This window comes from Erithacus rubecula, assembly GCF_903797595.1.
Source record: "Erithacus rubecula genome assembly, chromosome: 11".
NCBI lineage: Eukaryota > Metazoa > Chordata > Aves > Passeriformes > Muscicapidae > Erithacus > Erithacus rubecula.
The window spans coordinates 16,554,516-16,689,361 of NC_136663.1; the positions used below are offsets into that span (position 1 = coordinate 16,554,516).

At 43.2% G+C, this 134,846-nt stretch overlaps 4 protein-coding genes across 5 annotated transcripts; 2 read left to right on the top strand and 2 right to left on the bottom strand.

Annotated features, from left to right (window-relative positions):
- Positions 1-18,627: 18,627 nt before the first annotated feature.
- MOGAT1 (monoacylglycerol O-acyltransferase 1) lies at positions 18,628-41,541 on the bottom strand. 2 transcript variants are annotated; one of them, XM_079315674.1, is made up of 6 exons: positions 41,124-41,541; positions 31,310-31,488; positions 30,718-30,919; positions 28,002-28,176; positions 24,356-24,555; positions 18,628-21,449 (listed from the first exon to the last, which is right to left on the bottom strand). In XM_079315674.1, the coding sequence occupies exons 1-6, from the start codon at positions 41,215-41,217 to the stop codon at positions 21,295-21,297; spliced, it is 1,005 nt and encodes a 334-aa protein (XP_079171800.1). In that variant the 5' UTR covers positions 41,218-41,541; the 3' UTR covers positions 18,628-21,294. The 2 variants fall into 2 exon arrangements, with proteins under 2 accessions (XP_079171800.1, XP_079171801.1); XM_079315675.1 differs by lacking the exon at positions 41,124-41,541 and adding an exon at positions 40,834-41,102.
- A 763-nt stretch (positions 41,542-42,304) lies between these two features.
- Positions 42,305-79,264, top strand: FARSB (phenylalanyl-tRNA synthetase subunit beta). Its single transcript, XM_079315662.1, has 17 exons — positions 42,305-42,566; positions 43,522-43,577; positions 44,475-44,629; positions 45,146-45,218; positions 45,516-45,631; positions 46,068-46,218; positions 47,259-47,367; positions 49,611-49,681; positions 50,952-51,013; positions 51,100-51,151; positions 52,582-52,643; positions 53,075-53,282; positions 53,705-53,785; positions 56,662-56,754; positions 58,807-58,924; positions 64,004-64,156; positions 78,582-79,264. The coding sequence occupies exons 1-17, from the start codon at positions 42,509-42,511 to the stop codon at positions 78,731-78,733; spliced, it is 1,770 nt and encodes a 589-aa protein (XP_079171788.1). The 5' UTR covers positions 42,305-42,508; the 3' UTR covers positions 78,734-79,264.
- Positions 79,265-86,208: 6,944 nt separating this feature from the next.
- SGPP2 (sphingosine-1-phosphate phosphatase 2) lies at positions 86,209-117,016 on the bottom strand. Its single transcript, XM_079315673.1, has 5 exons — positions 116,756-117,016; positions 103,170-103,328; positions 94,040-94,219; positions 91,800-91,889; positions 86,209-86,767 (listed from the first exon to the last, which is right to left on the bottom strand). The coding sequence occupies exons 1-5, from the start codon at positions 116,951-116,953 to the stop codon at positions 86,225-86,227; spliced, it is 1,170 nt and encodes a 389-aa protein (XP_079171799.1). The 5' UTR covers positions 116,954-117,016; the 3' UTR covers positions 86,209-86,224.
- A 16,427-nt stretch (positions 117,017-133,443) lies between these two features.
- Positions 133,444-134,442, top strand: RNF228 (ring finger protein 228). Its single transcript, XM_079315564.1, has one exon. The coding sequence runs from the start codon at positions 133,561-133,563 to the stop codon at positions 134,398-134,400; it is 840 nt and encodes a 279-aa protein (XP_079171690.1). The 5' UTR covers positions 133,444-133,560; the 3' UTR covers positions 134,401-134,442.
- The last annotated feature ends 404 nt before the right edge of the window (positions 134,443-134,846 follow it).

The window sequence follows — 134,846 nt, forward strand, 5'->3', positions numbered from 1 at the left end:
TCCAGGCATCTGCAGAGTTACTCGAGTGGCAGAGAATGCCACTCTTGCTAAAAGCAGATTAACAGGATATATACTTCTAATCCAAAGACCAACTAAGTCAGTCACCTCTGTTACTGGAAAAAACACTTCCAAGTGTTTAGAACTGGAACGTGAGATGGCTGCTGACTGTTCTGAAAAGCAGGCAAAGATTATCCACAGGAGTCATCTGAGCTATAAAGGTCATGAGCTGCTTGAGCAAAAGGGATGCTACCTGAATTATGGATAGGAGACATACTACAAACACTTGCATACTCACTGGGAAAAAAGGGAAAAAGGATAAGCAGACATGCAAGGAGAAGAAATTCAGTTTTCAAAGATGGAAAATGCAGACATTTGTGCAACAGAAGGGAATTCAGGCATTGTCTGCCAAAAGATTTATTAATGTTGATAGAGACAAAGTTAATAAATACGTTGCGAACATTAGCACAGGGAAAAATCTTAGACTTGTGTTACACCATATTTCACATTTCTTTCAAGGCAAGGAAGGTTCAGGATAAAACTACAAAAGTGATTTGATGTAAAGGAATATGGGAGATAAAGCACTGAACAGCACAGAGCTCATCTGCTCAGCATCAGATCGCTTATTGAACCCTCTGCTCTTATTTGTTTCTGGGTTATCACCAGCAACTGAGCCATAAAGCACCTTGGCAAAAGCCTCACTTTGACAAATGCTTGGAATCTGTAACTTGAAATTAAATGTTATCCTTATTAAACTGCTAGATCTGAATACTATCAGGTTTTATCAGAAGGAGATTTCAAAGGAACTTTAACTTCAAACACAGATTTGTTGTAAACTTTCTACTTCAGCCTCACCTTTATTACAGGGTGCATCAATTTAAGTTTGCCTGAACTTTTCAGTCATTTGAAAACCAAACACTGACTGTATTACTGGCTATATTTTTTCTAAATGGAAAAAGCTATTGGCTGTATCCCTAATAGTCCTCAGGGTAAATGAGGAGTTGATGGCTCCTAATTCAGCTTAGCAAAAGAGAAACATTAACTGCAGTCTACAGTGATAAGCAACTTCAACTTTACAGACACATAAGGCTTAGGAAATTATACACATATACATAAACAACAACATGTTGATTTAAAGATTCCTATATGTATGCAGTATTTTCACAAGGTTCTGCATAAACTCCTAATGTTTACATACAGCAGAAATAAAGTTTTTCATGATATCAGAGATACTATCACACCTTTTGCTTAAGTGTAGATTTCACAGAGCAGGGCTTTGGAAGATACTGGTGTCATGTGTTACTTTGGCACTTTTCTTGCACGAGTCTAGGCTGAGTATCCCATGGGGAAACCAAAGAATGTGGGGATAGATAGTATCCATAAAAGTCAGCAATAAAATAAGGGAATAGCATATGTTTATAATCGGAAATTTAACCTCCACAAGGCACTACACTAGTGACTGTGGGGGACAGTGGCCTTTCCTAGATAAGTTGATAGGAAATTGAAATAGTCACTTATTTATACTTTCAGTAAAAAGGCACAACAGCACAATTTAAGACAGGAAAGAAGTAGTTGTATCACCACAGAGCATTCAGGCAGGGAAGGAGTGTCTAGGAAAACATGCATGGCTGTTCCTAACCACATTCATATATTCTCAAATTCTTGTTTGGCTTGGTTCGTTTGGATTTTCAGAAGGAGAAGCTCATTAACTATTCTCATTTTCCCTTTTTTAAAGTTTCAGGCGTGCAGTCAAGGGAAAAAAAAAACACTGCCATATGTTTTGTTCAACAACAGAGAATGAATAGCAAGTGGTAAATAGCAGGGAAGATTGCAAGTGATCTTATGAAAATACTGATTTGGAAGTACAGTCAAGTAACAGCAAGCCAATGTTATATTTGGCCAATTCTAGCTAATATCCAGGAGGAATTAATAAAAACAAAACCACGAGCCACACTGGAAGAGGAGAGTGTATGAATGGGTAAATATGTGTGGAAGGTTGGCGTTAATCTTTCATGAACAGGCTGCTGCCACTGATTCTTGGGAAGAAGCTGGAGTGGGAAAACCCAACAGTGTCACAGATATAACACACGGGATCTTTAAACTAAAAATCCTTGGAGGGACACAAAATTAAGGAGTACAGGACAGTACATATGGTGTAAACTAAAATCAAACTGACTTCTGTGAAATAACAGAAACCATTAAAGAAGGGATTGAGTGGGACAAAGCTCATAGTCTCAATGGAATATATTTCAGTGCATGCCTTCGAACATATGAAAAATGAATGACTCTAAAATTACAAAACTGTCTTCATGACTCATTAAATAATTGAATGGTACAAGTTAATACAGTGTTAGTTAAATTACATTAATTGTAGCTAAAGATAACATTTTTAAACAGTTTGCTTAGAACTTGTTTTGCTTTAGTTACAAACAATAATCTGTTCAACAAAGGGGTTCATATCCGAGGTCATTTTTATTTAAACACTCACACTGCTGTAATAATTTGTATCTAAAGATGTCCTGTTAGTGTGGCATTTTGAATGCCCTTTTAAGCATGAGAGGGCTGACCTACTACTGAACCTGGGATGCAGGTTCTGGCAGCAGAAACAGCTTGTGCTCCTGAAGTGATCATTCTCACAGCTGTTAATTTTGGGGTGTTGCTTTAAAAGATGGGAAAACATTTCTAGACCAAGCAACATGATGTTTCAATGCTAAATCATCCTCATGCACATATCAGTACATTTGACTCATTTTTATCTGTGAAGCTTTTTGTTTCCAAATAAAGAAACAAATGAGTAAGTTGCCAAGGTTAAATCGGAAAGTAGCAAACTCTGGCAACATGCCTCAATGATAAATTATTTAGTAGAACACTTGGTCATACGGGCATGCCCAGAGCCACTTTTCACAGAGAGATTGATGACATTAATAATAAGTTGATCAAGGGTGTAGAGGAAAATTTATCACCACTTGACACAGGCTCAGCTTTGTCAATGTTTAAAGTACTTCTTTAAATTCCTGGCTTGTATTTTCTCATCCCATAGCTCTGCTGCCAATCCACTGTGATAAATCAGAATGTCATTCAGGTATTAATAGTAGGATAACCCCACAAACCTGAAATTTCTAATTAGGGGAAAGCATGTAAAGGGGTTAAATCTGTAAAACAAGCTGCAAGGCACACTCGGCAACACTGCTGCACCCTGGAACTGCCATGCCATGAGAAACTGTGTCACCCACGGAAAATCAGGGGAAGGATTAAAAATAGAATGTATTTCTGCTCCTGAACTTTCTTGCTCAAAAGCTGCCTGTCGTTTTCTAGGCCAGTGAAACGTTACAGTGGAACTGAGATGTCAAAGGCAGCCAGGAGCAATCAAATCATCAAATGGTGTCTCAAACCAGAAAAACATTCATCCCTGTGGGCTCCAAAGACAGAGGTATCCTGAGAATCTCACAATACAACTTAATCACCAAATAGACCATAAAAACATCCAATCCCAGGCCTAAGTCCTCTGAGCCTTCCTCACTGTACCCCAGCAGCTGCCCAGGCTGGGCTGCCCCACATCTTGCTGTGTGCCCAGGTGTTGCTCCGTGGGCATGGGTGCACTGGACATGCTGCAGCCCAGTCCACCACCACCCCTCACACCTTGCTGCAGCACAGGTTTAAGAGTGTTTCTGCATTCAAGCAGCACTGGCACAGAGCCCTTTTGCTTCTTAGACCACCCTAGTAAGACTCACCAGGTTTGTCTGGATTACTCTGTGTGCAGATCTGCTTTCTTCTGCAATTTTGAATAAATAAACATGGTAAACAAGTACTGCTACAGAGAGAGATGGCACATTATAAACTCTGTAACCTGACAGTGAGTGGTGAAAACAATCCAAGAGTGCTTTCTTGGTCTACCAGGTGAAGGCTGCAAAGGCTTCCAATAGTTTGTTTTTATTCAATGGGCTTTGTTTAGCCAAGTACTGTACAATGTTTTCATAAAACAAAACCATTTTAAAGCTTCGACCAGAAAACAAATGTGGCCAAAGGTTTCCAAAACAGAAGCTTAAATTCAGGTTCTTGTGCAGGTGGGATGTTTGGGGTTATTTGTGAAAACTGAGGTAAACAATCATATCTTTGGCAGCTTGAGAAATGCCATGGCTTAGATGGGTGCCCAAATGTACGTGTTGGGAGAACACCCTCCATTTATCCTGCCTTCTGTACAAACCACATTAATGGTGGAACTTCCCCTCGCAGCTGGGGTGTGTAAAAGCCAAAACTAGAGTATACACTTTAAAAAGAAAGATATTGCAATAAGTTCCAGGTTGTGTAAAAACCAAGTGTTAATGTTTTGTGACTCACAGACTCCAAAGGTGCTGTTAGTCAGTACACTCAGGGAATGACTATTCAGACTGCATTATGATTCATACAGAAAACTGATTTTGAACTTGGAGCTGCTTGCATCCTAGTAGTTGCATCTGATTTCATTTGGGATAGCAAATCAGTCACGTGAAATTTAGTTGGCAAAACTTAAGTTCATTGAACGCACTTGGATTTCCTTTGTAGTGCAGTACAGCAATGCTTCCATAAAATTGTCAAACTCCAAAAGAATGGCTTCCAGTGTGTTTTATAAAGGAGGGAACATCTTTCTTCTGGCAGAGATATGGAAAGGATGCCAAAGGCATCCCAGTTCCAGTAAGCTTAACAGGGAATTCTTCAAAACATCAGGGCTGTAGCAGGGGTGTCTGATTTGGCAGGCTGAGCTGATCAGTGCCAGGCTGTCTCCTGCTTGGCCCCTGCAAGGCAATGCTTTGGGCTTGCTCTGTTTAGTGCCATTTGCCCACCACCCTTCTGCAGAGCACTTTGGAGACACTGCAGCTACACAGGAGTGGAGTAGCAGACATGTGCCAAGCAGAGTGGAGGAAAAAAGTGAACTATTTCCTTAAAGCCTCACTTATGACATTTATACATGTGTAAAACCAGGGCTAATTCAGGGGCTTGCACATCCATGGGTTCTTCTGGGAAATGCTGAGCTGAATGTCAGATCTGCTCAATTTTACATTTACAGTGTTCCTTACTGATTGAACCAGACAGTCCACACAACCTCCTGCTTAAGAGAATCCTCACTCTCCAAATCTCTCACACTACTCAGTAATGATAAAATGAGGCTCATTTAAGTTTTGGCTGATGAACATGCTCCTTTGCTTCATAGCAATTCCTTAGTGATTCAAGATCTGATATCAAAAATAACAGACTCTGAAACAGAACTTCCCTAGAAGATAGCTTTTTATTCCTGAGAAAATAATTGTGTGTTAAATAAAGTAATTGCCAAATTCAGTAATTCAATAATAGCACTTGCAAAATTCAATATATTTTAAGGCCATCCCACTGCAATACTAGAGAAAGAGATCATAGATTTAAAAAACACTATAAATTAAATACTAATATACTTATATGCACTAACATTCCATTCTATACCATGAAAACATGCTAAAAGGATATTAGTATTAGAAACATATAGAACTGAGTACTTGCATAACAAATACAATCAGAAAATACATAGAAAATAAAAAGAGAATATGCCTGGGATAAAGGCAGAAGGATTTAAGAGGAAAGTCTCATTCAAGATTTCAGAGCTGAAGGTGTAATAATGAAAGTATGATTTTATAATCCTCCTACACCTTGGCATTATTCTGAAGTAAATCTATGAAGGCATAAGTAAGTGAAGAGAGTGTGATCGCTGTGCTGATTAAAGTGATACAACACTGGGTTCAGATGTAGGGTGGTCTGGGTTTAGGGAAACTAGGCCAGTGATAGCTGGGAGCACATGGAACATTCATCCTCACCTGACACAGGAAAGGTCTAAGGATTAGAAGGATTAAGATTAAGGGAGACAGTTTATGCATGAGGAAGACTACAACAACGCTTGCTTAACAACGCACAGACCATGATCTGCATCCTGCAAAATGTTCATTTCTCAGCTAATGGAACAGATGTGTGTTCCTCAAGACACAGCATTCTGTACCTCTTCACTACCCTGATATTTCAAAGACATGAATATTTCCAAGCAATGAAAGTCGAATATATGCTAATGTGTAAAAACTGGAAACCAAAAATGCTTTGTACGTGCTGTGAATGTTTTTTAAGGGATATCTATTAAACGTTTCACATAGGAGACCAAAACTGTGCCACATTCACAGGAAGACACCACAATTCAAAGAAGTCTTTTATTCTGAATGCTGGTCCAGTTTGAGCACAAGCAGCATTTGCTCCTGAATAATGATGCTGGACCCTTCTGGAAACTGCCCACACCAAGAAATTCTAGCCCCAATCTAAATAGCTGTTACCTTTGGCAGGAAGACAATGAACATTAATTTATCCTCACACAGTACAGATCACTCACAAAATCCACTTGCCAGCCAGTTAAGTTAGTGGGCCATGGGCTGTGAGCACTGTGCTCCTGCAGCCAGCACCACCACAGCACAGATATTCAAGGGTCCTCCTGCAAACATGCATTTTGTGAGTTCAGTGCAGTGAGCTCCCACAAATACCAGCTTGGGAAAAACTGAGCACACTTTAGCTGGAGATCCCCCAGTTACTCATTGCACATTTTTAAAATTGTATCTGTACTCTGCTTAGTGTAATTTGGGTTGTTTGAAAAGCATTTTGTCTCATCTAATTCTCTACCTGAGACAAAAGCCTGGAATTCTAAATCACAGTCATTAGCACAGCTCACCAAGGTCATAATCTCACATAACCTGTTTTGCTCCTGGAAGACAGCTCTGAGGGCTCAACTGCATGCACTGAGTCAGCTCCCTTTTCTTCCAGAATAGGATGTTAATACAGCAACAGCATTGTTTTTGCTTGAAATAAGGTAATGCTGTTCACTAGGGGAGGTTTGGCAATAATTGCTTCTTATGTAAACAAACAGAAATTAATGATCTTTTCTGGGGACCTAGATGAAAGTCTTGTTAATTACTTGCAAAGATGTATGGATGTAAAATCTCAGGCCTGATAAATATTGAGTCGTTATACACTTAAAGTTCTATTTCATCTCTAAGGTTTAAAGAATAAAGCAATTGTTTTGTAGCTTGTGAAAGTTTTAGAAAAGTCTGCAAACTATAGAGCTGGTTTATTGTCCAGTATTCTTAGAACACATTAGAGCACATTTTTTTCAAGATATTCAGTCTGCAGTAGAGAAGTAGACTACTCAGCTGACACTGTAATGATATATTTTTTTAGATTGAGGCTTGCAGTGAGGCTTTCAAGAGACACGCTGTCTACAGAACATAGTTCTTGGTTTAGGAAATACATATATGCTATGGCTATATATAGAGAATTGGCTAACCTAAGTCCCAAAAATGTCATGTTTGAGGTGCCAGCTGCAGGGCAGCCCAGCTGTGGCCAGCAGAAATGCAGGCAGACAACTGCCACTGGTATTTCAAGAAGATAGTGTATTTCAGCAAGAGCTCAACAAAACTGGCACTGGGGAAGGGCAGGCCAAAACACACATAATCCTCCTGTTGAATTAAATTTTTAGGTCCCCTGAAAGTTCTGATTTTTCCCTTTCTGTAAGAGCTGTAGACATCAAGTACAACTTTTTCTAGAGCAGGCTGTTACCAGCATGTAACTTGCAGCATCACTCAACTAAGCTGCTGTAGCCCCTGCCCTCCATCATCCCAGTGCTTGCTGTGCTAAATGGAACACAGCCCTTGATCTCACAGCAGTTGTGCTACACTAGGATCAAAGTCTCACAGCTGGCAAATTAGCATGTGGGAACCCAGCCACAAGGAAAAGGCCTTTTCATACTTGAAAAACAACATGCATACTTCTGCTGCCATGTAACAGAAAACATAGTTATGGTTAGATACGTGGTAATGAGTAACAAGAATACAGATCACTGGCTCTTGAATGCATGGAAATGTGTTCACATCATCCAAAATGCTGGCAGTGCCAGGATTCATCACTTGCTTTTAGTGACACCTCCCCCTACGTGCTTTTCTTTTTCTATCATGAGCTAAAATGTAAAAATGTGTCAGTACAAGCTACTTATGGATGTCCTGAACTGACAAGTTATTCACAGAAAGCCAGATATATATTAAAATTGGGAAGTTCATGCATGTGTATCCTGTTTAGTCAGCACTACTTTTGGTAACAGCCTCTCTACATGACAGGTTTGGTGATCACCTCTCACCAGCTGCATTCCAGGCCCCTTAGCCTGGCCAGGAGGTGGCTGACAGCTTCTGCTCAAATGAGACAAGGAGTTAAAACTGAGCCAGCTTCTTCAGACCTTGGTAGCCCTGAGCAGCTCTTGCTCTGGATTTTCTGTCAGTCCTTCAGTGTGTGATGAGGAACACAGGACAGTGGACCTTTGATGCCGTTGGCAGTGGTAATTCTGGGACCTGCAGCCAGTGTTGGCAGGATGACAATTCTCACTGGGATCAGTGGAGACACTGCTGCTCCCCAAAGCCAGTTATTTTAAGTCACATCTAAACAAGGAATTATCAGCTTAAGATCAGCCTTTCTCCCCTGAAGGCTCAATTAGATGCAATACTTGGTAACTGAAAAGCAGAATCACATCCCTCTCACTTGAGCCAGACTGCTCTTGGCTTCAGTGGGTGTTGGCTGCTGCTGAACTGAAGAATTCACAGCCTGGCCAGAGGTATGTGGGTAAATACCTGGGAGGCTGACATGCCCTGTGTGCCTGTTTTCTTCAGCAGAGGCACAGCAGCTGCATTTCAGACACTTGCCTGCATGCCAGTGCCTGACATCACTGCCTGTGGCAGGGTGGGTGACTCTGCACCGTTTCTTGTACCACCTGCCTGGCACCACTCCGCTTGCTGGTGGTGGTTGTTTGCCTTCTCTCTTACTCATTTCCTGAGCAAAATTAGACCAACACATCACCAGAAACTGCTACTGGACTCTACACTTCACAGCCTGCCCTATGCAAGCTCCTTTCCCTTCTTCCCCCCATACTCTGCCTCTGCAGGGGGTGTTGTTTGCAGCTCCAGCCATTGTGTACTTAGTGGCAGCACATCAGACCAAGTAGTCTGCATCACTGCTATAATGCAAGCAGAGACTAAAAGCCCATTGCAGACAAGGTCTTAGAAACATGAAGAGGCTTGCAATAGGGAAAAAATGCTGTTAACACATCTATGGGGGTTTTTTTTCTGTGAAACTGCTTTACGAGGTTATGGGTTTTTAATTCATTGCTAGGTCCCTATGCAATATTATTGCCCATAAAATACAAATATTTAAATACCAAAACAAAAAGATATACTGTATTTACTAACAACCAAATCCCAACACATTTATAGGATTCCAGACCTAGTTCACAAAACATCTTTCTAGGCTGTAGGGCTAAGCACCAGCCAGGGCCCCTGACAGACATTAGAGATACACCTGAGCAGGGATGGCCAGCTCCAGAGTGAAGCTAGGCACTCCTTTTCCCACTGCTGCATTAAAACCAGCAGGAGTAAATCCCCTTCCCCCACAAGTCAGAGCACCTCATAACATCTGTTATTGATAACTCTACATCCAAATACCTCTGGAGCTGAGGTGGGTGCAGATCCAGAGGTGGCTCTTGTGTCTTGCTGAAATCCATATTGTTGCTCCTCAGCTTCCTCACAGCATTCCTGGCCCACACCTGAGGCTGCAGCTCCACCAAGCCTCTTCTCCAGCGTGCAGGGCTCCTGAGAGACCCTGCTCAGCTGCTGTGTCCTCAGCTCTGCTCAGCTCTGCCCAGCCCTCTCAGCTCCTCCAGCTCCTCTGGCTATGGGTGCCTTCCCAGCCAGATTTCTGGAATGATTCAGCTCAGGGAATAAACAGAATGGAGTTTCCTCCCTGGTGGAGAGGCATGAGCAGCAGGTGAGCAGTGAGAATACCAGCAACCTGCTGTCACAGCCCAAGACTGACATTACCTTACACCACATGTAATTAAAGCCACAAATCACACTGAACCCATTTGTTCAGTCCTCATTCACTTGCTTTTAGTGGAGGGCACTAATTGGAAAGCAGCTGAAATCATGGCACTGGGTCACCTAACTACACATGGGTTTCAGCTGTGAAGTCAGATTTCAGGTTTGTATTCTTCAAACTTAAGATTAGAGAACCTCTGTGAGACCCCTTTCCAGTTCTTTGTGCCTATTTCTTCTGTTGCAAAGATTTGTTTGAAATTACTGATAAATCTGGAAATGTTTGAGGTATCTGAGCAGAACAGAATCCAGGTGAATTTTGTGTACATATACATTTTTAATGTTCCATTTAATGTCATCAATATTGCTGTACTAAATGCAATAGTTTTGAGAATTCAGAGATTCACTTCATGTAGAAAGATGGAACAAGCCTGGGACTGATGATGACAATGCTGATGGAACTAATGCACTCTTAAAAAGATAAACCTTGCCTTCAGTATTAATTTGAGCTGAGCTACGGTAGAGCAATCACAGCCCTCAGATTGCTTTATACTCCAGTAGGTTAGACTTAAGTGCTTCACGAGAGAATTAAAAGATATGAAAAGCATCATTCAAAATTTCTAAGAGCTATTAGGAATGGAAATCAGCTACAGAAAGTTCTGTCATTTTGTTACATATGCACACATACATGTAGAACTACTTATTTACTCATTAATAAATGAGATTTTTGTATCTCCTATCCGTTGTAGCTCCTTTGCTGTAATCCCCTAATCCAAAATTAGGGTGGCTATACATCCCTTTAATGTTTGAAAAGGGACCTGGGAATTATGTTCTAATGCTTTGTATTTCAAATGTTCATAAATTATTAAAATAGGAGATTTAACTGACTGTGCTGTAGAGAAATCATGTTTCATCTAAGCTCAGTCTGTTTTTAACAATACTGTTTATTTCAATACCTGATAAATTCAAATATATTGCCAGTGAACACATAATAAAAAGCTATTTTTTCTGTTGAAAATTTAATTGAAGGTTATCCCAAGTAATAATGAAAGCCCATAGTAGCACTGGCATTACATCAAACAGTGCTGGTGCATTACAAAGGCACCTCTGTACTGTTCATGATCAGAGTAAAGATTAAGTGATACAAAGGGCGGCTGGGGCTTTTTTAATAAATTCTGGCAACAAGGTTACAACTCTGGACAGTGGCCAAGAGTGCAGTTTTCATGTGCAATCAAGGGTATAGCTTAATAAGAGAAGGAATCAAATCCTCCATTGCAGCCAGGGCTGGAGAGGGGACAAGCAGGCAGGTGGCCACGAGGGAGCCCAGGAACCATGGCTGGGGACACTTGTACACTACACTCCAATTAATTTTCATATATTTTTAATGCTAGTGATTAAAAGCACAGCTGTCCCTCTGCACTGCCCAATGACAGCTGGGTTTGCCTTCCCCAGATTAAGTAAAGCCAGTCAGTGTCCAGAGCCCACTGAGACCACTTCCCATTGATGTCAGTGCCTGGCTCAGCCCACTGCCACATCACCCACTGACTGGGAGCAGCAGGGGACCCAGTGGGACACCACCATGGCAAGGGCAATCCAGAGCCCTTTGTCAGGCAGCCCAAGCTGGGCAGGATGTGCCTGACCTCCCCCCCACCACAGGGCAGAGCAGCCCAACCTTGTGTAGGTGGGTCAGGAGTGGCAGCAGGCTGAATAGGAACTGTGAATGGAGCAGGAAACATCCTACCCATCACAGCCTTTGAGGAACACCTTCTGTCTCACACGCAGCTAAAAGGATGCCCTCTCACAAATACCACTCTGCCTCAAGCAAAGAAGTTGTATTTATATCAGAAAGGGTCACAGGGGTCCTGCAATATGAATCTTCATTGGAACAGTATCAGATGTTTCTGATGCAACTGTGTAAAAACTGTAACAGCATGAGATTAACAATTTCACAGTGAAAGAATCAATTTTACACTCTTCTCTATATTTTCTAGCTCTTACCATCATGCACTGTGAAATCCTAGACAGTAAGCAACAATAGTGTCAAGGAATATTATAGAATAATATCCTTCCAATACTGAAAATGATATGTCACATGTGTTAGCAAAATTTGTAATAATGCCATAGAAATATCAAGCAGGTTATCATTATTATTCATCTGCCACCATAAGAGAAATATGTAATAAACAGTTTTAGAACTGGTAATTTCCATGCAGGTATCCAAACCAGTTAGGTTTTTCCCAAAGATTCAGAGTGCCAGGCTATCTAAAACAAAATCTGGTGAAGAGATTCTTGTAGAAACAAGACATGGGGTTTAGTATTCCAGTTCTAAAACAATTAGTTGAACTTCAAAGTAATTTCATGCTATTACCTTAATACTTTTGGTTTTGTTCTTTTAAGTGGGGATAATTTTCTTGTACTTTTAAATTTTACTAATATAAATAATGTGCCTACTTAATTTTTCCATATATGGAGTTTATACCAACTTTTAAAACAAAAATTACTGTCTAAAAGAGGAATCTAGGAACTCTCTCTTCTATGAAGGTAAACTTCAGTGCTCAAAAAAGATCCAGGTTGATGACAGTATCACTTGCTAGTTTTACCTCCACAGACAGCATGTTCAGACTGAGATAAGAATCAGAACATTTCACACCCATGAGTGGTTTTCTTCAGAGGGGAATGAGCTTCTTAAGATACTCCAGGTGGAGCTGCTCACCCTGCAGTGAGGGTCAGGGTTTCAACACTGGATTTTGAGAGACAAGCAATTTCAGACACTAAAATACCTTATTCTCTTCTAGTTTTTACACCAGTGTTTGTGCAGACTGCTTGTCAGAAGTGGGGCTCCAGGTGACAGGGGGAAGCAGCTGTGACACAGCCCTTGCTGCCAGTGAGTGCCAGGATTTGGGATCTGGCTGTAAACTTCCAGCACTTTGCAGCAGTAGGTATGTGGGAAGCAGTAATCATGCTGTGCCTCAGAATTTAACCCAGGCACAGAGGAGGAGGGCCCCATTCTCAATCGCAAGGCACTCAGTTAATGAACTCTGATTTGTTTATTACAAAATATCCTTGGTCAGCCTGTTCTCTGTTTGCTAACCCACTGTCCTGACTTCTAGACCATGTCTAGACTACTGGGCCAGACCTACTGTTAGCTGGTTGAAAGGATTGAGGACAATTCTCCCTTCTCTATTTGCTTTCACATTCTTCACACAAATTGCTGCACCATCAGCACCTGTAAACAGAATCCTCTTGAGCTGATTATTCATTGGCAGTAACTTCTCCCGGGGTCACTACAGGTTTTCAAGACTGAATGCCTCTCTGATGTGCTTCATGCCCACAGGGTTTGTGACACTGCTCTGAGGTCCATCATCCCTAAGGGCTCTGTTTACCTCAGCCGTGCACATTCCTCAATAGTTCCTAAGGCACTGCTATGGGACTATGTGCACGATGGGAAAATTTGCAGTGCTTTGCTCTGAAATGTCTTAAGACAACATACCCAGAAAGGCAAGAGGGTCTTGAGAACATTCCTGTGAGGTTTGCAGGAGGACCCTGAGTCTGCAGGTCCAACAAACAAGAAACCCACATGTCAAGTCAGACTGGATCAACCCTTTTTCCTCAAGGTGTATAAATTTCAGCCCAGCTGGCTACTCCTCACTCTTGTCTCATGTAAAAGTAAAACAAGCTTCACATGAGACCCAGGATAATACACGCTACAATGGGGAAGTGAAATCTCAAGTTTTCCTGCTTACTTTGAGACCTTTCCCCTGGCACCATGTTTTCAAAGAAAGAGAAATTTCTACAGACCAATATATTTCAGCCTTCCCTGATTCAAAGCAGATCTGAATTGGCTGCATGAGACATATTTAAGAGTGAAAAGACAAATTGCTTTGGACTTATTTCTATAGTGCTTCTTGGGATGGATGCCTTACAGTCTACAGACATTCGATCACTGAGCAGAATCCAGCACTCAAGGACAGTGGAGATTATGGACATATCCACATTTTGGTTCAGCTTTGGGTTGTACATTTGAACTGAATCTCCCAAGCATAGCAGTAAGAATTAGTTAAAGGTATGATTCTTGATGAGTAAAAACTATAGAACTGAAGGAATAAATTCCTAGGTACAGCTTCACTTCTCACATAGGAATAACAGAACATAAGAGTAGCTATAGAGACATTTCATCCACAGTTGTGTGGATTCAGTGAGATCTGTGGATCTCACAGTGCCCATCCTGTCTTTTCAACACTGTATGACTTTCAGTACACCTTGACTCCTCAAATATATGAAAAATGGCAACAGCTATTTCATTGTGACCCTGTGTGCTTCCTCTCTCCTGCTCACTGTTTCCAGCTGAAATTTCATCTTTCTTTGCTTCTTCCCAGCTTTCCCCCATGCTGTGCCCAGCCTATAGAGGCTGCACACCACATATACAGGACAGGCTGCAATTCAAAGGCCGAAAGTTGCTAAAGTGCTTATGCAAGTTAATTACTGTGCCTGTTTAATGCCATGTAATGCAGATTAGTGCTGTCAGCTACCGTTGGGAGAGCAGTTGATGTAACAGGACTGGCCCTTCCACAGGGAAACCACTCTCCTCAAGGGTGAGGAGATGCTGACCAGTGCTGGGAACAGAAAGCTCTTGTGCTGTTCCCCATCTGCTGTCAGGATGGAGGAGTTGGGCACAAAAGCTGGATATGAAAAGTTTAGAAAGGGTGTCACCCCACTTATTTCAAGAGAAAATCATCAACTCTGACCCCGTGCCCCACTTCTGCACCTTGCGATGAAAAATTTTAAGTTCCAGAGGACAGATGCACAAAAGACATCCTTACATCAAGACGTGAGCCATGGTGAACCCAAGCCACTAGACCCGACTTACATATGAAACAAAAAGTCCTAATACACATTTCCTTCAAAATGAACACCAAGAGGTCACACAAGACCCTCCAGTTTGAAAGGCCTATTGACCCTCCAGGCAGGAGAAGATGGAAAGGTGGAGGGAGGCCTTCCTGGGAACTTCCACTTCTCTCAACTCGAGTGCAATCTAATAGGATTAGTTTACAGCCATTACTCAGGTGAAATGCCCTTTGGCAGCAGGCTGTGTTTACACAGGGCCAGCTTATTCCCCGAAAGAGTGCAAACACACTGTGTTCAGACAGCTCATCCCAAATATTAATGGCATGTTGAATTTCAGGATTTCAGCTTTTCCTGTTCTAAAGAGTGAAATAATATGGGTTGTCTTGATTTGTAAGACATAGCCAGGAGTACAGCATTTCACATGACACCACTGGTAAGCCAGCTCCATCCATTTTCTCAACCCATGCATTATATGACAGTTAAGCAAATATTTTCCACCTCAGCAGGTTTTATGGTCAAATTATAAACTTTTCTCTTTCTGGCTCATGGCTGATAAAACTTGGACTGATGGAAGTAATAATGACAGAATATGTGATAAGGTGTTCTGCCACTGGCTGACAGTCAGGGCACGGGACACTAAACTTCCTTTAAAGCCCTTTTTATTCCACATGGCTTACAGACGCAGTAAAATTTAATCATTATTTTTAAAGGAGTATAATCAAATCTAAATCACATCAATCCTTTGTTTATCTAATCTAAGTCATTTGCATTCTAAAAATTAGGTTTTGCAAGCAAAGGAGATGAGAGAATAAAAGACTAAACATTTCTTTTTGTTGAAGATTAAAAAGCAGTTAGTATTTCAGCAACTCCCAGAGCAGCAATGGTTGTGTTACTTTTTCTGTGTCTGCCTCCCTCTTCCAGCCTCAGTAATTAAAATGTCAGGCTACACAGTCATACGTAGACAGAATTCTTTTCAGGTGAGACGGAATCAGAAGGAAAGCAGGCAGGGAACAAAGGCCTTGGAGCAGCAATGGTTTCCTGAGGCGGGAGCAGGGCCGCGTTCGGCTGCACGAACAGAGGCTGAGCGAGCACCAGGGGCAGCAGGAGCAGGAGGAATTCATCATTTCCTCCGCGTCCCCTGTCATGCCGCCCGCCTCCCGTCCCGCTCGGGGAAACGGGCGCTCGCTGAAGCCCCGCATTGTACGGCCCGGCTTCGTCCCTCCGCGTTCGCCTGAGCCAGCACGAGCCTAAATCCTGAACCCAGGGACGAGTTCAAGAGCATCGCACCCTCTCGCGTCTCCCGGAATTGAGGATAGGCTGTTCTCCATCCCGCCGCGAGCCCCGAGCCCCGAGCCCCGAGCCCCGAGCCCCGGGCACGGCTCTCCCTCAGCGGCACCACAGCGCCCCCTGGCGGCCACCGGGACACCGGCCCCGCCCCGCGCAGCTCGGCCCCGCCTCATACAGCCCGTCCCGCGCATCTCGGCCCCGCCCCGCGCAGCCCGGCCCCGCCCCGCGCAGCTCGGCCCCGCCCCGCTCGGCCCCGCCTCATACAGCCCGTCCCCGCCCCGCGCATCTTGGCCCCGCCCCGCGCATCTTGGCCCCTCCCCGCTCAGCCCGGCCCCGCCCCGCGCAGCTCGGCCCCGCCCCGCGCAGCCCGGCCCCGCCCCGCGCATCTCGGATGTGCTCCAAATTGGGCAACAACTATTTCTTGATCTCAGAATGCTTTAAGGGAGTCTCTTCCTCTTTGAGCTGGAAAAGGCTTTTCCCCAGCTTGTGCTATTTGTGAAACTTAATGTTAGGGTATGAAAAGTAACCATCAAGGATATGGTTCCTCACCTATGATTCTAAGTTACTTTATAAAATGGGTATATTTCTCAGGATATGACTACATTAAGCAAAACTATTTCCTCTTTTTTTCCTCTCCTCATCCTTTTCTGCAGCTCTATTCTGTCTGTTAAACTGGGAGAATATAAGGGAATTCCAGGATCTGCAATGTAAGCACTGCTTGAGCAGTTCAGCTGGCATGGAATTGATACCAACCTTAAGAAACCTCAGCTGAAACATTATGTACATCCCTCGGGGAACCCAACTGCTTTCAGAATCCCCTAGCTGGCTGAGGAGGTCACATCACCTGCCTATCACAAGCAATGGTGATGAGGATAAGTGTTGCTGCAGCACCTCGGGAAGCATGAATGTCCAGTTCCTCTCCATTCCTTGTTTTTCTCCATTTCTTGCTTTACAGGTATAACTTGCTTCTTCTTTTGTATTTCAGCAAAACCAGGATGTGATGTTGATCCATTGATGAACCATGACACACCTCCAATTTACACATGTGCACATGCATAATAGGGCTACTTCAAAACAATCCAAGGCCACTTTTAACCCACTTTTCCTCTTTGTACTCTTTTGAAATGTGAGGTGTCATCATTCCATAAAAAAAAAATTAAGCTAGCAACAAAGTACAATTAGCCTTTGCCAGTCTTTGGAATTGATACTTGTCACTACAGCTGTTAGTGCTGCATCAAGCTGCTGAACTTTAAAAAAACAAACAAACAAATCCCATTAAATACATCGCTGTTGTCAAGTGGCTGGTTTTCCCCTTCCCAAAAGATGAATGTAACTCATTTTTTCCACCAAGCAGCTGTTTAGCTCCCCAGTTCCTAAAGTGAAGCAGATCCTCTGCAGGGTTTGTTCTCTCTAGGGTACTGTTACTAAGATTTGAACTCCTTCATGCAACTTTCATTTAAAATTTAAACGTTTCTTTAAACTGAAGATGAATTAGACTCCAAAAGCTGTTATTTCACCAATTTCTCAGATTGCTCACCTTCCCATGCTCCAGCATCCCTGCTGTGCTCCCTTGGCACTGATTGAGGGCTGCTGCAGCCCAGCCCTTCCCTGCTTGGCTCACTTCTTCCTCAGACCCTTTGGACCCCCATCAGGAATCTGGCTTCATGTTCTCCTCAGGAGACTGCAGCAAGCAATCCATCCAGATTTCTCAGTGTGGTATGAGCACAGCCTGACAGCCAGGCTAACGTGGCCCCTCAAGTTCAGCCAGAACTCTCACCTACAGGAGTAAATTCCAGTATATGAATTCCAGTCAGCACAAGCCCACTTTGGTACAAACCTTTATTATCTCACACCTCCTTGCCACAGCTATCATTGAAACAACTGACATTCATATTTTACAGGTACCATAAAAAGTTACAAAGTGTAAACTATGCTGTGCAGTTCACAAAGTAAAAATACTCGAGGATTGACTTTCTGTCAGGAATTTGGCATAGAGGTGTTCACTCACACAGGAGGGAACAGGCAGGAGCTTCATCCTGAGGGTGTCAGGGAGGCAGTGCTGGCAGGGCTGAGGCACAGCTTCTCCTGCTGATGGATGGCTGCCTTCCCTGGGATTACCTGTGGCATTAAAAGGCACAAAGAGAAACCCCACAAAGCAGGCTCCAGGCAGTGTGGCATCCCCCCAGGAATGTGAGTGCTGCCCAGCTCTTCCAGTTGCAGCTGGAGGAGGCTGTGTCACCATTCCTGCCAGCTCCTTGCTCTTGCTTTGTCCAGCATGAACTCCCTCTGAAGACTCTTGCTCCTTGTGCCTGCAGCAGTGCTGGGATTGGTGCCTGTGGTGGCCAAAATGGGTCTGTGCCTGCCAGGGCTCTGGCCTTTAGGGCTGCTTTACAGATCCACACCTAACACAGAGGTAATTATTTTAGATGACATCATGTCTATCATGTTTAGAGACAGAAGTTCTATTTTAAAATAGTCCTGGGTACAATAGACAATTGGTCAATAAAAGGTAGTTTGGATGGACCATCGTAAGCAATACATAGTGGTAACTGAGCAACAATGAATATTTGAGTTGTTTGGAGATTTTGTTGGTTTGTTATTTTTTGGGGGTTTTTTTACCATCTCCATTGTTACACAGCAATGACAATATTAGTAGCCATAGCAACACAATCCCTATTTGTCCTACCTGAGCCAGTTACAGAAGGTACAAAGAGCCCACAGATAATTTCCTCACAGAATTTAGAGGAAAGCCTGATTATAGGGTACCCTTTGGACCAGATATTGGCACAAAATCAGTATCCACATATTCCCTTCAAGTATTGATTAATTCAATCAACAACAGCAACAACAACAAAAACATTGTTACTTTCCATCTTCAACCTACTGCCAATATTTTTAAATTTACAGCCTGATCTTCTGTATCATTAAGGTAATGGAAAAAGAACAGGCTGAGAATGAGAGGAAATATCTCATTAGAGCAGATGATCTAGGAGAGAACAGCCTGACATAGATTCCAAGTTCTTCTTTCATGAATAATCCTCACTACTCATAGGGCAGACAATAGAGTCACATCCAAAGGAAATTTCATATAGCTGGTTAAGAAAAAGCAGCTGCTTAAGGATCATCACTTTGTACAATCCTCAGGACCCTGAGACTTCTTCCTGGGTAACAAACCTGCCATGTCTGACCTCCCTAGAAACATGCCCTTTCCAGAGGTGAAACAGTCCTGATCTTAAGCTGGTGTCAAACATGCACAGCCACAGTGCTTCCTCTTCTCAAACCCTGCTCCTAAACCCCATTTTTGCTGAATGATAAGCCACCACTCACTATTTTCCATGCATAGAGACCAGAGATCTCAACCCAGGAAAGGTGGGCAGAAAGTGAGGAAGCAAGGTCACACTCATCAGTGATCAGCAAAGGCATGGGAAGGGAGGGCAAGCACATGTGGCACCAAGAAAGCTCAGGTAGAGGGGAATTCTGGGCACATCCACAGCAGACTGTCAGGAAGAGGGGCTTCTTCAGGCACTGCAAATTCCTGCCCTGGTCCCAGAATGGTTGTGTCATTGTAGAGAAAATGAGAGCACGACTCAGCGTTGGCTCAGTGTTGTTTACATCCGGATGACAAACAGGCACTAGAAGGAAGAGCCCTCTTAAGGGAACCTATTTGTTGCTGGAGGGTTTTTTGGAGAACATAAATCTGCCCTGTCTGGCAAGTACTTGTTTTGCTTTGGGGCGTTGGTTCAGTTGGAGTTCATTCCATAGAAGTAACTTCCACCCTTTTCTTTGAACACCTTCATCTTGCTGAGATATTCTCTTTCCAGAGTTCTACCTTGTTCTCAAAGCCCCAGCTGTGTTTCTTCTAAGAGCCTCCAGCCCATCAAATAAATGATGTATCCAGTGCTGCTGCTCCTGGAGCACCTCAGTGCTCAACTGAGCCAACTGAAGATGACCAGGCTGCCTGACAAGCCCATGCATGACCTCAGAGCACCTAACTAATATAATATTCAGGCACCAAAACTGCTTAAAGCAGAGCAAAGTCTTCACTAACATCAAATCTGCAAAGTCTGTAGGCATGTACGAATACAAGAATTTATCTCATAAAAATTCAGTAATATATTACAATTCTTTCCATACATACAAAATAATCTCCAAGACCTAGGCATTTTCACTGAAAAATAGTTTGGCTAAGATTTTTTTCTGTTCTGTAGTGGATATCCACATTTAGGATAAAGCTTTTCTCAAAGTCAGGCACCTGCTTTATTTATAATGCATCCTCTTAACCTGCTGCACCCTAGAGCTATGCTCACACTGCCTTGGCACTGCAGCTGTGTCACCCTGCAGCACCAGCTTAACACATACTTCCTCACATCTGTCAGTGGGGAAAAAAAAAGGCATTATCAACTACACTTTCCTTGGTGAAATTTCAGAACTGACTGAACAAATTTGGCTCCCTTTCCTTCTGTGCAAGTGCTTAACATAGAATCATTTTTAACTTGCACAAGATGAAGAGTTCACATGATTCCCTCACTTCTCCTGTCCTGTGCCTTCCATCTCTTCTGAGGCTGAAACTACCAAAGCTGCTTCATCTTCCAAATTTATGATCCAAAGCACAGATTGTCCAGAAAAGTCACATCATTCAGTGCTTCCCAACACCCAGCACACACATGCACACAAAAATTTCAACACACTGTTCTCCAAACAGAAGGTTTGCTCTGCTCCATGACTTGGACAAACCATTTTTGCCAATATCCTATTCAGGGCTGAAGGCTCCTATTTATTCTTGAATTCTCATGCAAATGGTTTATAGTAGCCATCTGCTGAAAACCTTCATTCCTGTGGAAGAGCAGCAGGGTTTCTGATGCTCAGAGAACAACCTGATGTCATGTTTGATAAGTGCTGGTAAATCAACCTCTAATCAAAGACTTCTTGGGTTTATACTTCTGCTACTGATCTCATGCTGTGGCAATTTCCTGTGCTCAAGCTGTGGGTAGGTACCATGGTGGTAAGAACATCTGAGTGGAGTCTCTCACTTGCATTTCTGGCATACATGAACCTAAAAGGACAACTCAAAACAGCACTGGATTCGAGGCTTACATCCCAATAATCCCACCGCCCAAGGATAAGATAAAAATCAATAAATCATCTAATAATCCCTTCTTAAAAGTTTTCCTTACATAAGGATAATTACAGATTGCAAAATATGGATTGCAAGAAAGACATCTTTCAGCAGACACTGTTTCTTTGCATGAGATTCAGAATTACAAATTGTAATTTGCTACTCGAAGATGAGAGATTTATGTGCAGGGATGCCATAATTGCTTTTGTGTTCTTCAAACAATTTCTTTAGTTTCTGTAGATACAATGCATGTAGCTCATCAATCTCTTCAGTGGTGGGGTTCAAGTTCTGTTTTACAGGGATGGGGCTTCCCACTGTAAATCAAACACAACAGCATTAGCTTCATTGACATCTCTTTTTGAGCAGAATTGCTGTCCCTTCTATAAGTGCTCCACCACAGCACTCATCCAGATGGCAGAAGCACCATTTTCTTGGGGCCTGATCCTGCCTTTCACAAGCCTGAATCCTAGTCTGGTTTTTCACTTCCTTTTGCTCAAGTTTGGCAAAATGAATTAAACTTCCCCCAACATTTCAGTTGGGCAGCAAACGAGCAAATGAGAAGAATGATAAGCTTTAACTTGAAGGAGCAGCTTACACTTCAAGTACAATCCTAAGGGCTATGTGCTGCCTAAAAATTCAACACAGTATTTAAAAAAAGTACTTTCTCACTGTTTTCTGATCTTAATAGTAAAACTACTCAGTGTGAGGGACATGCTTAAGGGGACAGTGGTACCCTCAACCACACAGTCACATGAACAGGACTGAAGGAAATATTTACCTTCCAATTTATTCAAAATGGATATCACTGCAGCAGAAATGTTGTTGGAGACCTCAGCTGAGGGAGGGGTAGCACATAAATCCCCTAAACCCTGTGAGATATCTGTGAACCATCCATTGCCCACAAATGTCACTGGAACCAAAATGTTCTCCAGGCACTGTGCAAAGCCTGCTACCTGCTCCATGAGAGGTGACTCCATGGAATTCCAGAGAGCAGCCTTCTCTTCCACAAAAAGCCATAGCTCAAAACTGGATTGCTAAGAGAAGCTTCCCATGATATCAGTCTTTCCTGTGTTGTTTCATCACCAGATTCTGACAGCTGTTCCTGCATTGGAAGTGCCAAGACCTTAACAGACTCAACTGGGACTACAGAGGAAATCTAGAAAAACCCTCAAGAGTTTTCCAAAGGCACCTGAAAATTCCTTCCAACACATGTTGCCACTTCAGATTGGATGGTGATGACTAAAGGGAAGCCTAGCCAGAACCACAAATGGCTGAGCCTGCATTCCTGCTGCAGCTCCAGCTGCCATCAGCTCTCAGGCCCTGAGTGGTGCTGAAACTCAGACTTTACATGGCTGGGCTGGGAACCCAGCCCTGGAATGAACAATAAGGTATTGTTGGATTGAGCAATGCCTTAGAGGGGGGGTGAAGTCAATATCCATACAATACAGGATTTCCAGAGGCAGGACTGGAAATAGCCAACAGCTCCCAAGCCCTTCTGCAACAGCCTCTGCTCCCAAGAGTGAAGACTTCTTGTGGGATTGAAAACTAAACTCCTCTCTCTAATATTATGTGCAGCTTTAAGGAACTTGCTTAATTTGATATTTTAGGGTTGTTTCTATCACTGACAAGCAGTAATTAAAAAAAAAAGTAAAGGAAAAAACAAAAGTACTTCACTCATCAAGCCCAAAACACTCAAACTTCACAGATCTTGGCTGAGCTGAATGGCTCTTGGATCCATGGCTTCTGAACCAGCACTGATATCACTCATACCTGGCCACATTGGCAGCACAGTTCATCACCTCAGGTGAGCTCACTGTGCCTCTGCAGCTCTCAGGAGCTGAGTCAATGCTTCCAAAGCCATGTTGAGCCACACCAAGAACACCCCACACACTTCCAAGGGCACAGGGACATTGTGATAGCTTTCAAACATGGGGAAAGAGACACAGAAGGACACCAGGTCCCTTACTTCTGAGATCTTGCAAGTTCTGTTGCAAGTCTCTGGTATTGCTAATTTGTAGCACTCCTGTGCTTTTGTCATGATGAAGAAATGCCTCAATGAATAAGGCATTTTAAGCTCCAGAACAGTTCTCATGTCATCAGCCCCCCCAAAAAAAGGAGATTATAGATCTCATCCAATACATCTCATTCCCAAGCTATTTGGCTTTAAAAATAAGTGACATTTTTAGCTTGCCTGTGTACAATGTGGGCATTAAAAATTTAATATTTTCAAAATATTCAACTGCATGAACTAATAAAACACAGATCTGCTTGAAATTTAACATAAAAAGAGCTGTGTTTTTCACTTAAACTTTTTTTACTCTATACTATAACCAAATGAACCCCATAAAAAGGAAGGGAACACCTTCAAAGTCCCTTGTGGAACACCAGAAAACTCAGGTCAGAATCTGGCTGTAAAGGATTTATCAAAAAATTTACAGACAGGCAGCTATTGCCTTTGCATGAGACCCAGCATCACCTAGTTTGTAAAGATGTGCTTATCAACAGCACTAGTAAAACCACTAAAAATATGTTCAGTTCCAGTGAGAAAGCTTTTGGGGGATAAACACTCTCCCAAACTGCCTGTTGGCATGGCATGCACACTCACAATCAAACATGACAGGTTTCTTCCAAGGCAAAAATTCAATAGGGAAGGGAACACCCTAAACACCTGCAAAGCCATCTAAGTGGCAGCCTGCCCAAGGGCTGTGGCACCACAAGGTGTCCTCTCCCTTTCCTGCTGCATCTCCTCTCTGTCCTGCTGAGCAGCAGCTCAGGACCAACCCAGCTCCTTCCAGTAGCCCTGCTCCAGAACTCTGCTGGGGTGGCTGTGCATCAGCTGGAACATCCAACTGCTACATCTCTGCACAGCTAAGAAATTAAGGTTCTGGGCTTCTCACAAAACAACTGCAGCAACAGCTGCAGAACTGTGGCAGCCCTCTCATAAAAACTGGACAACTCTTGGATTTCCTTATGGATTGCCAAGGATAGAAGCCTATGGATAACTGAGAATGAAGAGTAAGATTTGGCCTGGGACAGAAAGGGGAAAGGGAGAAAAGAACTGCCCCCTTTAAATGGGAAGGGCAGTAAACCATGCATACTTCTTTTAGATGCACAGCAATCAATTCTTTTTGAAGAGATTTATAAATTTACAGATAATAGCAACACACTGATGAATATCCAAACATTTGTAAACATATTAAAAATGGTGCTGGGAACTTACCAACTGTATGAATAGGTTGCCTGTAAGGTATTAATCCAAAACTGTATTGGAACACTCCTCTAGCGTGAAATAGTGGCAAAGCAAATCCCATTATCTTTTGTAACTTCTCCTGTACGTTCCTGAGCCATGAACCTTTGGGGTTTGCAACTTGCTTGAACAGTTCATTTTCACCAAAGGAAAACACTGGGACCAGATGAGCCCTGTGAAACAAAGCGAACACTGAGAATTCTACATCAGCCTGCACTTGCACTGCAGTTCACATCAGCAGCATGGGAACAGTTTCACAATAACCAGTACAGAGAGTTTCAGCAGCATTGGATTTCATCAGCAACAGGCATTCAACTCCTCTCATGTGCAGCAGCTTTTTGGATGCCTTGGCTGGTTGCTGTTTAAAAGAATAAAGTTGGCACACAATGAGCAACTTGCTTTTGGCAGTATTTGGTTGGTACCTATTGCAATTTGTGACTGTTTGGAATTATGAAAATGAGTAATTGCATATATCACAAGTATGTCTTTATCCATCATTATTTCAGCAAGTCCACCCATGTTCCACTACATTTTTTTCCCTTGGCAAGCAAAGAAACCTCATTGCTAACCTTATAATGCTCCCAGCTGGGTGGCATAAAAACCAGATCTTGGCTTTCCCTTGTCTTTTGACCAAGTAATGTGTGCCCTTGATTTCAGCACAAAAACCATGACAAAAACCAGACACCCTCACAGACATGAGTGCAATGCCAAATTCCTCCTCTGCTCTCCAATTCCCAGTGAAACCCCACTTCCTCTGGACTTCTTTGAAAACAGTAGCCTTAATCCATTATTACCAGAGGTCACATCTTACCCACAGAAATTACATGAACCCAATTTGGCTCTTGCACAGCCTAATGAATTCTCATTCAGTTCATGAATTGGCCTGGAAGAAAGGCACTGACTAGCTCCTGGACAAACTACTTGAGTAGATAAAATCAGTGCAGCTGTCTCCAGCAGGTAAACCCATCATTGTATTTAAAACCTTGGCTGCAGTATGGTTTTTGATTAATGCTAAGTTTCATTATTCCACAGAGTTTAGAGAAAAAAAAGCAGGCTAATCCTAAGCAGTCTCTGAAGGATTCAGGTATGTTTTATCTTCTTTACTTAAATCTTAGTTTCTCTATCTTAGCTCTATTCTGTCCCCACTACCTTTGAGAAAAACCTTACTGTAAAATAGCAGAATTGCTAGAACATTTTCAGAAAGAATTTCTGCAGAATTGTAAATGCTTGAGGAGGATGCACTGAAGACAGAGCTGGCTGGGAAGCACTGTGGACAGTCAAAATCCACCTGTACAGTAAAAAACAACTGCTTCAACAGCTTCATTAGCCTGGGGACTCACACAAACTATCATTCCCACATATTATTCTGACTAGTGTCTGCTCAAAGTTTCTTTCTCCAGAGGGTTTATCACTCTGCCACCTGTAAAAGAAATACCATAAAGCCTGGTACTTACTGTGGCTGTGTAAACACTCCACTTTTTACTACAACACTAAGACAAACAGGAACATCTTGTGGTGCAACAGCTGTGGTGCCCTGACACTGTGGGATTTGTTTTAATCTAGTGAAGGCTTTTGCAAGATGTTATGTAGGAGGCTGAGACAGAGAAATAAGTAACTTATGATTGTGAAATTAAAGATAAGTTATCTGATTCATCATTTGTTTTGTGTCTTTAGGATTTCTTCATTTCACAGCAGATATTTGTACTACCTTGGACCAAAATGTCCTTTGCAGAAGTGCAGAGGACTTTTGCTGACATATTCAGGCCACGTTTGACAAGCTCCTAGCTGAGGGACATAGCTTCTCAGTGCTGGCAGCACAGGAGCCAGGGCCAGAGAGCACAACCTCCTGCATTGCTCCTTCTTCCTTCCTGTGTTGGTACTGCTGCTGCAGGAATATGTGCAGGTACTGGTGGCAGATGGGTCTTCTCATCTGCATCCCACAAGTCTCCCTTACCCTTTCATTTCCACTTGAGATGGAAATTTTCTTCCCATTTTGTTAATTGCTAAAAATAAGACAACAAAACCAGAAGCAATTACTGGATGCTGGGTCTTTGGGCAAGAGCTCTGTTAGGCTCACATTTTCCCACAGCTCTGCTGGACAGCTGAGAGCTCAGAAATCCTACGCTTCACCCAGAAGCAGGTTTTTGGCTGCTGTTTGTAGGAATGGCTTGGAGCCTGCTGGTTCCAGTGACCATATGAGTTGTAGCCCCTGGCCTCTGAGGCAGAGATAGGCACTGCCACCCAGAGGAGGGCTCCAGACAGCCATAACCCTGCCAGAAAGGTGAGGACCATCACTGGAATCTAAGTAAGTGAAGGGGTAAAGGGGTCATTCCTGTGTTTTGTAAGTGTCCCACTCTTGCTGTTAGGTGTTGGAGATACTTTTGAAATCAATGTCATGAGAGGCACAGGTGTTTCTGATTTCCCAATCCAAACCAATTTAGATGAGAGATAACTACCACCAACCTTTGTGATATGACAGAACAGACACCTATCAACATACTCAGGAAAATTACCTAAATATTTTTCCAATCCTCATGGTTAAAACAAAAAAAAACAAAACTAGTGAGTGTTGAGGATCCTACTGAATTAACCAACAGTTGAGCAAAAATTGAGTGAAGATTAATTTAGACAGTAAACTACTATTCATATACACAAGAATTTTTTCTGGCTACAAATTAGACAAAAATGTTACATTCTACTAGCAAACAAACTCTTTATGAGAATCCTAGTGATATGTATAAGAAATATCCTTGGAATTTTGGCACAGAACAATTTTTAATTTTTTGCACTTTGTGGAAAAGCAGAGAGGTCCTCAGGGACTACCTTTTCCCCAGTTAATAGCTTAAAAAGCTCTTACAGATTTCTCAAGACTAATATATTTTTTCTCCTTGCTTCACCTGTCAATGTAAAATCCTGGGAGCTGTTCTGAAAGTGTAGTCAAAACAGATCATTGGTTTCAATATTTCTAATATACAAACCATCTAGACCAGTTCAGAACAAACACAATACCTTATACTGTGTAAATCACTCAAAAGATATTGATACCATCACTGCTTAATTACACACTGATGGCTGCTTGATAGTAAAAAGTTATCTACGGTTTTTTTTTTTTGAGATTTTCACAAAAAAATCCTGAGAATTTACTTTTGCAAATGGCAATCTTCAAAAGCAAATTTTAGATTAACAGTAAAAATAAATCTTCCTACACCATAATTTTCAATTATGTAATGAAACAGGCCCTGGATCTCCAATTTATTTGTTTGTTTGCTTAAAATGATAAGAAAGTTCTACCTTAATGTATCTTCAGTCTACAGAACAGAAAGCAGAATGTTTGCCCTACTCAGCAAAACTGGCCAAGTTTTACTATTGTTTCATAATTCTTACTCTTTGCTAGTGCAAGAAACAACTGAAATAAAACAAGATATGCTAATAACACCTACTGTTACAAATTATGAAAGTCAGAGGGAGTTTTCAACACTCCCAGACTGGATCTAGGTAGACAGACTGGCTCCTGTACCAGATACCTGCATTAGACTCTTTCAAATTCTCCAATTTTAAATAATATGAACTATATTTAAGAATCTATCTGCATTCAAAGCATGCTTCCTGGAAGACTTACCCATGTTTCAGGGCCATTTTAATAAAGCCCTTCCTCTTGAGGATGTTCAAGGTCAGACTTCCAGGGTGTGCATTCAGGGATTCCTCTGCTCCTCCAATCACAATGACAGATGCATGGCCACCTCCTTTATTGCTCAGCACGTGTGAGACACTTTCCTTGGATGCAGAAACCATTCCTTCAGGAGGAAACATTTTAAGAGTGACCACTGGATCTTCATGTACAAGTACAGTGGAATTTAAGAATATTTTTCAATATATAAATGATGTTACAAAATTATAACAGCACTGAACAGATTTCAAAGATTTGGGTTCAGCCTCCACACTCTGCAACAGATTTGGTTTTGGGCATGTGCTTTGAGTTAAATGCTGCTGCCTATTGCAAGAGTTTTCAGTCCTTCAGGGTGTGCTCTTCTGGCAATTTAACTCCCTCTCAGAGAGACTCTGTGCCCAGGAACAGAGGAGGTGGATGCAGCAGACACTGCTGGGAGGCAGCAGCTAAAGCTGCACAGCAGGTGCATATAAGCACAGGCACAAAGGGGTCAGCAGAATGTATGGAGGACTTGTTACCTCAAACATGGAGCTACACTGCCAAGCAGACACCTCCACTCTTTTCACAGCTATGAAGCAGCAGCTCCATCTGAGGCAATAGCATGACAGCATTAGAAGAAGCAGGGAAGACTCACTTCTGCCATTCCTAATAACTGCATCAGCTCATGCTCTAGTAACCAGGCCCAGGCACTCATCAATAATTAGGCTAAAATAGTAGATTATATGAAGCTTTTCTGGTACACCTGCTGATCCAGATACTTCTAATCAGAGGCACACTGCTGTGCAAGACTATAATCTCCTTAGGTCTTGCTCTGGACTTGGTGCTTTGAAAAATCCCTTTTCCAACAGATATGCACATAATATTTCAAAGATTCCTTTTCCTTCTTGCCTTAAGTTTTATTTTAAAGGTTTATAGTGGTCCCATTTATCCAGAAGCCATGTTTAATTACACTGTGCTTAATTCACATAATCTAAGTGACAATTTAGAGATCAAGTGTAGTTTATGTTGTTGGTTTGACAGAGCTGGTATCAAAATGGATGTCCTTTTGGATGTCCTGCTTCCTGCCTGGTCTTTTTTCCAATAAGGACATTACAATGTGGATTGCAAAAATTTTGTAAGAGAGGAAAGATGACTGTGATCTACTTTTGAGAGCTGGCCACCAAGAGAATAGCTTGCAACTGGAACAGACCTCAGTAAAAAGCTACATCCATTTGCCACATATGCCTTCAGTCACTGTTACTCTGAAAATGCCGCTGACCTGGGACTCACAGATAATTCAAGTGATGCTCATTCATGCCAGCATGCATTTTCCATGGAAAGGAAAGCAGGAGCCACTGCCTTTCCCCAGAACAAACGTGTGTCCTGCTGAAGCTGAGCTGTCAGCCTGCACACAGGGCACTGCTCCATGCTCACACCACAGCCCAGGAGAGCCACAGCTGCACTGCCACAGGCAACATCTGCATGTTTGGAGACAGGCAGAAAAACACTGGGACAGGAAACATTGTGCCAGGAGCATGGCTTTCAGGACATGGAAGATTTTGCAAGTGTTTTATGATTTGACTGGTGACCTGTATTACACCAAAGGTCCCTGTCATTTATCAGCTGTATACCTGTGAAAACTGAGCTCCAATGCTGGCTGTTCTTTAGTGTGCTTTTTACTGCAGTTATTTCTCATTCTGCAGGTAAATATTTGTTCCCATGGGTCAAGATGCCAAAAACATGCAAATCTGACTCCCAGACAGTGTTTAAAATTGCAATGTTCTACCACTGCCAAGCCCTCACTTAGCAAGCCTCAAAGAACACCCTCAGAAATTACATTTGCATGGAAAGGCATTCTCTGATATGTTGAAGTATACATAGATAAGTAATTTTGATATTAATCTGGGCAACATCCTAGGCATGTTTCTGTAAATGGAGCAGTGAAACAGCTTCTCTGAGATTTCAGGCTCTGTGTTGCAGTTATGAATGAGGTTAGATCACTGTTAAATGCTGCAGTTGAGTGAATTTAAGTAAAATAACTCCTGTATTAAATCACTGGGGGGGAGCACTAGTCCTTATTTCATTCTTCTCATTTTCCTGTTCCCCCAACTTGATTGCTTGCTATTTTTTATTGCAGTAGTATGAGTCATGAATATCACCCCTTTATGACAAGTGATTCTCAGAACAGAGAAAAAAGATCCCTCTCTTAAGAGTCTACATCTCAATTGAAATAACACAAATTTGCAACATGGGGCTTCAATCAGGAGCAGGTAATTGAGTTATGAGTAGAAGGATATTTGTAATGTATAAGACTAAGTCCTTCAGGTAAGGGATTAGCCTGTATTTGTTTTACAAGTGCCTGCTAATGACTAAATAAAATTACAAATTATTATGCCCTTCTCTTCTTGTATATAATGGATACTCAGGACTGGTGTCTGATAGTTCAAAGGAAAATCAGCAACTTCTTTTCAGAAAGAAAAAACAACTCAGTGATACAGTTTACAAAACTATTAATAAAACCCTCCAAATTTTTTTGCCACAACAGTTCATCATAATATAGAGGTTAAATTTATCACCAACACTTATCCTTCTGAAATTACTTACCATATATAAGTAGAGAAATAGACTCTACATTTGTAACAGGAGCTAAAATACAGAGCAACAGCTGAGACATTCTGCTTTTACCTACCAGCACTCATTATGTATTCTCTGAAGAAGGGACAGCCAAACCAGATGGGCATGATATGAAGATATGGAGTAAGCCCAGGAAATAAATTTTTGAAAGGAGGATCGGTGCAAAAGTTTCCAAAGGCTCCAGCTACCAGGACCCCATGAGGGTGAAAGCCAAGTAAGTAGTTGTGATTTGGGTTCAGTTCTGAAGTTTTTATAAGCTGAAAAATAGAGTCAGTGGTGGGCATTATAATATTTACCTCAAAAATAACAGCTATGGAGATTGCACATTGACAAGATATAGAAGCAACAACAATGAATTTCCTTCTGAGCACTTAAAACTACTGTCCTGCTTTACCTGTAAAGCTTAAATAGATGTGTCAGGGTACCATGTCTAGAATTTACTGTGCTGAAGAACTATCTTGTCACACAACAGTCCAACTAGGAAACCAGGCTCTGTCCCCTTTTGCCACTAAATCTCAAATTTCCCATATTGTACAAAGAAGTTAAGTTCACCCTGGAGTAAGTGTCAGAATTTTAGCAAAGATGAGTCTTAGATGTTTGCCTATGCTATGGCTATTCAAGCTGTTTGTGAGAAACCTTTTACTCACATGAATGGGAAAGTATTCCCTGAAGTACTTCCAGACAGTCCAGCCTCTGACCCACTGGGACCGTCTGCCCCCAGCACATGGTGTTTCCCAGTCCAGGTAGAGCCACAGCAGGTACAGAACAGCAAGGAACCAGAAGTTGCCCAGGATCAGGATCACGAAGAATCCACAGCAAAACTCTGCTACAAAAGACAAAAAGTGAAAGCACAGCAAGCATTAATCACATCTGTGTCCTTTTAAGACCCTGAATGCCCAGCCCTAATATATTTTTACAGATTTACTCATAATGTACACAAATTGAACTCAGCTTATTCCACATTGTGTTGTTACAGTGAGGGTGAAACATCACAAGGGTGATCACCTCAGTCTAGTTTTTCTCCCTCTAGTGCATAACTGGATGTTTGGTAGAGAGCATCTGTTTTACCTAAGGCAAAATAAAAGGAGACAGCAAGAGCTAACAAGGATGTAACGCTTCAGGGAGTGACAGGAAAGCAGGGGAAGGAAAGAAGGGAAAGGAGCCATAGCAACATCTCTTTTCTAATTGCAGGGATGTTGTTCTATTCTCTTTCTCAGCTTCTCTACCTATAATGGGAGTGGTAGTTCTACTCCCAGCAAAAGTGCTGCCACTGGCCAAGGAGATGCACTAGACAACACCAAAACATGAAGAGGTTCCATTTCAGCCACTTAACATGTCAGTCAAAGGGGAAATTCACTGCTGCTGTGGGAACACAACATCAGGTAAGTCCAGATACTTTGAAACACAATGAAGAAGTGTAACATCCTGCTACAATAGTGATACATAAGAATGTACACAATTCAAAGAGCAAGAAAAAGTTGTTTGGTTAAATATAATGTTACTTGGGGCTCAACCTTGAAAGAGTTACTGAGGGAAATCCTATGGAAGCTTTATCTTTGCAGAACTTGCAGGATTTCAGTCTGGAAGCATGCTGAGCAGCCCTGGTCTGAGATGTTTGAGGAGCAGGAGCTGCTGCCCTGCTTGCTCTGGAGCAAACCCCATCAGGCTCATGGATCAGATGCTGAAGTCCAGGTTGCAAGGAAGTCAGACTCATAAATGTATACAATGGCAAGCAAAACAGAGCCTAGTTTTCACTGGAAGACTCAATGGGCAGAGTTGCAGGAAGTCAGCGTTTTTCAGAGGTATTTTACAATGCAGAAGCAGCCCTTTATGTCTCACAACTGACTGGCTTTCATAAGGGCAATATTCTGTGACATCCTAGAAGTTATACCAGTGAAACATACTGAGCTAAATACATCACTAAACAGTAGATTTAAAAAGAAACAACAGAAGTACTTCAGGCAATCATTTGGCTCACACAATGTAAAATATCGCCAGAACTGAAAACTTCAGAAAATAAGCAGATGAACCAAGAGTAAAACCCACTCATTCTAGTTCAGATCATTACATTCAGGAGAGATATTACTTGGGTTACGAAATCTAGCAGATTTCCTAGACTATGCAGGTTTTGAGCTGAGATCTTAACTTGGTCTACAGGCAGACTTGTATTTCCTCCAACTTGAATATTTACTTTTTCTGAACTCCAACCAACTTGTTCCTGTGTCTAGTTTGAATGTGCCATCAGAATAGAATTGGATATCTTGTCTAGAAGGGAATGAACATTCACATTTTCAGCAGGAATATGAGCAGAAAAATAAGGAACAGCATTTGCTCTGAGGAAGGGAGAAGGAAATGACCATAAACAAAAGCGGGAGCAGGATAAAACCTACCATTTTCAAGGATACTCCATTCTTTAGTAGAGAAGCTTATTGCTTCCTCCTCAAGCAAGCAACCCCAGTCTTGCACAAAAAAGCATTTGAGTAAGAGCTTTTGAAAAGCACCACAGCTAACTGAGGCCCACAGACCCCCAAAGTCAACGTGGAAAATTCACAAGAACTGAAACAAGTTCTAAGGAACATCATTAATGCAGTATAAATAACACAGGTGAATTAAGACACTCAATTTCACACGAAATACCACACTAGCATCACTCCAAAACAGGGCACAGAAAGCTATTGAGGAAAAGTCATGACCTGTTCTTTGAAGAGGAGATCCTGAAACTATAGAAATTTCTAGGAATGTTAATCTTGACAAAACGTCAAGGTTCTTGGTTTGGTTTGAACAAGTATGAGAAGTTTTTCTAGCTGTTATAAATCAATTCATTTGTTATGCAAAAACTAGTAAGTATTTATATTTCCTACCCATCCTTTCAGAAGCACTTTTGACTTAATGCAGAATCAATCACATGGCTTTTTAACACAGAATCACATGTTTTTTTACTATCAGTTTGCTAGCAAACAGCTGAACAGTGCTTTGTAGCCAAGCATCCTTGGCTAATTACATCAGAGAGAAGGCCCAGATAGCTGCACTTAATCCCATGCAGACAAACACACACCAGATCAACAAGCTGCTGCTGTGCTTTAGCTAGGACACATTCCTGAGTGCACTGCAAGGTATGGGCAGGTAAGTATGCTGTTAGCACTTCCTAAGGGGAGCTCAGCATCTTCTAGGACAAAGTTGATTACTGCATTCCCAATGAGACATGTGAGGCAAGTTCCTTTTACCATACCTCCTCATTATTTCAATGAATTAGCAGCCTGCAAGATGAGCTAAACACTGATGACTCAAAACCAATGAGCCAATAAAAACAAACCTGATGTTTTCTCCTTCAGACAAGACAGTGAGTAAATAAATAACTATTTTAACTAAATTCATAAACAAATTCCAGGCAAAAGGTGAACAACTCGGGATTTGTCATTCTACTGCATCGTGTCCTTGCATGTAGTTCCTGTGTACATTCTTAGTGTAATTTTTTGGTTGAACTTGAATTAGAGCTTTGAAAAATATTTTTGTGATATATTGGATATTGGGGATGGATGAGGAGGGAGTAGGAAATACAGATTAAAAGACAAATCTCTGCCATGGAACTCTGAACACTGGGTTTGTGAATCAATGTTGGTGTGTCACTTCTCCTCCATTTCCCATTTAAACCCATGGATACTCATATTTTGCAACAAATGGATGAAAACCACTCTGTATAGTGCTAGCTGTCAGCACTGGCAGCATCTGGCAGCATCTTGCCCAATGATGTTTGTACACCTGATTCTTCAGTCATTAATGAGGCTCTGAGTTTGCAGCTGGGGGCACCAAATTTATAAAATAGTTAAACACCAGAGACAGGAAGCAGGAAAACAGCACAGGTTAAATCTGGAAATTGGAAGCTTCAAAATCATTTGGAGTTACTAAGACATCAAAGCTGTTTGATTAATATCTGTTGTGAAAGCCAGCAAATGCAAGATTGTCCCTAGAAGAGAAGGTTCCCATTCTGCTCAGCATGCCTGGGCAGTGCAGGGGTGTCCCTGGTGCCAGGGCTGCTGGTCTCACCCCAAGCAGCACCACAGGCTCCCTGCAGAGTTCCAAAAACCATGCAAAGGAGCTCACTCTGAAACCTCAGGACTGCCCAGCAACACATGCTGCTCTTTCTCAAATGAGCTAGAGACGTTCAGAGTTCAGCAATTTGAACCTCATCCCACCAAGGACACAGTAAAAAAAAACATCTTTATCCTCTTGGCATCCTAGCAAACACACAGGTGGGGAAGTGATTCTTAGTATTGCCCCTCCCTGGGCTTTATGAGTACATGTGTGTACCAATACACACAGGAATGTGAAAAGCTCATTTCTTACATCTGTGCACACAGGAGAAAAAAAACAAAAAGAAAAATTACATTCTTCAACAAACATGTTGCTGTATCTACAACAACATGTGGTCTTCTCATCCTTAGTTTTCAGAGCAGCAATGTCTCTGAGCTGGGTTGGGAACAGAACTTTGGAGAGAACACAGAAAAATTGTACTATGATGTTTTCATCTCTAATGAACATTTGCTCCTCTCTATTGTCCCTCAAGCTACTACTCTTCAGTTGATTTTGGCATTAGAATTAATTATTTTTCCCATTTATGGAATACTTTCATGCAGGGAAAAAAATAATTAGCCTTAATTTCTGAAAACATTGTCTAAATCATTTTTATATATCATGAATAAAATGATAGAAATTCCAATGAAGGAACAACTACAGCAAATGGACTCCAGTATTCCCAACAAAGTAATACCTGAGACAATAGGCAACATCTGAGAATAGGCAGGCTGCCAAGGCAACAGTAAGCAAGCTCATGTCTCTGCAGAGTAAAAGAGACCTCTGCCTCTTTTACATAGAAAGCCTCTTAAAAAAAAAAAAATGGACATAATGTTAGCACTGTCCTGTTTAAAGCCCACTACTCTGTGCAATTCTGTCAATGTACAGTTTCCCCCACAGGAACTCACTATCTCTTTTTATCCATGGCAGATATCTAACGGTGCTGGAAAACTGTTGGCACCCCCAGGAATTTGGTAGCCATGTCCAGAACTGAGGTGGCAGGGCAGCCAGCATTTGCTGGATACGGATCAGTCTCCTGTGGGGGCCTTTATCAGGTTATTGGTTACAACTGGGAGCCACAAAGATATCTGAGCATTCCTACAAGGAAGCTGTATCTCAGCAGTGCTGTGATAGCAAACACAAACCCTCAGATGACAAGCCTTAGAGGCCTGTTTACGCTGAAATTTGGTTCCAAATTCCCAACTCTTCACTGGCAAATACTGATAAACTAGAGATACAGAGCATTACACACAACTGGCTTGGAGGTAGAATGGCCTGGATACCATAAACCCCCAAGTTACTAATTGCCAAATCCCAAGACAGCATGCCAAATTTAATCTACATATTTCCCATTTCTTTTCTTTCTCCTGTCGCTTCACTGTCACTTATGTTCATATAGAGGCTGTCAAGCTAGGGTCTCTGGCCTGATATACAGCAGAGCCATTTTTTCTTATTTTTTTGAGAGATACAAACAAATATACACAGATACATGGTTAAATTCCCTAAGATGTAGGTAACTGAGGCAGCATTCCTAGAAATACTAGTCAGTAAGTACCCTGTTATTGTCTGTGATCACACTTCAGTCCTGCCCATAGGCCACCAATAAGGTTCACAAATAGATGAATACAGAGAGACAAAAACAAGTAGAAATACCAGCCAGCTTGCTAGGAAAGGCTCATGGAGCTTAGCTGAGTTTTCTTAAGCATCAAGAGAGTTGTTTTTTAAAAAGACTTTGAGGAAGAACAAAATCATATTAGTTATCCAGCTGTAGCTGATGAATTAAATCAGCACCAGACAACAAGCCATCGTGACATGTTTGCAGAGGCTAATATTTGGTTAGCACCAAAAGGTTAATATTTGCTTTAGCACATTACACTGACACCTTCTTTCTCAACACAGAAATCACTTATTATTCCAGCAGCAATCTCTCACTCTGGCAAATGTTTCATCATTTCAATTCTTTTGGGGAAGCTAGATCCACAACTCAAAACTGTCTCCAGCAAGTTCAACTAACAGACTGCTTCATCCTACATGCACAGAAGTTTAATCACTAGTGAACAGGATGCAGTTTAATATATGCCAATGTCTTCAGCATATTATTTTGTGGCTTTGAGCTTATTAAAGTATACCTTATACTAATTTTGCATTATTAAGGGTTTTGCAAATAAGTACAGGGGTGCCTGCACAACAATCACATCCTAAGTCCCCAGTGAGGGACCAGGGACACTGCTGGGCCCCAACAGTGAGCCTTAGGAGATGCACCATTCTCCCCTATCATCACCTTTTCTCATAGAAATACCCTGGTATCCTTGCTGGAGACTTAAACTCTCATTGTCTGGCCCAAGACACCACCACTCCACCCAAGCTGCTCAGTTTTGCATTTGATTTTGTGCGTGCTCAAACTCCACTGTCCATTTTCACATCAGAGGCACAGAAGCCAGCAGGAGCACATAGCTCACCAACTCACCTTCTAGCTTTACTTTGTCAAAAACACTGTCATTTGATTTGTGTACATTAGAGAGGAAGGAAAACAAAAGGCTAAAGCACTGGGAAAGCAGCACTTCAACCAAACCTGACTGATTTTTCTTTGTTTTAATGGTTCTGCCTTTAAATGAACCTTTTGATCTTCCTTCTGCCTGGGTGCTACTCACCTCCTGATACAAACTGAACCTCACTGGCAGATGTGCAGTACTGAGGCACAAAGCTCACACACACCAAGGATAAATGTCCAGCTGCTGTGTGTTGTGTGAGAAACAGAAAACCTACACCTGTTCCAAATAGGAGAATACCAGATATACTGATAAAGGCAGCAAAATTAATTCAAAGTTCTTTAGAAAAATATTTCCAAGCTTAAAAACAATGATTTCCTGCAAACCAGGCACGTCCATTGCATTCATTGACAGTGACAATTTCTTTAGTGCACAGGCACAATGAGCCTATGATACAAAAATGGGGGTTATGTAACCTCTTTGTCAGTCCAGCAGCACTTCCAGGCGTGGAGATTTTATTTCTCCGGGTGACTTTCTGCCTGGGGTTGGGTTGGACAATGGCACAGAGCAATGAAAGCAGACAGCCACAGCCTCACAGGCAGGCACAGTGTGGGTGTTGCACGAGCTCGGAACAGGGCCAGACCTGCCCCAGGACCGCCAGCCCCCGGCCAAGCGAACTCATCTCTGATAACTGCAATTACAGGCACAAAACTACCATCTGCAAAAACTGTCTGGTTTGGCCTTTTATCCAGAATAGATACTACCACATTGCAAAACTTCATCTATTTGCTGTTTCAGCAGTAAAACACTAATGGTTTGACATTATGCTTCAGCCTGAAGCTGTTTTGGATTTGTGCTTAATACAGTGAGGAATAGATTTTAGCATTTGCGAGCTTTCAGATTATACAGCTTTAGTTTTCTGGACTCAAGACTGATAATACTGGTCTTTCAACAGACAGAAGCCAAATTAAAACACTTTTCTCCTTCATTGGACTTATACCCAGACTTTTCTGGTCTGCTGCACTAGGAGAACATAACATAGAAAACCACGAGGCATTGTCAGCCAACACATGGTGGGAGTCTGTTAATGGGCATTTCTCTCATTTAACCCAGAAACTCTTACATACACATCCCAATATTTGAAAACTTATTTTTGCTTCTGGTGTCATGCCTCTGGATAATGAACAGGCAAATCACTGTTACAATGAAAACTTGTCTTTTCCCTTTGAGGGTGGACTTTGGCAGCTCGCAGCACAGAACAAGGAAGCACGGGAACTTACAGCCAGAATTTTAAAGAGGTTCATTTTGTATATAATTAAATTCTGTACACAACTGTACAGCTCTTTGAGACAGAGGCATGTTTACTCTGCCTGTGCTGCACAGCAGAAGCAATAGATCTCTAGTGCAGATCCAGCCCAAGCTGGTACATGGCACGAAGAAGCAGAACTTTGCATGTACCAGGCTGCTGCTATTTTTTCAGTATTTGTAGACTGATTCACACTTTCTTCAGTGGGGATGAGATTTAGGCTTCAGCAATTATTGCATGTCTGTATTTCAGGCCAGCTTGTGAGTTGCACAAGTAAGAGGGCATTTTCAGTCATCAATTCCACAGTCTCAGAAAACCATGCAGCATTACAACAAAGCAAGCCTGGAGAACCAGGGCTTTTTACATTTTTCAGCCAGGAAGATAAAACCAAGAGTCTTCTGTCCAATTCCTATTGAGAATTTGAAGTTGTAATAGGCTCACATTCCCTTTACAACTCACTCAATGTGTGAAATTACTTCTTCACACATTACTCCCCAGATTTGAAGCATATCATTGACCAGTGCAGCTTTTGTCATTCAGGCACTAATTTTCAGAGTTATTTCAGAGTTATCTCTTTCTTTATCTGTTAGTCCTATTGATCATTTTACTAAGCTGTGGCATGTTACAACATAGCTAGATGGACAATTTCAGCAGCTAAGCCAGTGTCCCATTTATTAGCTGCTCTAAACAGAATCCATCTATCTGTATCATGAATCATTAGCTGTCATAGGGCATTATCTGTTCAAGTTTTCACATGCAGATATACAACACAAGATAATCAAGATCATGCTTGGCATAAACTAGTTCCAGCCACACACAAATCCCCAAAGAACACCTAAACCTCCAACCTATTCTGTGATGAACTCATGCAGTATTTCACTTGTCCTGAGGCATCCCCTCCCTGATTTGAAAGTGCCACTATTGAATCCAAAGCTTACAAACAATGTCTGTTCAGAGAAAAAAAGAAAAAGGAAAAAAAAGAAAGAAAGGCTGAAAATCCAGACATAGGGGTAGTCCAGAACGTCAGAAAGCAGCCAATTTCTCACTGCTTTAAGTCATTTAGGATTCATCCAACTGAATCTTCCCGCAGCTAAGTGAAACTTTTTGGCCAGATCACTGGCTGCCATATCACTGAAAGTGTCCACCCACGAAATGACAAGGTCACCTTGGTCAGCTCTAAAGATAAACATCCCCACGGTGCACAAACAGATAATTATTATTAGAATCAAATTGTTAATCAAGCATTCTTACAAATCCATTTTTTCATGATTACATGAACTCACCTTAGTCAACATAACCAGCCATAAGACCATTGCCAGCTAAACTACAGAGAGGGGATTTTCTGCATCCCAATCACTTCTAGTAAGCACAGGAACATGTGGTTTTCTGCAGCACTATTGCCACATTATGGGGAGAAAAAAAAAATCTTTTCTTCCATTGCCCCCGAACTTCCACTGCCTTATGACACTGAAATAATGGCTCATGCCAAGACCTAATTCAATAACAGAAAATTAAAAGTACAGACTACTTACAATGTAGCCACAGACATAGACTGTTTATCATTTAACTACATATAATTTAGAGATAACAGAACATCTGCTGACTAATCTGAGAAGATGCTTCATACCCTCCATACTTCCCCCAAATCTTTCCTGTGTGGGCTAACAACCTAAAAAAAAATCTGAAAGATCAGACCATCTAAAGGATAATATATCTGCGAGGCATACAAGGAAGAAATGTGGACACTCCTTTCCTCCTTCTACATCCTAGAGCATAGATGATCAAGAAGTGTTTCAGCATTTCCAGTAATACAGTGGTGGCTCTGGACCTCAGAACAGACTATTCAATAACCAGCTCCCAATTTATACAATCCATGGGTTTAGTCTCATAGAATTAAGGCTTATCTTACCTTGTCAAGTGATTTATTTCATCATATTCAAGATACCTACACATGTGAATACAATTTGCTGCTGTGAATAGGTGTTTAGTGATAGGTGTCTATTAAGATATTAAGAACATTAATTATAGAGGAACAATCAGTGGAAAAAGATTACCACTTTGTTGTTAAAGTATTAACAACACTTTCTTAAAGTCAATGAGGACATTTTTCATATATTTACAGACGTGTCTGCATTTGAGCTAATTCACTGGCAATGCCCATCGATTTTTATTACCTTGTTAAATGAGAATTTTATTGAACTACAGCATACAAAGTTATTTTATGAAATTACGAATGAAAACAGCATCAGTCATTTATCAGACTTCATGCTCATGTTCGATAAAAGAGTTGCTGTCAGAAACTTACTGGGCATCTCAATGAGGAGGCACAGACACTAGCTTTTTATGATCATATTGGAAGAAAAACCCATAGAAAGAAATAGACCCCCCAAACAGAGGAAAGGCTATCCAAAGCTTTCAGGTAAGAAAGAAGCGCGATGCTCTTGCCCGCCCAAGGGTCGCCGGGGAGCCGCTCTGCACACACGTGGAGCCACGGGCCGGCACCGAGCGATGCCCACGGGTAACGCTGGTCACGGAAAAAGCCGCTTCTCGCCCTGTTCCCGCTGGGGCAGGGGCAGGAAGGAGGAAGGCTGTTACCCAGCAGGAGGAAGGAGAAGATCCACTGCAGCACGGCGACTGTCTGGATCCTCCTCTTTAGGGGAATATTGATGGGGGCAAACTCGACCTTCATGATGACGGAGAGCAGCGCGGGAGGCACGGACCTGCCGCCTCCGGCTCCAGCCCCAGCTCCAGCCGCCGCACCTGCCCGCTGCGCGCCGCTCTGCCGCGGCCCCGGCCGTGCAGGACGCGCCCCTCCCGCCGCCGGCGCTGCCCACGGCCGCGGGTCCGGCAGGCGGGGACGGGGAGGCGGTGCCGCCCGCCCCGGCCGCGGGAAACCCGATCCTGGAGCAGGAGCGGGCAGAGCCCGGGCGCGGCTGCGGGGGCTGCGGCTGCGACACCCCCTCCTCCCACGGCCGGCCGGTCCGGCTCTCCCCGCTCGCTAAGGCTCCCCATGAGTGGCACCGGGCGGAGATATCGCGGCTCTGTCGGAGCGGCTCTCCCCGCTCGCTAAGGCTTCCCATGAGCGGCACCGGGAGGAGGCACCGCGGCTCTGTCGGTCCGGCTCTCCCCGGTCCGCTAAAGCTCCGCATGAGCGGCACCGGGCAGAGGCACCGCGGCTCTGTCGGTCCGGCTCTCCCCGGTCCGCTAAGGCTCCGCATGAGCGGCACCGGGCAGAGGCACCGCGGCTGCAGACCCAGGTGCGTTCGCACTGCCCGCACTTGCGCTGCCCTGGCGGCCCGGGCTTTTCCCCTGGGAGCTGCCGGAGACACGGCACGGGGCGTGCTTAAGGCTCTTACTCTTAAAGAGCTTACGGAGCTGACCCAGAACTTAGAGTTCCTACTGTGTTTGGCGTCAAGCGTCTCGTTTTTAATTAAACCAGCACACGCACAGCCTCCGCCCGCCCGCGGAGCTTCGCCCGGGCTGTCTGTGACAGGGATCGTCAAAATAAACTTTGGAGTGAAAAGGAAACCTCCTCCCCGAAACTTGCACAGCGCTGCCTCAGCTGACCCCCTTCTCCATGGGGACGGCGGCACTGCCGGGATTCAGCATCCCCGCGGTGACAGGGACAGCGCTGGGCCCTGCGCTGCCCGTGCCGGGATGGGACAGCGGCACTGCCGGCACTCGCGGTCCCTCCCGGGCCGCCCGTCCCGCCCAGCGCCGGTGACAGCGCGGGGTCCCGGCGCGCTGATGTCACGGCCGTAGGTGCCCGCCGCGCTGCCGGGGCCGGGCGCGCCGCCCGCCCGTTCCCCAGCGCAGGCCGGGATGGGAGCAGCCGCCGCTGGCCGGGCGCGGTGTCAGGGCTCGGGAGCGCGGGGGCGGCGGGCGCGGCGCGGGTCTGAGGGCGGCCCGCGGGCAGCGCGGCGGGAGCGCGGCGGGGCCTGGCGGGAGCGCGGCGCAGGCGCAGCCGGGCCCGGGCCGCCATGCCGACCGTCAGCGTGAAGCGGGAGCTGCTGTTCCGGGCTCTGGGCAGGAGCTACAGTGAGTGCTCGCATCCCCGCCGCGCTGCGGGACGCGCCCGCCCCGCACCGCGACCCCCGGGCTGCCGTCTCCGCGGTGCTTCAGCCGCTGCCCGCCCCGGCCGGAGCGAAGCCCCGAGCGCGCTCGGTGCCGGCGGCCGCGCCCTCCGTGCCCTGCCCGTCCCGGGGCTGCGCCGGGGCTCTCGGGGAAGCTCAGGCCTCTGAGCGCCGCTGGCTCTCCCGCCCCCTGCTCCTCGCCAGCCCTCGGCACGCCGGGCACAGCCATGTGTTGCCCCTGCCCCCTTCAGCCCATCGCCCCGACACACAGTGCTTTGAGCCACATCTCTCGGGAAACTGCACACGCGTGTCCACATGGCGGTTTGTGGCTGGAGTTTCCCTGTGTTTTGGGATCTGGTTAAACGAAGAAGGAGAGAGAAGAGGGGAAGCAGGCAATGCGAGCAGTGAATAGCGTGGCTTTGGCCAGTCTTCCTTTCCTGGCTCAGGAAGCAGATTTAAGCTTGGCTGGCGGAGCGTTCAGGACGTGCAGTGGGTCAGAGCTGTGGCTCAGGCAGCGCGGTGCAGATCTGCACTGTCAGACCAGGGCTGTGTTACTCACATGGCACAGCGCAGTTCGTGCAGCCTCTGTACATCAACCGGAGCACTTGGCAGGAGCTGCCCAGTTATTCCATTCTGATTTCATTACCTATTCAGGCCAGAGTTACTCTGACAGACTTGGCTGAGGAGCTGAGCTCCAAAGATCAGAAGCCCTCCCTTGTGACTCTCAGAATACCATGTCAATAAATCGAATATATACTAAAGAAGCTGCTACTCAGATGCAAATATAAGCAAATTCTTTGAATTACTTTTCCTTTTTTTTAATTTCATTTGTTATCTTGTTTGAAAACATTCCAAACACACGCACAAAAATTAGGCCAGAGGTCCGTTTATTAACCAAAATTCACTCTTTTCCTTCACAGCGGATGAAGAATTTGATGAACTTTGCTTTGAATTTGGTTTGGAGCTTGATGAAATTGTAAGTAGTGTTTTTATTTGTTGCTTTTTGAGTAGATGTAGCATAGTTACAGCGTTGCTTTTTGATAATTGTTTGTATAGCATTGTTTTCAGCATAGACCCTGGTACAGGGCTGTAATGGACTGTATTAACACAGGTGCTTTGAATGGAAAAACCCTCAGACTTACAGAATTACTGCTTGGGAAGCAAGAGATTCCAAAATGGCATATTGCAATACTTTCTGGGGGTCAGCACTCCGTGCCACTTACCTTCAGTCTCAGGCACTCTTTTATTTAGCAGCATAAGTATGGCTGTTTGGCTCTGATTGATATGCAGTCATCTATGCAATATCCACAAAAAAATTATTTGTCCAGGACATTGTTACCTGAGTTGTAATTAATTTATATTTAAAATTTTGATTTAGGTTCTGTACTTGTGGAAATTTGCTAGCCCTCATAACTCTATCCATGCAAATCTTGTTCAAGTAGACCAGTTTTGGTTTTTCTATTTGATTTTAATTTATTGGCCTTTTAATGACGCTTATGAAAAAACATCTGAACATCGTATGTTATGCTTTATTTCAAAATAAATTTGATTATGACAAGTCATTTGCCAATCTATTGCCAAAAATAAGGTCTCAGATCTCAACTGGGATCTGACAGCCTGGAGGCTCTTGCTTCTATAATACTTTTTCTTAAAATTAAGATTATAATACTGAGTTTTTCTTTTGATACAATGCTCTACTTTCTGAATTTGAGGCTTTATGTAATTTTTTGTATTTGATGTGTCCATTTGCTGTATAAATGCAAATTACAGTGTTAAACTTCTAATTAATACAGTTTCTCCTATCATATCACTATCATACTGCTGTCCATGTTAAGATGTATCAGGTTAAAAGTGCATTTTTGCTTGATTTCAGACATCTGAGAAGGACATTATAAGTAAAGAGAAAGGTGAAGAAAAGGCAAAGGGTGCATCTGATGTTGTTCTCTATAAAATTGATGTCCCTGCCAACCGCTATGATCTGCTTTGCCTGGAAGGGCTGGTCCGAGGACTGCAGGTCTTTAAGGAAAGGTGGGGCAGAGTTCTGAGATTTTTGTATTGTTTGTTATTTGTTGAAATATGGGTCCATTTCTGGACAGTGAGCAGAATTTCCTATGTGTTTTGATTTTGAGTATGGTTATGTATGTAGATCAGATTCATCCTCTGGAGAGGATCCATTGCATAACTTTAAAAGACTAGACTAGAATGTTACTGTGTTTTGTATCTGTTCTAAAAAGTTTTCAATTGCTGTTCCATTTGAGACTTATCCTCTGTAAAGAACTCCTGCAGAGAAACCTCCTTGTGATTCTTTGTAGTAAATACCAAACCAAATAATTTATTTCCCTTTTCTGCAACAATTTTATCTTTCTGAGTTTGTCCTTTCTAGTTCAGTAATCTGTTTACCATCCCATAAAAAGCAAGATTTGCACAGTTAGCTAATTACATGCCAAGAAACGTTATCAAGAAAGTTTTCTATAATATAATTGCTGCTACATTTCTAGAGTTTGCTGCATTTCAGCTACAGACTTGCTTCTGGTTTTGTTTTAGGATAAATCTCCCTAGGTTCGAAAAGATCATTCCAGCTGAGGGTGAAGGTCAGAGGCTGATTATCACTGAACAGGTAAAAGTGTTTACTGCACCTTTGTAAATGTATTGAGAGTTGCTGAAGCAGCAAGATCCATATCCAGTATGATTTTGTAAGAGCAGTGAGACTGGAAATCTTATTTGCAGAACAAGGGCTGAAGAAATTTAAATATCTCTATTCATTGTGGTTTATTCTTAGGAATGAGGAGGGGAGGAAAACCAGGCATTGTTTTGGGTGAACCTAGTAGCAGATCAAATCAAGGTTTCAGATGGAGCTCTAATCAGAGTTTCAGATGCTCTCTTGTAATGTGCATGCTGCTGTTGTGAATTGCAGACTGCCCAGGTCCGGCCTCACGCTGTAGCTGCCGTCCTCCGAAACATAACTTTTACCAAGGACCGGTACGACAGTTTCATCGACCTCCAGGAGAAGCTACACCAAAATATTTGCAGGTTAGTGCTTAAATTTAAAACAGTATGTGGTGTCTGTGTGCATGATTTTATCCCATGTTAAGACTGCACATCCCTATTGCAGAGAGGCGTTATGGTTATGCCAAGGAAAATCTTCTATAGGAGCTCTCTTGATCCTTAGCATTTCCTTACCTGTTCTTGTCTGCTGCCAGTATTGTTCAGCATAAATAGCTGTTCATTCAACAGTTGAGATAGAAGTATGTAGCAATATTCCCTTTGGATTTACCTTGACAGTTGTGTGGTTATTCATAATAATATTTATTAAAATGTTATTAATCAAGTAATTTCTGGGCTTGTTAAAATTATCCTTCTGCTTTTTTTAGTAAGCTCTGTGAATGCATAGAAGTGTAGAGCATCATACTCTAAAAAACTCCAAGTATCACTAGTAAAAACATTATTTTGCCTTCTTTATTTCTAGGAGAAGAGCATTAGTAGCAATAGGTACCCATGACTTGGACACCATCACTGGTCCATTTACTTTTACAGCCAAAGCACCTTCTGAAATTAAATTTAAGCCCTTGAATCAATCCCAGGAGTACACAGCCTCACAAATTATGGATCTCTATAGGGTAAGTGGAATTTTTCAGACTTGTTGCTCTAAATGAGGAAGATAAATTTCCAAGGCTAAGTAGCTCTCATATCCTTGTTATTCAAAATTGTTCTTACAAATAAAACACAGTTATCTTCTGTGGCTTATCAGCCAGTGAACATTCCATATTTTGCTTATCATGGTAATATTTTTTATTGTCTGTGAAAGATATATTGTGATATTTTGGGGCTGAGAGCAATTCTTGGAATGGGTTTGGTAGAAAAGTTCTGGTTTATCTACATGAAGATTGCTTTTCATGATGCTCTTAATAATACTGTAAAAGACTTGTGTATTTATCTATGTATAAATATTTGGTGTACACGGGTAGGAAAAATTTTGGGTAGATATTACCAGATTTTTTAACATTACTTTCATTTGTCCAGTTTACTTGGGGAAGATGTTGGATTATTTACCCAACTGCATATTAGGCAAGCATTTGAAAATAATATTATTTATCACAAATTTATTTTATTACAATTTACAGCTCTGCTGGAACACACATACTGGCCACAGAGACAAATCCTCAAGTATCTCTGACTAAAGAGTGAGAGAGCTCAGAAACAAGAGAGACTAGAAGGAAATTAGGTTTTTGGTGCAGAACATACTTATGTCATTAGGACAAATGTAAATCTTGATTCAAATTTAGGTATAAATATGTCAGTATCCAGCAATTTGTAACTAAAAGTATTGCAGTGCTAATTTTTATCACTTTTAGAAGAGCTCCTATAGACTAAGGATATTTGGCAATGTTTGCTGTAGTGAACAAGGGTAGTGTGGCCTACATATGTTTGAGAGAATCCTTAATCTTCAGCACTTCTGAAGAAAACAAAAGTCCAGTTCTCTCATTTCAAACTTTTCCTGCTGCTGGGAGCAAGCACCCTTTGCTAGTGCAGTACTTAACTCTAACCCAATCCCTTCCCACCCTCAAAATTCCCCTTAATCACTCACCAAAGGACTGTGGCTCTTATGGAAGTTCACCTGTGAGCTGAAGTGACTTCAGGCTGTGCTTTGTTTCTCCAGACTGACAGCCACCTTCGGCACTATTTGCACCTGATTGAGAACAAGCCACGTTATCCTGTCATTTATGACAGCAATGGGGTTGTTCTGTCCATGCCACCAATCATCAATGGTAAGTTTAATTTGTGACTGCTTTGTACTGCTGTTTTGTCTGTGGATTAGTGTCTGACACAAGCACTGATGTGTTGTAGGGATTATGACATTTTCTTAAAATTATTTCATTTACAATTTCATGAAGTCTTCTTTCCTTCTTTTAGTTTAAAGATAGTCAAATTTTTTATTCCCTCCCTAGGCTACCAGTGTTTCTTTTTCTCTTCATCAGAAGGGTGTAAAAGTCCTACTGCAAACCTCTGCATTGAGCTTCTGGTACTCTTCCTCCACCCAATAAAGTTCCTTGTGACAGTAACTTTCCTTAGGAAAGCATTTTCTTTAGCTAAAAGAAGCCTGCAAGAAATTATTTTGTAAGCTGGTAACTGTAACTGGTAACTGTAACTTTGTATTCCATTTTATAAGGTCACAGCAGGGAGCTTATCAGCTATGGGAACTAGTTTTTATGGATCCTACTGCTATCACACTAAGTGATTTCAAGAGGCTTTAATTGCTTAAAAGGAATAAATTGGTCTAGACTTTTTTTTCATTGTTTCTAAACATGGGTTTCCTCTGAATGCAAAAGAAACTATGGATGATTTTTGAGAACCAGGTTTACTAAGGCCATGTAATGGTATGACAAGAATTACTCCTTAAAGAAAGATAATGCAGTATACCTATATACTGAAACATAGGTCAGGAATCACTAAATTTGCCTACACTGACCAATAAATCTGCAGAGATAATCTCTTTGGATGTATGCTTCCTAATAGACCTTATCCAGCTAACCCAAATCTTCTTAAAAGGCAGCTCAAACTCTCTGGCAGGGTCTGGTAACAGGAACTGTTTTGAATTTAAGGTTTTGTCAACCACTGTGCCTGTTACTTCTTTGTCAGGCTCATTCCAGCTTGGGGGTGTTCCATATATAACACTGCATATTGTTTATAATTAATCAATTAAAACGTTTTAGCTAAATTTAACACCTGCCACTGCTTTAGAGAACAGTATCTACGAGAGATTTCCAGGTCAGAGGTGCTTTTTAAGCAGATATGCAATGCAAACATCTGTATTGGTTGTTTGGATTATCTACAAGCACTGAAGTGAAGGCTTCAGAGGCTTGCTTTGAAGTGATTCCAGAGATGCTGAATACATTCCATCTGCAAAGAGGTACAGCACAGCTGTAAGGGGGTACAAGATCCCTCAGTCCTAAGATCTCTGGTGCCCCTAACTTCCAGTGTGGCTGTGACCTAATTTCTGAGATAGGAAACTAAAACAACAGAGAAGCTAAATCAGGGTCAAACAAAGGAAGCAGGAATTTTCATTTACATCCACATCCTTTCTTTGGCTCTTGTGGGGTGCATCTACATTAATGAATGGTGCAAAGAATGGCAAGAAGGACAAAGACTGGATTTGGCATGATCCCACACTGTTCTAGGGCTGTGTGTGCCCATTCCTGCATGGGATTCACTCCAGGTGTGCACTGCCCATCTGTACCTAACAGGCAGAATGAGATTTCTGTACAGCTGCTCCAGATTGCTTGTGGCTTACTAACAGACCCCACTTTTGTAGGGAACCAGCTACTGGGGACCTTTCACATCCAGTTTGCAAAAGAGACACTTCAGGTACTTCTTCCAGACAAGAAAATTTTTGAGTGCAACAAGGATATGCTTGGGTGCACACATCATAACTCCCAGTATAGAAAAGCAAATTCATGCCTAGAAGGGACCCATACTAGGACCTGAATCACTGCTGTAAAGCAACTTACAAGGTATCAGCAAACAGTGTCAGGAGCCCAAAGAATGGCTATTGATGGTCATTAGTCTACATCACTTTTTAAAGACCATTTCAGTTATTCCTGCCCAAGGAAATGACATGCATCACACAGGTGATGCAAATGTGAGACTAAAGCCAGGGAAGATGGGATGCTGTGGCAGTGCAGAGCCCTTTGCTAACAGCAGATGGCCACTGTTCTGTTAGCTGGCTTTTCCAGCTGAGTGCCAGGGTACCTGTAAATCCTCGTGTCTTGCAGTGTAAAGCACTACCCAGTCAGTGTGTCTGATCTGCCTTTTTCCTTTTATTTGATTCATAATTTCAAAAATAAAAAGAGCTGCTATTCTGCCAACAGTTGTGAATGTTGGTGCAGTAGATAGTGGCTTTTTTAAGCTGTGGAAAATGACAGTGATCTTTCTGACACTAAATGAATCAGTATCATTGCTATTGCAATAAAACTAATATTTCTTAACATGTTTTTGTTTTCACATGTTTTAGGAGATCATACAAAAATAAGCCTAAATACCAGAAATGTGTTTATTGAATGTACAGGCACAGATATTACAAAGGTAAATTAATCTTTCCTGCTTTGATATGCTTTAACATAATTGTTTTCCTTGTGTATAATGGAGCTCCAATACAAAGACCTACAGTAAACACCTTGCTGTTGTATGGAGCCAACTTCCAATGCAAAAGATTTTGGACTGTGGAATTTCCTGGAAACAATTTCAGGCTTGCTCTGTAGATTGTGTTTTCACTGAATTCGGATTTTTCTGTATCTTTATGTTGACTTCAGCTTGTATGAAAAAATAATTCAAATAAATTACAGACTGACTCCTTTTTGAGCACTTTTCTAAATCTGAAAGGGTTAGAAAAGAGCAAAATTTACTAATACTTATTTACTAATACTTCCTGTTTTGGCAGAATACTCTTTCTAAAGATTCATTTTTGTCTCCTACTGAAAATTTGGGCTGAGGAAAGAAAGACAAGGATTTTTCTACATAGTTATCTTTATCAAGCAGGGATACCATACAAATAATTGCTAAATTCAAGTCTTTCCATATGTAAATTCTGTAACTCAAAGCTGAAGCATGAAAGCCAGTTATAATTGCCTATTCTTGAATACAGGCTGTGCATTCAACTTGATGCTCAAGAGAAAAACTGCTTTTGACTTACCCTACTGCAAAATGAAATGTTAACAACACAAATAAATTTGCATGTTGGGGAATGGCTTCTAAGCAGACTAATAAATGTTTCTTGCTACTGCTTGTAAATATAGTAAAAATAAATATAGTTTTGTTCTGTTTGAACAAAGGAAATTACACTGTCAGGCATCAAAAAACCCCTTTGTGGATTGAGGAGTTAATCTGAATCTCATTGTTGCATTTCATTATTCTAATCTCTTAAAATATTAATTATAAAACAAAAAAAAATTGCAAACAAGGGTACTTGTTAATGTATTGCTAAACAATGCAGTCCTTCAGCCTGTCCATTCTCACTTGAGCTTCAGCAAAATGACTAATTAGACAGAAGGTTAGGGAGACCCAGGTCCAAATGGTAATAAAAACCCTGTGTTTCTAAATAGCAGAGTTTAGGAAAGATGCACAAAGGCTTCAGGACCTTGAAAACTAAAGATTTGCAAGCTTTTTCACAAATGTCTGCAGCAGAAGGAAAATATTTTTTAAAATTCAATCTAGTATTCTAGACTGCTAGGAAATTAGAATAGAATGAAGAGGGTTTAAGATGAGATATTTTTCCCTGTTTTTTGTTAAGATGTTTTGTCTACTTCAACACAAATAGATGACAGATTTCAATGTGATGATTGTGTTTGCTTTGTAGGCAAAAATTGTTCTTGATGTCATAGTCACGATGTTCAGTGAATATTGTGAGAAGCCATTCACGTGAGTATGAATCTCCAGGCAGAGAGACATTACATTTGGGCCATGTGTTAAAAACAGTTTTTCTTACATTTTTCTGTCTCTCTCAGTGTTGAAGCAGTAGAAGTGGTTTATCCCAATGGGAAGACCCACATCTATCCGGTAAGCACAGCATTAGGATATCTCTGTGTCCTTAGGGACAGGGCTTCATTTACACTAAGTTTGATAAAAGTGACATTGGTTTCTTTTCCTGCAGTGGCAGTATGTGCTGGTTGTGAGGTGTAGTGTAAAAACCCAGCTTGGCACTTTCTCTATATTAGTGAGTCAGAACCTCTAACCCCACAAAAAATAACTCCAGCTTCTCCTTGTCTAGAAAAGTCGTTCTGAAGCTCCATTGAATTATGATGAGGTTAAAAATACACTATTATAGTTTAGAGTGCCTGTGACAGGAACTTTTTCAGGAACAAATCAAAGGTCATCATCTGTGTCTAAAGCTTTAAAAACCTACATGTTCCAAATCAGGACAAATAAATTCAGGGAGAGGTCCTCAAGCCTATGGACAACTGAAATCAGCCTCAGCATAATGTACTTATCAGATCTAGAAGCTTTAATGCCCTTCAGTTAAAATAACCTTGTAACACTGCATTTTTCAGTCTTTCACTTTACAGACACTAACTATGTAAAGGTCTTAAAGGCAGAATGTTGACTTCAGTTCAGAGCCCCAGACAGACCTTTTTACAGTAATGGAGTCTTACATTTTTATTCTCTTAATAGGTATAAAGAAAGCAATTCCTCCTGTTTCCTGAAAGTAACTGAAGACAGATCTGGTTGAGTTCATAAAGTCAGATAAAACAAGGGAGTACAGACTGTTTAGAGGGAAAGAAATTCAGTTTTGCTGAGAGGTTTTCTAGTTTCATTTTAGCTTTTTGTTTTCACAATGTCAGTTTTAATCACCAGAGGAAAGATGTAGAATCCTGAAAAGATATTCAGGACAGAATTCTCTGCAGTAACCAAAGCAGCTTCCCTAGATAAAACAGAGAAAAAATTCCCCAAGTTTCAGAGCCTATGGTTTTTAAGGATTTGTAGATTGAGAAGTTTAGAAACACATGAAATACATAAATGCATACAAAATAACTTCCTTAACTACATTGCACACTTGCTAAATAAAATACTGGTAGATATTTGTGTGCCAGTAAAGAAATAGAAAGTTTTCCTTCCTTTTCCCCCTAAAAGTCATTTGATCTATACAAGACCATGAGATCTCATGCATGACCATTCTGTGCTTTAGGGCTTTGACTTAGGATGAACTGTTCACCAGAAACTTTCAGTGACTCTGTTACCTGAATATACCAGAAATTATCGGAAGTTTCAATAACAGGGATTTCATGCTGCATTCGCCCTTCCAGCTTAACCAGGAACAGCTTTTGCATCACATACTACATTCAACAATCCTGTTAACTTTAGAATGCTAAATACAGCCTAATATTCCACATTTGTCTTCTTCAATTAGAAGCTAGATTACTGAGATTGAATCCTCTTAGGTAGAAATGGCAGGCACTGTGTATGCTTAAAATCTTTGTCTTTCTTTTTAGGAGCTGGCTTATCGAACAGAGAAGGTGAAACCTGAATACATTAACAAGAAAGTAGGAATCAGGTGTGTTACTGCAAATGAAAACATAGTTTTGTTTAACCATGACAAAGGTACTAGAAGACATTGATTGGTGTATTGTTTTAAAAATATTTAGACTGAGGTTTTTTTTCAATTTATCAAAATATTTTTTTTAATTTATCAAAAATTCAGGGATTATCTTGGGTAATTAGATTGACACTCTAACAGAGTCCCTTGCTTTCAGAAAAAGTGAATGATTTTGGCTTCACACAACTGTTATGAAGTAAAGGAAAAACAGCATCTCATGAGTGAGAATCTGAGCTGATTCTCTTTGAATGCTAAGTCTGTGTACAGTCCATAAAGCACTTGCAGATTCTTCAGGATATGAGGCAATGCAGAAAAGACATTGATTACTTTACAAAGTCAGTCAATACAGTGCAAAATCCATAAATTACCACTCTCTTGTTTTGTTTCAGTGAAACTCCATCAAACCTGGCAAAGCTGCTGACTAGGATGTGTTTGAAGTCACACGTCACAGGGAATGGGAACCATCTAGAGGTTGAAATCCCTCCTACCAGAGCAGACATTATCCATGCCTGTGATATCGTAGAAGATGCAGCAATAGCTTATGGTTATAACAACATTCAGATGGTGATCCCGAAAACGTACACCATAGCTAATCAAGTAAGATTGCCCCTTCAAATGAATGCTCTGTTGTCAGTAAATGACTGCTGCATGCCAGAAGGGCTTTGGGGAAAACAGAACCTAGGAATTAAATATTTTGACATGCTTTGCCTTGAGAAGTATTTACCACGGATGGGATACAAAACAGATGCCCCACTGATTTGAATAAGTCTAAGACCAGTGGTTGCTGGTACTTGAAAAAAGGCAGGGTTTAAGTAGGGAGCCCATATTAAATCTCTAATTGGGAGATTCATTTCCTCAGGCAAGCCTAAAGGCAGCTGGCTAATGCTTTCAAAAATTTTAAGCACACAGCATAGTCCCTCCCTAGCGAATTCACCATCATGTAACAGGCAGAATCACCTCGGGAGAGAATAGCAAAATGCTTTTAGGTGGAAGCTGAAAACTGTTCTGTTTCATTTTAGCTCCCCCTCAATAAGCTCACAGAACTTCTGAGACTGGACTTGGCAGCTGCTGGATTCACTGAAGCACTCACTTTTGCCCTGGTATATTACACTGATTTCATATTTTTCTTAATTGCATGTTCAAATAGTGATGCAATCAAAACTGCAGAGGGTGGTCTGAGGATATCTTGTTGTATAAATGTACCAGTATTATCCAGTACAGTTTTGGCAGCTGATTGTTTACAAGGGCTTTGGAATCACAGTATAATTTTTGAAGAGTTTGTAGGTCAGAAAAATTAAATGAGTCATTGTTAATGTGGTATGTAGTTCTAAGTATAGAGAGGGAAATAGCTGCTGAAAGACTGGTTTTAGTTTAACTTGATAGGATGAAATTGTAAGACAGCAAATCTCTCTCAAGACTTTGGTCACCAGATGTAAATTCATCATAATTCAATAATGTGGAAAACCAACATGAGAATTTAGTCCTTTCTGGTGAGTTTTCCTACAGTGTATTGAGATTTACCTGTTTCTATATTTTTCTTTAGTGCTATCATTTGTCCACAATTCCTTGCATTAGATAATTCAGTCTGCAAAGAGCTCATTTTAAGAATACCCATAAAAAAATTACAATGCACAGACACTAAGGGGACATCCTTTGTAAATTTCACCACAGGTAGGGTTTTGAATATAGATAACAAATAGATATATAGTATATAGGTTACAAATAGAGATAAAAAATACAGAATTGTTTGTGCTGGTTTTAGGTATTATTTGTTACAGCCGTGCCAATAGTCTGGCCATGAATTAGGACTCTAATTAGTTAGTACTCTCTGGTACTAACTGATGCCATAATTTGTGCTATGTAAATTATACAGCAGGATTGTTGTACTAAAATGGAATGTACAGTAGGAAACAACATCTTTGTCATGCTCATACCCCTTAGTTGTGAACTGGATCAGAGAACTTGATCTCATATTAAAAACAAAAAAGTTAAACATGCTTCCATGCCATCCAAATATAGGGAGACTGGCATAAGCAGCTATTGAAAATATACTATGCATTTTAAAAAATCCTTTCTGTTGCAAGATCTGCTCACAGCCTTTGCCTGAATGTCCAATTTGTGCACATTTTAGCATATGGGGAGCTACCATCACATGTTGCTACTAAAATCTCCGTGGAATTTCTCACCTTCTTCCTGAGCCTAAAATTCACTAGATGGCCTGAGGTATAAATTCTTGAAAGTACACAACCTCTTAAGAGAAAGAGTGATCTGCTCACAGATTATTTTTTACTAATTTACTCGAATATTTTAAGACGCAGCATTTCAGGCTCCTAAAACATTTCTGGCAATTGAAAAGTTCAGGTATTAAAACCAGATTTGGTAATTTGAATGGACTAAATAAAATTTTAACACCTTCAGATTTCATAGAGCTTTAAAAGCAAAATTTGATCTCATTCTGAGAAATATATTCCAGTTTTAATATTTGGTTGTTAGTTCATTTAAGTAACCAGGACAATAAATTTTATTGCCTCCTGCAGTGCTAATATCTGACAGAGGTCAGGCCTGTGGTTACTACCATGTTGAGGAAACAGTACATGAATCAAGCTTTTAAAGTTTTTCTTTACCCATTAATATTATTATCCAAAATTAGTATTTCCTAATTCATTATTCATTTTTGAGTGCTGCACTCTTGCTTGGTTATTTGAGCACATAGTTCATTTTTTTCCAGCACCAAATAAGTAATATATCTGGAACATTTAATATATCACATTTCTACAAGTGAGAACCTTTATGAACTGCAACAGCAGAATTGTGGAAGGTCATGCAGTATGTCGTGGTATCACATTTCATATTTGTATTTCTGCTGTAGCAGGATGAAACTCACAGTCTGCTGTGTCCCCAGCACTTTATTAAAATATCAGTGTGAGGCTTATGACTTCGATAATTTTGATATAATTTATGCTGCAACATTCTGTATGTATTTGTGCACTCAATCTGTTTCTTGGTTAGAGCCCCAAATTACACTTGTACACAGTAACATTGCCTTCTGTGAGGAGCTCCAGTTTAGCCAGAATGCATTTAGTTAAATCACAGTAACATGCTGTAGTTTAGATACACATCTGAAAACTGTTTAACACAGTTCTCTCCTCATAAGGTCAGCGTTCCTTGTTTTATTTGGGATTTTTTTTTAACTGATTATTTAATAATCCACTTTTTCAGATGGTATCATCTGCTCATTTTTCTCACAGTTGGTTTATCAACACACTTTGTGAGTGCTGCCAGTGCAAAGGGAACACTTCTGGGAGACTGCAGTACACAAGCAAATCCTCAATTACATGCCTAGTCTGCTGCTGGTTTCACTATTACTCTAATAAAGCTATAAATTCTGGAAATCTGAAGTGTGGATCTTAGAAGTAGCATCTATTGCACTATGTGCACAGACATTGGCTGAGCCTGATAAAGTGAATGCCTTTTGTTTTACTGACCAGCTTAAAAATACACCTTTAGGATACAGGCTTTAAAAACACTTCAACACCAAAAATTGAACTAACTACAAGAATCTTACACAGCTCTGAAAATTGAAGGTTTGGCCATATGAGCTGTTTTTCATCGACAGTACTGCACTTTATATAAGTGTCCCTCTACAAGTGCTATCTTCAGAATAAAATACTTCACCCACTGCAAGTCAGGGTGCAGAATCTGACTCTGTTGTTAAAATAAATGACAACAATCTGTGACATAAGCATAAATAAACATTTATTTATTTATTTTATTTAGTAATTAATACTTGTAAATAAACCAGTTTGCTTACTTAGTCTTAAGATTAGGGCTTATTTTGTGTATGAGTGTTACATGGGGGAGAATATATTGTGGGGCAGTGCTACAGTTCCATTGTTCATTCTTGATAGCAGATTTCATCATTGGCTACAGTCTGTTTTAACTACTTGACCCTGATAGCTTTTTATCTCATTTTCAGTGTTCTCAAGAAGATATTGCAGATAAACTTGGCATGGACATCTCTGCAACAAATGCCGTACTGATAGCAAACCCCAAAACAACAGAATTTCAGGTGAGATCATTTACATTTTGAAACAATATTGTCATGGAGTCTATATTTTAAAAAGGAGAGCAAGGAACCTACAGGAAATAATTTATAAACTATAAGCCATGTTTCCTGCATTAAAGAGCTTGTGTAACTTATGTGCTGAACGTGTTATCTGCTGTGACTCCACTGAGCAATCTCTCTTCCTGTGTGAAATAATATCAGCTTTTCAAGATAGCAAAGTACCATGCTCTGTGTGCTATAATGTGGCAAAACTGAGCAGTTTTATTGCAGAAAATCCCAGTTGGATCAGCTGCTCATCTAGAAAACCTGTTCTACATAGAAGGAACTATTAGACTTGGCAATCTCTAAACTTCCTGAGGTTTTGGGTAGGAAACATTTGGGTTGCTTTTTTTGAATATTGATCATTATTACTCTTGGTTTGGTTTTGTTTTTCTAATATGTGATGCTCTTGAAGTATTTTAGTACTCCTTTCCAGATCCTTTGATTTTAGCTAGAGCAGAAAATGAGAGCTCAAGTATGGTATTGTCAACAATTCTGAAAATACCAAAGAGTATACCCATAGGTTTTATATTCCTTTTCAAGTGTTGGTTTTTTTTTTTAAGATGCTTTCTTTAGTTTTCAAGGAACATAAATTTAGAGGCCGCTTTTATTTTTTCTAGCCTAAGAAATACAAAGGTAAACTCACTTTAGAAGGGTTTTGAAAAGTTTCAGGAGCCTGAGGTATTAATATTTTGTGATTTGTGGTTTTCTCCCCTTAAGTCATTCAGTACACCTGATTTCTCTGAGTTTCTGAAATACATTCCTAGAATTTTTGTCTAATATTGATGACAGTCTTCTGCTGCTCTGAGATTCAGGAACAGAATTTTTGCACATGTTTTATTTGGTACCACAAATAAGCAGTCATGCAGGACACTGCTGGAACCTGTTTAGACCATTACCACCTGTTCATTTCTGTCATTTAGCATGGTGATTATAGTGAGCAACATAGAATGTACCCCAACAAATGATGAAGTGTGAACAAAAAGAGAAAACATGGCAGCTCCTCTAGCCAGATAGAATTTCAGACTCCTGTTCTTCCAGGGTTAGTATTGGATGGACAATTCATTGTGGCAAAAATAGCTTCAATCTTTTCAAATTAGAAGGCCTTGCTGAAAATTGGGAAGGATTGCTCTTTGTGATGCACTACAAACTTCCAGCTTTAGATGGTAGCTGGGATGAGATTTGCAGGATGACTCTTCCCATCCCCTGTACTCTGCCAGCAAGGGAAGGGCAGGATGATGCCATGGTCCATCCTACACTGAGTGTGCAGCTGGAACTCCTCATTGGTTAAGAAAAGTAGGATAAATAGGCAGAAATGCTGCATGAACAAACATAAGAGGTAATTGTGGCTGAGCACATAGTGACTTTTAACCTGCAGTCAAGGAACAGAGTCACTGCCACCCCTCTTACATTAGCTTTACTGAATCAGACTCTTCTAGTTTGACAGATAAAAAAGGTGCAATTCAAAGGAAGTATTTGAATGAAGAACACAGGAAATGTTACTGTTCTTACAGATACATTCACAGGAACGATTGTCTCTTGCTTGGTTCTTTGAGCACTTTTTCTATATCTTTCAGGTGTCCATGACTGAATATTACATAGCTTTTTCCTATAGTATAAAGATAACATTTTAGGTAACACTTGATATTTCCAAAATAGCACTTAAATTTTGTCTTTTGTATAAGTGAGAGTAAATTTATGGGACTTATTTTTACTTTCTATATTATTTTTCTACCCTGCACTGCAACTCAGCCACCTGTGAAATGGTACCAGTTCTTAAGCTCACATATAAACTCTCTGAGAAAATCCAGTATATAGAGCACAGAGAGAATGTACATATCCAGGTTTAATAATTCCAAATCAAAGTTGCTTAAACATAAGAGATAAGTGCAGTATTTGCACTTGACTACTTTTAAATTCTTGTTACTAATGGGCAAAACAAAAAAAAAAAAAAAAAGAAGAAAACAAGCTATTTTGGAAGGTATTTGACTTGCAGTATCTCTGTTTGTCCTGCAGGTGGCACGTACAACCCTCCTTCCTGGGCTGCTGAAAACTATTGCTGCCAACAGAAAGATGCCCTTGCCTCTCAAACTCTTTGAGATTTCTGACATTGTAGTAAAAGATCCTAATACAGGTAAGAAGAGGAGGTTCCTCAGAATCCTTGATAATGGAAATACATTTACATACTAAATGGTAATAGTAAATAAATCTGTATTTCCTTTAAAATAGGCATTTCCATAAAAATAGTCATTCTGCAATGGAGTTTTGTAGTAATGTGCACAGCACAAGATTTAAGAGCCTGGTTTACAGGCTAGATTTTAAAATGACTGGAAACATTGTTCAATTAGATGCTCTCTCAAAAGTGCAAGGAGATACACTGCAACTATTTTTAGGCATCTAAATATTCCTTAAAATCTGTCAGAGATACTGAAAAACTGCAAGCATAAACACAAGACAATTTTGCACCAATAAATAATCTGCTGTAAACTGCTTGTATTGATTTTCCTAGTTTTTGTGCTCTTAATCTGGTGTGCTTTTGTATTCTTACCAGGAATATAATTGATATTCTTATCAGGGATGTATCTCATGAGAGAAACTACCTGCTAGTAGTGTTTGCAAGTGGCACAAACCCTGGAAAGCAGAAACACCAAAGGCATTCTGCTGTTGCAGTTCTAGAGCCTGTTTAGACCCCTGCAGTCTCAGTGATGTGCAGGGCTATGCCAGCTGGAAAGCAGAATGTCTCAATACCAGAGAGAGCAGGTTTTATTTAAAAACAAATTCTATCCAAGTGAGCAGTTATTCAGGGGAAGATTTTGGGTTCAATGTGTCTTGACATGAATCCCTTTTCCATCATCTTTAAACAGGATTGCTTGTATTTTTTCTCCCAAATTATTTTCTGGGGAATTGATAACTGATACAAAGAATAAGATTGATACAGGGTAGAGAATAGATCAAGTCTGTGTAAAAAACTATATCCATAAATTAAAAGCTCCACAGTATAAATTTTTGTCTCTCATTAATATAAATATTATCCTTATCTTTCCACTTCATCCAGCTATGCTAAGAAAGTGTGGCTGCCTTGAAATTGTTCTGTAGCCTTAATTGTTGTACATAAAACAGACAAAGCAGCTCATTCACTTTCCAAAGGCTTCAGTGAAATCCTTCCTGTGTTTTAGGGCCTCTTTGCTCTTATTTCATTGTATATGATCAAAATTTCAAATTATCTTTATCTGGTAAAATATATCACAGTAAAACGAACGGTAAAATCAGATTTTTAAAAGTTAAAAATTTGCCTAAATTTTACTGATTCATGTCTTTCTCTATGGTATGTTGAGAGAAAAGGAATGCCCAAGCTGCAACTTTTGGGAGGAGTTGAATGGAATTTTGCCTCAGTAAAGAGGCTGACATGACTTTAAATTCAGTGGTAGCAGTTGTTCTGTTGTTTCATTATCTGGTTTCAGATTTTAGTGGTTGTGTTTAAAGTATCTGGGATCTGCAAAACAAAGGTTTATATAAGGCCTAAACAAAATGGCAAGTAAATTGCTTTGGTGATGAATTTAATTGGTAGATTACCTTTTTTCCTTTTTGCCAAGCAAAACAAGCAGTTTTAGCAAACCATGCAGGCTCTTTTTTATTAAATACAGACAGTTTGGTGGTGCAGCTCATTCCTTGTTGGGCATGCAGTTAGCTAGAATGCAAAAAACGTGGGACAGATGGCAGAATAGCATCAGCATTCTTCAGAACCAGGAGTGGAGCTGTTTATCTTGGACTAAGGAGCACATTTACTCTGGCATTATAATGTTTGTGAGTTAAATTGTTACTTTTATTTCATGTTTGTCAAGTGCTGCTCTTACAAGCTTTCATTAATGTGGATGGCTGCTTAGCAGTTTTATAAAGAATGATTTTGTGGTGTACTTAATTTTGATGGGAATCATTGCAACAGACAAAGATTTCTAAGGCAGCAGCTTTGTGCAGTCTGCTCTTGGGCAGCCCTCTCATGGACTGAGCCCTTACAGACTGTGAACAATACCTGAAATGGGTTTTAATGTTGTGTTTAAAATCACTACTCTCTTCTCCAAATTGACTTCCAAAATGAGACTTGCCTAATAAACAGTTTGGGGGTGGGGGGGTGGAGAAAGGCAACTGCAAACATTGAAAAATGTGGGGTTGTCCTCTCACATATGGAATGAGATTTCCTGCACAAGGCTTATGTCATCAGACTAACTTAATTTAATTTTATTATTTCATGATTTTGGCATGCAGAATTTCCAATTAATAATTTCAAAAGTATGGGTCAAAAGAGTACTGACATTAACTGTATTTGAAATGGCATCTTGCAGTCATGCATGTATGAATGAACCTAGCTCTTTTAAACATGCTGGGTTTTAATAAAGTACCTTCTTACACAGAACTTGTGCTTACCACAGTGAACTGGACATATTTCTCTTCAGACTTATCTGACACAAAGTTTTGATGTATTAAATTAGCAAAATGTGTGGCAGATATAACTAAATCCACGAAATCTGAGCAAAAATGTTTTTTTCTCAGGGCAGAAAGAAACGTGCTGATTCTAAATATGTTGCACAGCATTTGTGTGGGTAATTTGCAGCACTAGGTAATCACTTCTGTAGGTTAGTTACACTAGTTTAGGGTCTAAATGAGCACCTTTACCACCAGGCCTAAGAGAGAATGCTGTTTCACCAATTAAAATAAATTCATCCATTAGAAAATCACCTCTGACCAGTGATCTGGGAGAGTCTGGCTAGCTTATGGTAGCACACACTTAGCACAATTTACATCATCTGTGAATACAGCTGCTGCCACCTTTTGAAGCATATTTCCAACTGTTTGGAAGTGTTGGTTTTCTGCAGAAAATAGTTTGGGAGGCTAAAAGACAAGTTTACATGAGCAGGTGTCCCTTTTCAGATCACCAGGTCATTTTTCTGAAGCAGCTCTAATTTGAAAGGGAACAGTGAACAGATAAAACATTGCTTTATCTTCCTCTGCTCTCTTGGCTCACATATTCCTAAGCAGCTGCCCATCCTTTGGATTGTTTTTCAACAGCATCCCCAGGAAGTGCTTTGAAGTCTCAGAAATATATACACATATATATATATATATTTATGTATAATATGGATTGACATACTTGGCAAGCTCACTTGAAAAATAGAAATGTTTCATGGCATGACATGAGAGCTCTTAAATTACTTATAAAGAACTGAAGCATTTCTAACATCTGCCAGCTTTTGCCTACAATTCCCAGTATCTTTTTTCCTTTCTATCACTTATAGTGAATGAACTTCCTCTGTTGTGATAGAACTCTGTAAAGGAGTAAGTTTTATAACACTTGAAAAAAACCTCCTTTCGTTTACCAAAGATCCCTAAAATTGAAAACATGAAGTATAAAAAATGTTGTGGATGTTTATTTCTGATGCTTTAGTTAAGAACTCTGGTCTGAAGGCACCACTGATTATCTTAATGACATTGAAATTCAGATAGTTGTCACAAAATCTGCTACCATAATGACTCACAAAAAAAGAAAAAGGAAACTGTTCTGCTGAACCTCTGGCCCAAAGAACATGCTGTCTTAGGGAAGGGAAAATATTTTTTTTCTATTCCGTTGCTCAGTATAACATGAAAATTAATTGTTGACCATCTATGACTGCACTACTTGTTGGTATCTCAGTACAGCTGGGAAACAGAGACACATGTGACACACAGAGCAGCCAGAGTGCTCAGACCCAAAACCAGACACTGCATTTATTGATATTTTTCCTGTAGCCTTTACTTTCCTGTGTTGCCATTTTAACTTCAGGACTGGATTCTCCACCATTATTTAACACTGCACATTATAATAATGACAGGAAAAAAACACTGAGTGACAAATTGCAGGCTTACTGCCACAGTAAGTTCAGCTTTCAGTTACTGATGAGAGGAGTTGCAGCTGTGGTACCAAGTAGCTGCCCTAGAAGTTTTGAATGACTTCTGTCTCAAAAAGGCTGAGCTTTGCCTTGTCTGTAGGCTCTGCTCCTGTGTTTTACTGGCTGTTTTAACTTGTGTATTTTTGGTCACTTGATAAATGCTTTCCTGTTTAGGTCCTGACAGATCTGTTTGTCACTAAATGTTTAGTTGAAGCAGATAAACAAGATGTAAATTTCATGTGATAGATATTAATGACTGTAAATCCACTACAAGTGCTTGTCAGGACAGAAGCAGGAGAGCTTCTGAGGTAGAAATGGGTAATGCTGCCAGAGGGCTCCCCTGCTCTATGGGCAGGAGTAGCTCAGGGACTTGCCAGCATAAATGTGATTTTTCATAGTAAGAAGCAGTGGATTTCTCAGCTATGGACTCCATCCATTGGTTCCTGTTACTTGATCAGAATGCTGAAACCCACGATGACAAAGACTCAAAAGCCACCCTAGTCCTAGACAGGGTAATTGCAGTGGGGTAACCTCAAGGTACAATTGTAACAACTGCTACAATGCTACTGCATACTCATTCTGAAATTTTTTAAAAAAGGAAACATTTTGCTGAAATCACTAATGTCAGAAGGCATAAGGAAGGGGTTTGACTTAAGGAGTTGTCCAAAGTGGGAGATACTTATGTCACTGTCTTGGATTTGCACAGTGTAGCACATTTTTCATAATCATTTGGTTACAGGGACGTCCAAGATAATCCCAGAAAGCATCAGTTGTGATTTGGAAACCTCTGTGATTTAAAACCTTTTCACAGATCACCATGCTAACATTATTACACTCATTTCAGGTTGTGGGCTGGTTTTTTTGTGCTGGTAGCTGTTCTACAGCCAAGTTCTATAAATATTTAGCTTTTCCCCCATCACAAGCTTCTCCATGCCTACTGGGTATTTGCATTTTGGCTTGTCTAATTTAAATTTCTTTAACACTTAGCATTACACTTGGTACCTCATTGCATAGATACTTGTATATAACAACCTTCTTTCCTGCTCAAGGCATAGGGTACTTTAAATCTTCCTTTACATTTCTGACTATGAGAGTCCAGTGGGTTAAAGAAATTTCTATTATTTCTTCAAGCTACACTTCAGGTCTGCCAGAGAAGCCATTTTACATACTTATTTCTCCTTTCAGCCACAAGTGCCTCACAGGGCAGCAGAAGAAAAGTGATTCAAAATGCAAGGTTAGTTAAATGTGTGATAAAGTTTCCCAGGTAACATAATTGCTTCCTTCTTCTACAGATGTGGGGGCAAGAAACTACAGACATCTATGTGCAATTTATTACAACAAAAGCCCAGGCTTTGAGATCATCCATGGTTTGCTGGACAGGGTCATGCAGGTCCTGGAAGTACCACCAAATGAAGAGAATGGCTACACCATCAAGGCAGCTGAAGGTAAGGAAGAAAGAACTGCAGTGTACACCTGAGGTTGTTCTGGAACTTAAATGTTCCCCTAGAGTCTGAGGAGAATTTTTGGTTGTTCTCATCAGTAGAGACTAAGGATTAATATCATTACATGTGCTATCATACTACAGCATGATGGAATGCTAGTAAAAAGGCATTGTCTGCATTCACTGACTGTAAAATGGGATTGCTGTCTTTCTGTGAGCTGTCCTAAATAATATAGTTTGTGAGTTCACAGCTTTTTAAGGGAACTTATAATATAGTATATGCCCTCAGCTTCATGGACTGTTTATAACAATTTAATCTGCTGATGGCAAGGGTGCATAGGAATTCACTGAGCTGATGAATATGCCACCCACCCACTGTATCCTCCTTGGCTAACAGAGCCTGGAAAAGGCAACTTCTTACATCTTATCTTTTGGTTTCTAGCTTTATCTATAGCTTTGTTTTTTATAGGTACGTTTTTTTTATACATTCATGTGAAGATATATGCCTTATATATCTTTCAGAGAGCTGCTGTCTTTGAGATTGACCCTGCTACTTGGTTGTATAACAGCCCTCTTCCTTTTCCATACAGGGTGAGCTGCACATGAATTAAAAATAACATCCTTAAGTGCAGAATCTCCTCTGTGTATGTGTCTGTACATGTAAGAGGGAAAGCAAGCAGGTTGACCTGATTCCTTCATTGCAAGAATACAGGTTGATGGAAGAGAACAGCACCAGCAACTCATCTATACTGCTACCTAAAATGACAGTGTAGAAAACACAGAATAAAAAAGCACACTGCAGGGATGGCAGCTGTGGTTCTACTTACATATCATGCAGTGGTGTTCAGAGATATGAGACACTGACTTAGCTTGAAGAAGTGCCTCCTGGAACAGTGGCACTGACACAGGGTCCCTGGCAGCCTGACCTAACTCTCCTGTTCGTAGAACTTGAATTAAAATTTGTTAATTGTCTCCCTGTGCTGCCAAAATGCCAAACAGAACACTTGAGCTAAGTAGTCTCCTGGCACTTCAGTGCACACTTGTGTCAGGCATATTGATGCTTTTTTTATCAGAAAGTACTATTTTGCTCAGTATTATTTAGGCAGACTCTCAATGGGTTTGTTAGGATATTGTTAATATTCTGGATTCCCAGGTTGACCAGAAGAATGTTTAATACAATTATACTTCTGGTTCTAATTCAATCAATCCCAGCAAAGCCTCTTGTTTGGAAGGGGGGTGTGGTAGTGGGGAGCTAGGAAGAGCCCCTGGGAGCTGGGTACTTAGCTGCCATTGAAGTCAAAATGAAATGTTCTGTTCCTATTCAAAAACTCTTCTATTGCTGCTTTTTGAATAGACATATCAAGAGTTTAATTCAGTACTGAAAAAATATTTGCAAGTGTTTTATATTCTGTGTTGTAACATGACAGCTGATTTCAAGAAGTTGGAAAAAGACCTCAAAAATAATCCTAACACAGGGGAGAAGTTATTTCTAGATATTAGTGCTGCTCAGTATTCCTGATGCTGTGAGATTTACAATGCTCGCTCAAAATCCCTGCATTCCCATGACATTGCTCCACAGCACATTTAGTGCAGAGGGTGGATTATGCCTTGTCATGTGCAATATATTACAAGCAGTTTGTAGCTCTTGGTTATAGCAAAAAAAAAAAAAAAAAAAAAAAAAAAAAAAAAAAAAAAAAAAAAAGTATCTACTACTTTGTTTCACCAGTGATTCAGAAACTCTCCTGGGATGGCACATGGATTCCTTGCAGTTGTCTTGACATTGGAATTTAACCTTGCTATCAATGCAGATGGTTGATACTCTAGTGCTGTAGCAAATGCAGTGTCACTGCACCAACTGAGCTTGAGACCTTCACTGCAGAGATGGTTGGAAGTCAGAGTAACTTGGAGAGTTTTGTTTTGGTGTTTTAGTGGTTGGTTGCTTATTTGTTTGTTATTTTTGGTTTTTATAAAGTTGCTTCACAGTGTGTCAATTAAGCATGTGTGAGAGAGATGTCAGCAGATGATAGAGTAAGGTAACTGCTCAGTGTAACAAGGATACCCTGTAACATCTTCAAGAGACCTCAGGATACTGAAATAATTCATAAGAACAGTAACATTACTTCAGAGGTTTGAAATCAGGACATTACACATGGCACAGATTTTTAGAGGCATCTGCAGGAAGCTGTTTTATTGCCTGTGCCAAATTACAAATTTGTACAGCAAGAAGTGGGTTTATCCTAGGGCCCTGGTTTAGAGAGATTTAGTGGTATTGACTCTGTCCATAATCTTAAACAAAGCTTGGGAACAATAAGCAAAACAGTGTAAAGGTAGGGTTTAGGCAAATTGTTTTTACTCCTTGTGTAGCTGATCAGAATAGTTCCACTGAATATTGAAAAACAATAATCACTGATTATTGAAAAAAGGAGAATACAATCTAGCTTTAAATCAGCAGCAGAGAATAGACAGATGTGTTGGGCACATATCTGACACTTTCCCCAATTGCCTCTGGAGAATGACATGCCTGTGCTATAGTCCTGCTTGGTCCATATGTGCAAATGATGGTTATTTGAGCTCCTTCTGTTCTGCCAACACCTAAGTGCCCTGTGATTTGACCTTAAGGTCAGAGTGGTTTTGCCTCTCTAGCAACACCTGGGAAAAAGTACAGATGCTAGAAAATATGGGTGAAATTGTGATGTTCCCCTGGCCTTTGCACTGTGCTTTGGTGTAATCTGAGCTAGGTAATAAATGGAGAAGAGCTGTTCAGAGCAGCCTTAAGGAAGAGGCTTTTGACTGACTGAATTTGAGGATTTCAACATACATTTGACACTCAGTGCTTTCCACCTTCTTAAAAGTTACTAATGGAACATTTTTATTTTCTTATTATCACTAAACATACAAAATTAAAGTCTTAAAGACAGAAGTCTGAAATGCATTGCTTTAAAATGCAAAGAATGAACTTTTTGACAGTGAATCCTACTGGCCTAGAAAAGTATTCTGGTTTTTCTCTTTGTTTTATGGCACAATCATCCATAATCAAATATAGATAAAAGAGATATGATCAATCCTGAAATTGTATGTGCTCCATAATAAGAAAAAAAGCATTAAAATTTTGAGACTTAACAATGCCATTAATAAAATGCAAATATCAGTATAGATGTATATGGTTAGATGGTAAACAAATAACTTTTAAAATATAAAAATACAGGTGGAAAGAGACAAATTTAGTTATATGTTGTCAGGTAATTTAATAAAATTATGTAATTTTTAGTTCACTTTCATTGGTTTCAGTTCTCTTGAACTGAAAACTAAAAGAATTATTATATATTATTAATATATTGTATTATTATATAATACAATTATTATTGCATTAAAAGCTATTCTTAAATTCAATTTTTAATCAGGAATGGGTGTGTTTTCTGAAATATTTAGTGATCTTGTGCTTTTGCATGTCTATCTGAGATGACAATTTTCTTCCAGAAATCAGGACAACAATCACAGGAGGTGATGTTAATCATGGGGTTTGGGCCCATAATAAAGCCTTACTTAGGCTGAAAAGAATAAAGAAGGGCTTAGGAAATCCTGACAGTGGATTATATATCACAGTCTTCAAAGGAGTGGTGTGAAGTGGAAGGTGTAATTATCTTCACTCCTAATGTAACATTTAAGAGCCCCTTATTTAAGGAAGAAGCCCCTGGTTTTGCAGTACCTTTCAGGAGTCTCCATACTTAGCACATGAAATTTAATTGAGCACAAACTGTTTGAAAAGGAAATACAATATCCCTATTTTATCAAACAACTTGACAAGTTCACAGAAAATGTTAGAGAATCTGTGCATGGCTACTGCTCCCCTGTCTGCCCCTCTGTCCTCCAGGACCACACTGAAATAGCAATCTCAGGAAAACAAGCAACCCCTGAAGAGAATCAGCTCCTGACATGAGCTTCCTTTTCCTACAGTACTGATTCTCTGGGGTTTCAGCTAACTCTGGAATTTATTAATTTACTTTTTTAAACTAAATGTTCATGCCATTCATTCTTTTAAGGTAATGATCAGCTTAGCAAAGCTTGTGTTCAGCATGAATGTGGACATGATAAATGCATACTAACTCTTCATTCAGTAACTGACAGTTGTCTTTCAAAGAAAAAAAAAACCACCCCAAAAAACAGAAGTTCCACTCCCTTCTTTTTACTGCCCTTATTTAATTAAATGAAAGGTGTGGTAAAGTGTAGAAAATTTTAATTCCACAGTAAATCGTAGTAATAGCTTCTCATTTAGTAAGGTTCAGCTGTGAAATTAGAGGTGTAATAGTTACCTCCATAACTAAGAACATCAATAAACATTGGCTTTTATAGTAATAATTACACAATAAACAACTTTGAAAGAAGATTTAGACCGTGAACCTCAATTCACAAGACAAGAGGAGGGAAATCTGGGACTAATTCCAAGTTAGAGGTATGGAATTGAACTGCAGCATCTATCTCAGTGATCAGCTTAAATTGGGAGACTGAGCTACATGCAGATTTTAGTTTAGTGCTCATATTGAGCTTGGCATTATTAATTCCTGCCTTATTTTAAGAAATTGCAGCTTGATTGCTCTTAATGGCAATCCTGGCCTTTCAGCTGCCTGTCTTGGCAGCATTGCATTGGTCACAAATGTCAATAATTGTCTATTTACTCATAGATAACTAAAGGAAATGTGCCAGTTTTACCAGGCCTCCAGATATCATTTCTGATACACTGGGAGGTGTCAGACAATTCTTATTCCTCTTAACTGGCATTCTTATAAGTGCCATTGCATAGTCTTTTAAATTACAAGTTTGGTAGATTTTGTTTGAAAACATTCATTTTTAATAAAACACATCAGCTGGTAATTCACTGTACTCCACTCCTGTTAGTTTCACTTTTGCCAATTCCCCACAATTTTTTTTATCACTGAGGATCAACTTAGATCATCCATCTTGGAATACTGGCACCACATTAACATTTTTTTAGTACTGCTGAATATTGTAACTCCAAGTTAGCAGGAACAGGCAGGATATTTGCTCTGAGAATTGCACCACAATTCTGATGTCTGAGACTCCTGGTGCTTCAGAAACATCCTAATCCTGATAGGTGTAACCAGACATGTTCTTCATTTTCTCAGTGGACTTGACAGCACCTTACTCTATTCAACATCTCTCCCCTCACCCCAGATGAAAAGAAATATTTATTAAAACTTAATACACTACTGTCTCTTTAGCCAGTCTTGCTAACAAATGAAAGACTGTACCTATTATTTGTTTCCAGTGTTCTTAAGTCTTTTTTAAATGTGGTCTTTACTTCAGCTAGTAGTTAATCTTTCCCAGGTTTTCTAATTCTTTAATGAATTTCAGCCACTGCTATTAATCACATTTTCTGAAGTGCAAATTATTTCTCTCATTTTTGCCTCTAAGGAACTCTCTGATTTTTGACCACATCCACTTCAGCACAAAATATGGATAGGGTTTTGACCAAAAAACACACTTTTTTGTATTGTGAAACTGCTAGTACTCATTTATCAAATAAATTGTTCTTGAAGGTCTTCCACTCCTGTTTTTCTGTTTAGTACCCTCCTTATTTCCCAGACAGTTTAATGAATTACTAGTGAGAGGTAAAAACAGGTGCTCTTTTTCTGTTGTTTAAACCTGACCAATTTTAGTATTTTTAAATGTAATTCTGCAGGAGGTTTCAGAAGTGCCAGCAATGATCATTAAAATGGTTTAATTACAAATCATCTTGCAAACTTGGATGTTTGTCACTAGCTCTTGTTGCTTTTCCAATGTTGGCTACTACTTTGACATCTAATTAATTTCTCATCTTTTTCTCTTGAACAGATTTTTCTGTAGCATCAAGGGAACTTAGTTACATGAAGAATGACAGGTCTAACAAGTCAAAATTTCATTAAATTATCTAATAAAGTGGGTGTGGCTGCTTGCTTAATGTCCCTTTAATTGTCTATTATCTCTGGTCTCCCTTTCTGTAATACAGGTCTTCAGATTTATAGGAACTAAATCCCTATAAATTTGTGCCAAGCTTATTTCTGTTCTATCAAGTGTCTTCCCACTCTAATGTTAATGCCTCAAATTGGATTTTAACTCCATTAATACTCAAGGAGGTACCAGGAAAGATATGAAATAGGAGGGTTGCCTATAATTATTGATGTAGCCAAAGTGGGAATCAAAAGTATTTGGAGTATCTCCAGGAAAACCTGGTTATCAAAATTTGGCAGCACACTCTGGCACTGGTGATGCAGGTAGGCTAAGCAGCACAGAATTTGATGCAAAACCCAGAGTCTGATTTTACAAATTAGTCTAATTTCATTATCTATGTTTTATACTGTTGATTTTTAGTATGAAAAAAGCTCTCAGAAGTGAGTTTGAAAAGGGCTTTTTCTATTCCTCTGATCATTTCAGTACTTCTCTGAAACTTCTTGAATGTTCCTTCTTAATATCCTTCAAGTGTCAACCCTTATCCCCAAAAAGGTGGGAGTTGAAGTACATTATTTTAGCACAGCATGGAGTAATAAAAGGTTTGACAGGCTTTGACTTTGTCTTTTAAACTTTCATCACCAAGTAATGTTTGACACACTTTTTTCCCCCCACATATGAAATAAAAGATATTCAATTAGAGAACAAAGAAAGTGTTAGTTTCTCAAATCCAGAAGATTATTTTTTAAGAGAAACTCCTTTTAATTGACTCATTTAGAAGTATGTGTCTATAGTAGGAGAGGAAAAAAAAAATCTACAACTGCAGAAACTCAGGAAAGGTGTCAAGTCAATTTGAAGAGACACAAAGCTATCTTCTAGTGTCAAGCTGTCTTCTAGTGCCTCTTTTTGCAAGTATTAACTATTAAAGATTACAATATTTTTCTTCCTCTTGCATTTTATTCTGACAGGTTAGGCATGCTCCAAGGAGTAGCAGCATTTCTCTTGACAGTTAAAGGTTTTCATTTTCTATCAGCTTTTGCCAACCAGAACCATCTAAATCACTGGCATTTGTGTTCCTTGAGCTCAAGATGTCACTGTCTTCTCCCTGACAACTCTTTGCTCTTCTACTGTTCCTTCACTGGAGAGGCCTTTTCAGATTTTAATTCCTTTGGTTTTGCCCCCAAAGGCAAAATCACACATTATAACAAGTCTTAACAGATAGAAATCTTCCTTGCATCAAGATTTTTAAAAGTCTGGCACAGCTTTGCATTGTATAATTATAGATTTAGGTAATTTCCAACTTTTTACATTTTTAAAAAGAAAATTATTGCTTAATCATCAACTATATTTTCAATATTTCAAAGGCTTCTTTATAAAAGAAATGCTTAATTCAAGGCAGCAGCAGAAATAGGAGCAGTGCTATTGCTGCTTTCTCAGAGGCCAGGGGCAGTTCTGGCTTCTCTGAAGAAATGCTCCATTTGCCCATCCCCACAGCTCCATCCTTCAATTCCATCCTCATCTGCTCAGCCTGCTGAGGCTGGAGGCAAACTGAGCGTGCATGTCCTTTCCTTTTCACTGCAATACTGGTATGAATGCCACCAAATGTGAGCATGCCAATTTTATAGCTTAACAGTTTTCCAGTCTGGTGTGATTTTTCAACTTTGATATGAAGGCAGATGGGTGGTGCTTTAATTTTAATCTCACTTTTTTTCCCCTTTTTATTTCTGCAATAACATTTTAAACATGAATTTGCAAGATATTGGCTCAATTGTTGAAATCAGTGTGAATGCAGTCTCCAAAGATACCAGTTGCCCGTGGTGGAGGAACTGACTTTATCTTTGCTTGTGGTGCATGTGTTAGAAAATCACACTCAGCTCAGGAATTTCTGTTCCTGCTGGAGCCACTGTGTGCTTCAACCACAAGGCATTGCTTTGCAACATAAGCCTTAGTTGCTAAAACTAAGGGATGAACAGTTCCAGTGACTGCTGAGATTCATTGTTTAATGATGAATTATTCCATGCCAGCTTGTCACATCATTGTCCCCAGAAATGGGGGAGCTGTGAAAGCACAGCATCAGGTGGCTCTTGGTTATCTCAGGTCACTGGGAGAGGAAGGCAGCTTGGTCTAGGACAGGAGTGATTAAACAACATGCAAACCAAATGGGAGACACTAAACTGGACTTGCAGACTGGCTTAGTGCTGGTTCTTGTTATTCTCTGTATGAAGGCAGAGCCTAACAAGCTAAAACCTGCTGCTTTGCTGATCATACAGAGTATGTTATACCCCTTGCCAGAAAGCATATGGTTTATTGTTTCCTAGCTTCTGACAGATTCTGTTGTTTGCAAGGACAAATCATTCATTTTGATATCCAAAGAATGATAAAAACACTCACTGAACACAAATAAATTGTTTTCAACTCCAAAGCTTTGTGTTCTCGAACTCAAGTGAAATAGCAAGACTCCTGTTTTTTAAAAAGTGAGTTTATTCAGGGATTAGGAATTCCTTAGTTTTATAGGCAAAATAGCTGTGACATAATATCAGCTTAGGTTTGTGACTTTTAGACAAAGTATAACATTTCAGATAAATCTGGATAAATCAGATAAACCAGCCTAATAGCAAAGATTAGCTGTGTAATGGTAACTGCAAAGCAACTAAACTCCAGTGGAGAGTTGCTGTTTCTCACAACTGCCTCACAAAGGCAAATTTTTGAGCTTTATACACAAATACTGATCTCTAGAGAAATACATAGAATTTGATTTTTTTTCTACGTTTCCTACTTTTTTTTTTCTGCATGCAGTATTTGATATAAGAGAACCCCAAATACCTGCATTCCTTAGCCTCAACACCCACCCAAGTATTACCTTTCATTAGGTAAGGAAGGAACACAGTGATTTTACCCAGATAATTTTAAGTGTCTGAGGCTGCTTGTAATCCTGAGGATAACACAGGTGAATAAAGATGTGCCTCAAACCTACTGCATTGTTGAACCACTTTCTGACAGTCAGCAACACCAAATAACCTCTGTTGAAGCTCCTGGGACACTCTACAGCAAGAATGGAAAACAAATTCAGCTTATAGGGTTGTATATGAGAGTTCTTATGAGATAGAAGAGTTTTCCTCACACCCTCCCTGAAATACAAATAGAAACTCAGACACTGACTTAGTTGCAATAGAAGATGATTTACTGACTGGCCACTGCAAATCTGTGGATGATTCTCCATGTTCCCAGCCTTATTGTCTGCACAAGGATTCTAGTATTCAACTCTATTTTTGGAAATCCAGTGTAGCAGGCCAGGTAAATAATTGATTGTCACTTTACCCTCTTCTGCTATGCCCTGTATGAGGAGGCTTTTGGAAAAACAGAGGAAGAGATCAGAATAAAAGATGCCCTTTAGACAAGGACATATTCATTGATTCTGTGGTTTTTGTCAAGTGTTAATTATTTTCTTGAGAGGGGTAATTAAGGCACATGCCTTAAATTTAATAGTACTAATTTGAATTTCCTGGTGTGTCACTCCAGTTAGGTATGATCTGGGGAAATGGCAGTCATTCTGGCACAGCTTTAGTCAGGTTTTAAAAATCAAGAGACTAAAGTTGACAAATATTCCCCCGATCCCAAAGTATGTTTTTTCTGGGGTTAAGAGTATAAGGGAAAACTGCTGACACTGTGCAACTTATGAGAGCAGTTGGTCTCTCAGTATGTTCCAGAAATCATACAAGATTTGAGACGTCTGCAATTTTAAGAATTAGCTGAAGGTCAGTCATTCCATGACTGGATCTGATTTTGAGGTTGCTGTTGGCTTGCACAAGGCTCTGTGCTGTGTGGCAAAAAGAGGGACTGCCTTTTTTCAACACACTGCCTGGGCTGATAGTGCCCTCTGACTCTGCATTTGATTTGCATTTTCTGCCAAAAGAAGGAATCAGTCAAAAGTGGGAAGAACTTGATCCTAAAACCAACATCTAACCTTACAAAAGTGAATTCCATGCAGTGTAGCACAGGCAGAAAGGACTCACTTGCCCAGGTGAGTTGGGATGAGGTAGTGAAAGGGCAGCTGGAGTCACTGAAGGGAGGAGAATTAAGATGAAAGGCTACTGAGGCCAGATAAGCTCTGCTCTGTTACCTCCTTAAGCTTCAGCTTCCAGTGTTCCTTCAAATTACAGGAACAAACAAGTGGGTTTGAAGGCTTAGTGCAACTGCAGGCCTATAATACAACTTTAATCTATTTCTTTTTGAAAGGAAGGGAGAGTAAGGTAGAGAAAAGAAACTGTGCAAGGTGTTTGACAACAAAGAGTGCAGGGAACTCAGAGCTCTTTGAGGGTCAATTAGCCAGAAAATGTGCTAAAGACTACATGCTCTGTTGGATTATTGGCCAAAGAATTACCCCAAAGCAATCAAAGTGGCCCTGTTGCCTGAATACAGAAAGGCAATTACAGATTTTTGAGGACATGCTACAGAAGCTTTAATTAAAGGTATTACTTCTACATCAGTGAACATTAGAAATTAAATTCTTACTTGCAGCCACGAGAAGTAGCTTTTGTCTTTCCCTTGCGTGTAGTGTGTCAGAGTAAGACAGGGCTGGCTTGGCATCCCTTCTTTAGGAACACATATTGGATTTCACCCCACCCCTTCTCCTAACTACCACTTACACACCTGACATATTAAGAGGTGGATTTCCACTGCTAGACCTTCAGGCTTCCTCTGGCATTGTCTGGGTCTCTCAGCAAGGACAATACAATCTCTGACTAGATTTCAAGGTGAAGTTTATGAAGTTCATTTGTGTGCAGAACAGAAAGGGTTTACTATGTCAAGAGGGATGAATCTGTTACCCTTAAAACAGAAGGTACAGTAAACTAAAATTTTTAAATGGATTTTGACTCTTAATGTAGTTGGTAGTACAACCAACCAGCAGCAGCAAATACAATCTCTACCTAACAGAAAGAAGGCTTCTAGGTGCCTCCTTGACTAGGGACAGTTCCTTTGGGAAGACCATGTCCCTCACAGCCATCCTATTCCTGAATGATACTGCACAGACAGGCAGGACAAATTATGACAAACCTCTGCTCAAAAGCTGCCAGTGATTCTGGAAAGGTTAATTTTGGCATCAAGGCTTTACTGAAGCTTAAGAGCACTGGGCTTCAGCTTCTGGTGTGACTTACACAAACATAGTAACAGCATGTGCACTTTTGCTACTTTCCATGTGTGCAAGTACCTTCAGCACATCTTTCATACAGCTCTGTCTCTCACTGTGAGGCTTTTATTCTACTTCAAGAGTTGAAATGACACAGCACTGCCCAGTCCATAACACAAGTTTTGCTAGAAATCCTAACCACCATTGCTATTTACTTGGTAACACCAGAAACACACAAATTAGGATGAAAAGAGTCCTTACCTTTGTTTCCTGGGTTGCTGCCCTGCTCCATGGGTTTCTCAGGTCCTTCTGCAGCTTGTCTTGCCCCAGCACAGCAGGTTCCTCTAGCTCAGGTCTCCTTTTGTGCATGTGGTTGGTGCCTCAATCAAAGCTCTCCCCCAGCTGCAAATGCTTGTTTCCCCCCTTTCTGCTCAGGTTTTTCATGTTTCTTCTAAAGGTTTTTTTTTTTTCCTTCTTTGCTTCCCTTTCAATGTCTGAATTTTTTAACCTGGAATTTACATTTGCTCCAAATTCTGGTTCCATGGCAGAGGCATATGGAGCAACACCACCTGGTCCAATGCATGAGCCAACCTCCTTCCCTTACCACCTGTGTGGTCAAAGGAAGAGTCACTAAGATGAAGAAGGCTTTAGATCCCCCCTGTGGGATGCAGTCTGGAGGCCCTTTTGGCAGGCAGGAATATACTTTGAAGCATTCTGTAGTGCAGCCAATTACCATAATAATAGTTCCATTATTAAACAGAGTTCATAAACTCTCTGTAAACCTGTTTCTCAGCTCATGTTTCTTTGGTGCAAGAGCCATGTGTTGGCTGGACAGATGGGAGCTCTACAGTTTTTAACAGGTTTCTTTCATTTTTATTTTCTTATTGTCTGATCTTTTCCAGCCACAGAATTGTGCCCTGCAATTGCCATGCCTGCAGAGCATGGGGCACACTGGTGACTGCCCTGTGAAGCAGCCAGCATTTCAGGGTCAGCTTAACTAGAAATTGAGATGTTGTTTGAAGGTCCCATTTCCTGCACTTTGGGGACCTAAGTGTTCCCCCTTGATATTAATTATATATTTCCCTCTTTTCTGCAAGGAAGTGCAAAGAAAAGTAATATCATGGTCCAGCATCAGTTGCTGCATGAGATGGAAAATTCTGCTCAGTGTCTAACCCATAGCCTGGAGCAGCATATTCAGAACTCACTGGGACTAGGAGACCAACAGCTGGTGATGGATAGCAGAGCATTTGTTGTGTATGAAAACAGCATTGTTTCACACAATGGGAAGTGGCACAGATCTGGAAAACTGCCCTTGTTAGGTTGACTGAGCACAGTATTATTTTAGACCCCATCAGAAATCTACAACAAGTTTAAAAACAGTTAAGTCCCATGACATAGCTGGCTCTAAGATGTGCAGGAAGATAAAATAACTTTCCCAAGACTACACAGAAGGAAGTTCAGAAGAACAGACAAGTCAGACTCAGCTTTTTAACTGACCCTATTGTCAAAGCTCTTTTTTTGCTACAGATTTATAGTGGGGTACCATGCCAACATTATGAACTTCTGCTTGGCTCTTGCTCTTGTGCCAGTTCAAGCTTATAGTCAAGTGTCTAAAAGAAAGTCTCTGTGTGCTGCTCACATCTTTGGTACAATACCAGCTTTATTTACAAAGAGGAAAGCCTTTACCACTAAGAAAAGGCAACTTTATTTTTAGGTTATGTTTTCACCCACAATCTGCACAGTGATCTGTATGTGTGACATTTGACTTTTCTAAATTTATTTCATCTTGTTTTGAATAGTGCAGCCTGGCAGTGGCAAGTGTCTGTCTGGCTGGAGTCACGTGCCAGTAGCATCCAGGGTGAGGTAATTTCACTGTTGTACATCCAGTGTAAGTGGTTGGTTTGTGCTTGTAGCTACGACTGGAACTGGATCATTTAAAAAATTCTGCTTCCAAATGTTTTTAAGATAGACTTTAAGCAATGTTACTGTGGTTATTTACTACTGTGATCAGATTTCACAAGGTAGTCAAAATTGAAGTGGACACTGAAGTTAATTTGCACTTGCAGCAGCTTAGGCAAGAAAAAGACCTAATTACTGTTCTTGTAGCTGCAAGTTACAACTACAAACCTCATAGGAGATACTTCTTAGATTAGTTATTTCCACTGTGGAGCTAACAGAGAATATCTCTGGGCTTGACCACTAGTGAAAATGTTCCTGAGGTTTGAGGTTCATTTGGACATTATTATCTTTTTAGGTAGCTCCTTGTACACACATTATAATGTCTTGGGCTGATCCTGAACCTTAAGTAGCATTTGGTGCTACCAGAGAGGAAGTTGCTGTCAGGAAATTCTTGTCATCCTTTTGCAGAGAGCATTGAAGGCAGCAGCATTAAATCAAGGTAGAGGAGCTTTCTGAGGATTTAGCATCTGTAGGATTCATCCTCTCCCCTTTCCCCCTTTGATGTCACAGCATTGCCTGAAGCACTGCTCATGGGATGTGCCACACACTGTGCCTTGCTCCACACTCTGTTCAGAAACAGCAAGTGGCTGGTCTGGTATGGGTTTGTCTTTAGAGGGGCTATCAGATAAAAATGCCACTCACCTCAGGACAGAGGCTGAAAAAATGCAACTTTAGTTGCAACAGACAAGCTTGAACATAGTGCTGGTAGAACCACCACACATGGGGAAGTTCCTAAGTAGGAAAGTCTTTCCATGAAAAAGTCTGCACAGCTGCTTTAAGTTCTTTCTTCATGGCAAATTTAACTACTCTTTTAGGAAAAACCTTCCATGTAACATTTAAAAATTGAGACTTGGTTTGAGGCAAGAGAAAGATGATCTTTGGCTTTCTATGAGTGTTCATTGTTTCACAGTTTTATGGTGTATAGGAAACTACTTAAAAAGTTCTTCTCCAGATGGCAAATGCAGGTTGTTTTTAATTATATGACAGGCAATCAAGGGTGACTTGCATACTTACCCTTTAGATGACAGCAAGCTTTATTTCTTTAAACAGTCTAAGGTGGGAGACATTCAGATGTTAAATAGCCTAAAGGCTGCAAAAGTTCTTCATTTCAGTAGCCCTCTGACTCAACTGTGCTAATTTCTATTGCAGGAGGAACTTAGTCAAAACAACTGGAGTGTGAAAAATGCCCACTGCTTTGGGCTTTACATTTTATTTTTAACTCAGTGTTTTCTCATTCTCTATCAATCATGACAACTCCTAATGCAAGAATGTGAGAGGCCCTTCTGAGCATCTCAGCACAGAGAACCCTTTAATACTGAGAGCTTTGTTCTGCACGTTAAATGCCTATTGACTCCTCCAGCCCAAAGAAATATTGATTTTTCTCTCACTTTCTTTACAGGCACTGCTTTCTTTCCTGGTCGCTGTGCTGAGGTCTTTGCCAAAGGTCAAAGCATTGGGAAACTTGGAGTGGTACACCCTGATGTTATCACCAAGTTTGAGCTCACCATGCCTTGCTCTGTCCTGGAGATCAATATTGAGCCCTTCATGTGAAGATGTGACTTTTATCCTCTGACAGCCGTCCACTGTCACATGCAGCACCCTCTCCTCCTCTGCCTGCCTCCCAGGGGACATCCAGCTTATGCTTTTATGTTCCAATAAACCAGAAAAACAGATCCTGCCTCCCTGAGTAAATGTGTTCTTTACAGTGCAATCTGGCTGGCTTCTGCAGGGGAGGGATGTGGGATCTCGGGCTAGGCTGTGCCCTCAATGTTTTCAAAGGGCAGGGGGGAAAAAACAAGTTGGGTCAAAGCCCAGTGTTTTACAAGAGAAATGTAATGGCAGAGCACATGATTAGTTTTCAAAATCAGAAATGTTCCACAGACACAGCTTCATACTGTAACTGATTATGGCTGCATAACAGGAATCTCATTCTTTTCTTACTGCATGAAATAAGATAATTGATTAGAGCAAATGCTGAGTGAATGTGAGCAGAACTAAGGAGTTGAGCTTTTATTCTATACGGTTGTCATGTGCTCATCAATGGCTGGGGGAGGAAAATAAACTTGTTTCATGAAAACCAGAGCTATTTTGTAAGCAAGATGTGTGTAATATCTGCTTCCCTGCTCCAGACATAACTGTTGGTCCTTTATCATTCTAAATTCAGAAAGGAGAGGGGGTGGAATTAAATTTTTTTCATTGTTGATGTCAGCCTAGCGGTTTTTGAAGCTCCAAACCAAATGGGGAAGTGCATTTTTAAGAGCATATGCCAGTGGTGTTTTGCATGAGTAGCAGAAGACTATCAAAGCCTTTGTTTGCCTGAGGCTGGCATGTTTGTCTGCAGAAGTGAGCGTGGGCTCACTCACTCCCAGCCCCACCAGGGCTCTGGACCCCAGCTGTGCAGCAGGACCACGCAGCTTTGGGGCAGGGTTACTCTTCTGGCAGTTCTACCCCTGCTCAGTACATGAGAACCTCTCATGGGTCAGGCTTCTCCTTCTAGGTGGCTTTCTGGCAGCAGTTGTGTCACAGCTTGGTGCATTGTGCCTCTGAAACTGAGAAGCTCCATCCAGCACAGCGATGCCCAATCCTTCCTTTCTGCAGGAATGTCACCAAGTGGGTGGTCAGCTCAGTGCACTGAAGCAGCTCTTGACTGGCAGGCTTGTGGAGCTGGCTGTCCCTCCTTTGCAATGTTATAACCATTGCTAATGCTGCAGGCTAACAACAGCCAGTATTTTGTGTTAGCCAATGCTCCTTTCTGTGTGAGAGCCAGGAGGAGGCCTGTCCAAGAGTGGACATCTGGGAGTTGCTGGAGAAGGGTGCCACAATGACTGCCCCCCTGAGCAGAGAGATGTGCAGTGGTGAGCTAAGCTTGTAGTTTTATGAACTGCACAGCCCCCTGTCACTGGGCCCACGAGGGCTTTTCAATGGCAGCCCCATCAATAATCTCAACAGGTGGGAAGGCAACAGGCAAGGCTTTTTGGTGCAAGTGATAATCCAGTATGAAATATGCACTACAGTTACCCATCTGGAAACCCTGCAGTTCCCCTCAGATGGAAGTGTAGATTTTAATTATCTCTGCATGACAGACGTGAAATGAGAATACAGCTATTGCCATGCGTGGCACCGCTGACTCCAGTGCCCACGGAGAGTGAGAAAAGTGCAGCTCACATTTTAAAGCTCCCGGGGGATCAGGCAGCTTTGCAGGGTCTGTCTGTCCATGATGCCTACACAACTGTAAGCAGGCAGGCTCGCAGTGTGGGAAGCAATCTGTACTGCAGATGGAAAGTATTAACCCCCCCTCGTTTATTGGTGTGTCATGCACGGGGATTAGGACGACAATAAGGCAGATTTGCATTGCAGCAGAGCTCAAGCATATTTGTGTGCACTAAATATATTTCTCTACATGAGATTCTCTGACTCTTTGGGTGTCCCAATTCTCCTGTGAGTTTAGCTGTCCTTTGAATATAAAGACTAGAGTAAACTGGGACTAAGGGCTTGAGCTGCAATGGCATGTGTTGTGAGGTTTTTAGGGATCACTTCTTTTTCATACCATTTGCTCGTGCATTGGCAGCTAAATGCTCCAAAACCACGAGCTTTGTCCCAGGTAAGTACCATTACTTGCTAAAAGTAGAGGATGAGAATTGAGAGAAAGGTTAAAAAGCCTCTTCAGAGTCCCTGACCCCTCCAGTTAACTGTGGTGCCAGCAGCCTTGCAATGAAATTCAAGCTGTGCTGTAGTGCTGTGCTCAGGATTAACTGTGATTCCTGATGAGTGGGACACTTCACATAAGTCTTGTGTATTTATTGCAAGGCTTTGTCTTTCATAGCTCCAAAGCAATTATCTGGTATTTACAGCCTGCTCATAGCTGTGTGCATTACTCGAGGTAGTTATTACACAGCTTCGTGCCCGAGCCAGCCACTGTGAGCACTGAAATTGGTTTTTACCCTTTGCTGTAGCCATGGCTCTTGCAAAGGAAATCTTTGCTGCTGGTGGGGACTTCTGAGCAGCTTTTAAACATCTTTTGAACTTGGGGTTTCTTTTTAAAGAAGAGTTGGAAGTGGGATTTTTAACTAGTGCTCCTCAATTATGGGTTACTGTTGGCCTGCTCCCGCTCCCTGTGGGTGCTGGGTCATTGCTGGGGATCTGAACACAACCAGGAAAAGCTGCAGAGCTGGTCACAGAGAGATCAGAGCTGGTTTAGTGTGCTGTCTGGGTGATGGCTGAGTCCCATTCTGCTGGACACAAGCTCTGAGCTCTGGGTTTGTCCTTGCTGTGCCTTGGTGGTGATTTTGCAAAGAGCAGAGCCCTGAGACAGCCTGGCTGCAGCTCCCAGCACAGCCCTGGTGCCTGCAGGTTACCCTTGCTGTTGCACAAGGGTGTTTATGGAAAGGTGATGCCTGGACTGCTTCCATCTGCAGGCTGGCACTGTGCTTGAAATTTAAATCAGCCTTGCTTTGGCAGGTGAGTGTGGAACAGGCTGGGCAAAACACTGCCAGGAGGTGCCAGGGGATCATGGCCTGGCACACACGACACCTCTGACCGCCCAGTGACCTTGAAACCGAGCCTGCTGCCAGGGCAGGGTGACAGCGGGGTGACAGCAGGGTGACAGTGGGACAGGGGGCAGGTGGGAGGACAGAGACAGCAGGGAACTTGACAGGAGCAGGAGGCAAGCTTTACTTTACTCACAGCTCAGCAAATGTGCAAGATCCCACCCAGTGCCCAGCCACACTTCCAGCCTGTTCACCTGCTCCTTCTAACTTTTCCTTGGAGCACAGTTGAGAAGGGTCAAAACTGAAACTGAGACTGTTTTCTTCTGTTCCCTAAATTATATCAACTACATCCAAAGCAAGTCATGAGCTTGCTTGCAATTTTGCATAGGAACTTGGATGGATTGGGAGACTGGGGTCATGATAAAGTTATTGCTGGAAGATTAATGCAGGGAAATTCAGTGCTTGCAGCTTTGGTTCTTAATCCCTGCCAAAAGGTGCAACATCCATTTGACTTCTGACAGAGTAGCTGGTTCTGCACTGGGGAGCCAGCACACAGAGATGCCCCAGGCAGGAGAATGCCTGGGTCAGTTCCACGTGCCCAGAAGGAGATTTGCAAAGCAATCAGGTCAGGAGAAGGCAGCCTCCAGCAGGACAGAATGGGCTAAGCTCTGGGTGAGGTGCCTGCTACATCCCTCTTGACAGCATAACAAATGCCTGTCTTGCATCACTCCTCCAGCTGTAGGCAGGCACAGCAGGGAGAGCTGTAGTGCTGGGCCAGAACAGACAGCACAGAGCACTGAGAGCTGTGATACCCTGGAAGTTACCTCCCACTCCATTCACATCAAAAGCAGTGTTTTACCCTAAAACACAAGTGTGCCTACTCGAGAGAATTCAGGTGGTGCCTTTGTCTCACAAAGGAAAGAACACTGCCCAGCACAAAACCTCACTCTCTACCAGCACCCTGGAAATGCAGAGGCATCTGCACCTCAGGGGTGAAGAGTGGGGAGCATTTCCAAAAGCAGCAAAGACTCGGATTTGCAATGAGGAGCTGGTGCTTCCAGTTAATGGAATACAGGAAGGGTGATGTGTCTCACCTTGTCAGAAGACCTGCCTCTCCCAGCCTGGCCCTGCAGGAGTGGCTGTGGTCCCTGAGCATCCCAGGAGCACAGGCTCAGCACAGAGCCCAGCTGGAAGCCCTGCCTAACCCAGCTGGCCCAGGGATGCTGCAGCAATTGGCTTATCCTGATCAGCCATGGGCACTTGGAGTGACACCACTTCAGGCAGGATGTGATGCTGAGAGGAGGATGAGGCCCTATCTGCTTTCAAATGCAGTTTTTGACCACAAAACCTTGTTAGGCTCCTCAACAAACATAAAATATTCTGCAGTTCATGGGTTGTCATGCTATCATTGCACATGTTAAACTGGCTTCCAGTGAGTTGTTTAGTCTATTACAAGTAGATACTGCAGGTGAAGGAGATTCCAGTGTCCCAGCACTGATTACATGCAGCTCACTCATTTATATTTGAAAATGCTGTAACAAATAATCATTAGTAGACCAGTAATCTCTTTTAAAAATGTTTTTTTAAAAGCAGGACCCTTCTGGGAGAGCCAAAGCATAGAGCTAGATTGAGCAGGAGACAAGAAGCCACAAGCAGGACAGCTTGGGAAGACAGGTGGGTGCTAGCACTTGGGAAGCTCTTTCAGCTGGGACACATTGCCTTTACATCAGTAATTTACAGGCATCAATAAAGAATGCAAAACAAACAGATAGACACCAAAGTCTGCAAAATAGGTTTATTTTAAAATTTGAACCAAATAGAGTTTGCATTTATTGCATGAATCACATGCAGGTGTATACTATAAAAATACCTGTGCAGCATTTATATATAATTTATAAAATCTTGATAGCATAAAATAGCTGTGAATCAGAACAGAAATTTTACACATAAAGCTGCATGAATGTCCCTGTCAAACTGTGCCTTTCTTGGGAGTAATTCCAATCCCCAGCTTAAATGCTCATCTTGCTGCTTTTTCCCCAATTTTGTGATGTGGCCCCTCTGCAGGGCTCCAGTTGTGCACTGGACCTGTGTCATGCAGCACTCTTAACACAAGGGATTAAAGGTATTTTAAACCTGATGGCAGCACTTGTGTGGTGTATGGGGAGAGAGAGGCTGAGGATGGAGCCCATGGCTGTGGTGGCTCATGTCCTGCCCCACCCAGGGGCAGGTGTGAGTGGCCATGTGCATGCACCTGTAAAGTCCACACAACCTGATATAAAACAGTTTATCCACAGCCTGAGCAAATCTAAAAATGGTTAAAATTCCTGCCTGCATTTCTTCTGGAGATTGGCAACCTGGGTTCAGAGAGGCACAGCTCTTTCACATGCATGCCTCACACTCCTCAGACAGAACTCCCAGCTACAGATTTGGAATTTACTGTGTTTATCCAGGCAGTCAGTGGAAGGCAAGGCACCTCCTTTCCATTCTTCAGGGTAATTTTTCTCGCAGCCAGGAAGACAAGTGGACATGTTAGAAAGCTGGCTGTCACTACATTCTGCCAGGCAAGGCACAGGGGCCACACTTGAAGCTCTGCAGCAATAGCACATTTTCCTAGCCAAGCAGACCACGTTCACTGCTGTATTTCTCAACAGATCATTGGTCCAACAGCTGAAACACAATGTTTTAAATAAGCAGCATGAGTTATAGGGATGACCTTCCTATGGATGCCTCCCTGCTATTCTACAAGTGTCCACACAGTGTTGCAGGATGCATGGAAGACCACCTGTGATGTTGTGCAGCAGCAGCAAATGATGGCATCTTACCATTGTCACACACTGCAGTACCAGAGTCACTGCTCAGCTCCTTCCACACTGCAGTTTATGGGCTCTGCCTGTCAGCCTGCATGACAGGAAGGACTTTTTCCTTTCCCCAAGCCAGGGGAACTAAACTGGAGTTAAACAGTCTGATCTCAAGCCTCAGTGCTGTGATAATAACTCTGTTCAATTGTTTGTAGGCAAAGGATGTTTTAGCGGAGGCTCTGTTGCAAATCACATTAAACATTTTGTGTTAGCTTTTCCTTCTCTTTTACATTTTGGGTTTGGTTTTTTTAAATTGTAATAATGAGTAAAACTATCCACACAACCAACCTGGTCTGGCAGTGCCATCAGAAGACTCTATGAGCTCTGCCCAATGATAGCACTTTGTTCTTGCCTGGTCACCTCTCCCCCCACCCTGCCAACCACTTTTTCCCCCATGCCCCAAACCTGAGCCCTCCTTGGCTTGCTCTGCTGCTTCAGGAGCAGCCCCATAGCCAGGCAGGCAGAGGCACAGCCCTCCCCAGCAACCCTACAGCAAACAGCCATTGCCACTGCTCTGGCAGGGATTTTGGCTGTGTGCTTGTCATATTTATTTGCCTAGGTGAAAGGTGTCTGATTATAGGACACAGTGGGGTCAGTGATTTCTAACCCAAAGTTAGCAATTCCCATGACTCCTCCAAGTCAGATATTTTAGGCCATTGCTTTGTGTTTGTGTGGCAAGGGTGTGGTACTGGCAGAGGGTGGCTATAAGGGTGACTTTGTTCAAGAAGGTGCCAGAAGCTTCCCCTGTGTCCAACAGAACCAATGCCAGCTGGCTTCCAGACAGATCCACTGCTGGCCAAGGCTGAGCCCATCAGTGACAGCAGCAGCACCTCTGGGAAAACAGAGTTAAGAAGAGAGGAAAAGCCTGCACAACTGCAGGCAGACAGAGGAGTGGAAATATGGGAGAGAAACAACTCTGCAGACACCAAGACCACAGAAGAAAGAGGAAGAGATGCTCTGGGTGCCAGAGCAGAGACTCCCCTGAGTGAGGCAGCTGTGCCCCTGCTGCCCATGGAGGCCCATTGGGAGCAGATCCACCTGCAATCAGTGGGGGACCCACGCTGAAGCAGGGTGATGTCCTAAGAAGGGTTTGAAAACCAGGCTGAAACAGGACTTTTGATCCCTCAGGGGACCCATGATGGATGGAAAAGTGCAGTCCATGGAAAAACTCACATTGGAGAGGTTTTTGGAGAGCTGTGTTCTGTGGGAGGGACCCTGTGCTGGAGCAGGGGAGGAGTGTGAGGGGTCCTACCCCTGAGGAGGAAGGAGCAGCAGCAGCATGTGGTGAACTGACTGTACCCTCCATTCCCCTGGGATGCTGGGTAGCAGGAGGGAGAGACTTCAGGAGGGAAGTTGAGCCTAGAAAGAAGGGAAGGGGTAGGTGGAAGGTGGTTGTAACGTTTGGTTTTATTTCTTATTATCCTGCTCTAATTACTTTGGTAATAAATTAAACTTATTTCCCCAAGTCCCTGTTTCGCCTGTGGCAGTAAAACTGCTGAGTGATCTCTCCCTGCCCTTGTCCCAAGCCACGATCCTCTGGTTGTATTTTCTCTCCCTGGAGGGAGGGGAGCGTAGAGCAGCTCTGGGAGCAGCTGGCACCCAGCCCGAGCCAAGCCCGGCCCAGCAGCGCAGGAAGGCACAGTCCCAGTGTGCTGGAGCCCAGCTGGAGGATGGTGTCTGCAGAGCAGGAGCTGTGCTCACAGCAGTCCCAGCAGCTCGTGCAGCAGCGGCACAACCACGGTGGCCGTGAAGCCAACGCAGGAGTAGGTCACAAACTTGTAGGGCACCTCGACCTCCCTGCGCCTGCGGGCTGCCAGGTCCCCCGGGGGGAACTTGTACCCAAAGCCCAGCAGGGCAAGCACCAGGCTCTTCATGAGCCAGCGTGCCAGCAGCACTACCCAGATCCCCACCAGGGACCTGGCCAGCACAAGCCCCAGCGTGCTGCTGAGCAGAGGAAAGCCAGCCTGCACGCTCTGGCTGGTGTGGGCTGAAGCAGCAGACTGGTTGTTTAGCCAAAATCCCACAGTTGCTCCAGCTGCTGCTCCTAGGATCGTAGTGGTGTCTCCCCTGGTGGGGCTGTAATAGTCTAGTTTGGGGTAGTTGTAACATAAGACAAGAGGCACGACTATGGAGAAGAGTGGGCAGAAGGGGCTGGTTAACAGCAAGTGATCGATTGTGTCCCACGCAGGGTACAGGAGCACGAGCAGCACAGCTGAAATCACTGCTCCTCCAATCACATCCTGTAAAGAAATCACAGTGAAAAGGCTTTGTGAGACCTGCAAGGTAAACTGGGTATGTGGGTGATGATAAAAGTCTAGTATCTGCATTGGTGGGGCCAAGCAGTGGAGGAGCACCCTGAACCCAGTGATGGCATTACCTATGTGCTAAACAAAACATGACAGTGCACTAACCCAACCTCAGCCTGTGCATATGCATGTGTCTGTGGACACACATTCTCCTCCTCACCTGCTCTCGTGCTTTGAGGGCATTCTCCACCCACACCCTCAGAAAAGGCACATGCACAACTCCATCCCAGGGACAACATTGCAATGAGCTGCCTTCACACAAACCCTCCCTAGCATTAAGAGCAATTTCATCACATCAGTGGGATTATCCCCAGCTTGCTTTGCATAAAGGGGAGATGCTGTCCTTTGTCAGGGACAGGCTCCCATCCCAGAAACACAAGCTCCAGGCATGGAAAGTGCAGGGCTGTGGGATGTGGTGCGTGTGCCTTGGTTTCTGCCAGCAGGGAGGGAGGCACCTCCAGGCAGGGATACAGCAAGGAGAAATTTGTTGCCCAAGTCTCTGAAATCCAGTTTTTAGTACAGTGCCTGAAGCAAGCATATAGTTAAACTATAATTTATTAACAGAGTCAAATAAGGTGTTTTGAGAACTTGATTGTTGTCAACCACAAAGCTGAAAAAGGAGACAGGAGGCAGCCCCTAACAAAAGCCATCTGTATGAGACCAACCAGGTAAAAACCAATAAAACAAGTTTTCCTGTGCTGCCCTTGCAGTGTCATGTAGAGGCAGCAGTGTTTGCACAGCCACAAAATGCTCTGCAAAAGCTGAAGTTAGTCACAGACAGAAATATCCTTCTAAGATTGCATCTTTTTCACGAGTCGTGACAGCTGACTACTACCATGCTTGGTCACAGTCTGAAAATTATTTATGTGAGCTTCACTTTGAGTTAGGCAGGAATGAGGGGACTTTTTCACAAGAGAAATATTTAATGACATTCTGGTAAATGCATTACTCCTGTATGGCTGAACTTCAGCTGTTTACAACTTCCATTAGATTCACAACACATTTGGTTTTAAACAACTCCTACAGCCATTTTGCATATTCCTAATACAAATTTCCATTTATTCCCTCATCCTAAACATGAAGCTGGCCATGGAAATATGCAAACTTCATTACAGATGTCTACTATGTAAAATACCATTGTATTATATACCTTTACCTCAAAGTAATTTATGTTTTGATGTCAATTCTTAGATGATACCTTTACACACAAAGTCCATTTTAGCCCAGCACTAAGCAACTGCCTCAGCATAAAAGAGCTGGGACTGCTTCCAGCACTGATGGTCAGAAATCACATCCCACTCTGTACATCCATTTCTCATACAGATGTTTGTCCACCTCATGCTAGAAGAAAAAGTCCTCTATACCCCTCTCTGGATGATCAAGGAGTAAAATTCAAAAGCTGTTCATGTGCTTTTCCATTCCAATTACAGAAATGTAACCAAACATTAACATTTCCTCACAAAACTTGGCTCAGATTTGACCAGCTGACTCCAGCAGCTCCCAATCCAGTTGCAAATAGTCCCTATTTACAAACCTGATCAAAGTTTCCTGAATTTTGGGGTTTCCTCCCATTCAGCCCCAGTACAGTAACCAGGACCCAGACAATCAGCTTCACCCCTGACCTGTGTCATTGCACCTGTGGTCTCCAAACTGGGTGCACAAAGCAACCCATGGGGCTGGGGGAGAGAACACCCATTTTGCACCATTCATAAGTAAAATAAAGTGTGCATTTTAAAAAAGTAGTGCTTATTTCATCATTGCATTTGTTCATTTTGTGTGGTTTATCATGTATGTATCAGTACAGAAGTACATGTATACATTTCATAAATTATAGAAATATATATATATATTTATAGGAGGTCAGTGGTTTATTCTGTTTTCCCCTATCCACCAATATCTGGGCTTCTCATTTTGGAAACTCCTCAGTAGAAGCTCTGGAGAGCTCAGGACATGTGGTAGCTCCCTTCAGTCCTGATGTGCATGGGCAGATTTGATTTTTCAAACACCCAGAGGAGCTGGGCAAGATCCAGCCCAACACATTTAGCAGTGCAGAATAAATGATTGCCCCCTTGCTTGTTAAACTAGGGAGAAGATGGGAAGAGAAGGGATGGCTCCTATTTCTGTGAGAAGTCTGTGCAGGGTCCTGCTGTGCCCCCGGAGCAGGACCCGAGTTTTGCCGGGGTGGAGCAGCTCTCAGCACACCCAGGAAGCACATTCCTGCCTGTGTAAACAGATTAGCCTCTCGCCAAGCCCGCAATTATAAAGGAATTTTAAATAAGGGCAGGCACGGATTTTGCTCAAGGTGCAGTACTAGCTGCAGAATTTAAAACCTCCTGTTGCCCTGCTGGGATGCTCCAGCTCCTTCGGCACAGACGAGTCCTCTCCAGGCTCCATCTACCTCCCCTGAAGCTCCACAGCCCAGCCCTGCTCCCACACAGCTCCCAACATCTGCCCTGCCTCCCTGACACTGCCAGTCCCAGCAGAAAAAACACTTTTCCCATTCTGCCTGGTGCATGGTCACTTGCTGTCTGGGCTCCCTTACATTTTCATGTAGTGTGAGACGCTCACTCTCCTGAGGACTGCACTACACAGTGGGTAAAGTACTGTGAGCATGCTGTGTGTTTATCTCAGATAATTTCAGTATGAAAAACCTGAAATACAGCCCAGCAAAGGGGCAGGGTGGCAGCTTCAAAACACCCCACCCCACCCACCTTTGGGAGGTGAAATCTGAAATAAATGCATCAACACTGAGTGGTATATCTCAGGGGGTAAAAACCCTTCAGATTTTTATGGTTATAAAAAGTGACCATGCTGCCAGCTCAGGACATTATTACTTGTAACTTGGGGCAGTTGCAGTGCCAGTGAGATTCTCCCCACAGCAGCTCTAGTGGGAATGGCTTCAGCAGATGTGAGACAGGGAAACTTGTTCACTGCATTAAACAGGGACCAAAAACTGGGCCAGTGTTTTAAGATGGAAAGCAAAGTCATATTTTCTAAAAGACAGCTCTCTGGAGAAAAAACAACAATTACCAGTCATATAATCTCCAACTGCTTTTTGTTTCTCAGAAATAACCCCTAAAATTTACAGATTCTGCTTCAAAATGTGTCCAAATTTTTACTTTTTTTCACTTTGCCTTTTCCAGGTAACTCCAGATTCCCTCTTTACCAGGTCCTCAGACTCCATCATTTAGTACCTACAAGAAAGGACCCTGCATTTCCCCTGTTTTCACACACACACAGGACACTCTGATGTTGAGGTGGTGGAGATGGCTGGTTGTAACTAAATTACCTGTCAGCAGTGGGGGTGCATTGCTGCCACCCCATTCTCTGGCTGGGTGATACTGTCCTGGAAACAGCCCAGCCACGGGTGTTTGTTCCCTTTTCCCTGAGCATAGCAATCATTCTGGTACAGCTGGAAGGATGCAGATGCTCCCACACCAGCTGCCTGCCTCTCCAGGAGGTCTTTAATGGTAATATCTCTCCTAATGACATCACTGCTCTTTCTGACACCACTCCTCATTCAAAAGCAAGGCCAGCAGTGCTGAAATACAAACAGATTTGTAGAGCTGAGACCACAGAAGAGGAGATTCTGCACTGGAGCTGCAGGGAAGCACAATGCAACTGCCCTTGTCACTCCTCTGGTTCCTCAAACAGAAAAATTGACCCCAATATGTGGATGAGCCAAAACTTATAAAAGTGTAAAGACTCATGACCAGGGTCCTTCCTGGATTTGATTAGGGTGTAGCCCTGGCCAGGCTCTTGCACTGCCCAAAGTGTGTCCTTTCCATAAATACCTATTTTATCCCTTTGCACTGCCTCTGTTCCAGGTCAGCCTGTCCAGGCACTGTTCAGCAGCGTCAGTCATTGTGGGTGACAAGACAGAGGGGTTGCATGTGGCAGCTGTGATCACTGGGCCTTTCCCCTGCTCCATCCCTACCAAGGCACACACAGGATAAAGACCCCAGCCAAGCACATTTGCCCTTTTGAAAGGCAGCATTGCTCACACTTCAGCTAATAAGCTTTTTTTTAAATTTTATTTTACAGCCCTTTTCTATCATGTCAAAAGCACAAAGATCTTTTTCTTCTTTACCCTAAAATCCATCTAAATTTAGAGGGGTCTTTCATTATGATGGGCCAGCAAGAGAAGTATGCAAAGAATTTTTACTGATGGACTTAAGGTCAGTAGCTCAGAAAGGGTGTCTGCTGCTTCGATGTAAGATGTTGTTTTGATCCACTGGGCCTGAAAAGGAATGTCAAGCTATATTTTATAGCTAACCTTAATCTCATGAGAGCTCCCTTTCTTACAGTCATCAAGTCTCATTACAAACATCATTATTACTTAATAAAAAAGATTCAATTATTTATGCATACGCGACCAACAACTCTAGCCGGGAGTTTTTATCCATGTTTGGGAAGCTCTGACCACTATTTATAACAGATCAATAAAGTTTCCTCTTGTCAGGAAAGAAGCAGCTATCACAAGCACACTGAAATTTATTCCTAAAGCAGCACTGATGTCTCTAAGCAACTGTGCCCAGCAATGCTGCGATATGAAGATATAAATATTTTATAATTATTTACTGACAAAGTATTTGTGCATCTCAGTCCCTCAAGAGTTAATTTCCTTCCAGGTGAAGGCAGGACAGCTGTGGTTTCTGGGTGCCCATTGCAGGCTGTACCCGCGAGTCGCCAGCTGCGATTCCCGCGGCGCTGCCCGCAGCGACACCGGATTGCACAAGGGTCCGCTCACAGCAGAGCCCTTCCCCGGCATTCCCCGCATTAAATCTCCTAAAAGAGCTCCGATGAGACGGCACGCTGGCCTCAGCCGGCTCTCCGGGCTGGGAATCCCTCCCCAGGGATTGGGGCTGCTGCAGCCCAGGCTTCCCTCCCTGCCCGAGCCCGGCGGCTCCGCCCGGGCGCTCATCCATCACCCGGGCAGGTGGGAGCTGCTGGGGCACATCCTTACCAGGACTGTGTGCATCCCTGTGTACAGCCTGCTCAGACACACCAGCGTGGAGAACACCAACGCTGCCACCAGCCCGAGCTCCAATGGATACTGTGAAAAGGGAAAAAAATTAAATACACCGTTAAACCAACTGACATAAGGGTCTTGTACTGGGTACAGGTTCCTGTACTTTCCTCAAGAGATTAATGTGACCTGAGACAAAGCCCCCCTTCAACCAATACACAACCTGCTAGAAGATCATTTCATTGCCTGTGGTGACTACTTCTGCAAGATCTGATCTCACTCTGGAGAAATCTGGGAAATAGTTGCTATTTGCAGAATTGTTTCCTACAATATCTGTCTGCAAAAAACATGTCAGTGTTAAAGAGCTTAAGGAAAAAGGCACAGCATGTTGTACAAGCCGTGCCTGAGGTAGCACTGCAGTCTCAGCTCAGCCAAGGGGATTGTGACAGCTGCAGGGTCTGACCAGAAGTGATCAATAGTACTGGAGCAGTGGGCTGGGTGGGGAGAATCAATGTCTGGGCTGAAACCACAATCCAGCTATTAAAGCAGGCAGGACCACTCTTCCCCATGACACTTAAAGGTGTAATCATCTTCTTGTGAAGCTGTTTTTGCTTAATACCCTCTCTGAGTAGCCTAAAAACATGGAAAGAAACATTTAAATAAATTAATATTTAAAAATTTAAAAACCCACATTTGGTCAAGAGTAAGCTTAACATATTAGCCCTTAATCCACTCATTGAAACCCTGAAACTGAGTGGGCTGCTGGGCTCCTCCCAGTCCATAAGGGAGATTTTTCTATAAAAAATAAACCAACTCCAAATATAAATAAATAAATGCAATTAATTCATCCAGTTTGACACAAAGTCCCCATCTTCTGCCAGAGGCTGACGACTGACATGGGCGACCACAGGTCAAGACAAAAATGCTTCTGTGGAAATTCTAAGCATAACAGCTCTCTTCTGACCTTTTCCCCTGGCATACTCCAACCTCCTGAATAGAGAGCTCAGACCCAGCTGCAGGTGTCACTCCCAGCTCATAAAACACTCTTTTTCCTCATTTCTCTAAGCCTTTGGAGCATTTACACCCATTTGACTCCTCCCTCAGCAGGCAGCCTGGGAGCTAGTCCAGATCAGTAATTGATGATTAGGGCATCTTGAGAAGATAGCATAATGTACTGGGAGATTTTTCCATCTTAATAGAGGCAATTAAACCGTTTAATTATTTGACAGTGGCTTTATTGTTTCATGGCAGTTTCCAAGAAGCAGAGGACAGCCTGTCATGAGCTGCATGTCCCACTGGTCACTAGTGGATTGAGGAGAAGGTGATGCTGACCAGGTCTTCTTGGCAGCTCTGACACATGGGATGGATCAGAGATCCAGAGCTGACAAATATGCCCTCTTATGGCTCCTTGTCCCCATCCCACTGTCAAGCTACCCTCACCAGTTATCACACAGGAAGCAGGAGCCCTCTTGGTTCCAAAGGTTTATGCCTTGAAAGGACTGAGAAACATTCTTAAATATAACACAGCCAGGAAGTTATTATTGCTAGAGTACAGGAAACACAGGCTTGGATTCTTTAAATGGAATGAAAATAATCATCATGGAGAAATGAGTTTCCAGGAAATAAACCTTTCAGGAAGATGACAAGGAAAACTGATCAGACTTCCCCAAGCAGCCTACAGCTGCAGTGCAGTGAAGTTTCTGTTACTCCCCTGGCAAAAGCAGGCTTTCCACTCATGTTGTGTGCTGTTAGTTTAACTCAGGTTAGAGCCAGGGGATTTCCAAGGATGCCTTTCCTCTCATGCAGAAATCATATGACACAGAACTCCTTTGGCTTCCCTGGGAGTCAGCACTGTACCTGTGTGCAGCAGGGACTTGGTGGGCAGGGGGTGAGCACAAAATGCTGGCAGCCAGGCAACTTCCTCCATGGTCACCCCATGTAAAAAACACAGTGACTCCACCAAACCACAGCAGGGCAGTGCAGCCTGCCAGCAGCTCTGAGAGAAGTCCATGCAAAAAAAGGGACATTTCCACTTAACTTGTTTTTGTGTCTATTATTGACCATCTACAGGTAAGCACAGGGAAGAACACACATCTGTAAAAATAAATACGGAACTCTTCTGGAAGCAACAACATCTTTGGATTTGCAAGCTTTATGTGGCTTGCTGAAAGCAGACAGGCTTTTCCTTTTTTAATGTATTTTCTTTTTTATCTGCTGTTTTCTTTTTGTACCCCTACCTTGTACTGGTTCATGGTTGCAATGAAAAAGGAGAAGGAGATGGCAGTAGCAGCCATGGCGTGGGTGGAAGGCATCCCATACTCTGCATTCGTCCTCATCTCCAGCTTCACGACAGGTGGTGACAGGGGCCGAGGCCACTTGAGGATGTCCTTGGAGACCTGGCCTATGTACATCACAATCTGGGGACAGGAGAGGCCACAGGGCTGTCAGTCAGCACAGGCAATTCCCATGCAGCCCACCCAAGAGCCACCCCTATTTCTGTGCTTTTTCCTGCAGGATCCATCCTTCCAAGTGGAGAACTTATCCTCTGAATTATTAAAGGGGTTTCCATTAGCCCAGGCAGCAAAGGAAGTGGCGGTTTTGCTGCTCTGTGTGGTAACCTGAGCAGAAGGGGGACCAAAAGGAGGGTTGGCTGATGAGATTCAGCAATTCAGGACAGTGTGAGACAGACAGCTGGCTCCCACTCCATGCCAGAGAAGTTTAAGTTTCCTCCCTATCTCTTACAACCCCTCTCTAGCAAAGAAAACAGCCATAAGAGAAGTTTTTCCACCCCCACCATGAATCACAGCCTTGCCCAGCCGTGTCCAGCACCAGCCTCCCCATTCCCAGCAGATCCCACTCCACCCAGGGCTGCAGGAGCCCTGCTTGGATGCACCACCTGTGTGGTTATTAAATGACAGCCTCAGCATCCTCACAGAGGCAGCAGAGGGAAAACTGGACAAGCAACATGAGGTACCAGTTCTCCTGCCCAACTCCCCACAGTAGGGACACCTGAGAAAAGTTAACCAGGCTGCCCCTGTAGGATTCTCTGTAGCCTTGCTCCCTTTAGGTAATGTAGCCACACATGGGTGGAGGAGGCTCTTTAAAACAAAGCCAAGCAAGCCTTTTTCCATTTTTTTTTTAATACAAAAGTCAGATTAACTGGTGTCTACCATGAAAGCTCAGCTGCTGTGTGAGACAGCTCACTCTTCTGCTTCTCATGCCTCCACCAGCAAAGCAGGGGGCTTAAAATAACATCCTTCCCTTGCTGCTGGTGTTGGCCATATGCTGGAACAGCAGCACGATCACCCACTGCCACATTTGTCACCAGGCACGTTGCATCCCTCTCCCATCAGCCATTTAAAAACCATTTCATATTAAAAGAAAGATGGCAGAATTCAGGATTCACAAGTCAGGACCAGGAAAAAGCCAGCCACATTCCTTCATCCTTCTCTCTACAGCAAAGCACATACCTGACAGTTCTAGACTTAGAGCCAGCACCAGAGCCTGGAAAAGTGACTGCTGGTGCCTTTGCAGCCTTTACCCCTCATCCTGTGAATCACATTACTGCCTTATTATCAGCAGCAGGTGGGACACACACGGCTCAGGGAAGGCAGTGAATACCCTGTCCCAGACTGCTCACAGCAAACAACAGCTCAAGGAGCAAATGTCTTTGAAAAACCTACTGTGTGGGTTTATTTAGTTAATGCCATAAGTTTCCAAATGGATGCAGGCACATGTTTGGAAGTTAATTAAATTCCAGGGCTGAAAGAAAAATTACTCTCTCGGGCAGAACATAAAACATTGAGGCTGCCATTTGTGATACCATCTGAGAGGCAAGGTAGGATGAGCCAGTTTATCAGCAGTCCTCCATAATAATGACTTCCACTTGTGGAAGTATTATTAGTACTAGAACGTAAGAGCATTGCAGAAAAGGAAATGAGTCATCTCAAAAATGAAGGCTATGCTAGGACTCCTGGGATGGTGAAAAACAGGCTGAATGCAGGGGGTGGGATGGGTAAGTGAAAATACCAGGCATCCTCACAGCACCCTCCCCTTCTTGGCATCCCAGATTAAATTCTGACCCTTCTACTTTTCAGAAACACATTGTAGAGATGGTAAGGAGAGGTGAGACAACCTTCATAAAACACGCAGGGGACTCCAGAATATTGTCAGACTGAGCACTGATCTCTGATCTTTGCCTTCAGTTTATCTGGGTACCGTGACTGTACACACATTGTGCTGAATTATGTGGCAGGAGCAGTGCTTGTGGGTGGGGTAAAACACCCCCAGAAGCTGAACTGGCAGGTTCCTGAGACAATGACAGCAGGTGCACATGGCTAAAGGCCACCCTGCACAGGTGGGGCTGCTCTGGGGCAGCTGCACCCCATGGGGGCAGGGCACTGCCCAGGGAATGACAGGCACTGCCCAGGGAATGCCAGGCACTGCCCAGGGAATGCCAGGCTGCAGGAGCACAGCACTGCCCAGAGAATGCCAGGCACTGCCCAGGGAATGCCAGGCTGCAGGAGCACAGCACTACCCAGGGAATCCCAGGCTGCAGAAGCATGGCACTGCCCAGGGAATACCAGGCTGAAGAAGCATGGCACTGCCCAGGGAATACCAGGCACTGCCCAGGGAATACCAGGCTGCAGGAGCACAGCACTGCCCAGGGAATGCCAGGCTGCAGGAGCATGGCACTGCCCAAGCTCTGCCCAATCTCTCTGCTCACAGCACACAGAATTTCTGGCAGCCCTGCCTGCCCTGGGCAGTGGGGTCCCTTCCCTGGGACAGCCCTGTGCCACAGAGCAGGGCAGGAGCAGCACTAGTGGGATACATCCAGCAGCACCCACCCCTGCTCTTCTCTCATGCACATCCGTGTTCTCCCGATGCAAGCGACTCTGAATTCTTCCTGGTTAAATGCTTGCAACAAATGTAAGCAGCAATAAAAAAATCAACCAAACAAAACACTCCAAAAACTGTAAGCAACTTAAACCAAGACCTTCCTCAAACTCTGGTGCCTCCCACTACAGCTGGGCTGGCCTGTGCTGAGGGCAATAGGAACCCTTTACAGTAAGCCAGGGCTCCAGGTGAAGGAAAGGCAAGGCTTTAACACCACTTTGTGTGAACAGCATTACAGTTTACTACACAAAGGCAATTGGCAGTTGCTATAGCAGCAAGACAGCCTCTGCAGTCTTTTTCTGAGAGCTTCCTCTTAATTTGCTCTGAGTCATATATATGGTCTATCTCCAAAAATACCTCTTCACCTGAGCCTTTGCATCAGGATAAACAAGACAAATCTCTTTGCATTTTAACAGATCTCGCTTTAGTGAACAACTACAGAAGCAAATTTGAGCATTAGCATCCACACAGGTGTGGATACCCATTCATTTGTTCCAACATCTGCAGGAGATTCCTCTGGGGTGAGGGGCTGCTCCCCTCCCTCTGATGCCATGAAGTGACCTGTTTCCTTGACATTCCCATTCCTCTGGTGTGTGTCAGCCATCTAAGAGGAGGCTTTTCTCACCTGCAGGTGTTGTCTGGAATTTGCTATGGTTTCCCCTCACTCCTCACATGCATCACTCCCATGACAGGAAACAAGAGCTCTGGAAGCAGATTTACCACCACAGTGCAGACACTGTGGAGCAGACAGACACAACTGAGCCAGTTCCCTGAGCAGAGGCATGGCAGCACTGCCACAGAGTGCAATTTCCCCTGTGGAACATTCCTATGGCAGCTGCCCAGCCCCTGAGCCTGGCAGGATGGGGGAACCTGCCCAGTGCTGCAGGTGTGCTGGGTGTGTATCCTATTCATCCCTGCCCTGCTGCAGCCTCTGCACAGGATGGACACACCTGGTGCTCACATTGGCTTATGAAGGTCAGGAGGAGCAATTCCTTTTGTATTCTGTAATATTTCAGCTAACAAAGGGGAACCGGAGAATATTTGTTTTCAATTTCTGAATTTGCAGCTGTCCTTATCTTCTTTATTGATCTATTAAAAGGACAAGACAAAATTCTAGAGAAGACACACAGTCAAATAGAACTGGCAGCTTCTTCCCTGAGACTTACAGTATGACAGCCTGACTTTTAATCTGCTGGTTCAGCTCCAAAATAGAAACTCTATAACCTGCCTCTAGAAACTGTGGCCTGCAGTAATATGTCATCTTCCCAGAAAGGAAATTTACAGTTTGAAAATGGTGTTACTTTAGGTCTCTTTCACAAGCACTGTGCACTGATAGGAGTGACCAAACTGAAGACAAAAAGAAGGATGCACTATTAATAAACATTTTCAGATTAGTCAAGCAGAAGTAAAGACTGTGTGTGGTTGCCAAGGCAGGCGTGACTTTGATTTACCATACAGAAATTAAGCCAAGCACCCAGCCTGCACTGTTCTATTCTCAGCATCCCCCAGGTTATGTGAGCAGATAAACACTGCAGCAGATACTAGTGTGACTGTGTCCCTCCAGCATCACTTGGTTCAGATGAAAGAGGAACAGGGCAAGGAAGAGCAGGTGTTTGTGGAGGGACTCCTCCAACCCCAAGAACTAGAGCTTGGCTTCAGGAAAACACACCATGAAAGTCACTGAGCAGCACTGCTGGCCCCTTGCCCTGGCAGCAGCCCAGGTGGAGGAAGCCCAGCAGAGCAGAGGAGCCCCAGACAACACCAGCCTGGGGCCCTAAGCCACCCTCAGCCTGTGTCCTGCTCCCCATCCCCTCCTGGAGCACCAGGCTGCTCCCCACGTGCCAACAGCAGGGCACACACACCCTGGGGAAGAGGGTACCTGGCTCTCCTAGAGCTCCAGCACCTGCCATTGCCAGCATGGGTATTGTTTCCCAGAAAATACATCAACCCTGTGCTGGCTGCACAGGAACTTCTCACATTTACCAAAGGCTTGGCCAGGGTCAGTGGGACATTCAAGGTGGCATTCAGCTGGTGGGATGGGCAAACCCATATATTATATATATATATATATTATATGCATATATATGTAATAAATATATATATTATATGTGTATATATTATATATGTATATATTATATATGTATATATTATATATGTTACATATATGTATATATTATATGTATGTGTATAAGGAAGGAGGACTGTCTCAATTCAGGCTTCAGAAATATAAAACCAGAACAAGATTAGTAGAACTTCAAACCTCCAGAAGCACAACCAGCCAACACTCTAATACAGTCATTCTGTCTTTAAAAGAAGCCTTTAGACAGAATCTATAAGGTAGTTGACTATCTTATAATGAGCTTAGAGAAGGAAATTTGGCTCCTGGTAGCAGGGAAAAGTACTGTCACGTTGATCTGGTTTGTCATCTAACATCTAAAACTGGCAAACTGTTACACCTAGAAGTTCTATTGAAATACAAAAGGTTTCCAATTTAAACTTCACTTTAAATGATTCACAGCTTGTCTCAGTTATGAAAGCCTTATTGGCACTTTTTCTTCAAGGGTGGAGTACAGCTACCAGCTCTTGCAAAATTCCCATTCAATCAACACTTTATCAACTTGCACACACCATTATTTTTGTATCCTGACATGTAATTACTTATGTGTCTGAATACAGTTTTACATGTTCTTGTGCAGTGCAATATTTGGGGCTTTAAAGAGCTTGGCTTTCAAGTGACTGTGTTTGTCAGCAGTTCCAGGCTTGTTTCAGTGAAGTGTTGCAAAGGTGCTAAGACCAATAAATATAAGAATTGTTAATCCCAAAGTTTGCTTTCAAGTGTGTTTTCAATCACTGCACAGCAGTATCAGCGGCATGAAAATTGCAGGTAAACTCCTGCTGATTAGGAAACTCCTGGTTACCCTGAGAGGGAGTTCAGAGCTCATCACTGCTGAGTAACTGAGTGCTGACAGCCTTCAGAAAGCTGTTCCTCTGAAAAGCAGTATAGAAAGCTGAACTGCTGTGGGTTCAGACCCAGGACCTCCTCAGAGTTGCTGAAGATGTCCCTGCCCTGAGGGCAGACCCAGCCTGGCATCACCACACACCCAAACTCTGCCTTCCTGCAGAGGTGCCACCTGCCCTGAGTCAGCAGCTTATCACTGTCACATGCCAAAAGTTCCACACCTGCCCCAACAAAGTCTATGCTTGGCAGCTCTTATTTACATTGCATACATTAAAGTTTTATAGGCTGTAAAGAAATGTGACCTGAAGAGAAAAAAAAAGCAGAAAAAGATATTTTCAGGGATGCTGAATAGCAAACTGAAACAGTAAGTATTTTTTTCCAGGTCTCTACCTTTGAAATTCCACACCAAAATAAAGATTCCAAATCTGAAGCAGTGCAAAAAGTATAAAACAAACAAACAAAAAAAAAACAAACCCAGAAACAAAGTGAGCTTTCATCTTTGAAGCTGAGATGTGCAGTAAATTTAAACTACAGTTGGGGACTGTGTGAAGCTATTTTTCATCTCTGCACTTCTTGGCTGAAATTGCAAGAGACACAGGCATCAAAGCCTGGCCTGTGCAGTTTCAAGAGTGTTTACTTCAAATTGCTGAAGAAGAGAAGCAAAGACACCAGAGCACCTTCTTTACTGACTCAGCACCTTGCTCAGAGGTTTTATACATTATATCCTCCATCTGTCCACAAAGGAAAAGCCAAAGCCTGCACTACACTCTGAATCCTCAGAGGCAATGCCCCAAGGAAGCACAGCATGCTGCTTTTAGCTGCCAAAGCACCTGGGTGCAGCAGCAGCCAGCATTTCCCACTGCCATCCACCTGAACAGAAAAGCACAAGCAGCTGGCTCTGGGCACCCAGGGCTGGGGAAGACATTCCAGGGTTCCAAGTCCACTCCTCTGCTGCTGCTGAAATAAACTCTTTGTAATGTTTCTTTCTGCCCTTCACCCTTCTAAAGCTATTTCACAACCTTTGGCTTCAACTGAAATTATTTATGACTGCCTTATGCATGTTTCTTCTTGTAACTGTAGTTTTATTTTAAGAAGCTCCCTCCTTCCCATGTTTTTTGCAGCCAGCCCCATTCTCTCTCCAACTTCATTTTGCTAGGGATTTATCTAAGCTTTCAGTCTCTGCCCAGAAAATAGTCTGTTCTTTAATCATCCCTGGCCCTGCTCCAGTTTGAAATTATCTTTCTCAAATGGGGGTGACTGGCTCCACATAAACTATTACAGATAAGATGGCAGGAAGTCTTTGTAAACAGCATTAATGCTGCTTTAATTTTTAAGGGAAGAAACTCCCCTGATTCATCCTGAGACACCAACACTGTCATTTCCAAACCCACAGGTTTAAGTGGGAAACAGCACAAAAAGTACCACCCTCAGCACCACTTCTGCAGAGCCACTTCTCCTGGCTGGGGGTGTCACCCCCTGTGTCACCATCATGCTGCCAAACTCCCAACACATCCGTGTGCTTTGCCCCAGCCTCTTGGAAGAGCCTTTGCTGGTTCTCTTTCCCTCCCTGCTGAAGAGCTGCACTAACAAGCTCCCCTCATCCTGAGCACCCCCTCTACAGGGGAGCTACTCCCACCTTGCCCTTAGGGCCCTGCCTTTGATACCAGCTCCTCTCCCCAGATGGATGAGAGAACTCTGCAGAACATGCCTGTGTGCTGAAATTATCCCTTCATGCTCTTCCCAGCTCTCCACTCACAGCTCTTGTCAGAGACCATCACGCTGCCTGGATTTTTGCTGTCCTCTAACACAGTTCTACATCATCATCATGCATTCAGGAGCATTTCTTCAAAACTCCATCACCAAAACCCTCCCATTTAGTTAAAAGCATGACACCTTGGTGTTTCCTACTCAGCTGAGCCAGGTGTCACATCCATGACCAAAGCATCTGGCCAGGCTGGAAAGGGCTTGGAGCAACCTGGAATAGTGGAAGGTGTCCCTGCCCTCAGCAGGGGGGATGGAAATAGGTGATTTTTGAGGTCCCTTCCAACCCAAGCTATTCTATGATTTCATGACTCTCAGACAGACCAACACCAACAAGAGATCCTCCCAGCTGAGCATGGCACAGCACTAACACATGACCTGCACAGATATTTTTAGCCATTTCACAATTACATATAATTAATGCTTTAAAAATATAAATTGTCACAAGTTCACATATTTGAAAGAGTTTCCCCTTTTCTGCACAAAGTGTAAGTCCACAACTCAGTGAAAAATAATATTTATTATCATAATATCAGATGCTTGAGCATTCCAAGTCAGACTAGATCTGGCCAACACTCAGATGAACTCCTTGCAAGTAATAGGCAAGGCAAGTCTACAGAAATGCATGTAAAGAACTCTAAAAGCTCCATTTTTTTGAGCAATATGCAAACCCAGAAGGCAGTGACTACCAATTCTCATCTTCTGTGGCACTTTTCCAGAATCTGTAGGTGTACTCTGGCCAAAACCCAGCTCTAGTTATACTGTGTCCACCTACTTCTAAATTTCATCTGCAAGTTATTTTTCATGTTGTCTTTATAAAATATATTGACTAAGGTTACTGGCACAGAGCAACTGATGTCTTCTGTCCAGGACCAGGTGTATTTGAAGTGTATAGCCCAATTCAAGCTGGTTTTAGTATTTCTTTCCATATCATTTGGTCAAAAGACAAAATACTATTAACCAGAAGTGACTAGAGCATGGAGAAGCTTCACTGCAAAGAAATAAACTTGGATATCATATTTAACTTTTCACCAAGCTTCAGTTTCTTAAAATCAGTGTAGATTGACAGCTAAAGCTGCAGGCTCTGCCACCTGGCAGAGGTGCTCCCTACCTCTCTTCTCTGTTCTAAAATGATTTTATTTGGGCAGCAATATCTGATCAATACCAAGATAAGCAATGGCAGTGACAATACAGCCAGTCCTGGCCTAAAGTGCCTGATTATCTCCTGTGTTTTCAGTGCTACAATGGAAATGCATTATTCTGGATACCCCAAACCCAGGCTGAGGCAATGCTGAAGGCAGTTACACTCTGCTTATTATTCTACTGCAGCCTGCATATCCCCTTACTATCAGGTTTATAGTAATTTCAACCAAGCCAGAACTATATGAAATTACACAGAACAAATGAGAATAAGAGAAAGATCTCCTAAAGTGATGAAAAACAATCCCTGAAATACTATGACACATTGGGAAGGAAGTGTTTTCCTAACTGTTCTGTGCAAACTGCATCAAAAGCAGCTCAGTGATTGAGCTGAAAAAAAAAAGTCCAAGATGCAGCAGAGATGAAGAAACCCTGAGTCAGATGATGCCTCTTGTCTCCTCCCTCAGTATTGCAATGCCTTTTCTTCCTAAACATGAGCTACACACAAACAGTGTTGGTGCTTCTTTTGTTTGAAGGGTTGTTCTTGTTCTTAAAGATTCATTTGCTATGGATACAGAATTAAAATTTAAATTAATCACAGAAATACTTACAGACCAAACAATTATCATTCTTCTAGACACAGAGTGATCTATATTCCAGTAGGTAAATGGAAGGAAAGTGATATAAAAAATCTCTTCACCCAAAGCTGCTGAAAACTTGAACAAGTAGTAGTAGAAGTAGTTCTTCACAATATACTTCTGTGTGCAATCCTGGAAATGAGAGAATTTTATCATTTTAGTGAAGTAGAAAAATACAACAAACACTTAAAATATTGTAAGTGCCGCAGTTCCAAGTCCTCAAACCAAATAGTTTGTTATAATAAGTGTCAATAAAGTTCAACTTTTATACTAGAATGAAGACTAGACTGCTAGTGATAGCAGAGCTACATTTCCTGCAGAGCAAAAATCTATTCAGACTAAGGTAGCAATCACATGGACAAAGTCTTCCAAGACATGGGATCAGCCTTTCCTCCAGGGTAATCAGGTGTATTTCATAAAAGATATTGATGTGCTAAGGTTGAAATTTCTACATCAGTAGACAAAGTCACCACTGCTTTCATTGGAAATGCATTTTGAGGTGAAAAACTCAAACTGCAATTACTGAATTACTTCATTTAAAATTTGCTGCCAGATGCCACTGACAGCAGCCCTCAGGATCATTAGTAGATGCACTGCAAACAGTGACACTTTAGCACTTTATTTATTCATTCTATTTAGCATGAAATTTCATTCAATCTCTGGATGTGGCAGCTGGGTGATTCCATTAGATGTACCCCACCTAACATGCTTGTTGTCCCTCTTCCAAAAAGTGACAGCCAGCCCTCCAGAGCTGGGTAGCCACACAAGAGCACACATTGTTAGGCAATGACCTTGGCCACTTGTTGAGTGGGTTTAGAAAAGGTTTGCTGCTGCCATTTGGGGCTGGGACACCACTAAGAAGCCTCACACTGTTAGCAGGAGCAACAGGCAAGTGAAACCACATTTTGTAGGTACACCTGTCACTTCAGGAAGTAAGGAGATGGATGGATAGACAGACAGACAGACAGGAGTTTTGATTCAAGAGAGGAACAAAGGAGTCAATCTAGTCTCACACCATCTTCCCCAAAAAATTGAAAATATGTACATTAGCTATGTAAATACAAGATGAAAGAACTTCCTAAAGATGAGAATTGAGAAGGGATCATGAAGGTCTCAGCACGGACACACTAAGCTAAGGTTCAGCTTTGACATAAGCTTGTAAAACTCTCCAAAAAGGAAAACTGTTATTCTTGGAGCTGGCTGTGTAACTAGTTTACTAAAGAGGAACTCTCACCCTATGTGATAGTGAGAAAACATAAAAATTGTCTAAGGAGTCTAGACATGCACTTGTGACTCACTGCAAAATCCATTAGAAGTTTCAGCCTCTTCATCTGCTTTTAATGCAGAGATGAGGCAAACTGCACAGAGATGACAATAGAAAGATGGAAAGAACTTGCATCCATTCAATTATCATAAAAACCCCACAACTTGAATTGATTTTTACACCAATAAACAGAAAAGATGAGTCAACATTTTTGAAATGCCAGGGTCAGAGGAGTGCTCCCCCATCTATCAGTCAGGTCACAGATGAGTTACTGGCATCCCTCTAGGAAAACAGCTCTGCTGTGGCTGGCTGCATGACAGAGCAATCAGTCTGAGTGTTTCAAGTCTCTCTGCCACTTAGAAAACACCCCCAGCACAATTAGCAACTCCAATGCTTCTGTCTGAGATCCTGAAACTCTATTTGGTGACACTTAGCACAGCCCCACAGCAAGCCCTCTTCTGGCACCACTAACTCCTCCCTTCAGCATTAATCTCCAAGGTATTGGGAATTATCTGCTTGTGTGCTTCAGCTCAGAGAGGATCAGACACATCTCAAAGTGATGCTTTTATACTTGCAGCCTCATGGGATAAGGGATAAAACTTGCTAATTCCAGCAACTGCTTTGTGGGGGAAAGTATGGTTTATCAGGTTCAAAAAGATATGTATATAAAAAAATATTCCCAGGCTGAAGGCAGGTCCAAGTCCTTTGACATGATTATTAAAACCTCTTTTTTTCTTGCATTCCTTTTCTATCAGAAATCACACACACACGGTTGGGTTTTCTAGAATATTTTTTTTTAACTCTACACCAGCAGGTGTGCACAGCCAATGTGTGGCAGGGGACAAACAGCCTGTCTGTGACAATGCTAGCAGCCACATGTCAGTCACACAGAGTGCCACAGAACTGCTCCACTTGCTGCGTGGTAGTGCATGGCAAAAAAGTGATGTTTGCACTTGTAGTGATCCCAAAGCAGTATAAGTACAGCAAACCTCCCCCATGCACCTTCAGACTGCAGTTAGCTCACATTTACTATCTACACCCACTGCTTCTGCAGAAAACAGTGCAGTGCTTTGTGAAGTGCCTTCCCTTTTTATTCTCATTCTAACCCCAGTGCAGAAAAATCCATTATTTGTGTTAACATCTTCTAACATTCCCAGAAATTTATTCAATCTCTAATTTTAAGTAACTCCTATCTTTAGACTTGGTTATTCTTAATGTACTGCAGTGACCTGATGCCTTCCACAATGCCTGAATCCCTCTCAGCAAATCAGCCCTTGCATCCATCTCCATTGTAATTCAGACTGGATCAAAGAGGTTTTAATGGGCAGCAATTAAGGCTGTAGATAAAGTCAGAATTTTTAGAGCATTTCAGAAGCAAGATGTAATAAGCCTGAACATTCACAGACACAGAAGACAGGTCATTTCACCAAAGTGACCTTTCTCATCAACTATAGCATATCTATTTTGAAAAACCTCAAGTGCTCAGACTACAAGAAACTCTCATGGATGTATGAGTCTCCATAAATAAGCCAGGCAGCTATTGGCACAGCAAGTGGCTATTGCAGGTCACCCCACATTTGCAGTCTCTGCACACCCACACCAGCTGCTGCCACAGCACCCACCCAACCTCCCTGGAGCATGGGAGCCTCCCCAAAACATTCCCACAGGGCCAGCAGAGCAGGGCAAACCAACACCATGGTGGCCCTGGGGTCACAATAACCCACAATGACACAGCATAGGAGGAATCCTTCATTTTAGAAAGGATGTAAATGTGTGGTGTTTAGACCTCAAAGCTGAAGCAAAGGAGCAGCAGCTGAGCCACTAACATAATAGATTAAAAATGTATTTTTAGGGGGAAAAAAAAGTATCTGTGCAGAAATACTACTCCTTGCAGTTCCTCTGGGAGATCTCTTGTCAGAGAGCAAAACAGGCCCAGCTTTTCCTGCCCTGTCTCTAGAGACAAGCTGTGCAGCATCAGACTTCTAAGGCTCAGAGTCTGACCCAGAGATCCCATTAACCAGCACTCTGTTCTCTGCTCTCAATTACTTTGGATCTTTCAGAAGATGTACATGTTTAATTGAGGTTCTTGAAGTCCCTTGCTCCCCTTCCAAAAGAATTGCCTTGCAAAAGATTAGGAGTCTCCTTCCCAAAGTTCTTAATTAACACATTACATATTTCTCACTTTAAGGTTTTTAATGTGGTAGAAGAAAGGGGTTCTAAATTTAGAGAAGCCACCAAAAATCAGGCACAAAAGAAAAAAAATAAAAAGTTCCAGTCTAGATGCTGCTGTACACAAAGACAATATAAATCAGACAATTCTGCCCCACAGAGCTGCACTGTTTAGAATAAAACCAGTGGGGAAAAGCTTTCTGTACTGGAGCACTCTGCATAAGCAGTCAGTTTTACATCACTTCATGTTTATTAACTGTACCAAGTTAAAAAAGGAACCTATCAAGTCACAACAACAACAAAAAATAAAAGATGCTGGTAATTAGATTTTGGAAAATAAGAAAAAGCAAAACACATTATTAACAAAGGCTTCAGCTCTTCCATCCAACTGTGCAGCTGCATGCCAAACACATTGAATTTCCTGGAGATCCAACAAGCAGCCAGGAGCAGCCAATACCACTGCAGCACCTCTGCACCCACCTGCCCTGGAGCCCCAGCACTGCCACCCTCTGCTCCATGAGGAAGGAAGGGGTGGCCAGGGAACAGGGGCTGTGCCCCCTGGGAGATCCTGGTGGGGCCATGAGCCCCTGGCTGGGGGCACAGCACCCATGGTGGGGTGAGGGGGAGCCAGCAAAGGAGCAGCACAGTCATGGAAGGCATTGCAGAGATGTCAGGAGACAGCAGGGGCAGGACAACAGCACACAGAGCCCATGAAGTGCACACAAGGAGCCCTGAGGCATCAAAAATACACCTAACAAAGCTCATACATATGTGCAGCTTCCCACTCTGTTTAAATACTTTAAAACAAGTAATTAACTTTTTAGTCCCTGCAGAACATAAGGCAGACAGTTTTCTATAGGTTTACAGAGTGTTGCTGTAGGGACACCTAGAGCCAACCAAAACCTCAAAAAAGTGGAGATGGAGACAAACAGAAACCACAAGAAAGCCTTCTTTAAATGTCATAACATTTTGTCCAGCTCTGCTGCTGGCAGCAAGTCCCTGTTGACCAGCACAGAGGACACATCCAGCTCCCAGCTGTTGTGCAAGCAAAGACAGCAGCAGGCACTCCTGGCCTAATGAGCAGGGATGTGCCTGGAACCATCAGCTGATGCAGAAGCAAGACAATCATTGCATGAGACAGAACAATGCTCAGGCTTCAAGCCAGAGAGTCACTGCACCTTCAGTGGTCTCAGGTAAAGGACCAGTGGGGAGCCCAAAAATCAGTCAGAATCCTGGCAGTACTTCAGCAGATTGTTAACTCTTTCCAAAAGGCCATTAGATAAAACTCTCAGCAAGGTACAATAGAAGAGCAGTGCTGCACAGCCAGCAGCAGCAGGGATGGCTGGAAGCAGCCAGGCTGAAAGGGGCTGTGCTTTGCACACCAGAGCCTGAGAGCACCCAGAGACAATGGGAAAGGTCCATGCAGGTCTCCAGCAATGCTGTCCCCCTGGGCACAATGCTCACCCAGCCAGCACATCCTGCATCAGTCTGAGTGCACCCAGAGCTCCCCTTCAGCCTGTACAGGATGGTCAGAGGCAGGTACACACATCTGCACACCAACCCAGCACACTGAAGCTGGAATGGGTTCAGAACACAATTCAGACACTTCAGTTTATGTGTGATGATTTAATTTTTTAATCTTCATATTATTTCCCTTCCACTCTGCCTAGTAGTTGGGAGATAGACTGAATTTCAGGTTTTATTTCTGCATCTTTCTCTAGAAGTAACATGATTAGCTTCCTTCCTTGTGCTGAAGGAACACACATAGAAGTAGCAGAATCTGCCAAGTCATTTAAAGTGGAATAACATAAGACTAGAGCTGACTGAGAATTTGTTTAGGCAATTCATAGAAAGAATCAAAGAAGAAAAAGTTGGTTGTGTTGTCTTCCTTAAAGAAAACTGTCTTAAAGAAACCAAAGTAAATGTCTTCCAGATGGAAAGGGTGCTGAGGTTGCTTGTGAAGGATCATGTCTACAGCCCCTGGAAAGGACAGCCTCACATTTCCTGACAGAGCCCAACCCAAGGCTGGCCCAGACTGTCCACCAAGGATGGGTGGCTTACACCCCACCACTCTGGTGGAGGTTTGCCTGACCTGTCCTTACTGAACCAGAGGTGGAAACTCCACTGCTTGCTCCAGGCAATCCCCAAGAGCTCTGCTCTCCTGCCACTCAGCTTGAAACTTTATTGCTGAAATTGAAACCTATGGTTATTTTCTTATCTACTGCAGACAAGGAACAAATTGTTTCCACCCTGTGAAGGGTGACACAGAAGGGTGTAATAAGCATCCAAAAATGGCATAACTGTCCTCTCTTCCACTCCCTAACAACCTGTGAAGTCTTACAGGGCTTACTGAGCATTTTCCAGACACAGCACCTAACGTGCCTCTCTTGAGTTACAGAGACCAAAGATCAGATGTGACACTTCAGCAAGGCTGAAGCAACAATGTCATTCATTTTGTGGGCAGTTTTTAGAGATTTGTCACCACTGAACTTTGTCAAACCTGTGATTTCAAACAACATTTTTTCCTCCATGAAATCTCTACCACACCTATTGTTCCATTCTACAGTTGAGTGTACACCTGCTTCTACCTGCACCTATTGAAGTACATTTTCAGCCATACCTTCAGCTTGACAAGACTGACTTTTGTTCTCATCCTCCAGCCTAACTGCATCTTCTAAATTCATCTCACAGGCATCATGCCTCTCATCTATGTTTCCAGCTAGTGATTTCCACGTGGCTGTGAAGCCTGCTCTGAAGAGACTCTCCTTACCTTCCATCAAAAGGTGTCCATGTGGCACTCAGGCTCACAGGCCCTTTGACTTCTCATTTCCTTTCTTAGCAGACACCTGGAGAGTTGACATCCACAATTCAGAGAATCATGGAACAGTTTGGGTTGGAAGGGGACCTTTAAAGACTCTCTAGTCAAACCTCAAACCTACCAGCTCATGCACTTTGGAGCTTTAGCTTGTTGCTATTGAAAAGGCAAGACAGTCTGACTTTCCTCCACACAGTGGGATGAGGATTATGTTTCACTCCTTTTCTTGCAGTATAATTTTGAGGAACTGCAAGAGATCTACCTTTCACCATGATCTTTTTGAGCACACACCTTTCCAACACTGAGGGTCACACCTCTGCATTTATTTCCTTGCCTGCTCTTTATGGAAAGCTGCTCCTCTCATGGCCACTCCAGTTGCTGGAACAGCTCCCCAGAAGCCCAGCTCTGACAGTTTTGTTATGAATCACTGATGTGTGTCAGCAGCATTTTTCTGCCAAGAAAGCTGCACAACAGCAGCATAGATAGGGCTGTGCACTTCTCCTTGATGAGCTCACCCCTGCATTCCCTGAGCCCTGCTTTGCCAGGCAGAAGCTGGGCACTTGGACACAGCTGTTTCAGCTCCCTGACAGATGTGGGTGAGCTTCAGCATCCTCCCACATTCCAGGAAGAACTGGCCAATTTGTGCAATATGGAAACAACAGGGCAAGAGAGGCAGGCGAGGGAAGGGCAGAAGGAAAAGATGATACAACTTCCTCCCTGTTTTGCACTGGAAGAACAGGTTTATTTAATTGCATTTTAATTTACGAGAATTAGACTGCAATTTTGTGGGGTGCAACACAGAGGCTGCACCTGGAAGTGCTTGAGGAAGGGATTTTAAGGATTAGGTAGCACCAGTGTCTGTGGACAGAGGGAGGAAAAGGCAAGTTAAGAAACAGAGAGAGCAAATTTTAGCCAGTTCAGAAAGATGGGAATTCCAGCTTTAAAACAGATATCAGATTCCTCTGAAACTTACTGTACTTCATATTTACAAAGGTACAGTGTTACTAAAACTGGTTTTGGGTAGAAGGATGTGCCACAAAGCAGCAGTTTTCCAGCTGCACAGCATTAGATGGTCACCCTGCCCACACACTCCCCCATCTCCCTCGAGCACCACCACCTGAGTTTTGACTTCCTGCCAAAACCAAAGGAGTCAGAGTGCTACTGGAGCCTGCATGGCTGCTGGAGACCCAAGGGGTTCTGCAGAGTTAGAGGAGGAAATGGGAAGACACTTTTACCCCAGCACGCCAGGTCTGATGAGATCCTCAAGAGAAGCTTAGCCTAACCTAATTCAGCCCAGCAGAAACTTGCAGAAATGGCAAATGACCATGGAGAACCAGGATCTCACTGCTATATTTCTTTTCAGGGCAAAATTGCTCATTCTCACCTTAAGATTTTATTTCAGAAATTAACTATAGCCTGGAAGTTTGACACAACAAGTTAATCACTTATTTTTACCCAGCAGCATCATGAATCCAGTCAGCTAATTTTTCACAAAGATTAGCTCCATGGCAGAGGTCTGTTCTGAGAGGCACAGAGCAGCAAGGCTTCTGGAGTGTAAACATAGCAACACCATACCATTTTCAGAAAACTAAACTATTTTAATCTCCTACAATCAGGCACCAGCACAGGGTGAAGTGCCTTCTTTGCCAGCAGATATTTCCAGGATTCGAGTCAAAGAGTAGTTTTTTAGGGTAGAACCAAAGAGAGCTTTGGGTTAAGTACCATCCCATAAACACAAGTGCCTTGTCCATGCACTCCCACAGGGCACAGACCCTGTAAGGAGGGAGGGATGTGCTCCAATTGCAGCTGTGAGAGGCACATGGGAGAACAACTCAGCAGCCAGCCCGCCCCTGGGAGGAGAGCTGCAGATAAGATGTTCTTAATTCTCTTGCTGCCTCATTATTAGCTGCAATTAGTGGAGGCCCTGCTGATGACAGCTCTGTTTCTGGTGGAGAAACACACCAGGAGACCAACACAAAACCTGATGTTGCAAAGTGCTGCTCCAAGTCCTAGATCTCCCACCCCACTGAATGGGCACTCCCCAGCCAGCAGTGCTTGGCACAGCCCTGGGGACACTTTTTGGGAGCTGCTTGCAAGATTTAGAGCATTTCAGTCAGTCTCAGTTCAAAATTCACCCTGGCACCTCACACCTGCAGATGACATGGCCAACAGCTGCCCTTCTGTAAGGATTCCTCCTCCTCCCCAGACCTTCCTTTCAGCCTTTTGCTTGCTCTGCCCTTTGTTTCATGCCACAGATCCTGGTGGGTGGGCTGCATGTGTCAGAGAACAGGCTCCTCACTGCTGATGCCTCTGGGTCCTTCCCACTGCAAACATCCAGGCTTTGCCCTTGTGGCACAGCTGAGGTGTCTGACACTGACTCCTCCTGTAAAATAAAGTACCCCAGCATTTTCACTTCTCAAAGGGAAATGGCAATGGGCAACACTAAAGACACTACACCCCTTAAACTGGTTGACCTAAGAAAGCAATCATAATTCCATCCAGTGGAGCAAGCTGCAGAGGGGATAAAATAATGACCTGGCCTGGGGTGATAGTGATCACTTCCCATGTGCCAGAACCCACAGGCTCAGGGAACCCTATTAACAGTGGCTTGCAACTGCCAGCTGTCTTCAAATGGAAGGATTAAACATTTCTTATTTTTATATCTGTTAATAAATATTCCAAAATTTTAGTAATAAAATAAATAAACCAGCAATTTAGCTCCATATTAAAGCATTCACAGTCCTCTATATCTAGACCAATAGCAGTTTACCTTGGGAAAGTAATTTACATGTGCTACCAAACTGGACTGATATGAAACCCTTCAAAGAAGGAAAGTGAACAGATACTTTAAATAAAATTTTCACTACCTGCACCCTCTGGACCTCAGATTTACTTGCCGTAGCAATCATTAGTCACCTTCCACTGCCCAAATGACCCATACACATTCGCTGCAGAGCACAAAAACAAGGTAAATTAAAAGAACTGGCTGCCCAAAGGAATTTTCCAGAACACATTTTCTCTGGCTTCTTGTCTGTTAAATCTACTCCTGTTCTCCAGAGACCCAAACGAGAAAAACGACATCAGATTAACTTTTATTATTCTGGCTGATATCTGAACTAATGGCCCAAGACATTCAGCAGAATTATAAAGCAGTAAGTGGCTCACCTCCAAGCACTGGAATTAATCCTAGGATCCTGACAGCTCCTCATTATGAGGTCCAGTGGCCTCCAAAAAGATGACTCAGGGTGTGAGCCAGGAAGCACTGAGTCATGAAGCACATCATCATCATCATGGGTGTAAGGACCTGGGTGCCAGCACTGCCCCTCATGTGCCCCTGTGCCAGCACCCAGCCTCTCAGCAGCAGGCACCCCACAGGATATCTATTGCAATCAGCAATAAATCACCAACTTCTGTTAGCTCCAGCTGTTTCTGCAGCAAGATCCTGAAGATGAGATGGTAAACTGCACACACCTGCCTTTGCAGCCTGTTCTCCAGAGAGGATGCAAGGCTGCTGCTCCCTGAGGAGAGGCAAACAGACTCTCACAGCCATGCACTACCTGAATCTTGGATGTGACTCTGTCACCTTCCAAAGGATCATCACTCAGGGCTGGCTAAAACCCTCCTGTGAAAACATCTCTCTCAGAAATTAACACTGTCCCTCACTGGCTGCTTCAACCATAAACTGAGAATTGCACACACAAGGATGCTCCAGCTCCCTCGGCAGCCAGGCCAGGCAGGGAGATCTGGCCACAGAGTGGCAGAGCACAGGAGTGATGCTGGGGAATGGGAGCCTTGTGCTCAGCCCATTGAAACAGGAAACTGGCTCTCATGTTTCCCCAGCTCCCAAAAGTTCAGCTGTATTCTCTAGGGAGACAAAGTGTTAGCACTTGAGACAGAAATGCCTTGCTGTCTATTCTCCTAGCAGTGCTCGTGGGGTTTTTTCACAAGGGTTTGCCTCTCCTGCTGAGCCTATCTCAGCTACCACCAACATACTGCTGCATGGAAAGGGAAACAACATGAAACAAAGTAAGCCTGCAAAACAATTTAAAAAGATAAACAAGTTTCTGAGACTGATGCAAAAATCTATTGAAAGGGACCACCACAGAAGAGAGACCTTAACTCAGGCTCTAGAGCAGGCATGCTTCAAATTACCCATCACAGCAAAACCAGTGTTTTAATCTATATCCCACAAGTAAGTGACCACCTTTTTGAGGATTGTAATACAACTGAGATGGATGTGCAGTTTGTACCTACCTTCTCAGGATGTTATCCTGATTATTATCCTCCTCACCTACGGCATGAGCAAGAACCACTGAACATCAGTCAGTTTGTAAACATTGCACCAGTTCAGAGCAGTTCTGACAGTTAAGGAATAACTACAGTGTAAACATGAACTGTACTCTCCCAAAGGCAGGAAGACAGATCTCAAGATGATAAAGCTTCTGGGAAAGGAAGAATGGAGAAAGACAAACAAATCTCTACAAAGAACTTTGAATAGAAGGTTTTTTTTCCTTTGTACCCTTTCATTCAGGCTATCAATTTCTGGAGCAAAAGTCCACCAGGAGATTAGAGATAAGCAAAGCTCCACTTTTGAAATATATGTGGCTATTATTTGGCCACTCACAGAACACCAACTTCAGGTAGTAAGTTGGTGCTTCTAAGAGCACAGCTTGAGGATTTCCTACAAAGTGTCAGGAAAAGATGCCTTTTAGCAGCTCCAGAAATAAATTCCTTGTGAAACAAACTAATAAGAGAAAGTGGTACAGAAAAGAAATTAGTATTAGCCAGAGACAGGATAATTACAAGAAGTTGCTCTCTTGTCTTCTGCAGTAATAAACCCAGACAATTTCTCCACTAAAAGCCCATAGATTCAATATTTACTCCTAGCCAGGACATAAACCCAGCTAGTGTGCTGGACTAGCACCATTCTGTACAGACACAGACATCAGAGTTTGCACCTGAGGTATTAAGAAGTGATTCTAAATGATCTGGTGGCCAAGGAACATGAGGAACATGAGCTAGGTGACTTATTCATTATTTAATGAAGCCACAGCTGTCACATCTAAGCATTTCATTCCTTGTCTCATCTCATGGCAGCTGCTGTGGGTCAGGCAGGACTGATTTACAAAGATTCAGACACACAGCCACTCAGGCTACTATTAGCCACTGCAATCAGGCCTTGTGGCTTTTTTTTTTAAACACACATTTAATCTCCAGGTCATACATAAACGAAGATGATGATGAATCCCGAGCAATACTCCTGGCACAAACGTATGCAATAATTAAAACCTCCTTCTTCCAGAGGAAGAGCTGTTGGCTTTTTGGCCCCTTTGAGACATCCTCTCTCCTCAGTGCAGTATGGCATGTTCACCTACCAGGTGTGTCCATCCCCTCCCAAACTAGCAGCCCTCAGCTCCCTCTCCAGCTGAGCCACCCTGGCCCATCCAGCCCATGCCAGATGGAGGGGCCTGAGGGCTGGCACTGAAGGAAGGGGGGATGTCCTGGGGACATGGAGCTGTGACAGTCCCATTGTCTCATTCACATCTCACTGCATGCAATATGCTCTGTTTTTACAGGTATAACCTAGCAGCTGTCCAAGAACTTACATAGGAGAACCTGGGAACCTTTAAGACAGTTGTGACAGTAAAGACAAAGCAGTGTGCAAGTCACTACCCTGTAGAAATCAGCTGTCCTGATGACAAGAACTTTGAAACTCCCGAGTTGCAGAAAAGGATGGATGGGCACAGAGCCACACAAGGCTCCCGGAGGGAGATGCAGGAGCAGCACTTTAGCACCTTTCTGCAAACACCTGCAGCTAGCAGCAAGAGAATGCCATGTCCATAGAGAACTCACGGCCAAGGAATTTGCTATGCAAATGAGACTCCTAAACTGCTTATTTGCAGATACATCAGGGTAACCCCAGGTCATTTAGCAACAAAACAGAGGGTCTGAGCCTTGAGTTAAGGGAGATCCAAATTCACTCTTCACATTTCTTGTCAGGTTGCAGAAGACCCTCCTTGTAAAAGTGGACTTGTCACTCCCAGTTTCAATCAAATGGAACAGGGAGAGCCTGTCTTTATAATTCCAGCACTTCTCTGAACACTGTTCAATCTATTACTCCCATCTCCTTTTTGGGAGTCTTTGAACCCAATTTTCATGTTTCAGAAGTCAATGTCATAATTCTGTGGTAACAAACTCTTCTGCATTTATCTCCAAGTTTCTTGGAGTCTCACCCAGAATGCATTCACCCTTCACATAAAGGTAATTGTGCCTTACTTCATGAAACCCAAAGCAATTGCTCAAGGTGAACAGCTGCATTCATGGAGCATTAACTTGGGCAGGATTTTAGTATCAACACTGTCACATGAACTACGTCACTGTTCAAAAGAAAGCAGTGACAATAAATCTTTTAGTGAATAGTCTGCATAGTTTACCCAAAATAGAGCTTACTGTACTTCAGAAGTGAACAGACTGAACTACATCTAATTGAGAAAGAGTCAAGCAGCGGCTAAGAAGAATTTTTGATGCTTGAAATGGGAAGCTGAGCACTGGATGTGGAAAAGGGAAGAGTAAAATAGTACAGTAGGGAAGGAGAGGTAGAGTTGTGACATTCATAGCTGGTCCATGAATAGTTTATCTTGCAGGTAGAGTTTGGAATCCCATTATCACACCTGCTTTCCAAAAGGCACCACAAAGCAATCTGCTAATGAATCCAGTCATTACAGTAAGAGAAAAAGCAGGTCGTCCGACCTGTACACATGGGTTGCATCATACCCTTCCCTGTTCCCTTCAGATTCACAGGGGAATTACAGACCGTGCCGGGAAACGCCGCGACCTGCCTGGCCGGGGGGAAGCGCAGGAGCGGAGCCCGTCTCCATCAGGAGGGATGAGCCCTCGGGGCGCAGGGCGGCCACAGGGCCGGGGGCACAGGGCCGGGGGCACAGGGCCGGGGGCACAGGGCCGGGGGCGGCAGGTGCGCCCCGCACAGAGAGACACCCGCCGGGAACGGAGCCGCTCCTCCTCAGCCGCATCCCGGGGCCAGGCTGCAGTGTCCCTCGGCCCTTCTGCAGGAGCCCCGCTCGCACCGACCGCCCCATCCCGGGGGAGCGCGGAGAGCTCCGAGACTGGCGGGGCCGGGATGCAGCGGGGCTGCGGCAGCGCGCAGCGCTCCCCGCCCGCAGCCCGAGCCCTTTTCCCTCCTGCCGGCCCGGGCAGGCGGCGGGATGCGGGGGGACTCTCCCGGGGCGGCTCTGCTGAGTCACAGCCGCTCCCCTCTCGCTCCCTCACTCATTCACTCAGTCGCTCGCTCACCTGCGGGCCGGGCACAGCGCGGCCGGAGCCGGCCGAGCATCGCGGCGCGCCCGCTCCATTGCAGGCACGGCGCTCCCGGGGCCCCTCCGCGGGGTCGCCGCTGCCTCCGCGCTCCTCGCCAGCTGGGAAGAGTCCGCAGGAGCGCTGGAAGCGCGCCACGGGCTGGGAGCTGCGCAGGGTGCCCAGCAGGCGGGCCATGCTGCCGCCAGCTCCGCGCAGCGCGGCCGCAGCGCGCCCCGCCGGCCGCGGGGCCGCGGGCAGGTGCGATTGCCCCGCCCCTCCCGCACAGGTGCGATTGCCCCGCCCCGCCCCTCCCGCACAGGTGCGATTGCCCCGCCCCTCCTGCACAGGTGTGATGCTCTGCCCCGCCCCTCCCGCACAGGTGCGATTGGCCCGCCCCTCCCGCACAGGTGCGATTGCCCCGCCCCTCCCGCACAGGTGCGATTGGCCCGCCCCGCCCCTCCCGCACAGGTGCGATTGCCCCGCCCCTCCTGCACAGGTGTGATGCTCTGCCCCGCCCCTCCCGCACAGGTGTGATTGTCCCGTCCCGCTCCTTCTGCACAGGTGTGATACTTCACCCCGCCCGTCCCGCACAGGTGCGATTGCCCCGCCCGTCCCGCACAGGTGTGATGTTCCGCCCCGCCCCTCCCGCACAGGTGAGATTGCCCCTCCCCTCCCCTCCCGCACAGGAGCCCTTCCCCGCCCGGGAGCGCCCCTTGCCGGCCGGGCCCTGCGCTTCCCCTCCCCGGCTCCCAACCCCACACTCCCCCCTGGCATGTTCCTTTTCTTTGGTGTTTCTCCTGCCAGGATGTTCTTCCTGCTGTCTTCTTAACGTGATAATAGAATTCCCTGAATCACAGCAAGATCTTTGGGAAAAACACTTAGATGTGGATGCCATGCTGCGTGGGCTCATCTTTCATCAATTCATCTCACAGGTGTAAAATACTGAGCTGTGTCCAGTTTGATTTTGTCTTGTTTTGAAATCAGCTTTTATTTATTTTCCCAAATATTTGCATACCTACATTGTACACATCACATGTACACATACACCTATAAGCATACATCTCTAAATATTTTCTCCACTTAATGCAGCTATGGAGTTTCCTGAAGAAAAAGAGGACTTATCACTTGGAAGGTGCCTCCAAGTTCTCGGGCTGCAAACCTTGCTGCAGGTGGTCCTTGCTGATTCCTACTTCTGAAACATTTAGCACCTCAGTTCCATCAATAATTTTTTTTCTTTTTAGAACAGCCCATTTCTATTCCCATAAATACATTTTGTAAAAGGATTGCACAATCATCATTTGCTCAACATAGACTTGTTTAAAGTTTGTTGCTTTTTTTTTCATTCTCAAATTCCCCCAATCGTGCAAGATTGCATCAAGGGGTTTTTTTTCTAGTGTGCTTGGAAACCAAAGCCACGTTTTCTTTTTAGCAAGTCAGTGTGTTCCTGTGACAGTTTGTGGGAGATGCTCACTCAGGCCCCAGAGTGCCACTGCTCTCGATATGGCAGAGTCATCTCATCACCCAGCCTGGGCTGGGGCGAGGCCAGCCCATGGCCAGGGGCACACAGCCTCTGTGAGGAATCCCAGGCACAGCTCTTCATCACCCCCATCCACACTCCAGGGCAGACTCCAGATCTCATCAAACTGTTTGTATGATTCATTTTATTTTATCTTCTCCAAATGCAATCTTCTGTCAGTAGAGGTTTGCCCAGCCTCAGGTGACATCATGTGTGGGTGCTTTCCTCACTGCTGCACACTCAGCCCTGGCCATGACAGGGCTCCCCTGCCAGCAGAACCAGCTCACAGGGACTGAGCAGAGGGGCAGCCCGTGCAGGTTATGTGTTTGTACTCTTTTACTTGGGGAAATTATTTATTGTTTACCTCTGGGTCTGTTTTTCAATAGCTGTAAAATTTAAAAGGTGCACTCATAAGTATCTGGGAAACATTTGTTGTCTTTTTCCTGATCCTTGGATATGTGAAAAATCTACAGGTATGGAATTTTAATTAAAAATTGTATTTATATTGCTTAACTCCTTCTACACAGACTGACTTCAGTAAGGCTGAATGCATTCAGAACATAGTCCATTGTTATTTTCACTGTGCTGCAGAAAGAGTCTTCAAAACTATTTCATTCTTATTTTTTCCACCTATATGTCAACATGTACAAAAATCTCTGACATGTTAATTTGAAGAGTAAAATTACACTCCTGCTGGTGCAGCTGGGAGCCTTGCCACTGATGCCAGTGGGATAGGATCTCAGCCAGAGACACAGTGCAGAGCAGGAAGGCAGGAATGAAAGGGCATGGCTGGGGCCAGCACTTGGTGGGTATCTTAAAACATCTCTTTGCCAACCACAAGTCAATATTTATCTGATCTGCCTACATAGTTATGTCATTATAATACTTCCCAGGTATTAAAATAGAACTAAGTGCTTACAGCCAGCTTCTCCCTAATTCCTTCTCAGGTGCACACTTAGGTTAGTGGGCGTGTGTCTCAGTGAGGATGTCAGCATCCAGCTGAGGGGAATTCAGGTTTTATTAATCAAGATTACTCTAAAGTTAATAGAAAAAAAAAATAAGGGGGAAATTTCTACTTGTTTATTTTAATATGCCTTATCCAGTCTTGGAATCAACATGAGTGATTACAAGTACTACAAGAGCTGATAATGGAAGTTTGTGACCCTTTTTTTTGCCATGGAAAGTGAAGGGATTTGTGGGAGTAATGTTCCTAATATAGACTGATGTCTGGAGTGAAGGAAACTTTTCAGGTGCAGTTTCATAGAATTATAGAATATCCTGGCTGGAGGGGACTCAGAAGGATCACCAAAGCCCAACTGCTGGCCCTGCAGAGCCCCAAGAGTCACACCCTGTGCCTGAGAGCAGTGCCCAAAGGCTTCCTGGGCTCTGCAGGCTGGTGCTGTGGCCTCATCCCTGGGGAGCTGTTCAGTGCCCAACACCCACTGGGTGAGACAACTTTTCCTGGCATGCAGCTACCCCTGACTCAGCCTCCTGCTGCTCCTTCAGCTCCTGTGCCTGGGCACAAGGGCAGAGATCAGTGCCTGCCCCTCCACTCCCCTGCATGAGGAAGCTGCAGACTGTGATGAAGGCCTCCCCTCAGTCTCTGCACCAGGCTGAATGAGCCAGGTGACCTCAGCTGTTTCTCACGTGGCTTCCCTGCTAGACCATTCAGCATCTTCCTAAGTTTAGGACACGAAGAAAACTCATTAGTGGCTTTTGGACATTTTCTTAGGAAGATAATGATCAATCCAATCAAACTGCCTCTAACACCTCCCCTCAACCAATTTTTTAACCAGTTAGCAAATACAAACAAAATCCATCTCAGGAGCAGAGGTTTTCCCAGACTTGTGCTCCTGTGGCTTTAGGGAAAAACAACAGTGCAGCAGAGACACGGCTTGAGCTGCCTGATGACCCCAGTAGAATACACTTATTTCCACTTTTGTCTATCCAGTACAGAACAGATATGGACACAGCTGCAGGATTCAGCAGCTTGGTCAGGGGGGAACAGGAGAAGGGAAATAGAGATGCTTCCAGGATGGAACAGAGGGTCATAGGAAAGACCACAGCACAGCAGTGGGAGGTGTTTGGGCCATGGACAGGATGGAGGATTTGAGAAGAAAAGCAAGGGCAGAAGACTGAAAATGTCTATTAATAGGAAAATGTAAAAATCTATAGGAACCTTATTTTACCATTTCTACTGCTCACAGAATGACCTGTTTACTCTTGCTCAAAGCAAGAGTATGAATCAATCATTTTCTATTCCTTTTATGAAACAATGTTCTAATGGCCTTTTCCAGAGACTTACCTTCCATTCCTCCTGATGGGCAAGAAAAATACTCAGGATTTGGCCCCTTGAAAGACTTGCAGTAGAAAGAACTCCCTAAATTTAACAATTAAAAAAAAATTAAAGAACTGTCCCACACTTTGCATGGCCCATATATATTTCCAGAGATTCAGAAAGGCAACCTTCTGTAAAACCAGTGGAACCAATTTTACTGCAAAAGACTAGATGAGTAGAATTCTGTGAGTGTTTAAAAGAAGTTATTTATATACTGTCCAGTAGCAAAAAAATAAAAAGCTTTTAAAACTTTATCTAGTGAAACTGCCTCATCCAGAGCCAAAATATCTCACTAATAGCTGGTCAGTATTTAGCTACATTTTCACAAGGGAAGAAAATCACCCCTGGGCTGAGGAAAAGCATGAAAGATGAGAATACAAAGGATTACTTTTGAGAAAGCTGAGAATAGTGCCTTGTGCTGAAGGCATTTCCTTAACAACAACGGGTGTCATTGTCATGATGCTGGATAATTTTGCCTTCAGCATCAACAAAGTTAAGAGTGAAGTACAAATTCCAGGGCTGGGGGTGGATGATGATGCTAGGAGAGCACAGCTCAGTTTTCAGATGTCAGCCTGAGTTTGCAATCCTGACAGCCAGATAAGCCTTGTTTACCCTCATAAACTGAGGGAATGGGTCTGGAGGAGCAAAATAGGAGCACAGCTTTTACTGTCATTCTACAGACAGCAGCCAATTTCATGTGGAAGATCACACTCAGAGTTACTTCAGCTGGGATGCCTCTGAGGAGGCTGTGGCTTGTTAGTTACAAACACAACTGTCAGAACTGTAGATTTCCAAACAACAAACCACTGAAATGACAGGAGCATGAACAAACTGAAGCCCCTGCTGAAAGAATTTCAGGGGGTAGAGAGGCACTGGATGATGAGATGTCTCTGTTCCAGGGTTATCTGCCTCAGCAGCATCTCTGATACCTGCAGGGGTGGTGGAGATTGGGCAGGGCAGAGCTGCAAACATCACTGGACCTGAGAGCACTGAACGTGGCAGTGACATGTGAGCTGTGCCAGAGGGAGGGGTGGCACCCAGAAAACACAGAGATCCTTTGGCTGTGAAATGAAGACAGGATTCTCAACTCACCAAGTACCACAGCATTGTACTTAAACAGGTTTGAACAAATTTTCTCTTCAGCTTCACCCCACTTGTTTTCATTTCCTCAGTCATTATCTCAACATACTCAGAGCTCAACCCTTACTTCCATCTTCCTTCACCAGTTTTTGGCAATTTGCATTTTTTACTCTTCATACTGAAAAAGAAACCATTAAAATGTGCATGCTTTAATACCACAAATTACAAGCACTCTTTTTATAAGACTTTTGCTTTTTCATTATATTTAGTTGATGAGTTACTGAACACATTATTTTGGATCTGAGACTTTCAGTACTGAATGTCAGACCCAACCACCCACTAACCTTGCAGGCAACAAAATGGAGCTGTCTCAGATTAGCTGGAGGAACTGAAATTTTGAAATATGGTGAAGAGATGAAAAAAATCTGTAGAAATTGTTCTTGGAAACCAATACATGAGAGATTATGGTTTCCATAGCACTTGAGGTTTTTTTGTTTTTGATTTAATGCTTATCAAAGGTCAAATAAAATCCAGTTTGAAGAAATGCTTTAAGAAAGAAAAAATTGCAGGAAAGGTCAATAAAGAAAGAATCACAACAGGAGTCTGCACAGCTGTAATGGGTCTCAAGTCTGCATATTTTGTAGGCCTTTTCTGATAAGAGGAAATGCTTTTTATGCCAATATCTTCATTAGTTTAGCTGAGTGACACAGAAAGATTTGAACCTGTGATACCTCTGCAGCCTGCAATGCACTGAACACACAGAAATTGTCATTGCACAGATGGTCAGAAAATGTAAAGCTCCAGCACATAGTCATGTGAAACACATCAGCCCTTTGGGTTCCCACCTGCTCATCAAGTCCTACAACTATAGATACGGAGGAAAATGGAACTGTAGAGCCATTTGTTAATAATTCTCACATAATTTTATTATAAAATCCTTATTTTATATATATTTTCAGTTTTAGAGAAAGTAAGTACAAAAGCAAAGCAAAGTTTAGAACTTGGGAAGATGAAAGCAGCTTCAAAAACAGCAAGAAAGGAAATGTGCTGAAGCTGTGTCTGCTGTCTTGGGTAGAAATAATTAACTTTTCTGTTTGCAGTGTAAGTAACCAGATAATTCCATGTAATTGCTTATGATTAGCATTGCTTGAAATGATATTGCTAATTTCCAGTGAAGATTAGCATGTTATTTAAATAATTATTCTGCACCATATCACTTGGACACTTCAATTGCATGTATATCTACTGTGAAATTCCTAGAGGTGTTCACAATGTGTCTGGTTATTTTTGTCTATGCCAGACCTTTGCTATTGCACTGCTTTAGGAAACAACAGCAGAAGAACAATTAATAATGTTGTATTGAAATGTTGAACTTCACCCCTGATAATGTTTTGAAACTTAACTATCATTAAGAATTGACCTGTCTGATTTCTTATTTAAAATACCATATACCAGCTCTCTGGGGAAAAAAAAAATCTGATCTTATGAATAACAGTCTAGGCTTAAAATGGTAAAAACTTCTCTTTCTCTGTGCTGAGTGTTGCCTCAATGGTGTTGAAACTGTGGAAAGGGCTTTTAGTGGTTTTTTTGCAGCAGCTCCCATGCTGCTGTCTGGTGATCTCTGCTTACAGCACTCAGTGCCTGCACTGAAGGGGTGGCACAAGGACAAGGGAGTTCAGCAGGTTCTGTGCATCATTCCTGTAAAAGGGCCTGGAGGGTCTTTGCTTTGGGTGGCAGCTCCAGATCCTTGCAAGCAGCTCCCCTGGAAATGGTCAGGCTGGTAACACACTTTGCTGAAGGGGCACGAGCACTGCTGGAGGGGCACAGCTGAGCAAACATCCTTTCCCTTGCTTGCTTTATTCTGAGACATCTCCTGGCATGGGCTCTTCAACAAATCCTCATGCAGCAAGTGTAAAAATGGAGACAAGGTTACAGTTCTCAAGCAATTATTATCAAATACAGAGTAATACCCTACTTTTTACAACTGTCTTTTCCTTCCAGAAGGCATTATTCTGGAAAAGTCAGCTTTGCTGAGCCCACAAGCACAGCAGGAAGCCTGAGCACAGTGTGCTGCCTCTGAGCAGCCAGTGCTAATGGGCAGCTCACAGCCTGCACACACAGAACTGAACAAAAACTGCAAAAGGAGCTGCTGATTTGAATCCTGCACCTTTTCTGGGGCACAAGTAATTGATACTCACTAGGGCTGGGGAGCAGAGGGTTATCCTGCCCTGCCAGAGACCACTTTCACAGGCCCTGTGTACACAGCATGTTCTCCATGGTTCTTCCCATGCTCAGAGCACAGGATGGATCTGAAGCCCTGTACCTCTCTGCCCCTTGGCAGCTTCTCCCTTGTGGCACCTTACATGCAATCACCAAACTGCCTGCCATCACCTCTACAGCTGCAGCTTCATGTCTCCCAAGTGTTTATCCCTGCATTATGGCAGCATGAGTCACTGCTGCAAACACTTGTTTGGGACTGGAGAGATGGAGGGATCTTTTCTTTTGTCTAAAATCTATTTGCAGCATGAGCTGGCCACTGCCAGGGCAGGTCAGCCTGGCCAGAAGGATTGCTTGGTCCCTGCAGAGACTCAGCCAACAAAAAGCATCCTGTGAAGGGCAACAGAGGCTTCTTGAATTATTTTATTTCAGGCAATTTATGGGATTCTGTGAAAACTCTGTTGAGGAGTGAACAGTCCAGAGAAAAAAGGGTGGGAGTGGAAAACGAGCAAATAAATGGATTGAGATTTGTGCAGCCAGTTCATAGGTTTATCTTTAGTTCATATATTTATTTTGCTTGCATGTTTGAACTTTGCATAACTAATGCCTTTCAAACTGCTAAAAAATACATACTCAGTCAATTCATTCAACTATGAACAGCTTTGAAATTTTCTACTTTTTATTCTATGCCACCCACATTACAGATGTCATCCAAAAAAACATAAATAGCTCTCGGGTTTTTCTGCTTTATTTCTACTATTTACATGAAAAAACTTAATGTCATTGATCCTATTTTAAAGACAGCAAAAAATCCCACATCCATATGTCAATGCTTTAACACTGATTGACTGGCAGAAAGCCAAGAGGATACATATGTACATTTTTTAAGGTATAGTAGATAGAAACAACCATTAGGAGGTCTGACAGCATTTACCTTGATTCATTAAAAATAATACAAGTTATCCACTTCAAATAGTGGAAGCTGTGAAATTAACTTTACAGGGCAGTGGGAAAAACCTGTGACTTAGCCCTGATTCTAGAAACTGCTACTCAGCTGCTCTTGAAGCAGGGGCCCTGCTATTCTGCTATTCTTACATGTGGATAAAAGAAGCTGACTGTTTCTTCCAGGTGTCACCAGTGTGTTTCCAGAGCCTGAGCCTGCCCTTCCTTTGAAAAACCCTTAGAAATGTGACCATCTTTGGACCAGTGGAAGGAAAAAAGGAAAAGGGGCCCATATGGAAGCCAGGAATACAGGGCAAAGCTCCATTTAGAGACTCCTCTGTGGAGACACCACTGAACTGGAGCTTGCCTGGGCAGCTCCCTCATCCCTCTCAGAATAGAATCATAAACGATTTTTCATCTCTCATAAATTACAATAGGAGTGATTTTCTACTATACTTGGAGTGATTTTCTACTATACCTCATTCCAGACCAAACATTTCACTGTTGGAATGCATTTAAATATCACCAAATTGCAAGCTGGGGGTGGGGTGAGAGGTTGAACTTTTGTTTTGCAGGAGAGAAATAGGTCCATACTTTGCTACCACCCTTTAATGCAAACTCTATCAACTGCATGTAGGGTTACATTAATATTATTTTCAACTATCTTGGTAAATATTTCCTCTGCATCAATAATGTCAGATGTCATCTGAGAGGTGTTCAACCACACCTGAGAGAAGCTGCTGCACCCTCTGACTGGGAGGGTGGATGTGAGGGCAGCATTTGCTGTTTGAGACATCCAGTGGTTGTTTCAGAGAAGACATCCATGCCCACCCCATTATCTCTCTATTTATTTGTGCTCTTTTGGGGAATATGCAGTTTTGAAAAGCAATGGCAGCACACAGAACTTTTAACTATGATTGTTGACCATCCACCATGGATCATCCCTCTGGCTGGCAGCTTTCCTGGCAATGGCTGAAGAGAAAATCAGGTTTTAACTCCCTTCCTTAGTGGTTGTGAGGTCTCTTGCAGTGCAAGAGTTGAGAGAAGTTGCATTCCTTGGGAGCTTTCTTGCATTAGCATCTACAAATCCAAACCACAACTCTTAACTCAATGCTCAAGCTCCCTGCAGAATTAATACTGAAACTTGGAATAAACTTCTAAAATCTTATTTGAAGCCTTAGGCAGTCAAAAAGACAAGACAACATGGATAAATAAACCAAAAATATCGATCTAAATACATTGGGCAAAAATGTTTCTCTGAGATTAGGGGATAAGGTTTTTGAGGGCACTTCAGAGATCTGAAGTGGTTCTAAGAAAAATTATCTCAAATATGGTATTTTTCTCTCTACTCAAAAACCAGATCTATACAGTCAGTATAGACCAACATATATCTTCTAAAATGAGATACATGTTGATTTCCAGCATGAAGAATGAATTGCCTCTTCTGTTGTTGATAAAATCATCCAAAGGTCTCTTTTGAAGTCCATGCCAAACTAAGCTTGTTTTTTACTGATTTTATAATCTGCATATGAAAGACTTCATCTGGAATGGAATCTCAGCCAGGATCCTGATTATATTCCCTCAAGTCTAAAAGTAGAAAACTTGTGCATGCAGGGCCTGATTCTATACTCTCCAAGGAAGGTGCAACTAGAATAACAGCAATAAATCCAATGGAATTCTTCCAAACTGACATTTACTACTGTGTCTACAAATTTAGTCCACATATTTTTGGGGAAAACAATTGTGAATAAGAAATGGCAATTTAATCAATTTTCAGTTATTCATAAAACTCAGGAACCATACACTCTTCAATTAATGTAATTTAGATTTTAAATTAGGATGAAGGAATCTCTTTCTTGACTCAGCTAGGATGGCATTTCTAGCTAATTGAAGAGTTTTCTCTCAAAGGTTACATCCTGAGTTCTCACGCCCTTCAGAAAGACATCCCAGTTGTGAGTTGGTTTCATTACAAAATATTTCATATCTAATCAACCCATTAGAATCAAGCTTCTCAACTTCCTTACCAATTTTATGAGAGGGAGTGGGCCAAGCGGGGACAATACAGCAGGAGCATGCCAAGCAACAAATCAGATATCCCTCTCCTTCTGGAGTTACAGTCCCCCCTGGCAGGGAGAGATGTGAAGCTGGCAGCATCCCCCCTGGCAGTCTCCATCCCTGTAATGCTGGAGATCTCTTCATCCTGTCTGAGCCACTGGGCTTGTTCAGCAGAGCTAGTTCACTTGCTCCTGCATCTCCTCTGAGCCATCTCTTCCAGAGGCTGTGCAGTCCTGCACTCAGGTTTCCTTCATTCCTGCTCCTCCTTGTCCTGCCTGAATGTTTCCTTCCTAGAGGAAAGGCACCAAAGTACCCAGAGTATGTGGCTGGTACAGCAACAAAACAATGTTTTCTGTTGTCATCTGGAATTGTCCCTAATTCAGCCCTAACACTTGGTTTTTGCTTTTCTGACTAATATCTCTTTTAAAAGCAGAGGCCGGGCTTCTCCAGGGTCTCAAATAGCCAGGTAGGTTTTAGGCTCATGACAAGTGATGTTTAAATTTGCTATTTCTTGTGAGAAGGTGTTAAAGTTTATTTTAAAACAACAAAAAACCCTGCAATAAACTAACTCCCGTGTGTTCACTTCAGCTCAAAACAAACAAATTATAATTTTAATATCTGCATATATGCAATAGTATGAATGCAAAAAAAAAAAAAAAGAAATCCAAAATTCTTCACCTGTTTCTCATTTGGAAGCGATTCAATCACATATACATAATATTATGGTCTGAGCAATGGTAGTTATTTCCAAGCTGTCTTAAAAAAAACGTTCATGTCATTTTCAAGGACAAAAACTTGGCCACTTTGAAGTTGATGACAGAAATTCTTAACTAGCTTCACTGGCTCAGGATTTCACTTCAGAGATAACCATCCATCCCTATTTTAACTCAAGGTTACCAATGATATCCTGAAATAAAATCAGTAACTGGAATGTGTACTGTGTCTTCTAAACAGAGCTCCCAAAGGACTAAGCAATTCTAAAGTGATTCCATAGACTATGTCATTGCAATGCAAGGACAATTTGGGTAGCAAAAAGTAACTGCCCAAGAGCTAATAACCATGCTAGCATTCACTAATTACTCTAATTGCAATTAATAATAATTATTAATCTTGTTTTTATAAATTTTCCTACCCAGCTGCTTTACTGTGGCCAACATAACCATAATTTTGAGCCCCAAGGTGCCACTGAGACACGGCAGCTCTATATCTGAAAATGCCCTGCTCAGCAGAAACCTCTCTCTTTGCAGAGGCTGCTGCTCCAAGCAAGCCCAAACAGGCTCTGCCAGCCCCACACTGACACCTAATTCAGCACCCAGTGTTGGATTAAATTTTCACTACTGAAAGCACAGAAAACACAGCTGGCTAAAACAAAGGAATTCCCTGAGGTTTCCCCTCTTTTTCTCTTTTTAGATTTTTTTTTTTTTTAACCCAACATTAAACCCAAGAATAAAATTCCTGGATTCTTGATTCAGTTTTATCATCACCACAGAGTTTGAAGAGGTGCCATTAGCTTAGGAGAAGGTAAATTTTACACAAATACATTTGATCCAAAAGCTGCAGCTAACCTGGAAGACTGCACCAATTTAAATACTGTTTTCTAAAAGATCAATAAAATGCCTGCAAACAGCCAGGGCAGAGCTGCCCTAACACAGTTGCTGCTCCAAGCAGCCATGAATAATGTGCCACACCACAGGAGATGGGGACTCCTTTGGTGGGTGTCACTGCTCTACAGCCTGAGGGACCAAGGGCTGCACAGCTCTGGAGCCCAAACAATCCAACACATTATTCCCATGGGCTGGGTCAAACCCAGGTGTGCACAGGAACACCAGAGTCACCTCTGCCCAAACTGCAGAGCCAGCCTGTCTCTGTCATCAGCTTAAACACTTGTGAGCTGGGTTTCCTGTGGATAGCACATCTGTGGGGATCTCTGTGCTGTTCAAGCTCAGCTGTTTGAGAAGGAGATGCACACATTGGACATGCCCTCACAACTTCAAATGGTTCCTCATCATTTCTTAACAAAAGCTTGTAATGCAGTTACCTATCTGGGATGTGCTGAAAACACCTTATGGAAAAGAGATGGATGGGAACAATGAGAACTATTCCCATCAGAAATTGTGCATCACCCTCAGGTTTAAGCCTCACCTTTTTACTGCTAATGAACCTGTTGCACAATTTGGCATCAGACTGATGGCAATGAGGGTGTGTCTGTGATTGGGGCTGCAGGTCAACACTGAGTCAGGAGGAGAAGCTTAAAGCTTAACCTAGGAGAAAAGAGAAAGCAAAGACCTCACAAGCAGAGATGAGTGGTGAGCAAAGGTCTGTCCTTCACACATTTCTCATTTCCTGAGGCAACTGAATTAGGACAGTATTTAGCAGATACAACACAAGAATGGCTTTTCTGGGGGGAGAGTGGTGTCAAACATTGTATTCCTTCATCTACTTCTGCACCTTTACTATTATATATGTTAAGAGATTAACATATTTTTATATGGCTGTGACTGATGTAGAATTGCTCATAACTGCAATCCATTTTCTCTTTTTCAGCTCCCTGAAATGGCCTGCAAATATTATTGAAAATGAATGTTCCTTTCAGTACTGAATGCAATAGACCAACATGCAATAGCTTTTACAGAAGTTCCAATACAGAAAATGTAAAAAAGCACTTTAATTATAAATTATTCAGAAATACTTTATATGAAACAAAATGTCAACGTGAAGCAAGCAGAAGATGATGCAGCATCCTATTGTGCAATGATAGGACATAAAAATAAGACATATGTTTTGCCACCCATCAAATGTGACAAACATACCTATTGTATAAGAACAGAGATCTTCTGGGGAATTAAACTAGCTTAACATGATATTATGGCTGCAGGGGTGTATGCCAATATGTCCCTTGTGAAAAAACAGGAGGATTCTTCTATGAGGTTTTGGGTTTGATTCATTAATTAATTTATACTGGTACAACTCTTCTGAGATCAAGTCTTGAACCAGCATGAAACTGGCACACTGCACAGGATAAATCAGGCCCAATATTTAACACACTAAAAATCAATTCTTACCAGCTGCAGAATTATTAAGTGGAAAAATGTGTATTTTGTAAGGGTTGTTTGCCACTTTTGCTCTAAATTTCTAACACAACTTCTGCTGACACATCCAAAGTCTCCTGTAGTGTTTCAAACAAAAGTCAGTCCTCAGAATCTCTTCAGCTACATTCTGGAGTTCTCTTATAATAGCTAATACATGTTTCGCACTAAAAAGCCATCCCTACAACTGACAATCCAGCTAAAAAATGCTCATTGTTTTTAAAGTGACTAAAAGAGAGAATACATCTGGATCTCCAGAAATACGGTAACTTTTCCAAAAATCTGAAGAAATATTTCATCTCTTCAATGCCTGCCTATGAAGTCTTTAAATTCAGCATAGAGGTGTTTTCCAGTTCTCATGGTCCAGCTCCTCTGCTTGTGAAGAATCACAAGGTCAATCACCAGAAGGATCCAGATATGAAGCCCCCTTTAATTCCAGGCTGGGCAGCCTCCCTGTCCTAGTGACAGAGGAGCCAGGGCAGCACCACATCACAGGGAGCAGATGTGGCACAAACCCCGTGCCTGGTGAGCCCACAGCCTCCCAGAGAGCCACACTGGGACACTGTCCTGCAGAGACAAGAGAAGGCTGCAGGGGATACAGCTCACCCCTCAGTTTGTCACTGCAGGCTGCCCAGCCTGGCTCTGGGCTGTACCATCCCATGACACAACTGTGACACACACGACAGGATGCTGGGCTGTGACAGAAGGCTGAAATCATTAATGGCTTTGTTCCACAGCAAGGTAAATGTACGTAAATCAAGCACGCTGTGGTCCCACCTCATTTCCTCCCCTGACCACACAGCCTCTGGCATTTTCCCCTGCCCTGGCTGCAGATCTCATGCACTCAGGCAACAACCTGCTTCCCTGAGATGTTCCAGCAGAAAAACTCATTAAAAAAGTTTAAAATGTTCACCTGGATTGTGTCCAAGCACTGACTGGCTGTGTCATCACATGAGTTCCTGTGCTAGCAGAAGGGTAAGGACAGAACCTGCAAATGCCACTAGAGACACAAAGAGGTGAAGAGGAGTTGTGCTGCTCCAGAACAGAGCAGCGTCTCAGCAGGAGTGAGGCACCTTACATGCTGTGCTAAATAATGTTCTCGAGGGACTGCACAGCACAGGATAACCTTGCTTGTGTGGGACCAGGTCATCCAGCATTGTGCTCACAGGGCTAACTGTGAACAAGGAAGTTGCTGTGACTACTCACCAGTTCTTCTCATTCTTCATTTTAGCAAAGAGAAGAGTAAATTTAATCCTCCTTTTGCATTTAGCTGTTTTTAATGATTATTATTTTTTTAGTTATGCTCAACTTCCCCATCTATTCTGTGCAGTTTTCATGCCAGAATTACAGGAAGCTTTCCCAAGGCTGACTTTCATATACTTATTAGATGGAGTTTCAGTTGACCTCAAGGCAGATACACATCAGATAAGAAAACTCAACACAAAAGGCAGGGGTGAAGCAGTTTGAACCAGAAATGCAGCTGACATATCTGGACCTTATTAAAGCATTTGATACAGTGCCTCAAAAAAAAAAAAAAACTTGAAATATTAATTCATATTTGTGTGGATCTGAGGACTCTCACGTTTCAAAAATTGTTGTAAGTTGTAGGGTTATGAAAGTGGCAGTCATATTAAAGAAAAGGGTAGTGCCTGGGATAAGCTGACATCTTTTAACAGTGAAATAATTAAATAGGAAGATGATGCTATCTGGAATGAGCAGCAAGCAAGAAACCCAAACCAAATGAAACAAAACCAAAAGCCTACACAAAAAAACCCCACCAAAACCAAAATGGACAAACTATCAGAAACATACATTTTAGAATATAAGAATGCCTGAGTAAATACAATGAGATTTCATTTTAAAAAGGGAAGTCACCAGAGTTATATGAAAAGTCCAAATTCATCAGGTAGATTAGCTGTGAGGTTATAAACTAGTGTGGGCTTTTTAAAAAGGGTAATTTTTGACTCCACAGGCCAAGTAGCTGCGCACTGCAGACAGTGGCAGTAAAAGTCACCTTCTTTGTTTTAGAGACACAACCAACATTTTAAAAGGATTTTAAAACATCTCTTAGGATAAATTATAAAACAAATATCTCTCTGTACAGAGAACATTCCCCTTTTTTGCTGTTCAACTTTAGCCTGTGACTTCAGTTTATACTAAGCTAAGCTATGTTCCCTCTTTTGCTAGGACGATCATCAGACCTGTCATCACAGTTTACAAATCTTTCCAACAAATCAGTCTTTCTAAACAATGGTTCCCCCACTTTATTTAACTCTTCAAGAATGCTCAGAGCCAAGTCCTAGCACAGACAGCACTGAGTAGGAGAGAGCTTTCCCCAGTATCTGCTGTGAAGCATGCCTGATCCAGCATATCCCATGGCAGAGAGGGGAGAAGGCATCCAAGATGACACAGCTCTCAGTGCAGCGTTGATATGGCCAAGGTGCAGCTTTAGCAAGACAGCGAGGCAAATGTGCCTGAAACACGGGCCTTACTTGCATAAAGCTATTGTCAGAACTACAGAACAATAATCACTGTTTTGGGCTCTGCTACACCTGAAGATAAAGGAGTTTCTCCCGAGAGTTCCCTGATGAGGCACTGCAGACTTCGATGTAGTGAAATCCATCGGGTTGTTTAACATATGACATTACCAGCTATGGACATCTCACTGTTGGATGGTTTTTCATCAAACTGGGCAAAAGCTCTCAGCTGTATAGCGATGTCAGGATGTAAATAACAACATCAGCAGCTCCTTCCGCCTCCAGCTTCCGGAATAAAATACCTCTTATTTTTCAGCGTGCATAATGAATGAGAACCACAATGCACAAAATGTTCTCTCCGAAAAGTAGTAAAATATCAGTTACCCTGTGAGCTGCGGTGTATGAAAGAGATGTCACCCTTGCCTTCCCGTATTAACGCTTCATCTGCCGTGTTCGTGCCTAACGAGTGTCATGTCATTGTAACTGCTGGTCCCAAAGCATACTGGCAGTGGGGAATCCTCGTCAGTTGCTAAAATCGGCAGAACGCTTTAAAAAGATGCGCTCCAGGATTACAAGGCTGCCCGGCACCCAGGCGTGCTCCCCGCAGCGCTGCAGGGCGGGGTGACTGCGGGAGAGCACCGAGCCCCGCCGGGTCGTGCAGCGGGGGCGGCTCCCGCCGGCGAGCCAGCAGCGAGGCACCGGGACCCGGCACCGGGATCCGGCACCGCAGCTCTGCGGAGGGCCGTGCCGTGCCGTGCCGTGCCGTGCCGTGCCGAGCCCCACCGCACCGCACGCCGGGCGGGCGGCAGAGGCCCCGCAGCCGCCACCGCGCACCGGCGGCCGCTCCCGGGGGCGGGCGGCGCCGATCCCGCCCCCCGCCCGCGGCAGCCGCCAGCAGCCCCCGGCACCGCCAGCGCGGCGGGGACGCAGGCAGGCGGCCGCGGCCCTCCCTCCATCCCCCGCCCTCCCCGCCGGGCGCGGCCGGAGGCGGCGGGGTCGCGGCTGCCCCGGCTCCCGCCCGCCTGCCCGGCACCCGGCACCCGGCACCCCCCGCCTTTCCGCGGCTCTGCGTCCCCCTCCGGCGAGATGTTATGGCCGAGCCGGCGCAGACGGGCGGCGTAGGGCAGGGCGGGCGGCGGGAAGATGAGGCGGCGGTGGCGGCGCCGGCGGCGGCCGCCGCCCCCAGCTCGGAGGACTACGAGTGCAAGATCTGCTACAACTACTTCGACCTGGAGCGGCGGGCGCCCAAGCTGCTGGAGTGCTTGCACACCTTCTGCCAGGAGTGCCTGAGCCAGCTGCACCTGCGCGCCGCGCAGCATCCCCCCGCCGCGGGCGCCGAGCCGGGCCCGGGGCGCTCGCCCGGCGGCTCGCTGGCCTGCCCGCTCTGCCGCCACCGCACGGCGCTGCCCGACCACCGCGTCCACGGCCTGCCGGTCAACACCAAGCTGGCCGCCGCCTGCCCGCCGCAGCTGCGGGCCCGCGACCCGGTGCCGCAGGACCGCCTGCCGCCGCTGCCGCCCCGCCGCCCGCCCCGCGCCCGGGAGGCGGCGGCCGCGCTCGCCCCGCCGCCCTCCGCCCCCGCCGGGCCGCGCTCCTCGGGCGGCGGCTACGAGAGCTGCCAGAGCTGCAAGCGGGCGGCGTTGAGCGCCGGCTGCGTGTGCGTCGTCGTCTCCTTCCTCTCCATGGTGGTGCTGCTCTTCACCGGCCTCATCTTCGTCAACCAGTACGGCGGGGACGCCGCGCCCGGCGCCGCGGCATCGCCCTCGCCGGTGGGGCCCATCTGCCTGTCGGTCGCCAGCATCCTCGCGCTCTTCTCCGTCGTCGTTACATGGCTCATCTGCTGGCTCAAGTACCGGCCCGAGGCGGCCACCGGCGGGGCTACGGCCAACGGCTCGGCGCGGGGCCGGGCCGCCCGCAGGAGCGACACGTAGCCCCGGCCGAGCGGGGCTGGGCACGGCGCTGCGGGGACAGCCGGGCGGTGGCGGGACAGCCGCTGCGGAGCCCCCGGGCGGTGCGGGGACAGCCGCTGCGGAGCCCCGGGCGGTGCGGGGACAGCGCTGCGGAGCCCCGGGCGGTGCGGTGCGGGGACAGCGCTGCGGAGCCCCGGGCGGTGCGGGGACAGCCGCTGCGGAGCCCCGGGCGGTGCGGGGACAGCGCTGCGGAGCCCCGGGCGGTGCGGTGCGGGGACAGCGCTGCGGAGCCCCGGGCAGCGCACGGGCGGGGCGGGGTGAGCGGTGCCAGCCCTGCCCCGGCCCCCCGGCCGATGCCGCGATAGCACTGCGGCACTGGCACAGCCCGAGCGGCGGGGATGGGCTGCAGGGTGACCCGGGCAGGGGTCGCGGAGGGTTCAGGAGGGAGGGCAGGGCGCGCCTTGCCG

Excerpts from the sequence above, each read along its gene's own strand:
- SGPP2 (XM_079315673.1), bottom strand. The coding sequence starts at position 116,953 with ATGGCCCGCCTGCTGGGCACCCTGCGCAGCTCCCAGCCCGTGGCGCGC. Across the intron at positions 94,220-103,169 it reads GAATGATAATTGTTTGGTCT|ATTGTGATGTACATAGGCCA; the intron begins GTAAGTATTTCT and ends TCCTGTCCCCAG. Across the intron at positions 86,768-91,799 it reads CAGGGATGCACACAGTCCTG|GATGTGATTGGAGGAGCAGT; the intron begins GTAAGGATGTGC and ends ATTTCTTTACAG.
- RNF228 (XM_079315564.1), top strand. The coding sequence starts at position 133,561 with ATGGCCGAGCCGGCGCAGACGGGCGGCGTAGGGCAGGGCGGGCGGCGG.
- MOGAT1 (XM_079315674.1), bottom strand. The coding sequence starts at position 41,217 with ATGAAGGTCGAGTTTGCCCCCATCAATATTCCCCTAAAGAGGAGGATC. Across the intron at positions 30,920-31,309 it reads GGGAATACTTTCCCATTCAT|CTTATAAAAACTTCAGAACT; the intron begins GTGAGTAAAAGG and ends TCTATTTTTCAG. Across the intron at positions 24,556-28,001 it reads AAAATGGCCCTGAAACATGG|GGCTCATCTGGTCCCAGTGT; the intron begins GTAAGTCTTCCA and ends TTTGTTTCACAG.
- FARSB (XM_079315662.1), top strand. The coding sequence starts at position 42,509 with ATGCCGACCGTCAGCGTGAAGCGGGAGCTGCTGTTCCGGGCTCTGGGC. Across the intron at positions 51,014-51,099 it reads TATTGTGAGAAGCCATTCAC|TGTTGAAGCAGTAGAAGTGG; the intron begins GTGAGTATGAAT and ends TGTCTCTCTCAG. Across the intron at positions 51,152-52,581 it reads GGAAGACCCACATCTATCCG|GAGCTGGCTTATCGAACAGA; the intron begins GTAAGCACAGCA and ends CTTTCTTTTTAG.